At 53.1% G+C, this 138,171-nt stretch overlaps 6 protein-coding genes and 1 pseudogene across 9 annotated transcripts in view; 4 read left to right on the top strand and 3 right to left on the bottom strand.

The window, feature by feature from the left end:
- NISCH (nischarin) overlaps window positions 1–6,228 on the bottom strand; it is a 63,759-nt gene extending 57,531 nt beyond the window's left edge. Inside the window, exons 1-3 of one of the 2 annotated variants that reach the window (XM_043442525.1) lie at window positions 5,887–6,228; window positions 3,731–3,814; window positions 2,890–3,072 (exon numbers count right to left, since the gene is read on the bottom strand). In XM_043442525.1, coding sequence (XP_043298460.1) covers window positions 2,890–3,072; window positions 3,731–3,814; window positions 5,887–5,982 — 363 coding nt within the window. In that variant the 5' untranslated portion in view covers window positions 5,983–6,228. The remainder of the gene's footprint in view (window positions 1–2,889; window positions 3,073–3,730; window positions 3,815–5,886) is intronic. The other variant, XM_043442524.1, reaches the window with a different exon arrangement.
- A 1,626-nt stretch (window positions 6,229–7,854) lies between these two features.
- Window positions 7,855–10,851, top strand: TNNC1 (troponin C1, slow skeletal and cardiac type). The gene is made up of 6 exons (XM_043442842.1): window positions 7,855–7,987; window positions 9,422–9,452; window positions 9,670–9,816; window positions 10,081–10,195; window positions 10,422–10,558; window positions 10,640–10,851. The coding sequence occupies exons 1-6, from the start codon at window positions 7,964–7,966 to the stop codon at window positions 10,669–10,671; spliced, it is 486 nt and encodes a 161-aa protein (XP_043298777.1). The 5' UTR covers window positions 7,855–7,963; the 3' UTR covers window positions 10,672–10,851.
- Window positions 10,852–18,269: 7,418 nt separating this feature from the next.
- On the top strand, window positions 18,270–29,679 carry SEMA3G (semaphorin 3G). Of its 2 annotated transcripts, none has more exons than XM_043442904.1 (16): window positions 18,270–18,467; window positions 20,210–20,370; window positions 20,489–20,551; window positions 20,728–20,847; window positions 21,115–21,205; window positions 21,332–21,448; window positions 21,670–21,815; window positions 22,017–22,131; window positions 22,224–22,293; window positions 22,575–22,719; window positions 23,015–23,246; window positions 23,349–23,440; window positions 24,078–24,119; window positions 24,822–25,050; window positions 25,337–25,476; window positions 26,792–29,679. In XM_043442904.1, exons 1-16 carry the CDS (start codon window positions 18,359–18,361, stop codon window positions 27,227–27,229), a joined length of 2,310 nt encoding a protein of 769 aa, XP_043298839.1. In that variant the 5' UTR covers window positions 18,270–18,358; the 3' UTR covers window positions 27,230–29,679. The 2 variants fall into 2 exon arrangements, with proteins under 2 accessions (XP_043298839.1, XP_043298838.1); XM_043442903.1 differs by having other exon boundaries at window positions 26,789–29,679.
- Window positions 29,680–37,954: 8,275 nt separating this feature from the next.
- Window positions 37,955–49,624, bottom strand: PHF7 (PHD finger protein 7). The gene is made up of 11 exons (XM_043442834.1): window positions 48,844–49,624; window positions 47,578–47,692; window positions 46,767–46,819; window positions 46,289–46,380; window positions 41,640–41,741; window positions 41,159–41,283; window positions 40,547–40,706; window positions 39,908–40,014; window positions 39,330–39,446; window positions 38,780–38,904; window positions 37,955–38,529 (listed from the first exon to the last, which is right to left on the bottom strand). Exons 2-11 carry the CDS (start codon window positions 47,619–47,621, stop codon window positions 38,303–38,305), a joined length of 1,152 nt encoding a protein of 383 aa, XP_043298769.1. The 5' UTR covers window positions 47,622–47,692; window positions 48,844–49,624; the 3' UTR covers window positions 37,955–38,302.
- Window positions 49,625–49,704: 80 nt separating this feature from the next.
- BAP1 (BRCA1 associated protein 1) lies at window positions 49,705–58,319 on the top strand. 2 transcript variants are annotated; one of them, XM_043442833.1, is made up of 18 exons: window positions 49,874–49,893; window positions 49,992–50,021; window positions 50,132–50,186; window positions 50,901–51,043; window positions 51,163–51,295; window positions 51,672–51,791; window positions 52,110–52,171; window positions 52,257–52,399; window positions 52,611–52,689; window positions 53,153–53,276; window positions 53,574–53,721; window positions 54,201–54,385; window positions 54,840–54,973; window positions 55,480–55,958; window positions 56,070–56,230; window positions 56,503–56,595; window positions 56,729–56,801; window positions 56,984–58,319. In XM_043442833.1, exons 5-18 carry the CDS (start codon window positions 51,278–51,280, stop codon window positions 57,115–57,117), a joined length of 1,953 nt encoding a protein of 650 aa, XP_043298768.1. In that variant the 5' UTR covers window positions 49,874–49,893; window positions 49,992–50,021; window positions 50,132–50,186; window positions 50,901–51,043; window positions 51,163–51,277; the 3' UTR covers window positions 57,118–58,319. The 2 variants fall into 2 exon arrangements, with proteins under 2 accessions (XP_043298767.1, XP_043298768.1); XM_043442832.1 differs by lacking the exon at window positions 50,901–51,043 and having other exon boundaries at window positions 49,705–49,893.
- Window positions 58,320–58,861: 542 nt separating this feature from the next.
- DNAH1 (dynein axonemal heavy chain 1) lies at window positions 58,862–133,506 on the bottom strand. Its single transcript, XM_043443366.1, has 77 exons — window positions 133,171–133,506; window positions 132,299–132,371; window positions 129,903–130,077; window positions 129,318–129,474; window positions 128,241–128,373; window positions 125,803–125,964; window positions 125,042–125,294; window positions 108,169–108,326; window positions 107,435–107,646; window positions 106,581–106,879; window positions 104,735–104,885; window positions 103,855–104,048; window positions 103,534–103,759; window positions 102,979–103,098; window positions 102,521–102,603; window positions 101,290–101,431; window positions 100,676–100,831; window positions 100,071–100,269; window positions 99,718–99,971; window positions 98,929–99,141; window positions 97,261–97,425; window positions 96,078–96,199; window positions 95,818–95,923; window positions 95,066–95,245; window positions 93,747–93,887; window positions 92,963–93,126; window positions 92,615–92,728; window positions 91,684–91,872; window positions 91,282–91,387; window positions 90,469–90,582; window positions 89,875–90,024; window positions 88,322–88,408; window positions 87,999–88,185; window positions 87,072–87,163; window positions 86,387–86,541; window positions 84,920–85,097; window positions 84,026–84,220; window positions 83,817–83,936; window positions 83,437–83,595; window positions 83,135–83,242; window positions 81,902–82,042; window positions 81,598–81,758; window positions 81,056–81,213; window positions 80,569–80,742; window positions 79,768–79,806; window positions 78,500–78,678; window positions 77,009–77,239; window positions 76,169–76,365; window positions 75,625–75,760; window positions 74,496–74,704; window positions 74,115–74,286; window positions 73,161–73,352; window positions 72,676–72,786; window positions 71,427–71,612; window positions 70,816–71,007; window positions 69,511–69,678; window positions 69,228–69,419; window positions 68,903–69,034; window positions 68,303–68,428; window positions 67,548–67,667; window positions 67,273–67,422; window positions 66,996–67,156; window positions 65,927–66,152; window positions 65,595–65,790; window positions 65,117–65,268; window positions 64,288–64,484; window positions 63,887–64,031; window positions 63,474–63,632; window positions 63,256–63,387; window positions 62,750–62,920; window positions 62,478–62,657; window positions 61,864–62,040; window positions 61,071–61,241; window positions 60,783–60,913; window positions 60,072–60,423; window positions 59,574–59,808; window positions 58,862–59,026 (listed from the first exon to the last, which is right to left on the bottom strand). The coding sequence occupies exons 1-77, from the start codon at window positions 133,504–133,506 to the stop codon at window positions 58,905–58,907; spliced, it is 12,801 nt and encodes a 4,266-aa protein (XP_043299301.1). The 3' UTR covers window positions 58,862–58,904.
- Window positions 120,585–121,073, top strand: LOC122425058 (annotated as a pseudogene).
- Window positions 133,507–138,171: the final 4,665 nt, after the last annotated feature.

The following is a 138,171-nucleotide window of genomic DNA, read 5'->3' as shown; positions in this document are numbered from 1 at the left end:
ACTTGACCATAAAAGAACTGAAGTATTTACTTTTGCTTACAATATGAATGGACCTTGAAAATACTATGCTAAGTGAAAGCAGTCACAAAAGGTCACATATTGCAATGAAATGTTCAGAATATGCAAACCCATATATTATGAAAGCATATTAGTGACTGCTGATGGGTACACAGTTCCTTCCTGGGTGATAAATGTCCTGGAATTAAGACAGTAGTGACAGATGCACAATTTTGTTAATATACTAAAAACCACAGACTTGTACACTCTATAAGAGTGAATTTTGTATGTGAATTATATACCAAAAAAAAAAAAAAATCCACACCTCAGCCAAATAGGGTTCCCTGGCTCCACCCTGTCCAGTGTCAGCCCCACGAGAGGTGGACTACACTGGGAGTAAATTCAGAGAGGACACCGATGGGGCGAAGGTTACCAGAAACCTTCCCTAGGGCTCCCAGTCTGTAAAAAAGCTGGCAAATCTTTTGGGCCCTGTCTGTCCAAATTCATTTGAAGATCTAATACAGTGATTCCCACTCAGGTGCAATTTGCCCCTCAGGCAGTATCTGGCAATGTGTGAGACACTGCTGGTAGTGACAACATGGCAGATGGGGGGGCAGACTGGCATCCAGTGGGCAGAGGTCAGAGACGCTGCCCAACACTGCATAGAGCAGCCCCCACACCAATCGTCTGGTCCAACACGTCAACAGGGCCACAGCGAAGCAACCTTGATTTAGTTTAATGATGGATCATCACTTTTTTAGAACTCTGGATTTATATAACCAAGGGGCCCTTCTGATAATAATTATTTCAAATATGTTCAAACTGCTCCAAGCAGTAGAACACGCCTCAAACCAGAACCACCACAGGTGGAGGGCAGGCCCAGGCCCACCTCAGGCAAACCTATCTCCAAAGCAGCCCAGGATGTCTCTGGTGGCCCAGTGGACTCGAATCTGCCTGCCAATGCAGGGGACGTGGGTTCGATTCCTGGCCTGGGAAGATTCCACAAGGCGTGAAGCAACCACGCCCGATCTCTGGGTCAGGAAGATCCCCTGGAAAAGGGAATGGCAGCCCACACCCTACTGAGCCTATGCTCTAGAGCCTGAGAGCTGCAACTCCGGAGCCTGCGTGTTGCAACCACTGAAGCCCGCGCACCGAGAACCTGTGCTCCGCGACGAGAGAGGCCACCGCAGTGAGAAGTCCGTGCACCACAGCCAAGAGTAGCCCCCACTTGCCACAGCTAGAGAAAAGCCGGCACAGAGCAACGAAGACCCAGCGCAACCAAAATAATAATAATTAACATATAAATTATTTAAAAAACAAAAAGCAGTCCACGCCTTTCCATGCTCAGAGGCAGCCAGGAGACGGCCTCAAAGGCCCAGGTCTTAAGCAATGAATTATACTTTAAACTTAAATAGCTAATCAAAGCTTTCTTAAAGTACAGCGTTTCTTAAAACACTAACCAGTTTTCTGAAAGATTCACATAAGGAATGGACTTTTCTTTTTCACATAAGGAAAGAAAATGCAAAAAAAAAAAAAAGTCTACAACAGGAAAACTACTGCTAACCACATATATTACCGGTACACGCCAAACAAAATCCAAAGATAGACACACATATATAGCTCCCATCTATAAATGCCACTCTTTTTTTCCACAGGGCTCCTCCACGCTGAGTGGCCCACTGCTAGTGCCATCACCAAATTTCCAGGTTCTATCTAACACTTCAAGAAAGGTTCAGCTGTCTCACTCTGAAAATATCTCAAGACAATTATTTTTTAAACAAGTTTGGCCTTTTAAGACCACAACCCAAAGGTCTCTTCCTAAAAGGCAAGCCTGAAAATGGAGTGGGTTGTTTTTGTTTTTTTTCCCTATCTTCATCACACAAAAGGAAAATAATTAAATGTAAATTATGCAAAAATCTACTACCTAAAAACAACTCCTTGTAATACTTTGATGTATAACCTTCTAGAATTTTCCCAAATATATTCATACAAACTTTTTAAAATAAAAACAGGACCATACCCTAATACCATTTTCTACCCTGCTCTTCATCTAGTAATATATTTCTTTTCCTACATCAACAAATCCACAGACACATCATCATTTTTCCAGAAGCATAATATCCAATTCCATGCTAGCTCCCTTTAATGTTTTTGTTTTTTAAGTCACCTCCTATGGGGCTTTTGACTGTCTTCAGTATCTTATTATAATCCTGGAATGACTACCTTTACACCTATATCCTTTTCTCAGTAGCCTAGTCTTGTCCCTTAGAATAAATTCTCAGAAATGAAATTACTGGGTTGTTTAACGTTTTGGTTTCACGCTGCACCCAACTTCCCTCCTTGAAGTGTGACAACTCATACTGTCACCAGCAGCCCATGACCGTTGTTCCTCCATCCAGAAGGGAGTGCAGAACTGCCCTGAGACGTACATTCCCATTGGAGGACGCCATCTACCCTCACTCAGCACCTTGGACTCTGACGATGCCCTAAGATGGCAATATTCTGCCAAAACAGATGGATCCCTTAATTAGTTTTGAGCTGGGAACCAACAACTCAACAACAGTCGATGCCAGGTGTCAGCTGTTTCTAATCTAACCCCATCCACTTGGATGGAAACCTTGCTCAAACACCCACAGGACGTTTTTGCCAAACAAAACGGCTTGTGGTGGAGGAAGACCTCTCTGTGGCCAGAGCTGGTCAGCCTGATTTAAGGCAAATCTGTTTATGAACACGCTCAGTCTGAACCCCAGCCCGCCAGGATGCTCCTCCATCTTCCAACCTCAGACTCCAACTCCAGCCTACCTCTCAAAGTTGAAGTCTACAAGGCTTGCTACCTGGAGCTCTGGCGGCTGTAGGCTTGCAGGCGAAGGAGAAAACCCAAGAGGAACTTACGTAAAAGTGGAAATGCAAGAAGTGGGCCAGCACCCTGGGGGCCACATCAGGGAAGGTGGCCAGGAGTGTCTGGAGATAAGTTTCTAGATCCTTCTCTCTCTTTTCCACCAAGCTTCTGGAGTTTTTCCCAATTATCTTTTTGGGCGGAAGCAGACTTCTATCAATCTTCTTCTCCGCAACAAGCTGTAAGAAAACATAAGCGTGTCAACCACAGACCAAGAGGTTCTGTAACTGTGAGAGGCCCAGGTAAGCAGCTGAGGGGCAGGTGCTTGCTACGAAGCTCATCGTGGCAGGAGTACCACGATTAGTGATCCAACTAGTGCACCTGGGTTTGGCCTCAAGTTTAATTAGCACTCGAAACACCAATACAATTCTAGACAATGAGTTCCACCAAAAGACTTTGGAGACATTTAGGAAAGTAATACCTCAAAGCCCCTGAAGTCACCATCTTCTCCAAACCACACAATTTTCACGCTACAAATGACCCAGAGAAAGGCAGTTCTCTCCAAATGCAAAAAAAGAATTACAGCCAGATACGAAAGCACAGGTTCCGGAATAGGTATACTCAGGTGGAACAAGCTGAAGCCTGCTCCCTCCCCTGGCAACTATCCTAGCATCTCATATCCTAGCTACAACTGTCAATCTTAAAACTGAAGTTCAAATACACTCCTTGCACACTGTCTCATGCAAGGGTTGAACTCCCAGGTTTGTTTGTTTGTTTGTTTGTTTTGCCATTTACATTAATAAACCAGTTTTGCCCTAGTACCAACCCGTGACACAATGGGAACTTGGCCTAAAAGCCCCCAAAGCCCCGAAACACAGGATCCCAATTCTCAATTACCTTTTCATGTAGGTCGTGGAAATCACTGTAGCGGTGCTTGACTGTCCACTCATGGCTGCCATCAGTGATCTGGATGATGTAAACCTAAGAGGGTAAACAGCCCTTGCCTAGCCAGCAATAAGGAAAGTCCCACCCTACCCTCAGCAATAGCTGCAGTACACCCAAACCCCCCAGGCCAAAGTTAAGTTGCTCTGGCCCACCAGCCTCTGTACCTGACCCTTGCTGAGAGGCAGGGGCCCCCTTTTAGCCTCCTCCATGGCCCTAGCACTGGATCTGGCAGGCATACGGGATAAGTCTGACCCCTATCCAACAGTGAGAAACAAAAAAGGCAGCTATCATATCAAGTAATCTCTTTAGTTTTTCAACTCCAGCCTCCATGTAATTCAAAGTCCAATCCAACCTGAGCTGCAAGAAAGGCTTTCCTTCTGAGGCAAAACAGGGTCAGGTTTGGCAGGATCAGCTTTTCCGCTTCAGTTCTTTCTCAGGAGCCCTGACTATATCCTAGAAGCAAGTCCTTTTCCAACGCTTTCAGCTGGTTCAGGAGCTGAAAACAGCCAGGAGTCAAGGCACTTAGAAGCTGAGAGGAGGGCAGTGATAATTAAGCCCTAACAGAAGGGAACGCGCCAGGAAGACCTGTGTTCAAAATCTGGTTCTGCCATTCCTGGCTATAGTTTATGTATGTATGTCAGCTTATGTAAGTAACTGGCAGCCTTAAGTTCTCTGAGCCTCAGTTCCCATCTTAAAATCTGGGAGGATTAAGAATCAAAGGTAATGTATGCAAAATGCTTTGTAAAGGGCCTGATGCGTAGTAAGTGATCAGTCAAAGGTAGGTATTGATAACTATTCAACTCAGCATACCCGGACGAAAGGACACAAAATCACCACCTTCCCAACACCCATTCAGAGGAGGGCCTCAGCCCTGTGGACTAGGAGAGCTTTTTGGAGCTAACCCTCCAGGTGGATGCAGTGCATGCGTGATGGCTAACCAGAGCTAAGCCCTCACCTGGATTAGGCCCCATGGTCCTTGCATCCTGCCCCTCTCTGCAGCACGCAGGGAAGGGGGAGGAGAAAATAATCAACTCAACTGAAGCCTCCATTGAGGAGCAGGCCTGTTGCTCCAGGATCCGTAGGAGCCCCTCCACAGCCTGACCATTTCCCTCCCCCTCCTCCTGCCCAGGAAAGGAGAAAGAGCCAGAAAAATGATCCTCAGGAGGGTTAGGATGAGGGCCAAGGAGGTGGGGTGAAGGCAGAGCCAAGCCCCCTTCCCCAACTCACCATAATCCCAGAACAAAGGACAGGAGGCTGAGAGGTGCTCAGGGCCCCCCTACCTTGGGGCCAGTCCCTGCTAGGCAGCCTACCAGGCCCATGGGCGCCCAAGCCCACCCAGACCCAGGAGGGCCTCCTACTTCATCACAGCCTGCAACTTCTCCCCTTTTCTATCCTGCATCTCCGCCACAGCCTTGAAGTGTGCGTGGGCAGTGTGCTGCTCTTGCTCACCCCACAGTCCAAAGCCATGAAGACCCCTAAGTTTCCGGGCTCTTGGACTCTCTCTCAGCCCTGAGCCACCCCCTCAATTCCCGGGGTCTGGGCTCCACCCTCCTGCATTCTTGCCTCTGCCTGAGCGCCAAGGCCCCCAGATGCCCCCTTCACTTTAGAGCAAGTGTCAACTGCAACCCCAAGGGCCCCCAGATCAAGGCCCCGCCCCCTCTTTTTCTTCACGGCTTGCAGAGCCCTGACCCTTTCCGCTGATACCATCCGAAGACCCCCTTTCCTAATTCCCTTCTCCGGGACCCCCTGTCACGTCCTCCCAGGCCGGCGCCCCTCCAGAGGAGCCTCCGCCTCAACCTGACCCCTCTCCTCTGCAGGCCTCCTTTATCCCTTGATCCTTCCTATCCCTAGCCTCCTTTTCTAAACGCATACCCTTTCTAAGCCCCCTTTCTGCGCCCCACCCCAACACCCTTTTTCCAGACCTGCGAAGCCCAAGGGCCCGTTCCCCAGATTCTGCCATCCCAGGCCCCCTCCTCAAAGTCGCAGCGCCCCGACACCCTCCTCCCCAGCTGCGGGGCCAAGAAGCCCACCCCAAACTCCCGCCCCCGACTCAAGACTCCGGGTTCCTGTCGCCACCTCCAATTCGGGAGCCCGGGCCCCCAGCACACCGTATACGTGTCCACGAGCTCAGAGCCCACGACGCGCGCCTCCTTGGCCGGCTCGGCCTCCCTCTCGGGCCCGAAGCTGCGCGCCGCCGCCGCCATGTTCCGGGCTCGGTCGCCGCCGCCGCCGCCCGGCGCAGACTTGCAGCAGTAGGGGGCGGGGTCAGCGTCCCACCGCCCCCTGGCCCCCGCCGCCCCCCGCCCCCGGCGCGAGCAGTGCAGCCATGTTGGCCCCGCCGCCTTCTCGCGCCCCCGCCCCACTCCGCCCCGCGCACGTAATTGACAGCTGCGGTCCGCGGCGCGCGTGCGCAGGCCGCCTGGGACTGTTCGATTGCGTAATCGGTACCCGAGGGGCCCCGCCCGCCGCGCGCCTTGCAGCTCGAGAGAAACTGAGGCTCGGGCGGGAATTGTTCTGGGTTTTGGCACTCGGAAGGGATGGCCCTGCACCTTCCGTGCTGCTCGAAGCGAGTCACTGCCACGCCTGACCTTAGTTTCCCTCTCCGCAAAAGAGACAGTAATTACATCTCACCTAGCTCTTGGTCTCATTCCCTGGAGGACCCGAGTGGGTTGAAGAAGAAGGAAGATCTGATTTGTACCTGGAGTCCGAAAAGGACAGAGTAACTCTGGGCTAGTTCTTAACCTCTGCAAGACTCAGCGATCTCTGTCAAATGGACTTTCTAGAGAACTGAGTGGGTTAATCCATGCAGTGGCTGGCAGGCAAGGCAGGGAAGCTGGTGTAGGCTCTGTGACTTCCCAGATGGGTCAGCGGTAAAGAATCCTCCTGCCAAACAGGAGGCGCGGGTTCCATCCCTGGGTCAGGAAGATCCCCTCGAGGAGGAAATGACAACCCACTCCAATATTCTTGCCTGGAAAAAGTCCCATGGACAGAGGAACCTGGCAGGCTACAGTCCATGAGGTCACAAAGAGTCAGGCACGACTGAGCCACTCAAAACCAGCTGCCTGAAGGACATGGAGGGGTTAGGTGGAAAGGATATGTGCTGGCCATCTGGCACAACACCCCCAGATGGTATCCTACCAGAGCTCAAAATGAGGGGGTGACAGATTGGCCCTGGACTCAGGAACTACAGTGCTGGAAAGGGGAAGCATGGGCACAGAGAAGGAGCCCTAACCCAGGTCCAGAAGAGCGGTAGTAACCCAACTGGCGACGGAGAGTCTTACACAGATGAGGCATCTGTTGGTGTATTTGTTGACTGGTAGAATGCAGTTCAGCCCAGACCTAGTACTTTTCTCCCTGAGGAGATGACAGGTCTGGGGAACCCCTCCTCTGGCACCCTTGGCAGAAGGGCTCCAGACCGCACTCTCCTGAGGTAGGTCAGTGCCGTCCTTCTCCATCAGTCCCACAGCACCATAATCCTAGCTTGGCATTCGAGGCTTCTCTTGGCAGGGTCCTACACTCCCAGCTTCTTCTTGCATACTGCTGCAGGAACGTGAAGTCAGTCATGTCTGAGTCTTTCCGACCCCATGGACCTAGCCTACCAGGCTCCTCCGTCCATGGGATTTTCCAGGCAAGAGTACTGGAGTGGGTTGCCATCTCCTTCTCCAGGGAATCTTTCTGACCCAGGAATCGAACCCGGGTCTCCCGCATTGCAGGCAGATGCTTTACCATCTGAGCCACCAGGGAAGCCCAGAGGGGTTTAGCTTAAGTCAGGAGCTGCCAAGTCAGCCAGACCTGAGCAAGTAACCACCCCTCCAGGAGCCTCAGCCACCTCCTTAGTAGGATAGGAGTTGAGTTGCTGGCCTGAGGGCCTGGCCTGGGGCCCACTACATTGCAGCTCCTGCCTGTCCTGGACTCATGTTTTCATTCATTCCTAAAATGTTTCCAGAGAGTCTCCTGGGGGAATGGGGGGCAGAGGGAAAGAGCCCTGGTCCTTGTAGCCCTTCATCTGCTCCTTGCCCTGGGCAGAGGCCACAGGGACTCAGGCCAGTGTGAGATCACCAGGGCCAGGGGGAGGGAGTAGAGGACTGCAGGCAGGGGTGGGCTGGGTCGGGAATGCAGCGGGGCTGGGCTATTTAAGCCGAGGGCCGCTGGCAACCCCAGCAGCCTGCCCTGTGAGCCGCCAGTATGGATGACATCTACAAGGCTGCGGTAAGAGGGGCTGGGCGGGGCTGGGGTGGGCGTACCCACTGGGGGCTCAGGGTCAAGACCACCCCAAGGAGGTGGTGGGGACCCAGGAGAGGGGCCACGTACTTTCAGCCCAGACCTTCAAGGGGCCGGTTGGTCTGGCATTCCAGAGTGTATAAGAGGTGAAGAGTTTAGGATCTAGGGGGAACTGTCAGGGTTGGTGGAGGTGGACATCAAAGCTATAGCATCATGTCCAGCCCTGTCTCCAAACGTCTGAAGTCTGTGTCACTGTCTCTGGGCCACACCTCTCTGCATTTGTGCCTCTAGTCTCTTTCCTAGTCTCTGTCTCTTTGTTCCTCCCAAGCTCTCCTTCTGAGGCTCTGTCGCCGTTTCCCTCTCCACATTTCTGCCCCTCACATTCTGCTTCTCACACATCCAATTCCCCACCAGCCCCTTGGCTGGCTGAAGATGCTCTGGAGGGTGGGACAGGGGTTGTGAGGAGGGGGCTGCAGAGGGCTTTGAAGCTTGAGGAAGGCACAGAGGGACTAGAGGGAATAAGAGAACTAGGGCCCCAGCCTCTGTTCAGCCTGGCAGGCTCAGGGCTCAGTGGCTCAGCTAGGGGGAAGGGCTAGAGGGTGGTCACCTTTTCTTGGTCACCCCAAGTCCCTGCAGGGGCCACTGAGGGGCTTCAGATGCTATTCCATCCTGGGAGTGGGGGTGTTGCTGACCTCCGTCCACCACGGAGACAAGGACATCTGACACAGACAGCTGTCTGCAAGGGAACCCCTACCTCAGCTCCAGGAAATATGGCCCCCCTCCTGGGCAGGGAGGGCTACAGCTGGCTCTGGGGGGTGCCCCTGTCTTTTCTGCAGGAGTCTGTGGAGCTGGGGGAGGGGACAGCCCTCCACCCCGTGCCCATACAAGGCCTGGCGGGCCAGGGACTAATTTTGGCTCTTGAGACACCAGGAGGCCAAGGGGCCAGATAACGTTGCCCCACCCCCTGCATGCCAGAGTCCCCAGAACAATCACCAGGTTTAACTTTGTCCCCCATTAAAAATAGCCCAGTGGCCACCCCGGTCAGGTTACAGCGGGTGGCTTTGCCCACCCCCGCTGTGGTTTTATTGTCCCAACCTGAGGGACAGCTGTCCCTCAGGCCACCCAGCTTGAGTTTCAGCAGGGGAGCTAAAAGGGCACTGAGTGGTCAACTGACTATTGTTACTCGGGGTCACCTTGGTCCTGGAGAGGGTGCCCACCTGTCACCCTGGCCCTGAGCCCAGCCTCAGTGAGGCGAGCTGGGTCACCTCGGGGCTTTGGGGGCAGGGTGGGAGAACTGAGGCCTCTGCTCTGTGACCTGGGAATGGCCTACCTCTTCCCGGCTTCAGTCTTCCCACCTGTGGAATGGGCTGGTTTCCTCGACAGCAGCTAAGGCCTGAGCCTGAGACTTCTTTTCTTCTCTAGGTAGAGCAGCTGACAGAAGAGCAGAAAAATGGTGAGTGCCCCAACATGCATGTGGGGAAACAGCGGGGCCCAGCTGGGGGAGTGTGAGGACCCCAGGCTGCAGGCCCGAGGCTGGGGTCCCTCTCCCTGTCACCTCAGAGGTCTCATAGGGGAGTGGGCAGGTTAGCAGGCGGCCCTAGGCGTCTGGCCTTCAGGGTACTTGGCTGAGCCATGCTGCTCTGCTTCCTCTCCTCTCCTACTGGACACAGAGTTCAAGGCAGCCTTTGACATCTTCGTGCTGGGCGCTGAGGATGGCTGCATCAGCACCAAGGAGCTGGGCAAGGTGATGAGGATGCTGGGGCAGAACCCCACCCCTGAGGAGCTGCAGGAGATGATTGACGAGGTGGACGAGGACGGTGAGCCCTTTTGCCCCTCCCTAGGCCCCCAGCTCTGGGGGGATTTGAACCCTGGCCCTGCCACTTATTACTCTGTGCCCTTAAAGGAGCTGTTTAGCCTCTCTGATCCTCAACCATGTCATCTATGCAATGGGCACAATAATCACACTCGCTTCACAGAGTCCCTGGGAGGATTCAGTGAGAACGCCACTGGGGTCAGTGTCCAGGGCAGTGCCAGCCACTCTGACCTCCGCCCTTTAATGGTTGTGCTGCCCTCTCCCCCAGGCAGCGGCACAGTGGACTTCGATGAGTTCTTGGTCATGATGGTTCGGTGCATGAAGGATGACAGCAAAGGAAAGTCTGAGGAGGAGCTGTCAGACCTCTTCCGCATGTTTGACAAGTGAGTGTGTGAGCCTGGACCTCCGCCCCTGACCCTGGCAGAGCTGGGCAAAGGCGTCAGTTTTGTGACCTTGGGCCTCCATCTCCCGTTCTGCACAAAATGAGGGAACAGGATGCCCCATCTCCCAGTGGCTCTCCCCTGCTTCCCAGGGTCATGAGCAGGGCTGTTTCTCCCCCTCCCCCTGCCCCTAAAATGGGCTCTGAGGCCCCTCTCACCCAACTGGCAGAAATGCTGACGGCTACATTGACCTGGAGGAGCTGAAGATAATGCTTCAGGCTACAGGTGAGACCATCACAGAGGACGACATTGAGGAGCTCATGAAGGACGGTGACAAAAACAACGATGGCCGCATTGACTACGATGGTGAGTGGGTCCATCTGAATCCCCCTGCCCACGCCCTGCCAAGGCCCCACATCTGACCTATGCCTGTCCATCTCTCCGCAGAGTTCCTGGAGTTCATGAAGGGGGTGGAGTAGACACCAACCTTCACCCAGAGCTGCCTGTGCCACCTTCCAACTCCAGCTGGGCCCCGGGACTGCAGGCAGAGGGCCAGGGTCCCCAGGATGTGAACTTGGGTGTGTCCTTGACAATGGGCCCTCCATGACTACCTCCCTCAGCACTGTCCTAGGAAATGCCAATAAAACCGTGCTCCTGGAGGCCTGGTGTCCAGCTTTCATTCCCCATCTTCACCAGTGGCCTCTCTTGCCCTGATCCAGAACCCATGCTCTCACCACCCTTGCACCCCGCCTTCTACAGCTCAGAGACCACCATGCTCCATACCCACCTGGCTCCTTTCTAGAACTGCTGGTGCCCAGGCTCTATCTCCAGCAGTTCCACATCTGGAGTCTGTGGTGGCCCAGGAATCTGAGTTTCACAGGCCCCTGGGGGCCATGGCTTTAGTCAGCCAGCTGGCAGCTGAAGGGTCCTATACTCAGAGAGGCAGTCACTCAGCAGCGGGCCAGGCCCCGGATTCCACTTGGCAAAGCAGCCGTGGCTCCTTCTCACGTCTGGCTGGGGGCAGCAGGGCACTGGGGGGGATCCTCGGGCCTAGGGCTCCAGTCCACCTGCCCATTCACTTGGATTTCCTGCTGGCAACGTTGACTCCCCGGACCCAGGGGCATAGCGTCTACTCTACCTCCCCTCACTCACTGGACAGGTAGGGACCCTGGCGCCCGGGGAGGCTCAGTAAGGGGCCTGTCAGGGTCATCCTGTGAGTCTGGGGAGAGCAGAACCACCTGGCTCCCGGCCGAGGACTCTGATGAACAGGTCCTGATGGGAAGGACTCCCAGTTCCTGTGAGCCTCATGACTCCAGCACCCACTTTCACTCCCCGTCAGGGAGTGGAGGCATGGGGCCTGGTGTCTCGCAGCTGCCTGGGGGTACCCGGGCCAGAGCTACGGACAGAATGGTGAGACTGGCCTCCGGGAGATGGGGGACCACAGGGAAGCGAGGTGTCAGCAGTGTTGCTTACCAGAGGGACAGCTGCCACAGTGCCTAGGCTCCCGCCAGAATGTCAGCAGCTGTCGTGCTCCGCCCAGCCACTCCACAGCCTCCCCACCTGTGCCCCAGCCTTGGCATTCTCCAGACAGGCCCGGCATTCCAGAGACGGGCTTGGAATTCTGAAGATGCCTCAGTGGAGGCCAGAGCTGGTGGGAGCTGCCTGGCCCCTGGAGAGAGTGGGGAGAGGAGACGGGTCCCCTCTGTCCTGCCCTCGGGAGCTGGAAAACTGAAGGACCTACATGTACACCCAGGAATGACATTCAGGATAGGAGGCAGGGTGACAGTGGGTGGCCCCACCAGCCTGTGTATCATTCCAGGGTGTAGTCAGACCTCTACTATGTGTCCAGGACTGGCTGAACACTGGGACCCTTCAGAGGGAGGCCCAGTCCCTAATTTTGTGGAATTTATAGTAAACTCAGGAAGACAAAGAAGAGATGAGTACAGTGAGGAAACCAGCAGAGTGCAAAATGGGGATTGGAGAGGGGATGTGGCTGGTGGGGTGGGAGAGACCCTGAGCGAGCGAGGGGCCCAAGGACCCAGGAGGGAAGGAAGGAGGTATTGAAGACAGCTGATGGCTCTGGAGCTAGGGAACTTGGAGGCCCCGAGGGCTTGGCCACCTGGACACAAGGGTTTTACTGGAATAGTGGGATGGGAGCTCAACTACAAAGGGCAAAAGGAATGAGGCAAGGTAAAGGGGAGAGGGCAAGTGTGGACAATGCTGGTGATGTTTTGCAAAGACTCAGGGAACAGAGAGATGAGCTGGAGCTGAAGGGAGATGTAAAGTCCAGGGAAGCTCATTTAAGGAGGTGGGTTAGGCAATGACCAATATGCTCATGGGAGCAACCTAGTGAAGCTGGGAAAGGAGTGAAGCAAGATGCAGGGGCAGAGCTTCAGAGGGCAAGGGTCTCTAGGAGTGTGTCAAGGGCCTGTTTATAGCTCTGGGGCTGGATCCAAGCTGAGCAAGAAGGGAGAAGCTTGAGGCAGGGAGGAAAGAATCGTGGCAGCAGGGATGCTGAGCAGGAGGTGGAATCAGAAGAGGAATGTTCTGAATGGAGACACTGAAGGTCACATCCTCACTGGTGATAACTTGGAGGATGGGTAACTGAGGTGGGGGAGGGGGACAAGGACCATAGGCTGGGGACTCCCAGGGGATATGGGATGCTGATGGTATAAGCGAAGGAGGGGAGGAAAATTCCAAGAGTTGAGCCCTCTGTGAACAAACTAGGAGGATGACTGGGCCAGCTACAAAGAGGGTACAAGGGGGCTGCTGGATGGTGCCTTAAAGGAGGGATCCACAGGGACCTCCCTGTGGGGAGGTTAACATGGGATTAAGACTCCATGTTTCTAATGCGGGGGGCAAGAGTTAAATCCTTGGTCAGGGAACTAGATCCCACATGCCATGGGCCATGTCCAACAAAAAAGAGAAGGGGTCCACAGGTAGGAAGTTCTGTGAGATTTTCCCGTTATCTGTGTTCCAGAATGAGGTTTTGGTACAGGAAGAACTGAGGGCATCCAGTCTTTCCAGGTATGTCCACCACGGAATTCTAGCTGGGAGAAGCTGGGCTGCAATGCTTTATAAACACACCTGGGGGCACATGGCGCATCACAGTACACCTCACACATCTATGTGTTGGGCGCAAGCTGACAAGCTGCCGTTAGTACATGCTACTGCCCTCCCCCACGTGCATCCCCCAGTTCTGACCATTTTGCTTTGTTCAGTCCTCTCTATTTCTTTTGGGCTATGTCATCGTTTGCCTAGATAATGCTTCCTCCATGAAGCCTCCTTTGACTTCCTCCATCAGAAGCAAGCACTGGATGCATGTAAATCAATGAAGTTAGAACACTCCTTTACACCATACACCACAATAAACTCAAAATGGGCTAAAGACTTAAAAATAAGACATGCCACAATGAAACTCCTAGAACATAAGGAACACATTCTCTGACATGCCGTGCTGTGCTAAATTGCTCCAGTTGTGTCCGACTCTTTGTGACCCCATGGACTGTAGCCCACCAGGCTCCCTGTCCACGAAATTCTCCAGGCAAGAATACTGGAGTGGACTGCCATGCTCTCCTCTAGGGGTCTTACCGACCCAGGGATTGAACCTGCAGTTTCTGCAATGCAGGCGGATTCTTTACCACTAAGCCACCTGGGAAGCCTCTTCTCTGACATAAATAGTAGCAATATTTTCTCAGATCAGTCTCCAAAGAAAATAAAAGCAAAAATAAACAACTGGGACCCAATCAAACTTTTAAGCTTTTGCACAGTAAATGAAACTAAACAAAACAAAATGACAACCTTATGGAGTGGGAGAAAAAATTTGCAAATAACATGATTGACTGACAAGGGCTTAATTTCTAAAGTATATGAACAGTTCATACAACTCAATATCAAAAAACAACCCCATCAAAAAATGAACAGAAAAAAGAAATGAGCAGAAGACCTAAACAGACATTTCTCCAAAAGAGATATACAGATAGCCAACAGGCACATAAAAAGATGCAAAACATCACCAATTATTAGAGAAATGCAAATCAGAACTACAATGAGGTACCCCCTTACACCAGTCAGAATGGCCATCATCAAAATGTCTACAAATAGTGGTACATATGTGCAATGGAATGCTACTCAGCCATAAAAAGAACGAAACAATGCCATTTGCAGCAACATGGATGGACACAGAGATTATCATCCTGAGTGAAGTCAGACAGAGACAAGTATCATATGACATCGCTTGTAGGTGGAATCTAAAAAAATGGTTCAGGGACTTCCCTGGTGGTTAAGACTCTGCTCTCCCAATGCAGGGGGCCTGGGTGTGACCCCTGGTCAGGAACATGATCCCACGTTCTGCAACTAAAAGTTCATATGCTGCAACTAAAGGTCCCACATACCACAATGAAGATGGGAGATCCCGAATGCCGCAACTGAGACCTGGCACAGCCAAATAAATAAATAAAAAAATATATTTAAAAAATTAAAATGGTACAAACAAGCTTATTTGCAAAACAGAAATAGAGTCATACATGTACCAGGGGAAAGCAAGGGGTGGAGGGAGGGTAAAATAAGTAACTAGTAAGGACCTACTGCATAGCACAGTGAACTCTTCTCAATACTCTATAATGACTTATATGTGAAAAGAAACTAAAAAAGAGTGGACATACATATAACATTCATTTTGCTGTACAGCCGAGATTAACACAACACTGTAAATCAACTATTCTCTAATAAAAAAGTTCTTAAAGTGTACAAAGAATAAATGCTGGAGAGGGTGTGGAGAAAAGGGAACCCGTCTACACTGTTGGTGGAAATGTAAATAGGTGCAGCCACTATGGAAAACATCATGAAAGTTCATAAAATGAAAAACAGAGTTATCATATGATTCAGCAATCCCACTCCTGGGCATATATCCAGAAAAGATGAAAACCCTAATTCAAAAAGATATGTGGACCCCACGTTCATAGCTTCCCAGGTGGCACAGTAGTAAAGAATCCACCTGCCAATGCAGGAGACACAAGAGATGCACATTTGATCCCTGGGTCAGGAAGATCACCTAGAGAAGGAAATGGCAACCCACTCCCAATATTCTTGCCTAGAAAATCCCAAGGACAGAGGAGCCTGGTGGGCTATAGTCCATGGGGTCGCAAAAGAATTGGATGTGACTTAGCAAGTAAATAACAACAAACGTACATACACAAACAGTGGAATATCACTCAGCCATAAAAAAGAGTGAAATATTGCCACTTGCGCCACACTGGGTGGACCTAGAGATGATCAGACTAAGGGAAGTAAGTCAGATAGAGAAAGTCAAATATAAATGATATCACTTATATGTGGAATCTAAAACATAATACAACGGAACTTACTTACAAAACAGAAAGACTCACAGACACAGAAAACAAAATTATGGTCACCAGTGGAAGAAAAGAGGGGGAGAAATAAACAAGGAGTATGGGATTAACAGATACACACTACTGTATATAAAATAGATAAAAACGGTTTACTGTATAGCACAGGGAACTGTATTCAACATCGTGTACTAATCTATAATGGAAAATAATCTGAAAAAGGATATATCTATATATGTGTGTATATACATATATATGCAAATCACTCTGCCATATACCTGAAACTAACATGATACTGTAGATTGGCTACACTTAGGAAAAAATAATAATAAACAAGTAAACTTTAAAACATTTTAACAAGAAGCAATCACTGGAGCATCTCCCCCTGCCCCTGCCTCTTCATATTAAGGTTGCCTGGTTACTTACTGTGTGCCCTGTCAAGAAGCTGTAGTTTCTGCTGGGTGGCCCTGCTGCCCATTCAGGGCCTGACCCAGCCGGCGGCTTTTGGACCTCCTTGCAGTTCTGACTTTGTCCGTTAGATGGCACAAGATGTCTGTGGCTGGGCCCATTGATCCCAGACATCAAGGGCACTCTTGGGGTCTTTTTCTTACCTGAAGCCAGCAAGTGAAGATCTAAAATTTGTTTTGTTTTGTTTGGCCACGCCACACAACTTGTGGGATCTTAGTTCCTGGACCAGGGGTAGAACTCAGGCCCTCAGCAATGAAAGTACGGGGTCCTAACCATTAGACCGCCAGGGAATTCCCTGCAAGCAGAGAACTTTACAGAAGATCCTTACCCCCCTTCCTAGACTGGGAACCAGACCCAGAGAGGAAGAGGACCTGGTGAGGCCACACAAGTTCAGCTCCTGCCACGGGCTGCTTTTCTGCAGTGTGGAATGGGCTGCCCCCACATCCTGCTCAAGTAAACTCAGGCCTCCCCTGCAGTCACAGCTAGCGGCCTGGCTGAGCTTAGATCCCCAGGGTGAGCTGGCAGGCTGAGTTGTTGGGCTTCCCGCCCACAGCTGGTGGCCACATGCTGGTTGAGGGGCTGTCCAGCTCAATCTCCAGCTAGACATTGGCCCCCGGCCTGGGTTACAGGCTGAAACATCTCCCCAGGGAGATGGATGCAGAGGGGCTCCACCCTTCCAAGGACCCAGGATATGACCACCATCATGGCAGCCGCTGCACAAGCACCTCTCACCAGTTTATAGAGCCTGGTACCCTTAAGGTGGCTGGTCCCTGGCTCTGGAAGGAGGAGACTGAGACCCAGAGAGGGAAGGACCTTGCCCAAGGTTCTTCAGGGGATCCAGAGGCAGGATGGCCTCCCTGAGTAGACCCTTGATCAATCCCAGGTCAGGGGGCATGCATATTTCTAGAGGAGATGGGGACAGGGAGACAGGTTTCCAGGTCTCTGGGTCCTTCTCATGTTGACTCAAGAGACTGATTTGTTTCCAAAATTTAAAAAAACAAAAAGAGAGAGAGAGAGAGATTGATCTATTTCCCTTTCAGAAATGAGCTAGAAAGGGAGGTGGGGTCCCAGTACATTTAGGAGCAAAAAAAAAAAAAAGGGTTTCAGGAAGGGGCAGGACAGAGCAAGTCCTGTTCTCAGCCTGCTATGTGGCCTGGACCACCTCTTTCATTCTCTGATGCCATTTGAGGGTTCAGGCTGGTCTCTCCAGGAGGCCTAACTTACAAAAGTTTCTAGAATCCTGGGAGCACCAGGATTCTGACTCAAGGCTTCAGATTCTGAGTGTAGGGGTCTGGAACGGGGTGGAGTGGCAGCTGTGGAGGGTGGAGACAGGGACTACTGTTGAGGGGATGTATGGGGAGTCTCCTCGAGTGTCCTTATTCAGCCTCTCAGCCTCATCTCCCCTCTTGTCGCCATTCTGTGACTCTCCTGTCCCCTGGATCAGCGCTCAGAGCAGAGGGAATGGGGGCATGAGCACCCTCCCTCTACCTTAACTCCTGAGGAACCATAGATATAGGGCCTACAGGCAGAGGGGAACTCTGGGAAGAACCCACCACTCAACTGGTGATGCTCTGGGCCCTGGGGCTCTGCGAGAACTGGAGGAGGGAGGCGGGGCAATGGGGGCTTCTCTGGCACAAGGTGAATCCTGTTCCCTGCCCCAGTGAAATGGGATGTGGGGCCTGGAGGCCAGACAGGAATAGGCCTGGGTGGAGAAGTCTGGCCATTCATCTGTTGCCAATTTCAGATCTGTAAAGTGTGGCCAGACCTCAAGTCCTCTTCCAAAGCACAGAGTCCTTTGGCTGGAATGAGTATCCCTAGGCAACCTGGGCCCTGCCAGGGGAGCTGGGGAGCCAGGCCAAGGCTTCAGGGGGCTGGACTCTTGGTGTCAGGGACCTGGGCACAGAATCAGCCTGTGGGGGGGTCTCTGTCATGGGCAGTGGAGGGGCAAGGAGCAAACGAGAGCCCAGCTAGACCACCCACCCAGCCCATCAACCTCTGATCTTCCTTTCAGGCCATCTCTCCCCCTTGACATTTTGCTAGAGCCGAGGGACTTGGGTTTATGGACAATTCCATATAAACCATCCATAGCCCAGCCAGACCAAAAGTCTCCCAAATGGAGAACCAGCTATTCTGACACAGAGCCACCAACTGGGCCAGCCGAGGCGGAGGGAGAGGCGGCAGGTGGATGGCAGGGCACTTGACCCCTCCCTCCTCCTCCCCGCCTTGGACGGGGTGGAGCCACTGCCTTATAAGTAGCAGAACCAGGCCTGGCGGCAAGCAGACTACAACCAGCAGCAGCGGCGGGACCCAGGGCAGCTTGGCAAGCAGCTTGGTGCCCCCGTTCCTCAGCATGGCCCCCTCAGCCTGGGCCGTCTGCTGCCTCCTGGGGGGCCTCCTCCTCCGGGGGGGCAGTCCCAGCCCCGGCCCCAGCGTGCCCCGCCTGCGGCTTTCCTTCCGAGGTAGGGCAGTGCACTCTGTGTGTGTGTCCATGCAGCCCCTGACCCCAGGTGTGGGCCTCTAGCCTGCCCCAGGCCGTCTGCTCTGCCAGCCAGAGGAGGGATTCAGCCACTCCTAGCACAACCCGCGGGAAGAACTTTACAGTTATTCCCGGCCATGTGCTCCCTGCTGGCCGCCAGAGGCTCCTGGGAGGAAGGCAGGGGGAGGGAGGGGAGACCAATCCTGGCAGATGGGACCAGGGTAGAGGTGGGAGACAGAGACACACTGGGGGAGAACCTGAGTGAGGGGGCTGTTGAGAAAAGGAGAGGGACTTCAGCCGAGAATGGCAGAGAGAAATGGGGAGGGGGCAGAGAGGGCAAATCTGGAGGATCTGTCTGCTCTCAGCTGGGCTCCTTGCCCAGGGCAGACAGTGGGGAAGAGGGCAGCATCCTGTCCCTCTCGTCCCGTGCGCCCTGCAGTGGGGCCCCTCAGCCGATCCCCACAACCCTGTTCCCACTCCTACCCCTGGCAACCCACTTTGTAACACTGGCCTTTCCTCTTCCCCTCCATCCGTGAGGCTCTGTGTCGCTTCCATTCCTTGCCCATCCTGGTCCAAGAGGTTCCTTTGCAGATCTAACCTGGAATGTCGTGCTGCAGCTGGCACAAGCCTCTTCTGAGTCTGATGAGACACAGGCTTGCCACAGAGTTTTCTTTCTGGGGAAACCAGAGGGATGGTCACCTTCCCCCAGGAACCCCAGCCCAAGAGGCGAGACTCAGGCCTTCTCTGGAGAGTTGGGGGGGCGGGGGAACCTGGCTCCACTCTGGAGTCTGAAGGGAGTGCGGTGGGGGTGGGGAGGAGGGGGTGGAATGGGGTCCTGCCCTGGGAGCTGTGGCTTTGGGGAAGTCAGGCTACAAGAAAAGATCCAAATAGGGCATATCTACTCTAAAGTACTGTCAGTCACGGAAGGCTTCCTGGAGGAGGTTGTTAATGAGTTTGGGGTTAGTGTTTGGGGATAGAAAAGATGACCTTTGGGGCAGGCTTGGGTATCCCACCCCCTCAAGGGTGGCCAGACATCCTGCTGTTTATTTGCACACCCATCTCCTCCAGCTACCTAGTTGGACCCCAAAGACCTATTTCAGGACTCCCACCTCCTGGGATCATCATCCGCAGACAGCCACCTCCATTCCTGGGTAGGCAGCATCTATGGAGGAGAAAACCCTCTTTAGCCATATCCTTGGACCAGAGCCTAGAGATCCACCTGGCCGTACCTGGCCTCTCCCACACCCAGGCCTTAGGCAGATGCTCCCTCTGCTGGGAACGCTCCCCCCTGTCTGTCTGTCTGTCCCACTGAGTCAGCTTTGTATGCTGCTCAGACCACTGAGCCTTCCACCAGGCTCTCCCAGCACTTCGCCCAGCTTGCAGCCTTAAGTTCTGTTGGTGGGACCATCTTCCTTGAGGAGCTGGTAGAGCACAGATGGGCCGGGGGAAGGAGATGTTAACTGAAGACCAGGGGGCCATGGAGTGGAGGGAAAGGGGGCAGGCCTCTGGGTGGGCTGGGCTGGGTGGGGGGCTCTGAGTCCCCTGTCCCACCCACTCCCAGGAGTCACTTCCCAGAAGCCCTCCAGCAGCCCTCTGGATGGAAACACTTTCCAGATGTGAGCATGTGGGGGGCGGTGGATGCACAGCTGGGACCCTCCACCTCCACACACTGGCTGGAGGAGTGGGTGGCCAGCAGCCCTGAACCCTCCCTCGGCTCCCTCCTAGACCTCCTGTCTGCCAACCGCTCTGCCATCTTTCTGGGCCCCCGGGGCTCCCTGGACCTTCAGGCCCTGTACCTGGATGAGTACCGGGACCGCCTGTTTCTGGGGGGCCGTGATGCCATCTACTCTCTGCGGTTGGACCAGACATGGCCGGATCCCCGGGAGGTGAGCTGGACTGTTTGGGAAGCAACTCTCTCTGAGGGCTAGGTGACGCCAGACAGGAGGCTGACTGGGGCAACTGAGGCTGTGAGGTCAGGGGTCAGCCAGGCTGGCTGTGTTTCAGGTCCTGTGGCCACCGCAGCCCGGACAGAGAGAGGAGTGCGTTCGCAAGGGAAGAGATCCTTTGGTGAGTGCTATCAGGAGGGACTGCCCCCACCCTAACCAACACCCAGGCCCTGACCCCAGGAAAGCCTGGGGCTGCTCCCCAGCTGCCTGAGCTGGGGCCACGTGGAGCAGATCCTGATGGTCTAGTAGAATCTCCCCTCACCCTAGATCCATCCCCCCACCCCCTTCTCCCCCTAGGTGGAGTGCGCCAACTTTGTACGGGTGCTGCACCCCCACAACCGGACCCACCTGCTGACATGTGGCACTGGCGCCTTCCAGCCCACCTGTGCCCTCCTTGCTGTTGGGCATCGTGGAGAGGTGAGCTGCAGCGGCCCCACAAAGGGCTGGGAAGCCGTGACATTTTCTCCTGCTGTCTGAATTCTACCCATTGAGCCTGGGTCAGGGCAGAGGGGTCAGAGCCTGAAAGGCGCCTTTGTGTCAGGGAGCCGCCCCTACTGGCGAGGTCCTGAATGAGGGCGCCTTCCACCCACCCCCACTGTCCAGCCGCAAGCAATGGCCGCTGCCCGGGTAGGGGGCGGGCACTGCTTTCCCAGGTAACACCTCTCCCTCCCTCCCTCTCCCCAGCATGTGCTCCATCTGGAGCCCCGAAGCATGGAAAGTGGGAGGGGGAGATGCCCACACGAGCCCAGCCGTCCCTTCGCCAGCACCTTTGTAGGTGGGTGACACCCAGGCCAGGGCCGGCATGACAAGGGTGGGGGTTGGCCAGCATCATTGGGAAGGGATGGGCCAGGTTCAGGGCCTGGCCCTCCTCCCCTGACTCTGCCCCCTACCCCCACCTTAGGAGGGGAGCTGTACACAGGTCTCAATGCCGACTTCCTGGGGCATGAGGCTATGATCTTCCGGACTGGGGGTCCCCGACCAGCCTTGCGTTCTGATTCTGACCAGAACCTCCTGCATGGTGAGCTCAGGGCTCTGCAAAGGGCAAGGCTGACTGGGTTCTGCCCCTGGCACTGACAGGGAGGTGGGAGTGGGGACTGGAGGGGCAGCCCATCCCCACTCTACTCCCTAAGACCCAGTGGGGCCCCTGGGGTCCCTGTACCTCTTCTCCTCCTCATTGCTTCACCCCCGCCCTGTTCCTCCCCGTGAGGGCCCTATCAACTCTTCCCTGTTACCTCCCAGACCCCAGGTTTGTGCTGGCCGCCCGGATCCCTGACAACTCCGACCCGGATGATGACAAGGTGTACTTCTTCTTCTCGGAGACGGTCCCCTCACCTGACGGAGGCCCGGGCCGTGTCACCATCAGCCGAGTGGGCCGCGTCTGCGTGGTGAGAGCTATGGAAGGGACAGTGAGGTTTGAATCCTGGCCATACGCGTCTTCCCAGCCCTGTCCCCACCTGAAACAGTAGGCGAACTGAGGCGAGGGTGTGGGGCTGACATCCACGCCTCCCTCCAAGGGTGAGGGTGGAGGAGCAGGAAGCAGGGGGCCTGTCCTCGGGCCCCAAGGCTGACTGGCCCCCACCCCCCAGAATGATGCGGGCGGTCAGCGGGTGCTGGTGAACAAATGGAGCACCTTCCTCAAGGCCAGGTTGCTCTGCTCCGTGCCTGGCCCTGGTGGTGCCGAGACCCACTTCGACCAGCTGGGTAAGGGCGTGGCCAGAGCACGTGGGGTGAGGGCTGGAGGGGGCTCAGAGCCCATGAGTGGGGGGCACTGGCGGTGGCCTTCTGTCTCCCAGAGGACGTGTTCCTGCTGTGGCCCAACTCAGGGAAGAGCCTGGAGGTGTACGCTCTGTTCAGCGCCGTCAGGTGGGCAGATGGCCTCCCCTCGCCCCAACCCCTGGCCCTGTCTCTGCACCCTGACCGCCCCTGTTGAGCCCCTGCTCTCACGGCCCAGTCTAGCCAGAGGTCCCTGACTCTGTCCCTGACTCCGTGACTCCGTGGCTGTGTTCTTTGCCTGGGTGTCCTTGTCTTTTGGTCTCTGCTGACTACAGGCGCCATCATCCCCTGTCCTCCCTATGGAACTAGGCTGCCCCCTTCCTGCCTCTGTGAACCTCCCTGGCCTGACTATTCCTGTCTGTCCCCTGCAGTGCTGTGTTCCAGGGCTATGCCGTCTGTGTGTACCACATGGCTGATATCTGGGAGGTCTTCAAGGGGCCCTTTGCCCACCAAGATGGTCCCCAGCACCAGTGGGGACCCTATGGGGGCAAGGTGCCCTTTCCACGTCCTGGCATGGTGAATATCTGCCTGGGACCAGGGCAGGGAAGAGGGCTGAGTAGATGCTGGGAGGGGCTCTAGATGCCACGGACAGGCTTGGGTCTGCACGAAGCCCCAGGGCAGCGGCTGGGCTGGGTGGGGTGAGGAGGGGAGCAGACCCCCGACTACACTGAGGAGTCTCTCATACAGCACGAAGGGCCCACGAGCTATCCCTCGGAGGCTGGCGTGAACAGCCAGTGCCGTCTAGACACAGACTGGGGGGGGATGTGGCAACCCAGGGGGCTTCAGGCACCCCCTTTGCCATGGCCTGCAGTGCCCCAGCAAGATGACTGCACAGCCAGGACGACCCTTTGGCAGCACCAAGGACTACCCGGATGACGTGCTGCAGTTTGCCCGAGCCCACCCACTCATGTTCCGGCCCGTGCGTCCCCGGCGGGGTCGCCCTGTCCTTGTCAAAACCCACCTGGCCCAGCAGCTACGTCAGATCGTGGTGGACCGTGTGGAGGCGGAGGATGGGACCTACGACGTCATCTTTCTGGGGACTGGTAGGTGGGCTGCATGGGGTGGCCGGGCAGGGGAGGCGTGCGGGGGACCCGAGCTGCCTCTCTGCTCCTTCCTTTCCCACTGACCCCTCCTCCCTGCCCCAGACTCAGGGTCAGTGCTCAAGGTCATTGCCCTCCAGGCGGGGGGCTCTGCGGAGCCTGAGGAGGTAGTTCTGGAAGAGCTCCAAGTGTTTAAGGTGAGCAGGGGGCACTGATGGGGAGGGTTCCCGCAGGCTCCATCCCTGTGTCTAGGACTGGCTGCAAGGAAGCAGGAGCAAAGTGCAGGAGGGAAATGGGCCTGTCTTTACTGAACCCACATTCAGTGGGCAGTGGGCCTCACTATTGCAGAAGCCTTGCGATGCTTCTAAATGACTGCGGGCCTGGAGACGGAGTCTGTGAGCTGAGAGGTGGGGGGCCCAGGGACAGATGGCCAAGGCGATCGCCCCTTGACAAAGGTCTGCCAGGCTCAAGTTGCAGAGAGGGGTGACTGACACCCCAAGGGGTTCTGTTGACCCCTCTACAGAGTCAGGCAGGGGGTCGTCTGTGTTTGGGGAACTGCTGAGCTTCCCCAAGTGGGTGGAATGGGTGATTTGGGACAGCTGCCTCATTGCTGGGGGACAGGGCTGTGGGAGGGGACACCAGAGCTTTGTGCTTTTAGCCAAGCCTTGGAGGCCAGCCAGGGAGAGGGGACCTTTCTAACAACACGATGTGTGGGAAAGACCGTCTGGCCTTAGTTGCCAGGGAGTGCACTGACCTGGGAGAAAGATGGCTTCCACCCAGAGGCTGGAAGAGGCTGAGAGCAGGGATGCAGGGGTGGTCTTGCTTCTTTCCCAGGTGCCAACACCCATCACTGAGATGGAGATCTCCGTCAAAAGGGTAAGAGCCGCTGCCGTGGCTGCCAAATCCTCCTTCCTCTGGTCTCCTTAAGTTTCCCTGAGTCCTGCTGTTTCCCAGCAGGCCCTGGGGCTGCCTGATTAGGCCCTAAAATGAGGGTTGAGAGTTCAGCTGGGAGCTGAGATTCCCATGCACGAAACCCATGGGCAGTGGGAGGCCCTGAGTAAGTGAGCCTGTGTTCAGAAAAGGGGAGATCCACAAAGTCCAGCAACTCAGGGCAGACAAAAACGTGCTTGAAAACAGGATCCAGATTTTATATCAAACAGATTTTAGAGACATGCTGTGTGTCCTTTTGCAAGTGGCAAAATCTCCCCAAGTTCATCTGCCCCAGTTTATCTTTGGGTAAACCTTGACTTTTGTGCTAGGACTGCTCAAGGCAGAGTTTACCTCTAAAGTCAGAGGCAAGGCCATTGGGGTAGAGGGCAAAGGTCTGCTGCTGGGAGGGTCTGGAGAAGCCCCGTAGAGAAAAGACCCCAGATGTGCCCCATCTCCTCCATGCCCTAGCATAGGATCCGATGCAGATCAGGTGGGTGATAAACATTTTTTGTTCTGGGAATGCACTCAAGAAGTTCTGGAAGACTCTTGCAAATGTCAGGGGTCTCAGGAGCGCCCAGGGGGCTGAGAGCCTACCTGCTTCTGTGTGGAGCACACGCTCATCTCGGGTTCTGCCTGTGTCCCTTCCAGCAAATGCTGTACGTGGGCTCAAGGCTGGGCGTGGCCCGGCTGCAGCTGCACCAGTGTGAGACGTACGGCAGTGCCTGTGCGGAGTGCTGCCTGGCCCGGGACCCCTACTGCGCCTGGGACGGTGCCTCCTGCACCCGCTACCGGCCTGGCACCAGCAAGCGCCGGTTCCGCCGCCAGGACATCCGGCATGGCAACCCTGCCCTGCAGTGCCTGGGCCAGAGCCAGGAGGGTAAGCCGCGGAGGGCATGGGGGCGCCCTCTCACAGGGCAGCCAGTCACCCCTGTGAAGTGTGGCCTCAGGCTGGTCCTGTAGTCACAAGCAGTCCTCAGTTTTTCTATGAGTGTAACTCCTGTCAGCATATGGGTGCAGGGTCTTTGTGTAGAGAGAGGGACTTAGGGATCGGTAGATGCCTAGTCCCTGTCACATTCATGGGGGGTCCTGGGTTATGGGAGTCCATTGGTGGTCCTGGGGGTCTCATGGTTCCCGAGCTGAGCCCACTTCCAAATCTCCCCCAGAGGAGACCGCGGGACTCGTGGTGACCAGCACTGTCTACGGGACGGAGCACAACAGCACCCTCCTGGAGTGCCTGCCCAAGTCCCCGCAGGCCGCCGTGCGCTGGTTCTTGCAGCGGCCCGGGGACGAGACGCCTGAGCAGGTGAGGGAGGACCTGGCTCCGGCCTGCATGTGTCCTAGGTCACACCCCTCCCTGAGCTCTCGGGGGGAACCTGCCAAGATCAACTTAAGAAAAGTGTGTGTCAGGCCCCTGGAGGTGCCCCTGCTCCTGCCATCTGGGAACACCCAGGCCAGATGTGGTGGAACTTCTCCAGTGACAGACAGCCCACAAATTCCAAGGCACTGGGCTGGGCTCTGTCTGACAGGGCGTAGCAGAGATGGCAGAGAGGGAAGCGGGTCTGGGCTGGTCAGGAAGGCCCCCATGCTTACACATATGGCTCATCTTTGAAGCGGTCTCTTCCTCAGGGTCCTCTTTCACCCTAGGAGGCCTGGGCCCCTGACGACTGGCCCTTGCACACACACCTCCACCACACACACATACACACTCACACACACACACACAAGCACACACTGCCTGGCCCCTCACTTCCTCCCTAGAGTCCAGCTGTCTGCCTAGGCCCTCTCCTCCCCCATCCAGAAAAGTCTGTCAACCCCAGAGATGGCTTCAGTCTGGGGCCTGAGCTTGGGCGTGGGCGGGGCAGGGTGAAGAACCATTCTCAAGCTGCTCCCACGGATAGCAAAGGGGAGGGAGTGGGTTGATTACAGGAGGGGCTCTCCTCCCAGCTTGAGAACTGGGGGAGGCCAGCCTTGGGCCAGCTGTTGGGCTGGGCACTGAGGAGTCTCCCCGGGAGGGCAGGGGCAGGGGAGCGATGAGATGAGTTACACAACACTCACCACCCAAGCACTGCAGCCTCAACGTACACACGTGCGGACCAAAGCCCAGACAGGGTCCAGGCCAAAGACAGGTCAGATCAGGACCATGCTCCACCTCCTACACCGTGATGGGCCTGTGGGTCCTGCAATGCAGGGGGAGTGAACAGTGCAGACCAAGACAGGGAGAACTCTGTACGGTGTCGAGTGTAGAGGAGTTCTAGTCCTGGGGCTGGGGGTATAGCCCCGACTTGAGAAAAAGCCCATAAACACCCTTTAACCCTCTCTGTTCTCTGGGAATGTGTGCCAGGGGCCCCCAAGGCCAAGATGGGGGCTCCAGAGCTCTGACGACAGGAGAAACCAGTCAATCGAATCTTTGAGAAGCCCCCTTTGCAGGCCCTGTCCTGGGTTCTGGGAAAGTGAGGCCCTGCCGGCAGTTAGCTCAGTCAAGGACGCTGAGCCTGCCAGGCTGCTGGGAAGGGGAGAATGAGCCCCGAGATGGCAAATGTGGAAAAGCAAGGGGCAGAGACGTTGATGGGGCGAGCGCGGCTCCAGGCGCCCTCACGCCCTCCCAACACCTCCAGCAGGTGAAGACAGACGAGCGCGTCCTGCAAACGGGGCATGGGCTGCTGTTCCGCAGGCTCAACCGCCTGGACGCCGGCACCTACACTTGCCTGACGCTGGAGCACGGCTTCTCCCAGCTGGTGGCCCGCCTGGCCCTGGAGGTGATCGTGCCCGCGCAGCTCGACATTCTGTTCCCCCGGGAGCCGAGGCCAGACGAGCCCACGGCCCGAGGCGGCCCCGCCTCCGCCCCCCACAAGGCCTGGTATAAGGACATCATGCAGCTCATCGGCTTCGCCAACCTGCCCCGGGTGGATGAGTACTGTGAGCGAGTGTGGTGCCCCTCCCGCAGCCGCGGCCGCGGCAAACAGGCCAAGGGCAAGAGCTGGGTGGGGCTGGAGCTGGGCAAGAAGGTGAAGAGCCGGGTGCAGGCCGAGCGCAATCGGACACCCCGGGAGGTATGAGGCCACATAGAGGAGGGAGGAGGAGGGGGTGGTTGGGATGGGCCGAGTGGCCAGCAGCAGCCCCCAGCATCTCCTACCCACCCAGCTAGGGCAGAGGGGGCTAACGTGCCTGATGGCCTCTTAGAGATAGAATCTCTGTCCCCGGGCCCCTACCAGGCCACCCGCAGGATAGTCTGGGGCCTGATGGAGGGCTCTGTGTCCCAGGCCTGTTCCTTGTCCCCTCTCTGGGCTCTCAGTCCCAGGCGGGAGTCAACACCCTCTGGCTGCTGGCAACCCCAGTGGGTTTGCTATTTGTTCTCAAGCAAGGCTCCCACAGCACATTTCCGCTTGTGCCCAGGGGCAAGAGGGTTGGGTGGTTCTTACCCAGCCTGCAGAACAATGGCCATTCTGAGTGACCCTTAGAGTGGGTGTGCGGGTGCGGCTCGGCTGAGGTGGTGTCTGGGCAGGGGGCCCTCAGGCAGACAAGGAGGGGGGAGGTCGCCACTCAGCTAGCACCCTCTAGGAAGACCTACCCTGACTGAGGTGGGGAGGGAAAGTGGAGGCGCTGAGAAGGTGGAACAGCAAGAACCCCCTCCCACTTCATGCCCTGATGTCTTGGTGATTGCCTGCCACTGCTCACGCCCTCTTCTGCATCTCATAATCACAGAAGCACAGACTGCTAGACCTCCCTGAACCTCCCAGCCTAACTTCGCTGTCCCAGGTCCTGTTGCCGCCAGGCATGTTTCCTGGGATGCCCACCCCCTCCTGATGGGATTGCCTCTCCCCAACGTCAGGGTCTCCATGTTGACGAGCACAGAGCGGGTGAATTCTAGGAGAAACTGTCCCTCATCTTTGTGGACTAGTAGATAGGGAGAGGGGAGCTGGGGTATTTAGAGGAGTGGGCTGTCTTTCCCAGGGCAACGCAGGCTTGCGCACAGCCTGGGAGGGTGGGGATGTGGCAGCTATGTGAGCAAGCTGTGTGGTGAGGACAAAAGGCAGTGCTTTGCCTGAGAGGCCACAGAGGACTGAGATGGGGAGAGGTCAGGAGATCCTAGGACCGGCTACAGGACCCAGGAGCAGGAATTCTCAAGGCCCCAAGAAGGCATCAATCAGCCCAGCAGCCAGAGGTTTCCCACCCTGGGATCTTTGGTTTCTGTTAAATAAGGATTTGTCATGGGTGGTTCATTTATGAAGCCTGTATTTTTCTTTTAAGGGAGAAAATTGCAGGGGGAAACTGCTAAGGCCTGCTGGTTCTTGGGGGGGCTGCTGGCTCAGGTAGCCAGGACACATTCTGTCTGGGTGTGTAGGGAGGTGTTTTTGCCATCAGCAGTAATGTGTTTCTTGGGCTGGGGAGCATGGAGGAGGAGGAGGACTAAATGAAAAGTTGTTCGCAGCCTGCATATGAACAAGTCAGTGACGCACAAAATGGACAGGAGGGGGACAAGAGCCTCAGGTTCAAGATTCCCTCCATTAAGAACCAAGATGAAGGAAAGGGGAAAAAATCAGAAAAAGACAGGGCTTCCTGCCCCCCTGAACTCAAACCCAGACTGTGTCTGCCTTGGGTTGTATCTGAGCCCCACCTCCACTCCCTACCTCCCGGTTCCTACCACCTCTAGAGAACTGGGATCTGAAATAGGCCCCTTCCCCTCTTTGCATGTTAAGTGAACCAGATGTGTACTGAGGTTAACCTGACAGCACTTTGGGAAGCCTCCAGCCAGGGGTAGTTGTGGCTGGGATGTCAGCAGGTAAAAGCAGAGGAGGAGCACTGTGGGGAGGGGGCGGGAGGAGAGGGGAAGAGAAGACAGAGGCTGTGGAAGAGGGTAGGGGGAGAGCCCAGAACCCCAGGCATGGATGTCAGAGCTGCAAGCAGCTCTGCCCCGTATCCCAGGTTTTTTCAGTGGCCACTAGGCTGGGTCCCCTGGGGAAGTTACTCTGGAAAATGGAGGGAGGAGTTCAAAATCCTGACAAGGAACACCTGCACTTGGAAAATATGGACAGCTTCTACTGATCTCCACCCCCCCACCCCCATGGTACCTTGTGTTAGTCACTCCTGGAAATGCCTCTATGTGTGAATTCTATTTTTGTATTCATCTGTCAAGATGGGCCTCGTGGTTTCTCTGTCTTCAAAGCACACCTCTCATAATTCCCATTGTTTTTTATATCGTCACCGCCCCTGAGTGCTGGCAAGGAGAGTGCAGGGGTTTTCCACACAACCTACAGGGAAAGGGATGAAGCTAATATTTATATCACGTAATTATATCATTATTGTGTCTGTGTATTTCTGTACTAAGTTGGCTGATGCCATTCATGTAAGCTGTAAATGACGGGTCATCCCTGTCCATTCCAGAAGGGCGAACCCACCCTGGGTGGTTTTTTTTCTAAAAGGCAAGGAGATGGGTATCAGAGGAAGGAAGAAGTCAGGGGGCTTTGCCTATGAAGCCGAGATTGCTTATTAAATTAGGAAAATCCCATCCCATGGGCTTCTGAGACTTCTTGGAACTTCAGGAAGATGTTGAGCCAGGAAAAAAAAAAAATGCTGGCAAAGGGCAGCTGGCACGTAGGCAGCCCTGCTCCTTTTTCACAATAACACTTGACTTTGTGACAGCAACACTTGGCCTGGCGCCTGTCTTCATCAGCCACATACCAAGGTATATTAAGGCCACTGTGCTCTTGCTGGCAGGGGTGGGGGGTAGGGGGGGGCCAGGCTGTGTCGTGGGAGCTGCAGCTTTGGGAGGAGGGGGGGAGCCCCTGAGTCTGAACTACTGTGCAGGCTGCAGGAGGCGCCTCTCCCCCAGCCCCACTCCCCGCCGTGACATCACAACCCTGCCCCAAGAGCAGACTCCACTGGTGCCAGAGGGAGATAGGAAAAGGCAGGGTTGCTTTAGAAATGGGAAGGACATCACCCCCAAGTCACCACAGAGACTAGCCCCTTGCTTGGATGGGCCCTTCAACCCATGCTATGGGCTAGTAGGCTTAATAGTCATCAGTCATTAGTCCATCTTGCAACCCCGGCCCTGGAGCAGAACCCCTGCTTTTGCCCCCTGGACCGTGCACAAGCACCCAGGCCTCACAGAAAGTGAAACCCTGTTGCCCTGCCCCAGGCCACCACCAGCGTCTGAAAAGTGCTGGGCTGGGTGGGTGTGTGAATAGGAGGGGAGCCCCCTTCTCCCCTGGGATGCATGGTATCTCTGCTCCCACATCACCACCATTCATTCCCTGAAGACCCCTTGGGCCTGGACTTCCCTCGGCCCCTCACCACCCCCACCCCCCTACGCCCCCATCTGGAGCCCTATTTCCTGCCTCAGGGGTTTCACTCTATCTTCTGCTCCCAGATTTTTCCTTTAAGTCTTATACTTCCCCTGGTCTTTGGGCCTGTTTCATGATTTCTTAAACAGGTCTAGAGCTGGAAAGGGTCTTCGAGAAACGGGTTAGTCAAATGACGTCCAAAATGGTGTCCTTTGGAACAACTGTCTCATGAGATCCTTGACAACATTCAGATAAACACGGGATTTCTGTCCCCTTAGCCCCACAGAGCTGTACACTGCCTGCTTGCTTGCCTGAGGAACCCACGATGATTCCTCACTAACTTGCATGTCTACTCTGTGGTATATGATCTTCCAAAACATGTGGTCCTCTAACCACCCCCTTTTTTCCCCCATGAAGCAGCTGCCATTTCATGTTTCTAATGTTTTGAAGAGCATATTTTGGGGGAAATGCTGGTTAGATTAATTCCCTCCCTTTACATGTGAGATTAATTAATTAATCTCTGCCTTCTAAGCCTATAAGCTCTGGAGGCTCTGACTTCCCAGATGGAATAGACACATCTTGGTTTCCCATGGCCAGCACCACAGCAGGACCTGACACCCCATGGCTGCCAAGCCGCCGGTCCGCTGTTCCTGGGACCTGGACTCTGCCCTGCCTCTGGCTCCTGTCCTGTCACACCCAGCCTGCCTCCCCAGCCCACTTCCTGCTCCTCTTGTGTCTGGCATGGTCCTCTGTGGAGGGTTAGGGTTCACTCCAAGACTGTGGCTATCCTATAGTCCACAAGACTAGTTTCTAAGCAAGGGTAAGGGGCAGAGTGGGGGCAGGATGAGGGAGGAAGACAACCCTTTTCACTGTCTCAAAGGGCTCCTCTGCTAAGCCGGGGTCAGGTCTCAGACACCCTTAGAATCCCCTGACTGCAGGAGTGGGCAGGGAGCAGCCATCAGGAGGCAGGTCTGACGCCTGCCGGGTTTTCCTCTCTGTGGGCTGGCAAGGACCCGGGATGTGGTTGGAGTGAGGTGGGTCTCACAGGGCTCTGCAGTCCAGCAAACTGAGGTGTCTCTGATCAGCCACATCTCCTTAGAAGTAGCAGACAGCTGCTCAGGAATAGACCAGTTTTCACCCCAGTTAAGGATCTACCCCAAGCTCACTCAAATCCCAGCCTGAAGGGGCTCTGGCGAGGAGAAAGTTCAACACGCGGCAAGATCAAATCCCCGGGGGATATCTGAGATTACAAACTTGGCCCTGGTGTGCAAAGAGAATGAATGGGTGGGGCTAGGTTTGGATATAATACCTGATAAGGAGCTCAAGGATTGTTAGGCCTCCACCCTGGCTTCTCTTCCGGACTCACCCACCCTCCTGGTGCACAGCAGATGAAGAAAGTGGCCCCGTGCCCACTTCCCACTGCTCAGCCCCAGCCCGCCTTTGTGTGGGTACCACTGCTGGCCCCCCCTTCCTTAGAGGCCGTGTCCTAACGGAGCCTTTCACTTTCCCCGCTGGATTTTCATTAAGGAAACTTCTGGTTCCTCAATGTAGCCTATTAAAAAAAAAATCATTTTCCACTGAGGATGGGAAATGCTGCAGTCTCCAGGGAGGCCTCGCAAGGGACGCCCACCCTCATGCTCCCACTAGGCCTCCAGCGGCCAACTAGTAGCTTGTACTCAGGAACTCTGCCGTGAGGATGGCTCAGGAGGCCGGTCTTAATTCCTATCCCCTACAGAGGAAAATAACTGGAGTGCACCTAACCCATCCCAAGGGTGCATTTTACTGCCAAGAACATCCCACTGGGCAGAGAAGGAAGACCAGGGCAAGGACACAGCCGCAGGCAGGAGAGGATTCCAAAGTGAATCAAGGAGCCCAGAGCAGAGTCCAGGTGTCTGCCATCAATGGAGGAGACAGTACTAGAGACTTAAAGCCCAGATTTCCCAGTTTGGGGGACAACGGGGGCTCCGTTCTCATAGATAGAGGTATGGAATAATGATGTGGCAGACCAGCAGCTTGCTTTATGGGCATGACCTCATCTGTTCACTCTGCCTGCCCCCGCAGCTGATAAGAATCTGGTGCTGTTTCCTGTAGTCCAAGGGTCTCAGACAATGGTGTGAACGGCTGGCCCTACTGGAAAGGACATTGTTCAGAGAAGAAAAAACAACACGCTAGCACAAAGCGGAGCAGGACCTGCCTGAACGTAAGGGCCTGTTTACAAATCTGCCACTTCCAAGCAGGGGGACACAATGGGGAATTGTTTCTGGAGAGGCTAGAGTCCCCTCCAGAATGCTCCTGGGGGCTGGGGATGGCTTTGATGGCCCAGACAGGTCTCAGATGCTCTGTGAGGGACGGACACTGATGGCGCACATGCCTTCCTGTTTATCAGAGGTGCACTTCAGGGCAGGCTCCAGGAGTGAGTTTACACCCAAGACCAGGGGGAGGAGCTCCTGGGCTTCACTCCCTCTACTCAGGCCTCATACTCAGGGATGTCAGGGGGCTGGAGGTGGTTTGCCAGGGAAAGGCGAGATTATTTTCTGAAAAACATCAACTCTTTGGTTTATGGCCTGCAATTCCCATTCTGCTTTTTGGAAAAAATGTACAAGGCATGAGACCCTTGCAAATAGCCTCCCCCTCTGCAATGGGGCTCCCTGGCTTGGTCTGTAAGGGAGACTTCTCACATCAGGGACCCTGTGATGCTACAGCCTCCAGGCAGTCTGGGAGCACACAGGGGGCTGATGCTATGTCCCTGGGATCAGGGCCAATGGGGTTGCTGTTTCTCATAACCACCTCCTGCTCTGTCTACAGGAACTCAGAGCCTTTGAACCACCAACCAAAGACCCTGATGTCAGAGTGTGTGTGTGTGTGTGTGTGTGTGTGTGTGTGTACGCAGCAGGAGGGTAGGGCAGAAGAGGAAGAGAATCATATTACTCAATTCCCTTGGAATTGGGAGATCCCATTTTTAGGGGTAAGGGGAGGGCAGCTGTGGTTAGGAAGTTCACTTTGGGTCTAGAGAGACCTGGAAGGCAGTCCTATCTAAGGACCTGACCTATGATCCTAAGTGTCATTAGTAACTTAGAAGTTACTGTCATGTCTATACTAATCTCTAAATATAACAGGGGCACAGCTCATGAATAAACTTGAATGAATGTGTTCAGAACACCTGAATAGCAGTAAGTCCTGTGCAATCCTAAAATAGAAGGAAACTTTCCTAAGCCTTTTTCAACCTTCCATGTGTAAAGGGTTAGAATCTTCTTCCTCACTGTGCTCACAGTGCCCTCTGGTGTTTGACAGTAAAACAACAGGTTTATAAACGAAGGATTTGAGCACATCCAATAATCCCGGTGACATCAAACTGACTCTGAATGTGGGGTCCCAAGCCAGACACCATGAGAGGGAGAAAAGTTAATAAGATAGACAGGTCCCTTCCTATCAGGGACTTCCGATCTAGAGGGAGAGACAATTATGGGACCGGATGGAGAACAGCACAGGCTATCACAGGGGTACAAGCAGAGCTCAGACGGAGTGCCAAGGCGTGAAGAAGTGGCCCTCATACTGGATTCTTCAGGTTAATGATAGAGGTTATGGCTCTCTAGACTCTAAGCCACATGCTCAGGGCCCAGTATGCCAGGGTAGCCATGGCAGAGTGCCCATGAAAGACCCTAGATGTCCATCTCAGTGGGGGCCATCCTAAGTAAAGAAGAGTTAGCAGATGTTTTATGGCAATTACAGAAGGGAAAAGGATAGATATGTCAGCAAAGCAAGTGGATGTAGGAAACCATACAGAGAGAAGGCTTTTGCTGTCGTCCTGTGAGGCACAAGGGTCTGAGCTGAGCATTGGCCCTGGGATGGAGAGGAAGGCAAACATGTAAAAAATTCAAATTGACAAGAAAGAAGGTGGTTGAGCAGAAAATGAAACATAAGGAGATTCTGAAGTTTCTGGCCCTAGTTCATGGTTCCCACAAAGGTAAGAATTAGAGGAAGGGGAGCAGGTGCTCTGGGGAAATTTTATTTGACGTCTATTCCTATTCTCCCCAAGTGAACTATTTGTTCCAGGTCCTAAGTTATAAAACAGCAATTGAAACAAGTATTTAAAATATTCAAGATGAGGGACTTCCCTGGTGGTCCAGTGGTTAAGAATCCTCCCACCAATGTAGGGGACATGGGTATAGTCCCTGGTCCAGGAGGATCCCACATGTTGTGGGACAATTAAGCCCATGCCCCACACTACTGAATCTCAAGTGCCTGGAACCTGTGCTCCACAACAAGAGAAGCCACCACCACGAGAAGCCCGTGTGCCGCGACAAGAGGGTAGCCCCCACTTGCCTCAACTAGAGATAGCCTGCACGCCATAACAAAGACCCAGCCCAGCCAAAAATAAATAAATAATGCAAGATGAGTCTGGGCTATCTTGTAGGGCCAAAAAGTAAAGAAGTGCTCAAAACAAAACCAAACCAAAAGGGAACACAATATTGGCAGTATGTGAAAAGGACACAGGAGCCCCAGTGGCCAAAGCTAGAGCAACCTGAATAAGTAGAACCAACAGAATAAGTAGAACTGGATTATAACCCAGAGTATAATATACGTATCCATGAGTCCATACTGATATAAATGGTTGAGTTAATAAGTAAGCGGGAGAGGACAGGTAAATCTCCCATGCAGAAAAACTCCAAACAAATACATGTAGACACTCAGCCCTTAAAGAGGGAGGGGACATAAATCCCCACTCATTAATTGTGTGCTGCACAGAATGGCTTCTTTCCAAAATTTACAGTATATGAAGGGGGGAAAGGGAGTAACTTTTCTCTTTCTTGAAAAACTCGACAAACACTAATTTGGCCAGATGCCCAACATGAACATCAAGAAGGATAAGTTATGTTGATCATAGGTAACTTCAGTCTGATGTGATAAAGATGGTACTTTGCCTGTGTGGTCTTCTTCCCTCAAACCCATGAATGAGTGTGTGCGTGCTCCAGTGGCTCAGTGGTCTCCAACTCTTTGAGACTTTGGACTGTAGCCTGCCAGACTCCTCTGTCCATGGGATTTTTCTATCAAGAATTCTGTATCGGGTTGCCACTTCCTACTCCAGGGGATCTTCCCAATCCAGGGATAGAACCCACATATCTTGCGTCTCCTGCATTGCAGGCAGATTCTTTACTGCTGAGTCATCAGGGAAGCCCTAATCGTGAGAAAAACATCAGACAAATCCAAATTGAGGGGCCCTCAACAAAACACCTGACCATACTCCTCAAAACTGTCAAGGTCATCAAAAACCAGGAAAATTTGACAAACTGTTAGAGCCAAGAGGAACCTAAGGACACAGGATGACTCAATGCAATATGGTATCCTGGATGGGCGGCTAGAATAGAAAAAAGACATTAGGTAAAAACTAAGGAAATCTGAATAAAATATGAGCTTTATTTGGCTAATAGTAATGTATCAGTATTGGTTCATTAATTGACACAAATGTACCATATTGCTGCAAGACATTAATGGGGGAACCTGGGCTTGGGGTGTGTGGGGACTCTACAGTATCTTCACAATTTTTCTTTAAATCTTTGAAAAGTCCCAAGTTAAAAGTCTAAGGAAAAGGCCCAGTTATTTGAGAATGGCTGGTTAGGCCCACATGAAGAGGACATGTCAAAGTTAGACTTTCCAGCACACAAAAATGGGGTTAGCTATTAACATGAACGAAGAGTAAGGGTATACACACTATGATAAAGTTAATAAGGGTGTGTGCACACATGTGCACTGTTCTGATAGGCACACAGAAATCGGGCAACGGAATGTCTGGGTGACAAAACGCACCCCCTCTCCCCACTCCCACTATGAGCTCCACCCGCCACCCACTGCAGAAGGGGCTTAGAGGGTGCTGATTGAGGGCCATTGTTTTCAGTTACAGTGGTATTTCTCACACTTGAGTAGTATAGAAATGGACTCTCTTATTTAAAGGAAAAGATACCACCCCAGATGTCTGAGAATATGCCTGGTGACCCAAGTTATATAAACTCTGTAAGAAACTAATGTCTTAGTTTTGGAAGTATGTTTCAGTTGTGAACTATTGCTGCAAGAGTTGAGTCTTTAGGATAGGTGAAATATTGTTTAAAATATAACTTGAAACCTCTCTTGTCACTTGCAGAGCTCTGACAAAGTGTCCTTGGATGTCCAGCTTAGGAAGCACAGCACTGAATCCCCTAATTTGCGGGAGAGAAAATGAAAAAAGGCAGAGTCATGGGGGAGATGTGAGAAGGCCCAGTGAGCAGCAAGCTCAGAAGGAGCAGGCTCTAGGAGGCAGGTCTTCCAGAAAAGAAGTGTATAGCCATCTGATATTCAGCCTATGAGGGAAAACTGTACTAGGAGGCACTTGATCATGTGGAATATATGGGAAGAATTAGCTACGGGTAAACAGCAAAATTTATATATATATACACACATATATATATTTGCTTAAAGGAAAAAACAATGTACAGGAGAGGAAAAATAAACATAGTATACCACTTGACTCAGTAGTAAACAGCAATTACATAGCCATGGTAATGTAAACACTGAAGGTTAATTTAACAGAAATTGTGATGTAATTATAGAAGATGGAAGGAATGAAAATGGGAAGGTTTTAAAGGTGCTAGGTCTTTATGGAACATATAGGAAGTAAAAAATGTCTTACAATTAATATATTAAGAAATGGCTAAAAAAGTGGAAAGTAGGCGTCTTCAGGGAATAGGACTGGGCGTAGGGAAGGATGAGTCCAGAAAGTAATTTTCACTATAGTCCTTTTAGTATGCTTTGACTTTTTAAAAGTATTTACTTTGTCCCTAACTGCCCCTTTGGGATTCCAATTGAATCTGGTCAAATCCGAATCACTGTACACATTCAGGTGTAAGTCTTCAGGGGTCAGCAACATCTGAACCAAGTTCACCTTGGTTCAAAAAAAGCGTCACCTTGGTGAAAATGCCAACTCAATATCTGGCAATGGTCCAGTTTCCCCCACTAATCCAAAACCCACAAAAGCATTAAAAACAAACAAGTGTTCTGTTTCTCTCAGACCTTCTGCCAAATTTCTATCCTAGCTGCCTTGCCTACTGTCTAGCATGGCCCCCTTACCTGAGCTGGAAATACTCAAGCCACCAGGTAGGAGGGTTTGAGTGGAGCTGTGTCTTCACTCTTGCGGGGAGGTATGCTGATGACCAAGCTGCCTGGAGTGAGGGGAGCCCCTTCTGCCCCACATGAGCATGGCTGTCCCTGGCCTGTCTGAGTCCAGGGCCCCAAGCTTTGCAGTGGTGGCCTATTCTCAGTCCAGAGTGGACTCCTTTGCTGCCCCCCTTCCTGATGATATCTTGTGTGTTTATTTGCACAATGATGAAGTCTCTGTCCCCATTTACCTGCAAAATACTTCCCTCCAAAGCAACAGGTCTAAGATGAAAGCTCTCCATTTAATTTACTGAATTTTGTAGATCCCTTAGTATGCTAGATAAATTCCAGAGTGAATGTATACGGAGACACCAATGGAGAGAAAACCTTTATTTGCATAATAACAAACGCAGGTGAAGAAAGAAGTATACGAGACTAGATCAAGGTGGGAGAATCTTGGTGGAAGAAAAAAAGAGTATAAAAGGCCCTCTGGGGATCAGACAGGAAGAGCAGAGGTGCTCTCAAAACTACAAAGTCGTTCCGTGATTAGCATCAGGACTGCTCTGAACTAGCGTTCCCCCAGGACTTCTCTTTTCTTGGTTAAGAGATACCCTGCTGGCCCCTTTCCTCATCTCCCAATCCCAAAGTGCTCCCTCCTCTAAACCTGATGGAGGAGCACAGCTCTGTACCCAAATGTGCTTGGCAGAAACTACTCAGGAAATGTTACTCAGATTTTTTGCAGCTCTTAGAGAGTGTGACACCCTTGGATCCCCAGGAGTGGCTCCTCCTGGGACCAGAAGACCCTGGGTTTTCTAATAAGGAAGATCCTGGCCAATTGGTCCAAGAAGGGCCCGGATTCTCTTCCAGCCCGGTGTCTCTGTAGAACTGTCCCCTGGAGAGGAAGGTGCTGCTGCAACAGGGGATGTCACCTGAGTTTTCAAGTGTGTACCCTGTGGTGAAAGAAAGTTGGGAGGGGCCAACTCGACCCTCTGTTTCCTTCCCAGGCACAGGTCTTTATGCCCCTCCTTAGCCACTTTTCTTCCCAAATTAAAGTACCAAGTGAAAGTCCGAATCTGATAGCACACCCTCCTCCTTTACTAAGCACTGTGAGTCCCCCTGATCCCCCACCTCCACCACCACCACGAGTCCCAGCCCACCCTCACCACCCTCACCAAGACCAGATTATCCCTCCAGTCCCACCTATGACTTTGGCAGCAGGCGCACACTCCTCGCACTCCCATTTCTTACAGTTGGATCTGAGAGAGGAGCAGTTCCTATGGGTTCCATGGGATCCACATGTAGCACACAGAATGAGGTGCCACTTCCTACAGGAAGAGCCAAGGGAGGATTGTGGGACACATGGAACACTCAGAACCACTCTTGGGATGTTTGCTGCAGTTCAGGCCCTTGCTGAGATCTTCCTAGGAATCTTTCACTACACATTTTACTCAAGATGGAGGGGTGGCTGAGTGCTGATCCCGGGGCCTGTGGTCAGCCACAGCCACGCACAAGGTAGACTGGGAAGCAAGTGGCCCTGAGTGTCTCTCCGTGGGGCACAAGGAGAGCAGACCTAGCAGAGGGACCTGTTCACTTGTGTATGAGTGAGTCTTGAGCTGCTCAAGGATGGGACTTAGCAACTGTGTTTGCCCTGAGATCTGCAGACAAAGGTAAATTTCTTGTGCTTGAAAACTGTACTAAGGCCTAAGATCGCCCTGATGAGAGATCTTTCTAGCCAGGAGCTTTTCCCTACCCTTCTTCCTCAGAGCTGTCTCTGCCTTGTCCATACAGACAGATGGGGGCATCACAATGCTGATAGCGCTGATACAACTCTGAGAAAGCCCCTGGCTCGAGTTCCCAGGCAGCGTCTCTGCAGTGGGAGAAGAAACAGTGAGTAAGGGACGTAAAATCGGCTGGTAAAACCTTTGTTCACCTAGGAAGAACTAGCAAGAACTCAAGCTGGTACAGCAAGAGTTCAATAGGCTGTCCAAATGCTTTCAACAAGGCGGGGCAAGTGGTCTGGCAGTGGGAGAGGGTTGAAGCAGATGAGTGGAACACAGGGGTTCCTTAGTTTCACACTGGAATTCAAGAACTCAATGAACTCTGTCCCCCAAAGCACCTTTTTTTGGAAACATGCGCTCCACCCCTACTCTCCTGCCCGCTCCATTCCCCTTTATAATTGAAAAGTTCTCCCGCCACCCTTCCCTTTTCACTGTGTATCAATGCTTATGCTACTTCCTCATTCTCTGAGCTATCCTCACACTCACCTCCTCTCTAGAAACATAGGCAACCCACTCCCTGGCTCAATTCCTGTGGTCAAGTTTCCACTACCTGTCTGGAATATGAATTCCCATTCTTAGCATTTCTTTAGGAAACTCTTCTCGATTGTTGCACTGTGGACATTTGAAGAAATGCTTTGCTGATGTGTGGGCATATTTCTGCAAGATAAACATGGAAAAACTTTGTGCTTATAAAAACACTCTCTTTGATCACATTCTCTCCACCCTTACCCTCATCGCACAGAGGATACTGCTAAGAGAGGCTGGGGCGAGGGCTGCAAACCCAGGGGTCAGATCAGGGACCCAAAAAGCTCAAGAGAGCACCCAGGAGTGCCTCAGGTGTCATCTTCAGCCATGGGGTCCAGCAGTGGTCGACCTGGCTGGTGTCAGGTACCGTGGATACACGTCTCCCTTTCCTTCAATCTCAGGAACCATGGCTGATTGTGAAGCTACTTGACTCATTCTAGGAGTAGTTCATTTGCTCCAGCCATCCTGAGGATTTTGTTCAGTCTAAATAATGAATGAGGTACTACAGGTCAAGGATGACCAGAGACGCAGCTAAGTTTCCTCTGGAACCAGTTCTGCATACAGACCTCCAGCACAACGCACAGATGCTGAGATTGCCTGAGCATTCCCAGGATGCTCAGAGCTGGGCCATTGTGGATGGTCCCCAGTGCAGAGAGCGCCCCACCTGTATGCACTTCCGGTGGTAGATCGTTTGGCTACAGCATGGGCTCTGGATGTTTTCAACACTTATTTGGGATAAGTCTTCACAACACAAGATACAGCTTTCCTCCCCCACGTTCCTGCGTCGGATGTTCTGTGTAGGGCGATGTTTCCCACAAAATGATCTGTGGCAGAATAAATAGGCTTCGTTTTTTGTTTGTAAATGATGCAGTTTTCTAGCTGCCCGGAAGAGGAATAGCAATCAACCACCCTGGCCCGTGTCCAGTGAACCTCCAAGCTCATGGGGAGGAGGCGGAGCAGGGTGAAGAACAGCCACATGCCTTCTCACAGCTGCTTTCCCACTGAGCAAAGCTCCACAGCCTCCTGTTCCTGAAAGCCCCACTTAGCTCTGAGCAGCTGTCTAAGAATCCCAGCTGCTTGTAATCTAAGGAGGGGATGGGAAGCAAGCAGTAAATCTGTGAAATCGCCAAGTCAAGACACTGTTTCTCATTATCAAATGGAGGGACAGATTTTCTGGTGAATCAAAATAGGCCCGTGAGAACCGGCCTCTGATTTCATCAGATGCTAAATAACAAATTACAAAAGGGCAGCTCAACTTTCCCCCTTCATCACTCACTTGTACTCTCCAAAAAACTGTGAAAGGCAACCCCTTTCTAGGCCACAAGGAAGATGGAAGTTTCTGACACATTGGTCCTTCTGGCAGTTGATGGCAGCTCCCTTTCTCTTGCACACAAAGCAGATCTGCAAATGAGATCCCAGGCAGTACTCAGGGCCCCCAGACAGACAGACAGAAAAACAGCATGCTGTGGAACGGAAATGCTTTGAAACACCAGCCACTCCTCTTCCTCGGTGGACCTAGAAGCTCTAAGGCAAGCCAGAGCTGAGCTTCAAGCAGCACTGCATTCTTGTTGGCTTTCGCAGGATATTGCTCCCTCTCCTCACTTAGGACACTATACACTAGAGAAGGACGGAACTTAAGACCAGTGGGAAATTCAAGAGTCCTCTGACTGTGAAACCAATTAGGGGGAAGGAGAGAAGCAGGGATGAGAGGAGCAGTAAAGGAGGCCGACCCCAGCCCCCACTCCAGGGGTTCTAACCTTCCTCGAGGCCCGGGCTGCCTCCCTTCTGATGTCTTCAGGTAGAAATCCATGGAAACCTCTGTTGGGTTGGCCCCTCTGAAGCAGCTTGCTAGATAGGATCTAGAAGGGCAGCAGAACCAGGCTGTCAACACTGATGATCAGTGAGACAGTGCAGCGGGGTGAGGAGGATGACAGGGTAAGAGAGCCAAGAAATAGAGCTTGGTGGGCTACACATGCATTCACAGGGTAATTTATTTAACAAAGGTTTACATAGCACAGGTGTTGGGGACTCTTAAGTGCTTTTCAAATATTAACTTATTTAATCCTTGCAACAACTTTAAGAGGTAGGTACTATCATCATCCCCATTTTATAATCTAGAGAGATCATCTGACTGGATCAAGACAACGGAACTCCAGAGCCTGGGGTTTTATCCACCTTTGTGCTATGTCTTTCATTTATTGAGGACTATTTTTGTGTGCTGAGCACTTTGGAGAAACACTCCTAACGCAGTGACTCATTTTCTGCTCACAACCCTGTCATATGGATGGATGCCACTGCGATCCTCATCTTAGAGGCCACGGAGGTACAGTGCATTAAGTGACCTGGCTGAGGTCACACAGTAAGGAGGCAGCCGAGTGGCATTCACATCCGGGCCCACAGAACTCACACTCTCCCTCTCTTGCTGCACTGACCCTTGGTACAGAATCAATACTCTTCTCAGAGTGTATTCTTTACAGAAAAGGAAACAGCGCTTTAAAGTCTCCTGACTGTAGTCATTCTGCCTTATAGGGAAAGGAGAGGAATTGAACTTTTCTTTGAAAACATACTTTAAAGGACCTTTTGTTTCTGAAAAGCCCCCAAAGCAGAGCTTAGAATGGGAAATCAAACAAAAAGAAGCTGAACTGTTATATACCCAAGAACAGTGAACATATACATACTTTGGAAGAATTTCACACCTGAGCCCCACCCCAAGAAGCTTCTAAAAATCTTAAGAAGGGTATTAGACTTTACAGTAATTACATGTAACGGGGACTGAGGTTATTTTAACAATATAGCAAAAGTGAGCCTACAAGGTTGGATGACTTGAGGATACTTGAATCATAGCCCAATTAGGCCTAAAACATATCTATGTTTACACTCACTCAAGGCTTTAGGACTATATGATTTCTATCTATACTTTTAAGTGTTATTAACATTTTCTACAATGAACTGTATAATTTCTATAAATAGAAAATTCAGTAGTGAAACATTAAAAACAACCTAAATGTCCTTTAATAGGAATTTTATACTTTTTGGCACAACTGTACCATGGAATACCAATTAGCTATTTAAAAAAAAAACAAACTAGATCAGTATATTCTAAATGGAAAGATCTCTGTAAATATATGAGGTTAAAAAAATACAAAGCACTGTGTATGTTTATTTTTATGTCAAAAATGTATATGTGTAAAAATGCACTGAAATTAAACAAGACCTGACGCCAAAACAAGATAGGACTTACAAGAATGAAAAACCACAGACCAAGCTTTCTCATGAGCACAGATATAAAAATGAAACGAAATACTGAATCCAGCACCATATAAAAAGGATTGTATACCATGACCAGGCAGAGGCTGAACCAGAAATGCAAGATTACTTTAACATTAAAGTATTCAATCAACATAACAAACCACATTAACAAAATAAATGAGAAAAACCATGATCATCTCAACAGATACAGAAAAAACGTTGGACATAATTCAACACATATTCATAATACCCTCCACAAACTAGAAATAAAAGGGAACTTCTCCAATCTGGTGAAAAGCCTACAGCTAACATCATAGTTTAATGATGAAAAATTGGATGCTGTCCTCTAAAGTCAGGAACAAGACAAGATATTTGCTCAAATAACTTCTATTCAACACTGGACTGAAGGTCCCAGCTATTACAATGAAGGAAGAAGAATTAAAGGACATAAAGCTTGGAAAGAAAGAAGTAGAACTGCTTTTATGCACCCATAATTGTGTACACAGGAAATCCTAAATGCATTTACAAAAAATTAAAACAATAAAATCTAATGAATAACGGAATTTAACAAGATTGCAGATATAAAATCAAAGAATAAGAATATTGCATTTCTATACACCAGCAACCTTGAAAATTAAATTCCAAAATACCATTATACAATAGCATAAAAATCACAAACTATGTAGAAATACATTTAACAAAATATGTGCAAGACTTCTTCACTAAAAAAACATTGCTGAGGTAAATCTTAAAAGACCCAAATTAATGGGGAAATATACCATGTCCATGGACTGAAGATTCAACATTGCTTGTCAATTTTTCCCGAATTGATCTCTAAATTCAATGCAATACCAATCACTAACATGACAAGCTTTTTTTTAAACAAGAAAATATAAAATATAAAGCTAAATATACAATGTATATGGAAAAGGAAATCATCTGATACTAATTGCCAAAGTAATCTTGGAAAAAGACTATAGAACTTACAATACTTAATTTCAAGATGCTTTAAAGATGATCAAAACAGTGTGGTATTGGTAAGGATTGACACACAGATCAATGACAGAAAACAGATCATGCAGATCCATGGACACATGGTCAACAGATTTTGACAGACACTGAGGCAATTTAACAGGTAGGGAAAGATTTCCTGGGACACACAAACAAGCACTAACAATAAAAGGAAAAACTGATAAACTAGACTTCATCAAAATTAAAAACTTTTGTTCTTCAAAAGATATCATTAAAGCAGGGGGAAGGGGGGGCATGTGTGATGTCAGGCCTCAGAGGTGGCCAGAAGAAGCCCCTGAAGCCCAAGAAGCAAGCCAAGGATAAGACATTCAACAGAAACAGAGGAAAAACAGAAAAAACTCGAGAAGCTAAAAGCAAAGCCTGGGAAGAAAGGTCCCCTAGCCACATGTAGAATTAAGAAACCTGGCAAAAAGTTGTTCCTTGTGCCTGAGGCAATGATGAGCCTTAATTCCATTCCAGGTGTTTAAACATCTGGGTTACCTGCTATAAAATCTGTTGCCACCTATACCTAGAATGCAATGTTATCTTGGAACCTATTGGAAACTTAAGAATAAATTTTGCAAAAAAAAAAAAAAATATATATATATATATATGTATACACACATATATACAGTGACTTATTTTGACTATAATTCTTCTCAGTCATTTCTACCTTAGCTATGAGATTCACATAAACCCAGCCCAGAATCCTGCCAAAATGTGTTCTTAAGTCTTTGTTCTATCCTGAATTCTATTCCACCTATAATTAAACCAACTTACTTGAAAAAAAAAATAAAAAAGAAATAAAAAAGGCAAATCACATTCTGGGAGAATACACATATCAGAAAAAGGATTTGTAGCCAGAATGTATAAAGAGCTGTTACAACTCAATAAGACAAAACAACTCTTTTTTCACCTCCTTGTGTGGCATATGGGATTTTAGTTCCCTGACCAGGGATTGAACCCAAGCTCCCTGCAATGGACTTCCAGGGAAGTCTCCAGACAACTAGACATTTTAAATGGACAAAATATTTGTACAGACACTTCACATAGGAAAATATGTAAATGGCCAATAAGCACACAAAAAGAAACTCAACATTTTAGGTCACCAGAAAAATGTAAATTAAAACCACAATGAGATACCAAACCATACCTACTAGAATGCTAAAATTAAAAAGATTAACAATATAGATTTTGGACAAGAATATTGGACAAATAGAAATCTCATAAATTGCTAGTGAGAGTATAAACTAGTACAACCACTTTGGAAAGTGATTTGGAAACTTCACACAAAGCTAAACATACAGTCAGTAACTCTGCTCCTAGACATTTGTCCCAGAGAAGTGAAAGCATGTTTTCACAAAAAAATTTGTACATGAATTTTCACAACAGCTTTATTCATAAAAACCCCCAAATGGAAACATTCAAATGTTCATCAGCAGGTGGATAAAAAAGCAAATTATAATATATTCATACAACAGAAGACTACTACACTATAAAAAGGCACAAGCTAACAAGCCATGCAACAAGGGTCAATTTTCAAACCATTGTGTTGCATGAAAGTAGCAAGACACAAAAGAGTACAAATTGTATGGTTTCATTTATATGAATTATGAGAATAGAGAAAAGCAGTCTATTGATCAAAACAGTGATTATCTTTGAGAGAACTAACTGGAAAGGGTAGGAGGGAACTTTCTGACATGATGGAAATATTTATTTTGATTAGGGTAGTGTTTACAAGCAAACATACATTTTATCCCCATGATATATGAGTGCATCATGATATATGAGCTTATCATCAAACTGTATACTTAAAGTGAGTGCATTCCATAGCATACAAACTATACTTAAGAAAAAGAAAATATCAGGAAAAAAATAACTGCAAGAACTGTTTGCTTCTGGGGAGAGGGAGAAGGACTGAGAACACTGTTAATGGAAAGAGACTTTATATTGTACATACTTTACAATATTAGGATTTTGTATCAGGCACACATATTACTTTTTTAAAAATCAGATTTTAAAAGAAAACAGCCATTAAGAAAAACAAGCCAACAGGGCAATGCATCTGAGGCTGGGTGCAAAAACAGAGGACAGACTATATTAAAAAGTCATAGGACATTCAAAGCAAAGGGGGCCTTATACTTACAAGACAGAAATAATGCACACTGAGATTGTCCTTCTGAAGAAATTCCCCTAATTTTTCGGGATCCCCAGGTTCTCGAAGGCATAGCCGGCAAACTGCAAAAAGGATGTTAGGAATTCATTTTGGGAACATAACCATCTAAGTACAAGGAGGAGCAGAGTACTGAGAAGAGGATCATTTTAATAAAGAAGAGGTTGGGCTGAAGTGGTATTGGGTATCAATTAGGCTTTCATATGATTTTAGCCACATCTGAAGGAGTTGGCTGCAGCTGCTCACTTCATACACTTCTGTCTCAGGTTGCTTTACTTAACTTGTTCCTTGCCCTTTGGATGTGACAGTTAAAAATTACAGACCCTGAGTTCAGGATCTTAGCGATTCTGGGAAGGAATGGACAGTGAGAAGAGAAGTTTGCTGCCCTCTACAGGTGGCCTTTGCTGAGGCTGGGAGGCAGCAGCTGAACAGAACCACTTGTCTTTCTTACCAGGCCCTGAAGAAGGCTTCCTCTGGGTTACCCTCTTTGTCTTGACAGATTTTCTACACAAGAAATAGAAAAGGTACAAGTATTCTTTGAGGATTCTATTGACACCTTTTGTAACACTTCCCTCAAAATGTTAAACCACGGACCTGATGAAGGACCAAAATAGCTAATGGCTAAGACATTAGTTTTCTTCTTCCATTTCATATTTTTTGAAAGCACACACCATACCCACTGAATTATTTGAATTATGTGAGATCACAGTCATCTTTCTGTTCGAGTGTCTCTATTGCCTGTGTTGACTGAATGAATGCAAGAACAAACCCCCTTTTATTCTTTTATTGTTTCTATTGTCACCTACCCTGAATCTCATCAGGTGGTACTATGTTCATGAAGCCTAATAAAATGATACTAAAATTGATTAAGAATTTCCTATTGCTAGGCAATATTCCTGGCTCTTTACTGTATTAGCTCAAAGAATCTACAGAATACTCTAAAAAGTGAGTGCCATTATTGTATGTTTTCTAGATGAGGAACAGGCCTAAAGAAATGAAGTAACTTGTCCCAGGTCACCTAGTTGGCAAGTGTTAGAGCCAGGATATGAACCTGGGCAGCAAGGCTCTAGAGCCAGGATTTTGTCAGTAGGGACATCCCTGGGAAGATAGGTTACTGGGCAGCTTCCAGGGGACCACTGGTGTGTGCTCCCACACTAACCAACCCCAGTCTCCAAGACCACACAGAGGAGACAGAAAGTAAAGCATATACTACAGACCACTGGGCGATTTCTCCCGGGACTCTCTTAAGTCGCCTACTCCACCTCAGTCTTTGATGTCCCTTCTTCTTTTCTTTTATAGTCTTCATTCGCTGCTGCCTCTGTCTCTCCTATCTTGAACTCTTCTATACTATAATGAGGACAACACAGGCTCTTCCAGCTATAAATATAAACAAGTCAGCTATTTAGTCTACATTAGTTAAGTTCTATGAGGTCAAAGCAACAGTGGACTTTACCTCCCCATCCATATAACAGGAAAAAAGGGACCCACCCAGTATCAATGCCAGTAATAGCCAATAATTATTAAATTGTATCCAGAACTGTTCTGGGCATTTTACATTTAACTTGCAAAAACCCCTGGTAATAGGGTACCATTTTACCCCTATATTCAAGGTGAGGAGACAGGTACAGACAGGTCACAGAGAGGCACCTGCATAGGGTCAGAATTACTGATATACCACAGCAGTGTGAGAACTTGGGAGATACTATTTGAACTGGCTAACTGGTTCTTCATTTTATGTCTACTAAATATACAAGGTAGCACTCCTAACACTTCCTTTTGCCCCCAAGTATAAGCTCCTTAATTCTACCCAGGAAAAACAAGGTTAGGAAGCTCTTTCCTAGGAAAAGGAGCCTGTGGGATTCTGGCTGCCTAAAGCAAGAACTCCCTCTAGTGAGAGACAAGATATAACCCTGACAAACCACCCCTTGGCTCCTATCATTTCTTTTCACCAGGCTCAGATGGTCACTGAGGTCTGGCCTGTTCTCAACCTTCCTCTAGATCTGAGCCAAGATTAAAAGGCCCCAAAGTGGAGAAGACACCCTGCCACTCCTTCCCTGACTAATGTCAGCTGACTACAAATTCACAGTTTTCAATGGTTTAGGGGGAAAATCCCTGAATGGGAAGGGGGACAGAAGAAATAAAACCCACTCCTATGAAGGAAGCATAGTGTCAGGTCAGGGGAGAGGAGAGCATTTCTTAGGGGTGTTGAGTGAATTAGGTCAGTCCAGGGACAGGGACACACACCCCAGCACCATGTCCTCAGAGCATATAGCTGGAGAGCATAAACATCTGTAGGGACTGCATGAAGGTAAATGCTCAGGCCATTAGCTGTTCAGAAATCTAAGGCTCCATCTCTTCTAACCCATGAGTTGCACCTGCATTGATAATGACATTTGGTGGTTTATTTAACAAAAGAACTTGGATAGGCTGAAAGAGAAGGGTGTGCACTAGGGAATCCACGTTAGCAGGCTACAGAATAGTTCCAAGTTCTTGGGGGAATTAAGATCATCTAGCAATAGAAATAAAACCTTAAAACTTCAGTTGTTTGCATCGCTGGACCAAGACGTTCCTTGAGTTAGATTCTGTGCACACTGGTAGTTACAGGAAGACGCAATGGTCTTCAAGCATGTGAGGAGGACGTTGCAGACGCTGGCTTCCACAAGCTGCTCAGTCCGAGGTTTCCTAACAGAACGGTTGCTCCCTTGACCCGGTTATCAAGTTGTTTCGCTGGATAAGTGCTGGGTAAAACTTGTTGAAAAAATTAAAATTAAAGAAGCGTGTTCGGCGCCGCCGCTGCAAGAATAAATAATGATTTATTGGAAAATACTGTAGGTGTGGCCACAACCGTCCCCCGGAGGTAACAGCAGGAGATGGGGCTCAAGGAGCATCCCGCGGATGCCAGACCAGGCTCATGTCGCGCCTGCCGGGCGGCTGGTGCGGGGCCGGGCCGGAGGTCGCCTCCGCCGGTCGCTCCTCACGGTAGCACACGGGCCGCCGCTCCCGGCTGGGACCGCCCGTTCAGTTCTCGCCGAGGGCGCCGCTGTCCCGGAGCTTTATTCGTTGTCACAAGCCGTGGTAGCTACCTCACGGGCCGCCGCCCCGCGCGGTGACTGCGCCGGCGAGGGGTGTGAGCGTGCAAACGGGGGCCGAGTCACGCGGACTGCGACCCAGGGAGACTGAGGCCGCGGGGACCACCGCGACGCTGACGGTTGTGGCGGACCGGGACCGCTAACGGTCCCGCGCCCGCCCCGCCCCATCTCCCTCCACCTGGGCTCTAACCCCACCCCTTCCTCTTGCCCCGCCCTCTCGCGCGAGTGCGCTGGCGTCTGGAGTCCAAATTGCGGAAGAGGAGCCCGGAGGCGGGGCGTAGGCCGTCGCGCAAAAGTGACGAAGTGCCGCCGGCGCGGGCGGGTGACGCGACGAGGCCCGTTGTCTGTGTGTGGGGCTAGGGGCCCCCGGGGCGGAGGGGGCTCCCGGCAGGGAGGCGGCGGGTGGGTCGGGCGGGCCTGGACATGGCGCTGAGGGCCCGCCCCGCGGGAAGATGAATAAGGGCTGGCTGGAGCTGGAGAGCGACCCTGGTGAGAAGGGGATCGGGCAGGCCGGGAGTTGAGGAGGCCGGGTGGGTCCGAGACGCGCGTTTCTGATCACCACTCGCTCCTCTTGTCGTCCCCCCCAGGCCTCTTCACCCTCCTCGTGGAAGATTTCGGTAAGAGCCTCTCCTGACCGCCGGACCCGGGCTCTGGGGGCCCACTCCTGGGTCATCACTCCACAGCCAGGGGCTGCCCTTCCCGACTTGTTTTCCTTCCTTGATGGCAGGTGTCAAAGGGGTGCAGGTGGAGGAGATCTATGACCTTCAGAGCAAATGCCAGGGGTGAGTGACTTGGCGTCAGGGCCACCCTTTACACCTCGAGGGCTAGGGAGGGGCCTGGGAGAGAGTGCTTCTCAAGGGAGGTAGTTTCAGAAGCCCCAAATTGTAAAATTTCCTATCAGGAAGAATCCCTCCTCCTTGGGTGCTCTCCTGATGAAGCTGGTACTGTGTTTTCCTTTCTCCCAGTTTTCCCTCCACACCCTTCTTTATGTGGTACCTCCTTCCCTCCAAATTCTAACCATCTCTTGGGTTAAATTCAGCTGCTTTTTCTTGCCTTCCAACTGGAAACCCCTTTCTCTTGACTCAGGTCACACAGAGTCTTTTGTGCAGCTGTAATTTACTAATGACTGCTTTAAGGTGCCCATGTGCCAGTGGTTTTAATTCCCACACAAGGGTGTCCTATTGATTGGTGGGTTTGTGGCATCTGACAAGGCCTCTCTTGGGTGACCAAGCTCAGAATCTTGTCTTGGTGGTCCTACAGAAGAGAAGTGTGGAGGAGCTGCTACAGTGACTGAACAGAGAAGTCTGCTTTTGTTTCCCAGGACAGAAGGGACTGATATGGGTGTTCATTTACGTGCCTGACTGCACTGGGGCCCACGCCCTGGGTTTCACAAGTTTGAATTAATGTTTAAATTCCACCTCATATTGTTCTCGCCTTACCTTCTGTTCCTGCCTGGTCCTGGGCCATTGGTTCTAGCTTTTCCTTTCTTATCCCAGAACCCTAGACTGCATAAGGATGCTGAGTGGACTCCTGGAGCACCACAGCCAGAGGCTGATGCTTGACACTGCCTGCAGCAGGCTCCTGGGGTGTGAGGGCTCAGGGCCACTTTGGGCAGTCTTAGAAAGAAGCCATGGAAGAGGTGGGATCACAAGAAGGGCACCTGAGGGGTAACAGCGCACAGGAATAGAGGAGGGGAAAGGGGATGCAGATTGCCTTCCGCTACCTGACTGGTCGAGTTCTGTCCCTTCCTTTCCCCAGCCCCGTGTATGGATTCATCTTCCTGTTCAAATGGATCGAAGAGCGCCGATCCCGTCGCAAGGTCTCTACCTTGGTGGATGATACATCTGTGATTGATGATGATATTGTGAATAACATGTTCTTTGCCCACCAGGTCTGCTGGGCTCTGTGTTCTTTCTGGAGGGTGGGATGCTGCCATTTTCTTCGCTTGGAAAGTGGAAGCGGGGGAAGGCAAGAGGAGATAGGCAGATACCGCAGGTGGTGGTTACAGAAGTCCCGAGGCAGAAGGAACTGAGCCCTTCTTCGTTAAAAACAGGAAGTCTCTTTAAAGCAGGGTGATGCCTGAGTCCATTTTCCATGTCCCCAGACAGCTGATGGGTACTTAGTTGAATGAACAGATGTTGGGTAAAGATGAGGAGAGCTGGTGAGGATTGTCCAGATAGGACTGTCCTCCCTGGAACCCCTTTCCTGATGAGTATGGGCTTGGGATGGGGGATGCTATCGATGGGTGACTGTTCTTTATTTCACAGCTGATCCCCAACTCTTGTGCCACCCATGCCCTGCTGAGCGTGCTCCTGAACTGCAGCAATGTGGACCTGGGGCCCACCCTGAGTCGCATGAAGGACTTCACCAAAGGCTTCAGCCCTGAGGTAGGCCACAGTGTCCTCCACTTGTCAGAAAAGGAGACAGACCTGGGGAAAAAAGGAACATTCCTTAAGTGATGCCTTATTAGGACTTTACCAGGCCACGTTCTTCTCCAGTGTCCACTGATTACCATGCAGGGCCAGTAGAGCCTATCTTTTGGGGGCTGCAGAGCGCTCTTCTGCCCCCACCAGGCCTTCAGGAGGGTCCACCTGTGCTTGTTCCAGTTCCTGGAAGGCCTCCAGGCCTGCTCTCCTGAGCTCTATTTCCCACCTGAGGCCCACCTGAGAAGTTGCTCTGATGTGGCCTTATTTTCCTTCCTCTAGAGCAAAGGATATGCGATTGGCAATGCTCCGGAGTTGGCCAAGGCACATAATAGCCATGCCAGGTGTGTGGGAGCTGTGGGAACTGATGGGGGTGGGGACAAGGAATGGGCTTGTCCCATTCTGGGCGCTGACTGTGTCCTTCCCCAGGCCTGAGCCACGCCACCTCCCCGAGAAGCAGAATGGCCTTAGTGCTGTGCGGACCATGGAAGCCTTCCACTTTGTCAGCTATGTGCCTATCACAGGCCGGCTTTTTGAGCTGGATGGGCTGAAGGTCTACCCCATTGACCATGGTAGGGGGTTTCTCTGCTGACCTCCTAGGGGGCTGGGGCTTGGGGTCCTCAGGGTGGGTCTTGAGGACTTAAGGCTCTGGCTGGATGGCACATTGCACTGCATTGTCCAGCTGGCCCCCTCTGGCTCAACTGCTGTCCCTTCTCCTTCCACTCCTGGCCTGCCCCTGTTCAGGGTTCCCCACCTGCTGACTCCTCGTCTTGGTTTCCCCAGGGCCCTGGGGGGAGGACGAGGAGTGGACGGACAAAGCCCGGCGGGTCATCATGGAGCGTATTGGCCTCGCCACTGCAGGGTAAGGACTCTGTGCCTGCCCTGCCCTCTGGAGCTGTGCCCCCATCGGGAGGGACACGGAAGAGGGGACCGAGGCGGAGAGAGACCAGATGACTTGTGCGTGGCCACATGATGAATCTGGCAAAAGCAGGATTAGATCTTGGGCTCTCAGCTCCTTGCCCTGTTTCCCATCCAGGCTATGTGTGGCCTGCTGCAGGATAGACTGGGGAGGGGCAGGCCGTGGTGGAGCCCCGGGTGGCCCAGGCGTGCTGGCTCACACTTCCTGACAGGCTCCTCACACAGCTTGCTGGAAGGCACCAGCTGAGGTGCCCGGTGTGCATGGCCAGCTGCTGCCCACCTGTGGGGGTGGGGCCTGTACCTGTGGCTGCAGGTGTGACTTCAGGGAGCCCTGCCAGCGTATCTGCCGCCTCCTGATGGCGGGGCCAGGGTGAGAGCTGCTCTCACGGCTGCGGCTGTGACTGCAGGGAGCCCTACCATGACATCCGCTTCAACCTGATGGCGGTGGTGCCCGACCGCAGGATCAAGTATGAGGCCAGGCTACACGTGTTGAAGGTGAACCGTCAGACCGTACTGGAGGCCCTGCAGCAGGTGGGGACCCCTCCTGCCCAGGCCGTGACTGGCCCAGCCACCCGCTCCTTCCCTCCACGGGGGCCTCTGTCTCTTGATTCCCTAGTTATTCTCTATTGTGGGTCTGGGCTTCCAACTAACCGCTCCTTTCCTTGGCTCCCACGGTGGGACTTGGTGAGGGGCAGGGGGAGGATAACCTCTGAAAGGAGGTTTGGCTGATTTGTTTCCCTTTTGAGTGTGTGGAGCCTAGGCCCTTAGCCGTCTGAGGTGGAAGCCAGGTCTGCCTTCACTCCTTTGCACCTTGGATTTTGATTTCAGCTGATCAGGGTAACACAGCCAGAGCTGATTCAGACCCACAAGTCTCAAGAGTCACAGCTGCCTGAAGAGTCCAAACCCGCCAGCAGCAAGTCCCCTCTGGCGCTGGAAACAAGCAGGGCCCCAGTGGCCTCTGAGAGCAGCCACACAGGTACTGGAGCCTCTCAGGCCTCAGAGCCGCCCCCTCACAGCTGACGTTGTTGGAGGCCCAAGCAGAGCAGGTCTTTTTCTGTGGAGGCACTTGGGCAATGGTTCAGGGCTTCTGTGGGCGGTCAGAAGCCTGCAGCCCTCTCCCCTCCCCTTGGAACGTGGAAGAAGAACCGTCCCTTCCTAAAGAAAGGCACCTGTAAAGGGCTGCCATGACCACAGGCCCCCAAGCCTTCTCTCTCAAGTATATGCCCTTTCTGCTTTTCTCTGGAAAAGAAAAAAAAAAGTTTTTTTTCACCTTCTCCTTTTTTTTAATCTCTCTTTTCCTGTCTCACTGTGGCTGCATGATTTAGCGCTTGTTCATGCTGAATCCCTCAGCTCTCTCTTCTGTTCTTCTCTGGGAAAGGGAGGGGAGTCCAGGCCTGAGGACAACTTTTCTTGAGGGTCTGGCTGAAAGTCCTGTCTGTGTCCTCCCTCTCTCAGATGGTGTGGAGGAGGTGGCTGGTTCGTGCCCACAAGTCCAGACCCACAGCCCTCCTAGCAAACCCAAGCTGATGGTGAAGCCTCCAGGGAGCAACATCAATGGGGTTCCCCCCAACCCCACTCCTATTGTCCAGCGGCTGCCAGCCTTTCTGGACAATCACAACTATGCCAAGTCCCCCATGCAGGTAAGTGGGGAGGATTCCCACCTGGATTCTCTGGAGAGCCTACAACAGGTACCTTGCTCAGGTGGTTTCATGCATGTTCGCTCTCTGTCCCAGCCTAGGTGACCAGGGTTCTCTGGCTGATACTCAGAAGTGCCCAGAACTGCAGGGGTTTAGGGAGGCAGAGAGAGCTCCTCTGACTTTAAATTTAGTCTCATAACTGTGGGGCTAAGTGTTTAGGGCATGGGGTTGGGTTCAACTCTGTGGGTTGGGTTCTACTGGCAAAATAAATGCAGATGTTTCAGGGCACTCTCTCTTAGAAGCTCTGTGTAGGCAGGGGGTAGGGAGTGCTCTGGAGCACCTGGAGGGGTTCAGTGGACTCAGCCTAGAGAACCATGTTGGCTTTCTGGTGGAGGTGCTGTGTCTGGCCAGGGCTGGCTGGCCCCTGGCTCATGGCTGCCCTGGGTTTCTGCTCCAGGAGGAGGAAGACCTGGCAGCAGGTGTGGGCCGCAGCAGAGTTCCAGTCCGCCCACCCCAGCAGTACTCAGATGATGAGGACGACTATGAGGATGACGAGGAGGATGACGTGCAGAACACCAATTCCGCCATCAGGTCAGCCCCAGCTCTGTAAGGCTGGAGATTGGGTGCTGCGGATCCTATCTTGACTCTTCCAGCACAGAGAATGCCCTTCACCAGATGACGCTGGACGCCTGCTGAGTGCAGGGCCCGGGGGAGGCAGATGTGAAGGGGCCGACTCCAGAGTCCCAGAAGTTTTCGGAGGGCTTGGGGCAGGGCCATGCACATTTAAGCAGACATCGAGACATGGCCTATTTGGAGGTGGCCTTTTGTCCAGGCCTTGAAGGACGGGGTGGGGTATCTTTGCTGGAGGACACAGCACTGGCCAAAAGCCAGAAGTGAGGCAGCTGGAATCGAGGAGGTGTTCTCAGATGACAGCGGGCTGCAGCTGTCAGAGCCCAGGGTGCTAGGCTGGGCGTGGCCAGGTCAGGCTGCTGGAGCTGCATGGTCATTTCCTGAGGCTGTGTTCAGGTCATCCTGGGCACTGCTGGATGTGGTCCCCTGGCCTGTTCCTTGGGCTCATCTCTCCTTGGGCCCCGCAGGTATAAGCGAAAGGGGCCGGGGAAACCAGGGCCATTGAGCAGCTCTGGGGATGGGCAGCTGTCCGTGCTACAGCCCAACACCATCAACGTCTTGGCCGAGAAGCTCAAAGAGTCCCAGAAGGACCTCTCGATTCCTCTGTCCATCAAGACGAGCAGCGGGGCTGGGAGTCCGGCTGTGGCAGTACCCACGCACTCGCAGCCCTCACCCACCCCCAGCAACGAGAGCACGGACACGGCCTCTGAGATCGGCAGCGCTTTCAATTCGCCACTGCGCTCGCCCATCCGCTCAGCCAACCCCACGCGGCCCTCTAGTCCCGTCACCTCCCACATCTCCAAGGTGCTTTTTGGAGAGGACGACAGCCTGTTGCGTGTTGACTGCATACGCTACAACCGTGCTGTTCGCGACCTGGGTCCTGTCATTAGCACGGGCCTGCTGCACCTGGCTGAGGATGGTGTGCTGAGTCCCCTGGCACTGACAGGTGAGCCTTGGGCTGGCTCCCTGGCCTCTTGGCGTATTGGAGAGGGAGGTGGCCAAGGGACCACCACGCATCCTGCACCCTGATGGGTCTTCTCTTGCCTTCTCTTCCCAGAGAGTGGAAAGGGTTCCTCCCCTTCCATCAGACCGAGCCAAGGCAGCCAGGGGTCTGGCAGCCCAGAGGAGAAGGAGGTGGTGGAGGCTGTGGACAGCAGAGAGAAGCCTGGGCTGGTCAGACCTAGCGAGCCCTTGAATGGGGAGAAGTATTCACCCAAGGTGAGCCCTTCTGCGGCTTCCTTTCCTAATCCTGACAAAGGCTGGGCCCAGGGCACTGCCGTCCAGGTGCTGAGTTCCTAGTGGGAATTATGGTGTGGAGGGTGGTGCCCAAAGCTGGGTGCCAGGAAGCCTGTCTGGGTGGGGTAGCGGTGGGGGCCTTGATAGGCTCCAGGGCCTCTGGCTGCTCGCCCTTGCCTGTTGCTGCCTCGTGGTAGTCGGGCCTTGGGGCTGGTCAGCCCCCCTTCATGGGTGCAATTGCTGCGTTTTGGCAGGAGCTGCTGGCGCTGCTGAAGTGTGTGGAGGCTGAGATTGCAAACTATGAGGCCTGTCTCAAGGAAGAAGTGGAGAAGAGGAAGAAGTTCAAGGTGGGCCCTTCCTCCAGCGGCCTGGTCTGCTGCCCACCTGTCTTCCCAGAGGCGCGACCTGCTAGGGTCAGCTGGTGGCTGCCCTGGGGAGATGGCTGCAGAGTCCTCAGGTCCTGATCCTTCTTTCCCACAGATTGACGACCAGAGAAGGACCCACAACTACGATGAGTTCATCTGCACCTTCATCTCCATGCTGGCTCAGGAAGGTGAGCCAGGCTCAGCACCCTGGCCCTCAGGCCCCTTTCCTCTGGCCTCTGGGGGCGCTTGAGCTGACTGTGGTCTTGGGGAGGGCAGGGAGAGCCTCAGCCCCCGACCTGAGGCTGCAGCCAGTTGAGTAGCGGCTCCCAGGCATCCAGCCACCCGCTCAAGGGCCTGCGTCTCTCCGCAGGCATGCTGGCCAACCTGGTAGAGCAGAACATCTCGGTGCGGCGGCGCCAGGGGGTCAGCATTGGCCGACTCCACAAGCAGCGGAAGCCGGACCGGCGGAAACGCTCCCGGCCCTATAAGGCCAAGCGCCAGTGAGGACCGCTGGCCGGACCCTGTGTTCACTCTTGCCGCATGGCCCTCACCAGGGCCCTCCCCTGCCCCGTCCCCCTCTTCCCAGTATTACCGGATAGTTCCAGTCGGAGAGCCCAGACCCTGGGAATGGGAGCCAAGCTGGGATCCTCGGCCTCGTGTCCCTGGGCCTGGCAGGGACCCGTCGTGCTCTGGAGGCAGCAGCTAGAGCTGGGGCCCAGTGAGGTGCTGCAGCTTCCTCCACAGCCGGCTGTGGAGCGGCAGGACCTGGCCTTTCTGCCTGGGCAGCAGAATATATATTTTACCTACAGAGACGTCTATTTTTCTGGGCTCTGACCTATCTTGCCACCACTGTGTTGACATAGTCAGCTTCCTGACTCTGAGTTCTCTCCTAACACGGTCATCCTGGAGGGCCAGAGTCACTTCTGCAGGGTCACAGCCGGGGGCCACTGGAGCAGTGGGCCCTGCTGCTCCAGCCCCCAGTTGTTCCTGCCGTTGAGGAAGCCAGGTCTGCTCTTCATTCCTCCTGGGAGAGCTCCAAACTCAGGGCCCTGGCTGCTGGACTAGGCTGGGAGAGGGCTGTCCCAGCAGGGGTGGGATGAGCAGCCTGCCAGGGTCCCATGGCCTGAGCAGAGAGGCGTGTTGAGCTGGTTGGCCTGGCTCCAGCCAGCCTCGTCAAGACTGCTCTCTGTGGCAGGGCCCTGGTTTCTTCGTCTTCAGTGTTGTGGCCCTGGCAAGGGGCCTGCCTTGGGCTCCTGGGCTCAAAGGAGCCTCTGCCCAGGCCCTCAGTATTACCATGTCTCCTTCCTCTTAGAGACAGCAGAGACAGGGCTGCTTGCAAAAGCTGGCACCACTCAGCTCTCCCTGCCATGCCAGCTTTCTCAGCTTCTGCAGGGCACTCAGGGTGGGGGACAGCAGGACCAAGTCAACCAGTTGGAGCCCCATGTTCCCAGAGGGCCTGATGGCCAAGGGCTAATGGGTCCAGCACTGCCTCTGGAGCTCAGGCCCCCAGACGGAGCTCCATGGCCTCTGGCAGGTGGCTCTGAGGCGATCCAAGCCGGCCCTTTATGTGTACATAGTGACCGGGGTCGGGGGTGGGGGGGCAGCTGCAGGTATGGCAGCTGCCTCTCTGTGCTAAGCATAGCCTGACCCCTCTGGCCCCTGTAAATACTGGATGAATGAATGAATAAAACTCTCCTTAAAAATGAGCCCACCTGTGCTTGCTGGCCTGAGGTTTGGAGGCTAGGCCGTGGTGGGAATGAGGACCTAGCCAGACCTGGGCTGGGCCCTGTGTGTGACCAGAGATGGGAGGGGAGTGCATTCTCAGGCATTCTGCCTTCTGGGGCAGAGGTTCTTGGGATCCTAGGTCTGGGGTTTACGGCCTGAACTGGGTCGGGGGGGGGGGGAGGGCTGCGGACCCCGAGGAGTGGTGTGCAAGGTGTACTGTGGTAGGAGAGGGCTGCGGCTTTACCAGAGCTGACGGCTTTGTAACCTGAGAGGTGCCAGGACTCAGCGGAGGTGGTAGCTCTGCCTCTAGTCCTGCCTGGTGCACTGTCCCTGGAGGGTCCTGGGACCTCGCAAGGCTCACCTCTCTTCCCTTGTTGCAGGTCAAAATTGCCAGCTCTGCCACACTTCCCCCTGCTAAGCACATTCTCTCTCGAGGCCACTGCAGCCTCTCACCCCCACCTTCCCTTGCCGTGGGTCTCACAGAAGAGGCCTGGTGTAAGGAGCTAGGGCTCAGCGGGACCGCTCAGGAAATGCAACTTTAATGGCCCCAGCCCTTCTGTCTGGGTCTAGTAGTCCAGGGCACAGATTAGGGCCACACCACGCTTTATCCAGTGTCGCTGGGGCTGGTCAGTGGGGATTTCCACGGCAATGACGTAGTTTGTGGAGTGGCCGGTGGTCGACAGTGTTCCTGGAGCAGGTGAGAGGGGAGGAGGTTAAATTGTCTGCCTCAGCTGGGGCAGGAACAGGGTATAAAGGAAGGTGGTCCCTTGGAGACTGAGCTTGGGACAAGGAAGGGACCTGACCCAAGAGGAAGCCTATCTGACCAGTGTGGCCCAGGCTCAGGCCTGCCCTGGGTTACTGCACCTGTTAAGGACTGGAAGGGGACAGTTCACACCCCTGCTCATTCCCTGCTGGACCCAGCCCAGGCCCACCTATCCTGTCTGGGCCTGTTGCCTCCTGGGAACCTCCATTGGCAGGCTGGGGCTCCCAGGATCCAACATGGGTCTGCTGAGGGAGATTGGTGGGGGGCTCAGGGGCCACTCCCCACAGACTCAGCCCAACCCCTGGGCACCACCCTGCCTGCTGCTGGACCAGCTCCGTCTGGGCCTCAGGAGTGCTGACTGACCTCTGCCAGCCATCTCGTTCAGCTAACCTGGGTCAGCCTAACTGGCCCAACCCTGGGCCCCGCCTATGGCCCTCTGTGTGGTGTGGGCTCCCCCGCCCTGGGTCCGTACCAGCACGGGTCAGCGTCTTGTAGATGGGGCACAGGTAGAAGTCCTGGTCTTGGACCTTGCGGTTGGGCGTGGGCAGGAGCCAGATAACAGCCATCTCTGTGTACAGCTCCTTGGGCCGAGACTCGGCCAGCTGGAAGGCCGAAGGGTCCCATCGGGCACCTTCCAGGAACAGTCCGTGGATGAAGCACCCCTCCTTGGGCCTGGTCTTGAGCTCTGACACTGACTGGGGCATCACCTGGTGTGGGCACACAGATGCCTCTCATATAAATGGCAGAATCTCTGCCTGCCCCAGCATCGCTATTCTAGCTGGTAGCATATAGCCTGCGCCCCACCCCTAGGGATTTCCCCGGGTGCCTACAGTCTCACCTGGCTCCTCCTGACCCCTGACCCCGGCTCAGCAGTTCCCTGATCCTGCCAGCCAGCTGTGGCCTCGTGCCCCTCCCACCTGGGCCACACCCCCTAGCCTGTCACCTGACCTGACCCTGGCTGAATCCAGACCTTGAAATCGAAGGAGATGGTGTCAATGGAGATGACAGACTTGCGGGCGTAGTTCTGCAGAGTGCCTGTCAGGAAGGCCTGGGGGAAGAAGAAGCCACTGATCCAGAAGACGGCTGGGATGCCCTCGGAGATCCAGGTCTGTAGGAAGTCCAGGCGCTGCAGCAGGTCCATGACCCATGAGGACAGTGGCTTAAGCGATGGGTAGGCCTTGGCCTTCCAGAGCTCGGGCACAGAGTTGTTGTACAGGCTGGCAGCCATCAGCTCCAGCTGCGAAGACATCACCACCAGCCCCTTGAGGGCCTTGAGCAGGTCTCTCAGCGACTGTGTGATCACTTGCAGCAGCCGATTGTACCTACAGAGCCAGTGGCAAGGAGGAAGGCAGTGGTCTGGGACTGTGTGGCCATACCCGCACTCCCCAGTTCTAGGCCATAGACAGAGAAACAATGACAGAACATAGGAGCTAAGAGCATAAAGCCAGGTTGGGTGGCCTGTGTACCCATCCCAGCCCTGGCTGTTAGTAAATATATGACCTTAGACCCCTTAACCTGCTGGGGCCTTGGTTTACTCATCTGTGAAATGGGAATAGCATGGCTGAGTTACAGGCTGAGTTTATAGCACCTCGCATGGCTCCTGGCCCATGGTAGCCTTTGCTATCATTTCTCTGCAGCCCAGGGGCCCGCTGACTCAGCGCTGGGGCTGGCAGGGGATTACCGAATGACCTCCTGTGCTAGCACCGTGTTCATGGACTCCTCATACAGCACGGGGTACTTGGCCATGACCCACTGCAAGTTGACAGGTTCCGGCACCTTGATCAGAATGTTTTGGGCCACGTCCTCCACTATCTGTGGGGGCAAAGGGACACAAATGGGTCAGGGGTGGCCCCCGTTAGCCCGTGTAGGAGTCTACAGGCACAGAGCTCCCTCATTCAGCGGAGCAGGCAGGATGGTAGACAGGAGACTGGCCCTGCGTTGGGTGGGCCCCTTCTCTGCTGCCACTGACCTCCTCCCGGCTGTGGCCACCTGCAGAGGAGGATTTGGGTTGTAGTTGGACGATGGTGCCAAGCAGAGTGTAGGTCTCATTCTGGGCGAAGGTGATATTGGCGTTGTCATGCAGGCCAAAGATCTCCGGCATGTCGTTGAGTGGAAGGCTCTTGATGTAGGAGAGGTAGCCCTGTGGGGAGAGGAGGGCTGTGACTGAAGCCCCTCCCCTGGTCTACCTCCAGCCTGCAGGACGGCCCTCCAAGCAACCACACCCCGTACTCGTCACCTCTGGTTGCAACCTTTATGTATCTCCCTCTTACCCTCGGGACTCCATGGGCTCTGCTCCCTTCCAGCCCACTTCTCCCTGATGTCTCACTCCTGCTTCTTCATTCAGCGGCTCAACCCTGTCACAGCCCCTCCTCTGCAGGCCCTTTATGCTTCTGGCCCACATGCTGGGGTTCTCTACATAGACCCTGCCTGCCCCGCACACATCTGAGCTGAAGCATCATATCCTCAGGAGCCCTCCCTGACTGTGTGGTCTGGGCTGGTGACCTTCACTGCCATGCCTGGCAGCCTCAGAGGAGCCACCCCTCTGCCTCGAAGAGTAATTACCCTCAGGCAGGGGCTGAGAGGCAGGACTGGGCCTCTCCCCACAGAACCTGAGCTCCAGGACTATCCTTGTGGGATGGATCAATCAATGAAAAAGAGTGGCTGGCTGGTAGGGGCCACGTCTCCCAGCACCCAGATGTCCACGGCACCCCAGGACCCCCAACCGGCAGGCCGCCTCGGGCACGGCCCTGGTGTGTGCTCACGTTGAGGTCGTAGGTGGGCTGGATCTGGTGGTAAACGCCTGAGGCGCTGTAGCTATGCTCCGGGAAGAGCACAGCGGGGCTGTAGAAGTCCTCTAGGATGTTCATGACGCAGCGGCGGTCCCAGTCGTCGGTGACACGGCCCCCGTAGTTGATCTCCCCTGCCGTGTACTTGAGGACCTACGGGGTGGGTTTTGAGCTGTGGTTTTGGAGAAGACCCTTGAGAGTCCCCTGGACTGCAAAGAGATCAAACCAGTCAATCCTAAAGGAAATCAGTCCTGAATATTCACTGGAAGGACTGATGCTGAAGTTGAAGCTCCAATACTTTGGTCACCTGATGAGAAGAGCTGACTCATTAGAAAAGACCCTGATGCTGGGAAGGATTGAGGGCAGGAGAAGTGGACGACAGATGATAAGACGGTTGGTTGGCATCACTGATTCAATGGACATGAGTTTGAGCAAGCTCTGGGAGATGGTGAAGGACAGGGAGGCCTGGCGTGTTGCGGTCCACGGGGTCGCAAAGAGTCAGACATGACTGAGCGACTGAACAACAATGGGGTGGGTGGGTCAGGCCCCCAGGCACCTAACTCCCCGCCCCCAGCCCATGCCCAGCCCACCTTGTAGGGGATGTGGTCATACTCGTCCAGGAACATCTTGAGCTGGCTGATGCAGATGCGCAGGTCCCCGTCTGTGAACTCGTAGGGGATGTTGAAGCCCAGAGGCCCAAACTTACGCCGCTCCAGGGCATTCCCGTGGAACAAACACAGAGACAGCAGCAGGCACTTGAACTCCATCACCTGCCGGAGGTGGGGGGGGGAGGAGGGGCATGAAGGGTGGGGATGAAAATGGGGTGGGCTGCGGGGGCGGGCCTGTGCCCAGTGTGTCTCACCTTCTGACAGGAGTTGAGGAACTCGTCGCTGAGGCTGCTGTAGGACTTGAGCAGGTTGGCCTTGACCCCGCGCGGTGGCTCAATGGTCATTTTGGAGCCGTTCTGCAGGATGGACACTGGGAACTTGTTGCTAGGCAGGCTGGTGAGCCACAGGCGGAAGTCCCGGTGCACCTGGCGGCCACGCTCCACGTGAGCACTGAGACCCACATCTGGTGGCCACCCCAACACCAGGCTCTCCCCTACCCAAGGATCCTGGGCCACCCTCAGCCTGACTCTACCCCTGGGACGGACCACTGGTTAAGAACATGGGCTTCGGCAAGTCCCAGGGTCACCTCTGTGCTGGGTGGCCTTGGGCAAGTCACTGGTGGCAGTAACTTGAGGGGCCACTGGGAAGAAGAATCTAGTTGATGGATGTTACATGTGTCACTTGCTGAGTGCCCACTGTGGGGTGAGCTCGTTGAGCGTCATCCATCCAGGATGAAGGTGCTGGTGCCCCCTTGGTGTACCTTGTCAGGGTTGATGTGCTCGATGAGGCGCTCCAGCACCGGCATCCAGCTCGGTGCCAGGTGGCAGTTCTGGAAGAAGACCCACTTGCCCCTCTCTATGGAGCTGCGCATCATGGCTTCCGCCCGAGGGCCCTGTGGGGACAGGAGCGCTGAGTGATGGGGGACCCGCTGGCCCAGCCCACCAGCTCCCTCCTCCTCCACCACCCACCTGCCCTGACCTGCCCCTGGCCCAGGGAGATGGCAGAGAGCTTCTTGGAGAACTTCATTTCTTCGGCAAATTTGTAGAGGTCAGCGGCGGGGTCGGTGCCCGGTGACAGCACGAAGATGAGGGGGGTGGTGGAGTTGGAGTCTTTGAACACCAGTGACAGGTTGGCTGTCTGCAGGGCGGAGAGATGCTGGGGTCACCGAGAGCTTCTCCTCAGGGGCAGACCACCAGGGCAAGAGAGGAGGCTCCTGGGGCCCCCAGAGTGGTCCCCAAGGGGCTTCCTGAGAGGACTTGGAACCTCCCAGAGCTTCATGTGGTGGCTAAGGATCCTGGCCTGACCGAGGCTACAGAGGGGTCCATGCAGGTGCAGCCAGGACCCTGGTCCCAGAGGGGCGATTAGCCCAGGTGCTGGCTGACAGCACTTGCCTGGGGCTCGATGAAGCGTGGCTCCAGGTTGGTGGCCACGAAGTCCTGCATGGCATTGGTCACCTTGTCCCCACGTAGGCAGCGGAGGACCAGCAGCTTCTGGAACTGGTCCAGGTATTGTTCCCAGATGCCAGGCAAGGGCTCCCTGCAACAATGCCCATGTCCTCCTGAGAGCTGACCTGTGGTAGGACAATGGCCACAGGCTCTCTGCTTGGGAGGGGATGCCGGACAGCAGGGGAGAATGCAGTGTCCAGGGGTACATGGCCGGGGGCACAGAAGAGATGTAGTCACAGCTGCAGGGTAGCCCTGGGTGGCCCCTCAGAGAAGGCCCAGGGCAAACCTGTACCTGGGTCTCACTCCCTGAATGCACCCACCCTGCTGTGCCCCAGGCCCCAGCTCACCGGTGGGGCTCATGGCTGTCAAAGATGGCCCGGAATTCCGACAGGTGTTTCACGAAATCATGGGCGAAGGAGGAGAAGGCCGGCAGGTTGGAGAGTGCCTGGATGTCTCTCCAGGCCCGGTCTGTCAGCCAATCCGGGGCAGGGTTCTCACTCATGACCGAGACGGAGCCTCCAGACAGGAGGTAGCGCCACTCGTTCTGGCAAGGGACAGAGGAGACGCGCGCCCAGTCCCTGAGCCATGGGTCCGGTGCCCACCCAGCAGAGCCCCCTCTACTATCCTCAGACAGAAAACTGGGGGTGGTAGTCTGACAGGTCTGGGTTAGTGTTACTTCCTTCCCTTTCCCTGGCTATGTGACCTGAGCCAAAAGATTTGACCTCTCTGAGCCTCTGTTTCCTCACTTGGAAAGTAGGAAGAATCAGAACTCTGCTACCCAGGGATAGGTCAGAGGGTTGTTGTGAGCCCAGCACTTGGCACACAGTGAGGGCTCAAGCAGTGGAGGATGTCACTCTCAATGCTTCCCAACGCATCACAAAATCCCTGGCACTCATGAGACCGTGAGCCGGGAGGCTCGGCACGGTCTCTGCTCACTAGTACTCTCAAGGCTCTGAGGAGGCCTGTGCACAGGACCTGTTGGGTCACAGTTAACCCAGGGCCTCCTGGCTGTTTCACGCAAATAACTGTTTCTGGAGGCCTCTGCCCATCTGCTATTGCTGTGCCCTCCTGCCTGATATGCCCTGTCTTTCCACCCTGTTCTCTCAGCTCAGCAACAGGGCAACCCCTCAGGCCATCTGTCCTTGACCGGGCCGCAGCTGCCTCTCTGCCACGCACCTGGTTGATCTTGCCTTGGTTCATCATGATGCGGGCACACAGCAGGAAGGCGAACATCAGCTTGTGCTTCTCGAAGAGGCTGCGGCAGACATTGCTGTAGAGGTTGTATGTCAGGTAGTGGTTGATGTTGGCAATGCGCTTCTTCAGGTTGTCTGCAGGGCAGAGGGGTGATGGCAGTGTGGGGACAGGCTGGGGGGCAGAGAAGAAAGATCCCTGGGGTGCAGCCCAGCCCAGCCAGTCTTCCCAGCAGCCAAAGGAGCAGTCTGGGGCACACCCCCTTGGGGCATTTGCTCCAAGGAGGCTAGGAGTGGGGTGTGTGTTCATATGTAGGGTGAGTCTGATGAGGGTGTGTACCAGTGAACCTGGGTGTGTGTCTACGTGTGTGTGCCTGCTGTGGAAATGCACCCAGGTGTTTCACCTCTGTGCCAGGGTGGAGCCTGGTTGTTTGGGTCAACATGTGAATCTGTGTCGGGGTTACCTGCCCTCTCTGAGTTGGCGATGCCCGAGAGGAAGATGTTGAGAAACCACTCGAGGGAGTACTGGTACATGGGGTCCACGTTGGCCAGGTCGGACACGCAGAAGAAGAGGATCTGGGTGCGGACGGCCACAGGAATGTACTCCATGCGCGTGAGGTCAATGTCCTTCTCTGTCTGTTCTGCAATCCTGACCTTGGCCTGGGGGTGCAGTAAGGGGGCTGCTGGTCAGGCCCAGGTAGGCTGGCAAAGAGCAGCAGGCAGAAGAGGGTGGTGATGCAGGCAGGCCCGGGGCAGGTGGGGAGAGGCGGGCAGGGGTGGGTGGGCAGTTGTCGACCTGGATCTCGGCAGCCTTCATCTTGGAAGCCTCCAGCACCTTGATGAGCTCCATGTCATCCACGGGGTTGCCCTCGGAGGAGCTGAGGCGGTACAGGATCTGGTCTTCAATGTCCTTCAGCTCCTGGCGCATCTTGGCGTTACTGACAATCAGCTGATTCTTGGCTTCCTCCAGGTCGGGCCGCTCCTCAGCCACAACCTGGCCCAGCAGCTGGTCCTCTAGGCCACTGCCAGGAGCAGGAGACATTATGTCTTTAACACCTGGTAAGCCCTGGAGGGCCAGCCTTGAGCCTGCTCACCTGCCTACCTGTGCTCCTGGGGCTCCAAAGAGCCCAGCATCTCTGCTGGTGTCAGCCTGGGAGGTCTGACCTCAGCCTCAGGCTGCAGGGCTAAGGCAGAGCCTGGATTCAAAGTGATCAGTTCTCAGTGAGACCTCAGGTGGCAGCCTGGAATCCCAGGAGGGGCCAGGCAGTTGAATGTGTGAGCTGCTGGGGTCTCTGAGAAACTCCCTCTCAGCAGGAGGAAGCTATGGGTGATGGGGAAGATCAAGCCTTAAGGCGGTTTTCAGCCCGTGATTCATGGAGAGGTTCACAGTGGCCACTGTCAGGGAGGCCTTAGCACTCTGCGGGTGGCCAGCAAAAGCTGCAGTGCCTGGGCGTAGGGCAGCAAGGGCAGGAAACAGGGCTTGGGTGCAGGGAGTCAGAGTATGCCCTCCTCGGGGCTCTAGGACAGCTCTGGGTCTAGCGCACAAGGGCCCAGCAAGGGCTGTAGGGAAAGAGTATCCGGATGAGGTGGGCTAGTGCTGCCCAGGGAGGCTGGGAGAGGGACTCCAGACCTGGGATCAGGATAAGCTGCGGGGAAGGGGGAGCATTGATTCTTAAGTGGGAACAGTGGAAGTAAGGGGCATTGGTGGAAGAGCTGGAATGACCTGAAATGGAGACAGCCTACGAGGAAGCTGGCGGGGTTTCCGAGAAGGAAAATCCCTGAGTCTCAGCCTAGGGGTGAGAGATGGGCAGCCAGGCAGGCCCAGGCAGAGCTGATACTTGGGGGGCTGGGGGCCAGGGGCTTACCTGGGTGACAGGGTGAAGTTGATGAGGGTGAGTTTGGTGGAGATCTCAGGTGTGTAGTGGGGGTTGGGCAGCTTGGTGGTGATGTACATCTTGAAGTCCTCATGGTAGGGGATCACCGTGTCCCCTAGCTTCAGCACCGTGTTCCCCTGCTGCTTATAGGTCTGCAGCGGGTGGGATGGGTGAGCGCTGTGGCCTGAGGCCCCACCAGGGAGGCAGGGGAAGGGGTTTGCCCTCACCCGTGTCTGGGCCGCCCCGACACCCGCTGCGGCAGGCCCACCTGCTTGAGCAGCACAGGCTCCAGGGCGGGATCCAGCTCCTCGCCCACATTCTCCAGGAGGCAGGGCTTGCCAAAGCGGATGGCATTCTCCATGCTGCGCAGGAAGTCGCGGTCGCTCAGCTTGAACACATCCAGCCCGTTGTCCTTCTCCTGGGGGCACGGAGTGGAGGGAGGGGGGAAGGGTCCGTGTGGGCTGAGAGCTGGCCTGAGGCTCAGCTACTCCCCACGCACCTACTAAGGCCCGCTGGGTGGGGTGGTGGCAGGGCTAGGCTCACCATGTTCTTGATCCATTTGTTGGCCTGGCCCTGAGGGTCAATGAAGTGGGTCCAGCGCTGGGAGAACTGGTTGATGACCCCATTCTCCACTGACAGGGTGTCATTGGGGAGGCCAGCGATCTGTGGGGGACCAGGCTGGGTGGGGGGGAGGCTCACACAAGCAGGCCCAGTGGGGTAGCAGCTACCCCCAACCTTGTGCTCAGCTGCGTCCCCTTCCCCTTACTGCATCCTCATGAGGGTGGAGGGCAGCGCACAAGGTCTCAACTGTCAGGACCTGCCTCCCTGCCTTGGGCTGACTCCTGACACCCTCCTCTGCTGGGCCTCTTGTTCCTCTTGCCTGTTGAGTGCTAGCTCAGCCAGACCATCTTCATGGAGCCATTAGAGCCCTCCCAGCCTGTGGCCACGCTCGGCCTCTGCCTACTGCCTCTTGGTTCTCTCCTTGTGTCAACTCCACCTGTCCCCCGGGGTCTATAGCTCAGACACGATCTCTTAACCCCGCGCTCTGGACACTGCTCTCCTACCACACCCAACTCTCACAAGCACCCTTTGATCTCTCTGCCTGCAGTCAGCTAGCACCTGTGCCACTCAGCTTTCTCCTCTCCTACCCGCCAGCCTCTGACTGGCCCCAGGCAGGTTCAGGGAAGGCAGCTCTAAGCAGACCCAGGAGAGGGTAGGAGGGAGGCGGGGGCCTCCTGGCCCAGCCCAGAGCACACTGCAGGCCCAGCCCGGTTGCTCCAGGCCCCCAGGGTGGGCACCTGCCAGGAGCGGATCTTCACGGGGTTCCCCAGCGTTCCGATCAGCGTGGGCTCGGCGGTGTGTGGGACACTGTGGGCCATGAGCTGCTTGACCCAGCTGTCGTAGAGCACCGTGCGGTACTGGCCCTGGAGAGACACCAGACTCAGGACCACCCCGCCGAGACAGCCGCGACGGCCTCCCACTTCCCCTGCGCCCCAGGGCTCGCATTTGCACAGAGGTGAGACGTAAAGCTGGAGGCCTGAGCCCCAGCCCCACCATGGGGAACATCCTCGGCCTCCCTAGCTCTCAGCCCCTTACCAGTGAAACCGGGGGAATGGCAACAGTGCCCACCCGTCAGGGCAGCTGTGAGGACTGAGGGACAGGTGCCCAGCAAGCCCAGAAGTATGAGTTCAGCCTTCTGTCTAGAAAGGCCAGCCCTGCAGGGCAGGTTTTCTGGCTGTTTTGTGAGCTGCCATTTCCCCAATGCCCAGAACGGCACCTGGCTCAGACAGGACATCTAAAAAAAATGTTTGTTGAACGAGTGTGTGAGAGAAGAGCCACCCTCAGGCCACCACTTATGGAAGTGAGGCCTCACGGCAGGGGTGCGGGGGGTCCCTCACCGTGAAGGGGCCCAGGTAGGCCACAAAGCCGGCAGCCACCAGCACGTCCCCGAAGATGCTGTCAAGCATGTGTTCCAGGTTCTCCACCGTCTCCTGCCAGCGCACCCGCTCATCTGACAGCCCGTTGATGAGCTGCAGGGACAGCCCATGGGGTGGGCTCTGGGAGGCTGGCCCTGGATGTCCCTGCCTGGCGCAGTGCCCCCCAACCAAGGTAGCCGGGGAGGGGGAAGGGACAGCCACCCCAGGACCACCCCCTCTACTGCTCAGGCCCCCAGCCCATCGGGGGCAGGCTGTGCCCGCGGGCCCTCCCCAGAGGGGCGCGCACCTTGTCAGCACGGCCCAGCCGCTGCTCACACTGCTCACACTTCAGCTCCAGCTCCTCCTTCTTGGCGATGCACTCGCGGTACTTGGCCTGCATCGTGGCAATGCCGTCCTCCACCTCGTGCAGGCGCTGCTTCGCCTCCTCCAGGATCCTCTGTGTCACCTCCAGGTCGTCCTGGGCCTCCCGCAAGGCTTGCTGCGGGCGGAGGAAACAGGGCCAGCTTTCCCGGTGCCCCTGGGGGGAGCCCAGGCCCCCGCCCCCGGCCCCAGGCCTACCCAGCGCTCACCCGCTTGGGCTCCACGGCCTTGGCCACAAAGTGGTACTTGTGCATGGCGCGCACCCACTGGCAGATGGAGGTGCAGGCCTTGGACACCTTGGCGATGGCGGCCGGCTGGAACTCCTCATTGTCGATGTACGGCTGGATGGCTTTGATCACTGCCTCCCCGATGTTGTCCTGGGGATGGGAACCATGGGCTTGGGGCCACTTCCCAGGGAGGACGGAGAGGACTCTGGGAGGTGGAGGGACACCCTGCTGTTGCCTCTATGCCCCGGGCAGGCTAGGGAATAAATACAACCCAGAAAGGCTGGCCAGAAGAGGAAATTCTGTGTCCCAGGATTTCAAAGAACACAATCAGAGATTTTTTCTTCCCCAAGAATTGAGAGCCTCAAGATCTGAAAATACACAGGCCCTGTTTAAAACCCATTTAGAGACAAGGGCTGCTTCCTGGCTGATGTGGAGGTGAGAGAGTGGTTCTGAGGTCCAACCAGGCACGTGTTCAAGTGCAATAATCCCCACCCCCAGAGCGCATCACTCCTTCAGGGCTCTTGACCTGTGCTAGGAGAATCCAGGTCTGTAGCTTAGGATGAATCCAGGAATCTGTACTGTTCATGAGCTCCTAGAGGTCAGAGCTTGGGACCAAGGGAGCCTGAGTGCTGGCCGTGAGCCTCCTGATTTGGCTTAATTGGAGGGATGGGGAGCTCCGTATGGAGTCCAGCTGTCCCTGAGATGGGCCATTGTCTCTACCCTCCTTAGGATGTGCCCAGGGCTTTAGCCCTGACACATGGTGGTGGTGGGTGGCCCATGTGGGCTGGAGAGAAACCTCCAAGAGGGCTGTAGGCTCCAGGTGGACCTCACCACAAGCATCCCCGTGAGAGCACATGCCCATGGATACTGAGAGCCCCAGACAGACAGGGAGAGAGAAATCCAGAGACAGACAGGTGTTAAATCTCAGGGGCTGAGATCGAGAGAGGGGTGATAGTTGAGCAGCCAGGGAAGGTCTTGGCCGGGGCCACAGGGGCTGCAGGGAGAAAAGGACAGGAGAGAGACTCCCCTTGGAGTGACTGTGGGTGATTATCCCGTGGGCACTGGAGCCTTCCCAGGTCCTGATTCATCAATACCCATCTGTTGCCCCCTGCCCCCTAGCTGGAGAGCTCCTCTGGGCCAGGGTCTGGTCCCCTAGGCTCTGTGACCACAGGGCTATGTGTGTTGCAGGCAGAGGGAGATGGGAGGGAGGCCCCAGTTCTGTGGGGGAGGGGACAGTTCCTTCCCCCTGCCTCTCTGCCCAGCTGGCCGGGTGCCCGGCATGCACACCTTGTCAAACTTGAAGAGGCTCTCCAGGAAGCGGCCGGGGTCCTGCAGCAGCCCCTTGCCTGGCTCCCAGTAGTCATCCACCTTGGAGCCAGGCTTCTCTCCTGGGACCTTCTTGGGCTTGATGCCCTTCATGATGCACACAGCTTCGATGACCAGCTTCACGCCTGGTGGTGGCCGCTGCATGGCACGCACCTGGGGGCCAGGCCAAGAGTCGGGAAGGGGGAGGTCCGTCATAGTGGGCACCCCCAGGCAAGGACAGCTTCCAGATAGGGTGGGTCCCACCAACTGAGTCCCTACTGCTACAGACCACGGGTATGCCCGGGGATCCCCAGAGGTCTGTCTTAGCCTGTGGCGACTACTGCTCCCCCATGTACCCAGGCTTGGCCAAAAGGCCTTACACGGTCATTTCTCAGGGCCCAGAGCCTTCCTCAGGCACCTGCCTGGCTCCTCGGAGTGGATACAAGGAGGTAAGGGCAGGCAGCTGGGTTCAAGCTCTAGTTCTGCCCTCACCTCTCGACAGATGATGCTCATGAGATGTTAGAGGGAGAGCCTATGGGCCAGAACCCAAGGAGGCATCAGGAGAGATGCCCAGAAGGGGCCAAGCCACCCACCTCAGTCACATCATTCTTGTTGAGGTTGCGCAAGCTGGCCAGGGCTGCGTCCAGGGCTGGCAGAGCCTCATCCAGGTCCTTCTGGGCATCATCAGCGATAGCTTGTGCCTTCCTGGCCTTCTCATTGGCCTTGATCTCCTCTGCTTGCACTGAATTCCGGGTCTCCTCAGCAATGGTTGTGTCCACCTAGGGACCAGAGGTAGTGAGGCCCCACGGGTGGCCAACATCAGGGACCGGTGAGCCTGCCTCCATTTTCTCCTCTCAGTGTCTCAGTCTCCCCAGATGGAAGGGAATGAGAGTTCAGATGCCCCATTCTCCGAGGACCCTCTTGGCTGTGATAGCCTGTGGAGATCTGGGAGTGCTAGCAGCCCCTTCCGATCCTGAGCACTCATCGTGGGCCTGGCATGGGGCTCTGGGCTTTATGTGCTTAAGCATAACTGCCCCAGGGGCAGGACCCCCTAAACCCACAGGGCACCTCCATGCAAGACAGAGAAAGATGCTCCCCTCCCACAAGCCATTTCCTTTCCATCTGCTGAAAAAATTTCCAGTGCCACTGCCTTTGCAGAGCAGGACATGATTGTTTCTTCCAGAAAGCTGCCGTCATGAATATGCGAATCTGCAGAGGCTACTGTGAGGGGTGTGTGTGTGTGTGTGTGTGTGTGTGTGTGTGTGTGTGTGTGTGTGTCACTCAGTTGTGTGTGTGTGTGTCTGTGAGTCACTCAGTTGTGTCCAACTCTTAGTGACCCCCATGGACTATAGCCTCCCAGGCTCCTCTGGGAGTTCATGGAATTCTTCAGGTAAGAATACTGGAGTGGGTTGCCATTCCCTTCTCCAGGGGATCTTCCTGACCCCGGGATCAGAACCAGGGTCTCCCACACGGCGGGCAGATTCTTTACCATCGGAGGACTAACCCTTAAACACAGGCCCTCGTGTAGACTCAGAGAGTCTCAGAGGGAGACTTAAGCAGACTCTGCACCATTGCTTGTGGCGTCCCTCCTGCTTACAACAACCTGTGCTGTGACTATCGGGTTTGGATTTGTCTGTCGTGCTCATCACCCTATCTCCTGTCCAGGGCAGTGCCCGGCACAGAATAGGTTCTGAGCAAGCATTTGTTGAGGGACTGCACGACTGAATGAGGGACCTGGGCACCGACAGTCCGGGCCGCTAGGGATCTCGTGGCTGCGTGGGGATGCTGAACCTCCTCAGACATGCTCAGCCATCAGTGAGGGAGCCCAGGAGCACCCCTGACCTTGATCTGCTCCATGGTGAGCGTGGTGTCCCTGGCAGCCTCCTCCAGCAGGGGGCGCATAATCTCCAGCTCCTCCTGCATCTTGGCCACGTCCTCTGCAGTGCGCAGCAGCTGAAGGGTGTGGGGGCACGGAGAGGAAATCAGGTGTGATAGGGACCAGAGAGCTAGGCCTGGGGGGGAACAGGGAGAGGGCCCTGCGGGGCTGCCCTTATTCATTCACGAGTGAGAGGCTATGGCCAGCTGCTTCAGGGTCCTCCAGGTTGCCCAGGGGGCCCCAGAAGAAGGGAGCAGTCCACTAAAAGTCTTTGGGGTGACCTGCTGTGGTCTTGCCCTTGGCCCGCTACCTTCAGTGAGGGAAGAGGCTCCCCATTTAAACACTGTGGGCTGCCAACTGAAAGGGGTCATGTGGAGTCAGGGCTGAGACAGAATGGGCAGAATCACAAGCAGCCAGCAGTTGCCTACAAGGCCCCCACCCCTGGCCCCACCTTGTCGAGGCCACTCTTCATGCGGTTCTTAGCGGTCTTCAGCTCCTGTTTCTTCTGCCCAACAAGGATGGAGAAGATATTGAGCAGCTCCAGGTAGCTCTTGGGGGTCACATAGTTGTGGCGGGCCAGCTCAGCCAGATACTCGACACACTTCTTGGCCACCGACTGGTGGATATACACACAGACCTGAATCTGTGGGGAAAGAGATCGAGGATGCCAGTCTGGCAGAGATGGGGCACCAGGGTGCCCTTGAAGCCACCGAAGCCTGGGCCTGGGGAGGGAGTCGGGTGCCCCTCACACTCACTCTCACAGGAGGGGATCTCCAGCTAAAGGTCACCTACTCTGCAGACAAAAACCCCATGACTCAAGAGAAGTCAAGAGGCTTTTTCAAGTTGACACAGTTGTCAAGGACAAAGTTCACTTCGAATTTGGGCCTAGAGGTATCCTGGCTCTTGGCCTGGTGCCCTTATCACAGCCCCTCGGACCCACCTTGCTCAGAAAGCCCTAAGGTGGGGCCCCACTTGGAGGCTGTAGATGGGGGAAGGGAAGGCCCTGGGCCTCAGCATGGCTGAACAGCAGTGGGCTCATCTGAGCTCTCAGCCCTCAGGTGACCACCACTTTCTTAGGCTGGGCTAGACATAGCAAGCCCTCCCACCCATCTGTGGTCTCTGGGGTGTATCAGGGGGCTCTTCAGAGAAGCTGCTATGAAACCCTCTGGGAATAAGATAATGGTGACTGTGAAACTGTGTGTCCAGCCTCCTACATCACCGTGACCACCGTGTGACATTCCTATTATATAGATGAGGAAACTGAGGCTTAGACAGGTAAAGCTGTCTGCCTAGAGACTTCCCATACGTGGTGCGCCTGGGAACTCTCACCCAGACCTTGGTGACCCCACACCCAAATCTACACAGTCTCTCCCCACACGGGCTTTCTCTTCACCGAGATACCTACCAGTCCTTCGATTACTTTGGGGCTGGCGTCCAGCTCTGGGATCTCACTCAGGAACATGATGGCCACAGACTCCAGGGCCTCTGCCGGCCACTCATTAAACCAGTCAATGGTGCAGCAGTTGACCAGGGAGGGGAACTGTCTCAGGCGAGCTCGGAAGACCTCTCCAATGGGGCTGGGGGGCGGGGGCTCAAATGAGGCCCTGAGACACTGACACCCCCCTGCCCTGCCCAGGAACCCAGGACCCAGGGTTATTTGACAGCACTGTGGTGTGTGAGCCAGGACACCAGGGCAGAGCAGCCTGGGCCCAGTGGCACGGCGGGCAGGCCCGGCCGCCCCCCCGCCCCAACCACGGTCCCGTGGGGCTGCGACGGCCGCCCACACCTCATGCACAGCACCATGTGGATGTTGCTGCGCACACGCCCAGTGTAGGCAGCCATGAGGTTGGCCTTGGTGGGCTGCAGGCCCTGCTCCTGGATGTATGGCCGCATGGTGGTGATGATCTGGTCCTGCTCATCCACGTTGTAGAGGTTGGGAATGTCGCCCGAGTTCAGGATGTTGTTAATGTCCTCCAGGAAGGACTCATTCTTGATCTGGGGGAGAGCAGGGTGGAGGAACTGAACCTTGACGATGGCCCTGGGGTGTGGGGCTCCACGACCCTGGTCTCCCTGGACCTTAGCAGCAGACTCTTCCACGGACAGTGCCACTAGGCTCAGAGAAGCCCGGGGTTACGCAGGTGACCTCCCGAGTCGTGGTTGAGGACTCACACCCAGACCTGCCCTACAGCAGAGACTCTGAACATCGGTGCTTGGCTATGGAAGGGCCTGGGTCCTGGGTGGGACATGCAGTGTCTTCCTCCTCTCTTGCTGGGCCTCTCCACATCTCACAGTTAACTTACCGGAGAGAACCAGGCCACAGGCAGAAACAGGTCCTTCCTATCTCATATGGCCAGGGCCCGGCCAGTGCCAGAAGGCACCCTCTCTTGCCTGACTATGTAAGGGAAGCCCCAGAGAGAAGAGCAGGGCTGGCTGGGAGCCTTCCGGGGCTTCAATTTCGGCCCAACCCCAAATGCCAGTCAGGCTGAAGCTCTGCCCTGTCTGTCTTGAGGCTCCAGACCCACACCTCTCCTTCTCTCAGCCCTGGAAGAGGCTTCACACCTAGGGAGCTCCAGATGGAGCAGCCCCAGGAAGGAAGCCGTGGGCCCAGCACTGTAGGTACCAGTCCTGTGGTCCTTGAGGTCAGAAGCCCTTGACCAGTGCGTGTGGTTCTGCCTGTGGACAGCCATGGCGCCAGGGGCCTTCTTTACCTCTGGGAGTAGCCATGATCTATGCCCACCCCCCAGTTCTGACAGGCTGGGTTTGGCCCCCTGCCCCTCTTCCAGCCATTCCTCCCAAGATCCACCCTCACTGACAGGGACCTGGACTAAAAGAACTGACCACCATTCTGGATGGCGTGCTGGGGTGAGTTGTATCCCGCTCACCCCAGACCCTGCCCACTGCCCGTGTGGTGGCACCTGGGTATCTGAGAACAGGAAGGTGATGGGCAGGTTGTGCAAGCCAGCCTTGAGCAAGACCTTCTTGACGTCATCACGCCACTCTGTCATGCCATAGTTCTTAGACAGCTCAATCTGGAAGCACTCATACTCGGCCCTGGAGACAAGTATTTGGGTAGAGAGTTTAAGGCTTCACCTGAGCCAGCTGCTCTCGTCCTGGGCAGACTTGCTGACTCCTCGGCCCTGAACCTGCTCTCTGGCCTCCAGACCTTTGCTGAGGCTGCTCCCTCCACCTGGAATGCCCTTCCCTTCCATCCGCCAAGCTCTGATTCAGAGAGAAGGCCCATGGTCACCTCCTCCAGGAACCCCTCCTGGATGCCTGCAGCTACCCGCTGCATTCCCCGCGGCATCACAGGGCCTGGCTGCTGCCTCTCCTTGGAGCCCAGGCCTTCTAGAAGCCCATGGGCCAAGTGGGTCTGCCCAAGTGCGGAACATGAGGAAGAACAGGGATGGAAATGAGTCTGCCACAAGCCACCCGCCGCCCACCATGCCTGGGGGCCCTCACATGTGCGAGGCCAGTCTCGTGAGGGAGCTGCGGCCGCTGCCGCCCACACCCAGCAGGAGGGCGTTGCCCAGCGCCTGGCGCAGGGTGCGGCTGATGCGGCAGACATGACTCATGGCGTCCATGAAGAGCACCAGCCTCAGCTTGGTGGTGTTGATCTGGTTGTAGTCTTCCATGTACTCCTCGATCACCTGCATCATCTGGGGGCGGGGGTGGGGATGAGAACAGCTGGGTCCTCCTTCTGTCCCCGTGCACCATGTCCCCCCCACCCTCCGACATGTGCTGTCGGGGAGAATATCTCCTCCCTTCCCTATGCTCCTCTGTGCAAGGAGGGATGTTGGGCCTTCGGATGCCGGGTGAATGAGGCCTGAGGGTGGGGTCAGAGAGCTGCCTGCTGCCTCCAGGGCTCTCCCCAGGATGTACCAACCTGGGGCCCTGAGGGAGCTACTGAGAACTGGAGAGGGTCTGTGTGGGGAGAAACTACCAGGAGGCCCACTCACTCCGGCTTCATCCTGCCACCCTGGGATCTTGACTCGAGACTTGTGGCCCCAGGGGCCCTGCCACAGCTCTGTGGGTGGACAACAGCCCCTCAAACGGCTTAGTGGGTCCCCAGTTATGGAGCAGGTCTCAGCTGAACCACAGGCTTACCCTCAGCAAAGGGCCAAGCGGGGCCTCCTGCACCCATTTGACAGGTGAGGAGATGGGGACTCAGAGAGGCAACTGCTTAAGTCCCTGCAATGGCCTTCCAGACCAGTGTCTAGCCCTCTGGTCAGAGAGTGGTGGTCTTAGCAGCGGCCACAGAGGGCCGGGGTCCCAGGGCTAGGGCCCCAGCAGGACCCTCACCTTCCTCTCATTGGTGATGAGCTCGTAGGATTTGACGTCGGAGCCTGGCGACATGAAGTCCCCATAAAGGATGGGCTGGAAGGGGCAGACCTCTTCGAAGCCCACCTCCCACTCGTCCATGTGGCTCTCCAGGAGCTTGTCGAACCAGTCACGGTCCTCGTCGTTCACCAGGCGGTCGCGGAACACGCGGCAGTTCTCGTGGTACCACAGGCGCAGCAGCTGCACCTTGTCCTGCGGCCAGCCTGGCGTCAGTGCCCGGCCTCAGCCGCCTCTCAACGCACCAGGGCCCTGACCTGGGCCTGGCTCTCTCACCGGGACCTGGCAGGACCCTGAGTGTCTGCTGGCCCACGGAGGATGCGGTCCACACACTGCTGCCCTGGCCTCTCCACTGCCACCCCCTGCTTCAGGCCCAGCTGTACCAGCTGGGCACCCAGCTCCTTTAGCTTCAGGGTCCCCCTCACCCTGGGCTTCCTGGGTGGTACTAGTGTTAAAGAACATGCCTGCCAATACAGGAGACATAGAGACTCAAGTTTGATCCTTGGGTCAGGAAGATCCCTCAGAGAAAGAAAGAAATGGCAACCTGCTCCAGTATTCTTGCCTGGAGAATCCCTTGGACAGAAGAGCCTCGCAGGCCATAGTCCATGGGGTCACAAAGAGTCAGGCATGACTGAACTGACTTAGCACACACTTTTCAGAGTCCCCACAGCTCCCCAAACCCCGAGCCTGGGAGGGAATCCTGACTCCTTATACCTTCCTGACACCCCACATCTAACCCCTCACTTGATCCCCAAGCCCCCTCTGACACTAGCCACATCCTGATGCCGCCTCCGTGCTGACTCTCCTGCCTCTCCTCAGGTGATGGGACCGGCCCTAGGAGGTCCCCAGGCTCTTCTCTCGACCCCTCTGCCTAGAGCTTGGAGGGCCAAGGCTAGTGTCTGTCCTGTTCACCCTGTCCCTTAGACACCAGGCCCGCACACACGGACCCATCCATCCCCCATTCCAAAGTGCAAATCTACACCCTCCCCACCCCCGGCTCCCAGCACCTCCAGACTCTCTCCCGCTGCAGCCACGGAGCTGCACAGGCACCCAGCACCCTTGACACTGCTCCCCGCTGCACTCCTGCTCCTTCCTCCTGGTACCTTCAGTTCCTAGAAGGCATCCCATGGACTCTTCCCCCAGTTTTCTTATACCCTGGGCTGCCATCAGGAACCCAGCAGGCCTTGCCGGGGCCTGGCTCCTGCTTTTGTGTGGCCCCATCACAGCCACTATCCTAGGCATGGATTTCACCAGCAAGATGGGACTCAGCTGCCTGAAGCTCCTGGGGGCTTGGCAGCTGCTGATGCCAAGTTCCACCCCTAGCCCCAGGGCCTGACCAGATCAAGGCTGAGGAGTGTTTGATCAGGAAGGCCTAAAACTGGGGTCGCGGAAGGACCATGAGGTCAGTGTGAGCACTTGCTACTGTACGCTGGGGAGGGGCCCACCAGTCCTCACCTCGACCTTGGCTGGGTCGGCCATGAGCATTCCCTGGAAGACCTTGGAGAGGTCCCGCAGGTTGAAGGTGTAGTGGGACTTGGCCGGGGTGGGCAGCAGCTGGGAGGTGATGGTGGAGTACACCATGATGGTGGCTTCCACGAGAGGATCCGTGAAGTGGGCGATGTTGGGGGCCCCAGCTGAAGGAACAGGAGAGTGGACCTGGGTCACGGCCCATGCAGATCTGGGGCTGTGTCCTCTGCACATGCCTTTCCCCAGCCTGCAGGCTTGGACTCCCCCCGCCCTGCAGACCTCTCGGATGCTACCTCTGACAAGGTCTTCCTGGCGACCCCCACCATGGGGTTAGGAATCTCTCGCTGGGAGCTCCCCACTTTTATATCTTTATCACTGACCTAGCCTGTCCCTGTGTTGGGGTGTTGGGATACAGTTGTGGAATTGGAGACACTAATGGGGCCAGACCTGAATGAAACGTGCTGCTCAGAGCCATGCATGGGAGGGGTCCTTACCTACATGGGGGTAAGGAGTGCACTGCCATGGGTGTGGAAGCCTGGGCTCAGCCAGGACCTTGGGGGCTTATCACCCCCTTGCATTTTTACCACTACACAATTTGCTTGTGCTCTGAAAACCATCCCGTTTTTTTCTGGGAACCAAAATTCTGTCAGGGAGAATTTGGGGCAGAGAGAGCCTCCACAAAGAGGAAAAAGGCAAAGAAGGGGCGGAAGGGCTCACCAGCCCCAACGTGGGCTCCTCTGTTAACATGGGGACTGTTTTAGGTGCTGGGCACGGCGGGGGGAGGCGGGGGCGGCCCCTGCAGACACACTTCTCACCCCAACAAGCTGACATTCTTGGTGAGGAAGACAGACTCCGACCAGTAAACAGGAGACTGAATAAGCCGGGGTTGGGATATTTGATATAAATGCTGGGGAGGCCTTGCTCAGAAGTGCATGGGAACAGAGACCTGAAGCCCTGAGGGGCCAAGCAGGCTCAGAACTGGAGGAGGGACACTCACCTTGCTTCTACTATGGGACGGGCATGGGCCCAGGCCCTGACCAGCCACGTAACAGGTGAATGACCCTATGGAGACTGTCAGTGCGTGGCGACCTTTGCTCCGGCACTGTCCAGGGGTCCCCACAGGAGCCTAAGGAGGGCTCACTGTGGCCCCTGGGACCCAAGCCTCAGCCACATCCGACTTGAGTCCAGGGCTGCCCCTGGAACAAGGGCCCGTGCCCCCTCCAGGCCCTGCACCGGGTTCTGGGCACTACACTTACGCACAGGCTCCCGGTAACTCTTTTCTCCTAGGAGTCCATCTAGAGGATTGAGGGAGAGATAAGGGTTCAGAGTTAGATGAGCCACTTGCTGCCCACCTTGACTGGCTATACCCAGCTGAGCAGCCCCAGAGCAGCCCCTGACCACCATCCCCTCCTCAGAGCCACATGGCCCCACCCCTAAGCTGGGCATGGAGGCAAGTTCTGGCCTATAGTCCCTGGGGGCGGGGCAGGGCAGGCCAGAGGAGGGAAGGCCTGACTCCCCTCACTCACCACCTAGCACAGTGTCAAGTGGAGTTTAAAGGTCAGAATATGTTCTCGGTGGGAAGTGGACTGGTTAGGGGAAACTGCATCCCGGGGCAGACCTTTCTTCAAGCCTCATGGAAGATGAGGACCACTTTGTTCACTCTATCTTGGTGGTATTTCCTCATGCTCAAAAGTATCAATAACATCTCTCCACTAGAGATTCTAACATATGTATGTGTGTGCTTATATGGGTGAACGTACATGTATGCATATGTATAAATCATACATTCAGCAGTTTCTGTGTGCCAGCTTCATACCAGATGCTCTACATGCAGTGTCTTATTTAACCTTCACAACTTGGGGTGATGGGCCCTAATACTGTCACCCATTTTAGATGAAGAAACTGGCTCAGAGAGGTTCATGAACTGGCCAAAGGTAACAGAGCTGAGTAAGGGGTGGAGTCAGTGGTTCAGCCACCCCAGCTCTTCCCAGTGTGGCTCACTGGACCTGGGCTTCTGCTGGAGCCCACGGCCTCCTCCACTCTTGCCTGGTACTTACCCACCCAACTGCCCAGGATGGTGGAGAAGATGCGCTTCTTGCTGACCTCATCCATCTCAGCAAAGGACAGGTAGTTGAAGTGGCGGGTCAACCGTGGGGTGATGGCATTTCTGCCTCCACCAGGGGGGCCCATGGCACAGACAAAGTTGATATCCACCAGATGCTTGAAGGCTCCTGGAGTGGGAGTAGGAAGTCAGAGGCCCTGCCAGGGGCTACATTAAGGCTTTTGTAGGCCCTGAGTACTTCCACCTTCATGGGCCTCCTCCATTAAAAAAAAATTTTTTTAATGTATACTTTACAACAGCATTGGCACATAGACAAATGCATTAATATCATACATTTTAAATGCTCTGTGACCTAAATGTTCATTTTCCCCTTGTTTTTAAAAGAGATTAGGACATTTTTGTGGACCCTCTATGACTCTGTGGGCCTAGGCTCTGACCAGCACACCCCAAACCACCCCCTGGCCCAGGCTGAACACACGCACCGATGATCTTGCGGTCATACCAGCCGCCGTGGTCCATCCACTGGCGCAACAGCTCAATGGGTGGCTGGGCGCCATAGGTCTCCAAGGCTGGCATGTTCAGGTCATCGATGAAGAAGATGAAGTTGCGCCCCAGGGGCGGCCCGAACACGCCTTTCCGCCTGCGGGGAGGGGCTGTGTGAGCCCAGGGCCCCTGGCACCAGGCCCTCGGGGAGTCCAGGGCTGCAGGAGGGCAGCTCCACCTCTGGGAGGCCCTCACTAACTTCAGCCTCCCCCAAATCGCTGGGCCTCTTGAGGAGCTCCTGTCCCATTCTGAGTGTCCTGGGACATCACATCTGGCTGTCCTGAGTCTTACCTCCAGGCAGATGGATCACAAGCCCTACCCAAGCGCCCGTTCCAGGGAGAGTGCCCACAGAAGGACTCGGGAGAATTCCTGATAGAAGAAGGGTGCACGGGCACCTCCCACCCAGGAGGGGAGGGGACGCAGCATCTGGCTGAGCCAGGCTGGGGGACATAGGGATCCAGGAAGGAGCCAGGGGGCCTGCCTCTTGTCTAGCTTGCTGTCGATGAGGTCCTGGGTTTGGTTGGCCGAGGTACGGGCAGAGAAGGTGAGGAAGTGGCTGACGTATTCCAGTGGTAGGTTTTTGAGGAGCTTGTTGGAGATGGTGAGGGTCTTCCCTGTGCCCGTGGGCCCGATGCACAGCACCTAGGAGAGGGGGGTCATGAGGTCAGAGCGTTCTCACAGGGCCTGATGCGCAGTAGGAGCTGCTGCCCTATCAGTGCAGGAGGCCGGTCACCCCCGGCCTAGGCCTTGGGGTGAGGGGAGGCTGGGGTGGCAGGGGCACTCACGGGCTTGTGGTTGGTGAGCAGCATGTCTAGCAGGTAGGACATCTGGATGGTGTCCATGGTTGGCACGATGATGTTGCAGTAGTTGGTGTCTGGCATCATGGTGAATGTGGTGGAGGAGTCCATCCACTTCACCCAGGCGACCTGGAACCACAGGTGGCACAGGAGGGGCCTGGAACCTCTCCTCGTTCCCGTCCAGGCTGAGTGTACCAAGAGGGCAAGGAGCTACACTGTCGGCCAAGAGGGTCCAGCGGAGGGGCTGCTTCTGATAGAAATAGGAATCCGTATGCCCTGCTTTATGCCCAGGGTGGGGGACTTCCGGAACAAACCTCCAGGAATTGGGTACACAGCTGCCCAAATGAAGGCTTCGCTGCATCCAGTTACCTCCAGTGGGGCCAGTCCCTTGGTCTCTGCATATGAGAGAAGTCCTCTGGGAACTGGACAACCCAGAATGCAAAGATCTTTGCTGTTGACTTTAGGCTTCCCAAGCCTGTGGGGGCCACAACTGTGGGACCAGCATCACCTGGATACTGGGAAGTCACCTGACCTGGTCTCCCCCGCCATCCCCAGCTACATGAATCCCTTCACCCACCCACAGCCCTGACTCAGCTTGCAGACATCCCTCTCTGTGGTCAAATCAACATGTCCCACTGGGGACGGTACTGATGGTCAGACTCATATGTGTGAGAACCCCAGCAGGACCGTGTGTGGCGACCACCTCTGAGGTGCCTCTTTGGCCACTCCTCCTTCTGAGCTGGGGTCCTGATGCCACGAGGGTAGGTTCATGAAGCCCTTGCTGGCTGAGAGGAGCAATGGGGACACTGAGACAGGCCATGGGGGCTTACTCCTACACTCTTGGGGAGCCCTGCCCCTGGGCAAATGGGGCTCTTAAGTAGAACCAAGTTGATGAATCCCTGGGCTCAGCAGCAAATGGGACAGGCAGTACACATGGTTAGGAAGGGAGGCACTCTGTCCTCCCCCAGTCCCAGGCTCAAGGCCAGCTCTGACACCGACTAGCTGGGTATGACTGTTCTGAGCCCCAGTTTCCTTGTTCGGGAAATGGACACGCTAGTAACCACCCTGTGGGTCTGTGAGGATTCATGAGATGATGCAAATAACCCCAGCGTGACATCTGTGGCCATCAACAGGGCCTCCTCTCTGCAGCCATTATTCCTTGAGTAAGACAGCCACCACCTGACCTCCCCTCACCCCCTCCCCGTGCTGTTCCTCCATCACCTGCTTGCCCTCCTCCTCCTCGTCGTCATCATCACTGGTGCTGCTGATGCCACCGTCCTCCAGCCTGTAATCAAACACCAGCCCCTCCTCTGGGAAAAGCAAGGCCACCTGCAAGGGATCGGGGGTGGGGGGGAACCAGATGATGAGGCCCAGTCACTTATGTGGCTACTTGTTGTCCCTGGGGCCCTGGGCCTGGGGGACAGTCCCAAAACACCCAGCAGTCAGCATACACGTCCCAGCCCTTGGAGCCCAGCCCAAGAGGTGTGAGCCCAGCCCAGCCATGAAGGGCGGCTGCCTCTCACGTTTTCTGTCTTCATTTTGATCCTGAGCCAGTGGCTGAAGTTGCTACGGCTAGTGCTGTCCCCAGTGGCACCCACACTCCAGATGAGGGAGAAGATGAACCAGGGCTCGATCAGCTCAGGGATGCGGCTCAGCTTCTCGGACGGCATCTTCTTGAGGCCCTGGGGACAGAGGGCGGCGACAGAACGGAGTGACCTGAGGAAACCAGGGGGGTGGGGGGTCGTCCCTTGGCCTCTGCAGCAGACTGGACGGGGGTGTCCCATGAACCACGTGAGCCAATCCAATTCTCTCTTCCAGGAAGCTGGACTTGGGATTCGGGGCCCTCGGGCGAGGCAAGCGGGGCAGGAGGGAGCAGGCTGCAGTTCACTGCTCAGAGTCTCACTTCTTTGGGCAGGAAGGGCTTGAAGAAGCAGTCCAGCAGCTTGAGGAGACTCATGGTCAGGTTGCTGTTGGTTGAGGTGATCACCTCCTTCACCAAGGACCGGACGAAAGCGAGGGACTCCTGCAGAGGATGGGCACCCCACTCTTGTGGATGTTGGCCATAGCACCCGGCTGCCCCCACCTGGGCCGGCACACTGTGGCCTCCCTCACCTCCAGGAAGGAGACAAAGAGGGACTTGAACTGCTCCTCAAAGGGCCTGAGTAAGGCAGGGAGACGCCTCAGCCAGCACTCGACGAAGGGCATGAGCCCCAGGATGCTGGGCTCCAGGTACACCATGCCGCAGCGGGATACTGTGGCTGGGGAGGCGACCGCCAGGTCTTGAACCTCGAACATCATGGTCATAGCCTGCCACCAAGATGAGCTGCGTGAGCAGGACAGCTGCTGGCCCCCAGGGCAGGGGAAAGGGCCGCAGGGCCATGGGGAGGGGCTGCCCATCCTGCAACAGCGGGCGGGCCCAGGGCAGGTGGTGGGCCAGGCACAGTGCCGGGGTAGGGGCAAATGCAGGAACCCTTGGCCTCAGCTGATCACGTGGCTCTTGCTGGAGCCTCGGGGAGGAGTCTAAGTCAGGAGATTCCCGGAAGCCCTCTGGCCAGCCTGGGGTCAGGGCATTTTGGGGTCCCTGGAGCCCTTGGGAGATCTGATGGGAACTGTGTGCTCTGCTCCAGAGCCCCCAAACTGTGTACATGGACACAGGGTCACACTGGCCTCTGTACCACCTGTACCTCAGACTCCAGGCACATTGCCAGGATGCCTGAGCCAGCCTGGGCTGAAATGGCTGTGAGTGGGCCTGGGAAGCACAAGGCAGCATCGACTAAGACTGAGGTGGTCGTCCTGGGCTGAGAGCATTGCAGAGAGTGGGTCTGCCGCAAGGGAAGCGCCGAGCAGCCGGGCAGTACGTGCCTCAGGTACACGAGCCTGGGGATGGGGAGGAAGCCTTGGCCCGGAGAGGGAAGGGTTGGGGGGATGAGGCTTGGCCAGCCTGGTGTGGCCCCTGGGCCCACCCGGTTGCAGAGGACAGCGGGGTGAGTGGACAGGTGGATGGACCTCTGTGAGCTTGATGATCTCCCCGGAGCTGAGGCACAGCTTCTTGTTGTCGTCCAGCACCGTGTTCATGTTCTCAATCCAGACGGCGTCCACTGGCCCATCAAACATGTACCACTTCTTGCTGGTGTCGGAGGCGATGGCCCCCACCCGGATGAGGGAGGAGAAGATCCCATCTGTCCTGCAGCCACCATGGAGGAGAGGGCTGTGGGCACTGGAGGCAGAGGGCCGTGGGTGCCAGGGAGGAAGGGCCACAAGCACAGCTGGCTCCCAGGGAAACCTGGATCCAGGTTGGTCCTGCTCTGCGTGTTGTTTTTTTTTTTTTTGTCTTCAGTACTTTCATTCATTTAAAAATTACAATAGGGAAAATAGGACTTTTTGGTATAATATGTAATGAAAATGCGTGGTTATATTCTCTCCCTGCTGTGCTGTGCTTAGTCATTCAGTCATGTCTGACTCTTTGCAACCCCACAGACTGTAGTCCTCCAGGCTCCTCTGTCCATGGGGATTCTCCAGGCAAAAATACTGGAGTGGGTTGCCAGCCCTCCTCCCCTCCCTGCTGAGTCCTCACTAAAGTCACATTAAAGGAAGATGGAAAGTAATACTCTCAAAAGAAAAGGAAGATGGGGAGGAGGGAACACAGAAGTCTAGGGTCACACGGTCCCAGAAGATGGACAGAGGTAGAGAAGGGGCAAATGACCTCGCAGAGACAGCAGCGTCACGAGATGTATCTAGTTCCTGCCACAGAACCAGGAAGGCTCATACTTCAGAGGCACCAAATGCCAAGGAAACAGGTGGGTAGAAGGGCATTTTTCTGGTCTGGTCCCCAGACCCCAACCTGTCCACACAACAGCCTGGAGTGGCTGTGATTGAGACCCTTCACCAGCAACGGGGGAAGCTGGACAGGCCCATGTTCAGAAAGACAGGTGACTGTCCTTTCTCCAGTGCCCATTCCCCACTGAGTTCCCAGAACACTGGGACCAAGAAGAAGTCACCCCAGCAGGAGACTGGAGACTTCTCTGGAGAAACAGAATAGCCCCAGAGAAAAGCTTCTAGTGCTGACTGGTGGGCCTCTAGTCAGCTCCATGCATTTCCCCCTAAAATGCACACCTCGGCCTGGGAGCACAGGCCCCAAAGAGGGACCGCCAGCCTCTCGTGGGTACTGACAATAATAGACAACTTTTCCTGAGTGGTTGCCATGTGCTACACTGTCCCAGCCACCTCCCATTAACAGTGGTGTCATTTTTATCCCGACTTTGCAGGTGAGGGACAAAGGTCCGGGGTGGGGGGCGGGGGTGAGGTGGGGCACTCGGTGAGGAAGCACAGTGGTGGCAAGAGTCCCAGGAACTTGGGCTCCAGAGCCAGAGCTCCCAACCTTCCACTCAGCTGGGGGAGGGAGGCGGCCAGGGACCCACAGGGTGCAGAGGTCTAGGAGCAGGGCAGTGCCCGGAAGGGTCTCGGGCCACTCACCACTCATGGGTGAGCAGGTCAAACTCCCCATACAGCTGTCCCATTGTGATGGACTTGGGGTTGAGCACGTAGTAGTTGACGGCCTCGTACACACCGCCGCTGATGGATGGCTGCCCTTTCAATGACGTCATGGCAGCAGCCAGGACTCTGTAACACTGGGGAAACGGCCAGGCAAGAGTGAGCCTCCGAGCTCCCTGGAGAGCAGGGCTGGTGTGGGCTGTGGGCCTCAGGGAGCAGCGGGGTATTCTAAAGGCCCAGGAGGCACAAGCTGGGGGCCAAGACCCCTGCTGCTGAGGCTGCCCTGCCCTCAGGCCCACACTGTGGGCAATGGGCCACGCAGCTTGGCTCCACTTAAGTTACTCATTTTTTTTCTTTCTTTTTAAAATTTTTATTTTATGTTAGAATATAGAGAATGAATTTATAGTTGCCAGAGGGGAAGGGCGAGGGGGAGGGATAGATTGGGAGTTTGGGATTGACATGCACACACTGCTATATTTAAAGCAGATAATCAGGGACTGCTCTAGTAGTCCAGCGGCCAAGACTCCACGCTCCCAATACAGGGAGCCCGGGTTTGATCCCTGGTCAGGGAACTAGATCCCACATGATGCAAGTAAGACCTGGCACACCCAGATAAATAAAGTAGAAAACCAACAAGGACCTGCAGTTCAGCACAGGGAACACTTACGTTACTCTTGCCAGAGCCTGTGGGCCCGACCAGCATGAGGCCGTGCCTCACCACCGTGGTCTCGTAGAGCTGGATACACTTGGTCAGGAATCCTGGAGGGACATGGCAGGGGGTGCCCAGGGGTCAGAGTAGGGGCTTAGATCCTGGCTCTGCCACTAGTTCGTTGTAACCTCTGGTGGGTTACCTCACTCCCCACACCTCAGTTTCCTCATCTGTGAAATGGGGTGGCAGTAGTACCTACCTCATAGAGGCCTGTGAAGCCCTGAGCACAGAGGGTTTGGAGAGCTTCCGGGTTGGTGAGCACCTCCACAGGCTGGGAGGGTGACTCACCCCAACTCCACGGGGACAGACCTCACCCTGTGTAGCCCTTCACCCTGCTGTTACCTGTATCCTTTATCACATCCTTTTTTAAACAATAAACCAGCAAACATTCCTGTTTCCCTGAGTTCTGTGAGTTGTTCCAGCAAATGATCAAGCCTGAGGAGGGGGGCATGGGAACCTGTGATTTGTAGCGAAGGAGGACAGAAGCTGTGGGTAACCTGGGGACCCTGTGCTCGTGACTGGTGTCTGAAGGGGGTGCAGTCTTGTGGAACTCAGCCCTTATCCTGTGGGGTCTGTGCTGACCCTCATTAGTGGCAGATTTGAATTGATCTGTAGAACACTCAGGCGTGTTAGAGAACTGATGAGTTTGAGGTAAAACCCCACACCTCTGGTGTCAGAAGTATTGAATGTGAGAGTGAAGGTGAAAGAGTTTTTCCTCAACTCCCATCACTTGAAGGGTCCCAGTGGAGACAGAGGCAGAGAGCCCCAGCTCACAGCATGCTTGGCCAGGCGTGAGGGACCCTGAGGCTGGACTACGAGCCTGGCGTAGCCAGACCCAGCCTTCTTCTGGTGCCCACAGGACTGTGGGGTAGGGCCAGGGCTCACCGTCCACGTCCTTCAGGTTGCTCTTCTCACAGGCCTTGCGGATGGCCTTGTCCAGGATGCCATAGTCAGTATCCTCCTCCTTGATGGTGGGGAACAGGTCAGACACGATCCCAGAGAAGAGCTTGAGGTCCTCCTGCAGGAACTTGGGCACATTCACGTCTCGGATGGCCCGGAGGCAAATCAGCTCCTGCAGCAGAGGCCCAAGTCAGATGACCCTTGACCCTCAAGCTGCTCCAGAGGCCCCCTGGATCGCCCACCCCTCCTGGATCCCCACCACCAGAGCTCCCCTGGAGCCCTCGGGCACCTCTTTGAATGGAGCTCACCTCATCCATGCTGGGGTTTTCTCGCTTAAGGTTCCCGGCAGCTGAGATCACAGTCTTCACGGCTCTCATCCCGAAGTCATAGTGGTCCTGTCACCACCAAAAAGAGGAGTGGTGGTGGGCACTATACCTCTTGGGGCTTCTGGGGAGCACTCAGCCTCCCACCTGACACCTGGCCAGGCCTCATCACCCAGCCCGTGGCTGATGTCACTCTCCCTGCAGGCTGTCAGCACCCACTCACACATCCCAGCCTGGGCTGGGCACTGCACTTCGTGCTCCTCTGGTGTCTCTGCTTCACTGCCCCAGTCGCTCTCTCCCTCTACCAGAGAAAGCACCCTGCCCGCCTCCTGGACCCTGAGGGTGAGGTGTCTGCCTTGGTCACGGCTCAGTCCCTGCGGGCCCACCCAGCATAGCGCCAAGGGCAGGGAGGCACTCAGGTTTTATTTACATTGAGAATGAAGGAGTTTCCAACCTCTGCCACAAGAAGACTGGCCTTGATGGCCTTTGAGCTTCCTTCTAACACACATCACCTCTCTCCAGACCCACCCTCTTGACCACACTACCATGGCTTTTCCCATGTTTGCCACTGGGTCCATCTCTTTTCATTATAGAGCAGGTGTGATGGAAATATCAAGCTCACCATTTTGCCCCATGGTGTCAGACCATGAAGCTACATATACCTGGGCCCAACCCACAGACCAGCATGTTTCCCAGAAATCTTGGACTTGGATTTGGATGCAGAGACTGGGCTTGGCTTCAGGTCATCAGCACTTGGGAAGGGGTGAGTGCTTTCCAGAACCATGCGGGGGATAATGGCTCTGTTACTGGAGATTGGTGGGGGCATTTTTGAAAGCAGATGATTAGAAAGAAGGGTGTGGGGAGCTGCTCTTTTTCCTCATAATAGATTGCTCTTCTAGCCCATGGTTTTCGGTGGGCCCCACCGGGCCAAAGGCAAGTGTAGTCTCGCAAGCCACAGAGATGGGTGTTCATGCATGAACAGGTCACCTAGAGAGCGCCCATGAGGGTGACAACAGGGACTTGTTTCTGGGACCATTAGGAAACTAAGCTGGTAGCATGTAAGCCCAGAGTCGGGGCTCATCTCTGCTACTGTAAAGGGGCAGCCTGCCTGAGACTGGAGCCCAAACAGAAAGCTCATCCACTAGTGCTGCTGCCTGAACCAGTAGCATCTACCCCTAGACATAGGCCCAGCTCACCGAGGGGCAAGCCTTGGTGCTGGGAGGCTCCAGGGGAGGTGGGGTTGGCTATCCCCCTCTGGTCCCATGCAACCTAAGTGCACCTGCTCCCCAGCCTTGGTTGTGTGATTCTTGGTCTCTGACTGGTCAACCCTCCCTTGCACCTGCACTAGCTCAGGTGGTCATCTCTTCCTGGCTCCTGCTTCAACTCCCCTGTGCACACGTGAGCCTGGCCAGGCTCCTGGCTGCTTCGGACCTCAGTGTCCTCAGCTGAGAAGTGGGGGTGTGATTCCTACCTCCAAGGGTTGTAGGGGGAAGACAGCAGCTCCCAGACCCTGGAACCTGCTCTGGGCAGGATCTCACCTGGGAACTGAGCTGCTCGGAGGACAGCTTGAAGGTGGTTGTGATCTTCTTGGCCAGCACATTGGCCTCGTTGAAGCCAAAGGAATAGAGAGAGATCTCCGCGATCATGGCATAATCCGGAACCATCATGGCCACGGGCCGGAAGAGCGCCTGGGGCACAGGGTACCCAGGTGAATGGAGAGGCCGACCTCCCTTCCCAGAGCATCACCCGCTTTCTGGACTGTCTGGTCCTCAGAAGGTGGCTGCACTGCCCTCCTCCCCTGCCAGAACTTGGATCCTCTCTCCACTGTGCCTGCCATAGTTGAGGCTTGTACTCCCCTATGCGTGGATCCCTCTGCCTGTTAGAAACCAGTCCTCTGTGTTGACTTGAACCTGCCCTTGCCTTCTCTCAGGCCCTGAGGACAAGCCTGGCCCTTCCTCTCCACGGCTGGGGGACCCCTGGGCAGGAGGGCTACCATGGGAAAGCACAGTCCCTGATGTCCAGCAGCTGTGTGTCCCTGCATAAGTGTGTGAGCATCTCTGAGCCCAGGCCACAGCTCTGGTGTTTCCCAGTGCCCTGAGCAGCCTCCCAGACCAACCCAGGCCTGAACTCACCTTCAGGTTATCAGGCAGCTCGGTGCGGCCAGCGTAGCCCGGATTCATGGTAATAAACACAGCACAAGATGGCACGAGTGGGATCTCGACGCCTTCGAACATGAAGCGTTCCACCTGCGGAGGTAGGGGGTGGTTGGCATACCCGTCCCATGCTCTGGATAGTCCACTCATCCCATTGATGGTCCTGGCTATAACGGATCAGCCTGGACTGACCCCTGACCATGGATTGGCTCGTCTCCCAGGGTCTGGCCTAAGACTTCTGGTCCCAGTACCACCTCTGGCCTCCCAGGTCCCAGCTCCCTGCGGTCTTCACACATTTACTTCCACCCCCATTTCCTGACACTGATTCTCCCTAGACCTGGGCAAGCTCAGCCCTGACTAAGACCCAGGGCCCTACTGGGGCTGGGGCACCTGCCAGTGTCCCAGTTCTTGTACCCAGGAGAAGACCTCTGCCCAGCCTGAACAAAGCTAGGAGGACAAATGGCTGGGGCTTTCCATGAGCGTCAGGTGTGCAGAGGGACTGCTTTGTCCACTGCAGCTTGTCCTGGGAGCTGTACCCCGGGTGGGGTAAGGAGATGGGGCCCCCTGGCTGGCTACAAAAGTCCCCTCACAGATAGCTCTGCTAGGTGGCTGGGGGAGTGCCCAGTTCCCTGTGAGATGAGAGAGGCTGGACTCAGGGCAAGCCCCAGCACCTGGCTTCCCATCCCGCCAGTGTAGGGTGGTTGCAAGGCAGCATGGGCCGGGTGGGTACAGTTGAAGTGAAAAGGTGGTCGGTCACAGGAGACGTGGACGGAAGGATCCCCCAGAGCTCACCCGCTGTTGCTGTGCCTTCTGGATGGTGGTGATCTGCTGGGCCACCACAGACAGCACCTCGATGTCAATGCGATTGAACTCATCAAAGCAGGCCCAGGCACCAGCACTGAGGGGAAAACATCGCGGGGGCATATGAGTTCAGAGCCTCCCCCACTGGGCACCTCCAAGGACCCCTGCCGGCTGCTGGGGAGGCGACCACTGCCGCCTCTGTGGCCATCTCGGCCAGCTAAGCCACAGCCCCACCAGCCGGACCCCTTCCCAGTGCTGCCAGGGGCCGGGCCTCGACTCCTGTTTTCCCACCCCACCCCCTCCACCACCCCGCCAGGCTCCTCTTGGGGGCAGGGTCCCCGTGAAAGCACGGCCCTCCCACCCTGCCTGTGCCGCCCACACACCCAGCCTCACCTGGCCAGGCCCTTGAAGAACTTGCCCATGGCCATGAAGTCGAGCTGGTCGGAGCAGTTGAACACAACCGTCTGGATGGCCAGGGCCTTGCCCAGGTCTTTCGTGGTTTCTGTTTTCCCTGTGCCGGCCGGGCCAGCTGGGGCGCCCCCAAACTTGAGGTGCAGGGCCCCAGTCAGGGTCAGGTAGCACCTGAGGGGGTGAGAGGTGACGGGCGTGGCCCTGCACCTTCTCAGGAGTCCCACAGGCTCGAGAGGGCCCCGCCCTCCGCGTCTTGGGCCCCGTGGAGGGGTAACTCCTGCCCCTCTGCGTGCTGAGGGCCCCAAGCACTCCCAGCGCTGGCTGCAGGGAACGGGGCTGGAGCCCTCAGCCACCTGACCAGCGCTCCCCACCCCGTGACCCTGCAGCGCTTGGCTCAGGGACCTGCCAGGATGGCTGACCTGTGGTCACCCTTCCTTTTTTTCCTCAAAACCCAGCGTGAGAATTCAGTTGCTACTAAATACAGGCAGCCAGAGGAAACAATCGAGTGCTTTAGAAGAGAAGTGTTCACTTTGTCAAGGGGCTCGCCCCCCCCGTTGCTCTCAAGTTCAGTTGCTCTGTCATGTTGAAAGGAAGATCTGACTGATAAAATCAGTAAAGCCCACACCCATTTGCTGCTTACTGAGCACCACACACGTGCTAAGAGCTTTACACGGCAGCTCAAGAAACTCTCCTGACCACCTGGAAGAGGCTGCAGAGGAAACTGAGGCCCAGGGGGCTTGAGCCACCTGCCCAAGGTCATGGAGCCCATGACGAGCAAGAGACAGTGAAAAAAACCTCAAAGCCGAGCTCCTAACGTTTGATTGCCTGGTTAATCACAGATGAACTGCACTGTGTGGGTCCTGGACTCCTGGGCCAGCCAGTGTGGGAGAGGGTGTGGGGAGGGGGGGCTCACCTGTCTGTGAGGGGCGTGATCACCAGCCTACCACTGTTGCCAAGGTACTCGTAGCCATAGATGAACTCGGCATTCACAGCCCGGATGTACAGGTTGTTATTCATCCAGTAGTACCTGGCATTGCAGAGAGATGGGTTCCCAGGGCATGTGGACCACGGGCCCCTGGGTGGGGTATGTGGTTGAGGAGAGGTGTTTCTTTGGGGGAAATGAGGGCATCGAGGCACCTGGCTTCCCCTGGGCATCGAGGTCAGCTCCAGCCTCTTGTAGCTGACTCTCCACCCTGCCTGGCCCCCTCCTGCTGCTGCTCTGGCCTGGGGATGGATGTGACTGCACTGCCTGCCCCCTCACCTCAGCTGTGAGATCCACTCAAAGTCATGCACGCTGACCACGTTCTCCTGGACCAGCTTGTTCACCACATCCTTGGCGTGGACCTCAATGACGATTAGAGCCGACAGCACAGCTCGCTGCATGCGGGACAGACTTCCCCTCACCAGTGCCACCAGGTCACTGAGCTGCAGGAGCCAGGGGACACCATCAGGGACGGGCAGGGCCATGCTGCAGGCAGGCTTTCCCTGCCTTGCTCAGGGGTGGGCTTCCGCCAGCAACAACCCCTCTCTTCTGGGGGCTTCTGGTGGTCTGGGATGGGCAGGGTGCAGGGACCAGGCAGAGAAGGGTAGGCAGGGCATTGGTCACATGGGAAGTCTGGCAGGGATGTCAATAACAATGGAGGCACACACATGCATCCATCTCCCCACTGTGTACGGTGTCCAGGGTCAGGAACGGGCCTGGCGAGGAGCCTGAGGAAGGAGCGTGGTGAGGAGCCAGTGCACAGGGCGAGGGCAGGCCACAGGACAGCCCAGGAGAGCTCCAGGTAGGAGGCTCCCACCCTGACCTTCAGGAGAGGGGCACCCGCCTGACCTCAGCACTCCCGTTAGAGCCCCCCATCCCTCCCACTGGTGTCTGGTCATGAGACACTCGTTTCAGGGGTGTCTGCCCCTCTACTCTTTGGCTCCAACCCCAGGCCCTCTTCCAGGATCAAGACATGACGAAGCTCCTGGAGGGACTGAGCTGCCTCAGGGTGTGGGGTGTTGGTGGGGAGCAGATGGTGACCCCCCACTGCCTTGAGTCTCACCTGCCGGGCGAGCTGGGGAAACAGCCGGCTGCTGAGGTTGCCAGCCTCCAGGGCCTCTTCCACCTCTAAGGTCCAATAGGTCTGACACCCGGCGATGGTCACCTGGCCAGGCCAGTTCAGAACCCACTGAGTCCTGAGCATCTGGGAAGACAACACAGGTAGGGCTGACCCAGGCAGCTGCCAGCGCCGACCCTGCACACTGTCTTTCCCTTAGAGGTCATCTGTGCTTCTGAGCTCAAAATTCCACCTCAAGAGCAGGGAAGCCTTTTAAACTTCGGGCCTCTCAGGTTGGGCAGAGTCATCACTTCCTGGGCCGTAGAGACCTGGCAGTGGAGGGGTGGGAGCCCAGGCTTGGGAAACATACATCCTGGGTTCACATCCTGACTGCCACCTGTGAATCACAGGCCCTTTGGGCAGGAAACATCTCTCAGCTGCTTTGTAGGATAAGGCTTAACCCTGAGGATAAGGGGTTCAGCTCCACCATCAGCGGTCAGCCACTGATGCTGGGGCTGAGAGAGGTCATGGGGGGACGTCCCAGCCCAGGGGCTGGCACACAGTGAGTGCTCGGAACATACCAACAGCAACTGATTATGACTAGGAACCGGTCTCACTTTTTGGAGGGTGTTTTCAGATTCCTCCCTCTGCTCCCAGAGACACTCTGGCTGACTGAGAGCAGCAGCAGTCAAGGCTGTAGTCTGAGGATGAGGCAGATGCCAACTACAAATTGGCACTTGCCAAGAGCATTACCAATGACTGAACAACAAAGGCATTTGCCATCTGCCTCTGTGGAGATTGAACCCTGTGTTGCTGCAGCTGTTGACCTTCACCACCCCATGAGGGGGCTCAGGGTGGAGTGAGGCACTCTGGGCTCCAGGGAACCTGGTGGGACGAGTATTTAGATAGGAGGATATTTTCAGGAACAGATTTTATGATCCCAATCATTGCATCTCCTCGTTATCTAGAAAAGCACTAAATCCCTTCATGATGACGACAGATCCTCATGACTCGGAGAAAACTTCTTGCAAAGTAAGCGCTTGACTGCATTAAGCTCCTGCTTCACCAAAATCGTATATACTGACCTTCCCCCACTGCCTCTTTGGAGCAGTCTCTCAGAGCTATCTGAGGTGCTGCCTCCCGAGCTGCAGGCCTCATTTTGCCCCAAATAAAACTTAACTCGCAACTCTCAAGTTGTGCATCTTTTTTAGTCAACACAGGCAGGTAACTCAGCCCTGACGATGGAGCAGAAAGGCGCTGAGAAAGGAGCCAATGGAAGGATGAGCAGGCTGGGAGGCCGCGCTGGGAGGGGTGGCGTGGCTCACCGTGGGATAGGCCTTGATGGCCCTCTCGATGATGTCCCGCACGCTGGCCTTCATGCTGTTTTCCACCTCCCGCAGCCAGTCCTCCACGTTGCTGGACGGGTAGATGGAGAAGGACAGCTGCACCTCCTCACCCTCCGCCGAGTACATATGTGTGATCTCCAGGTCCTCCTGGAACAGCAGCTGCAGGCGGGGGACAGGGAGCAGTGAGGGGGGGTGAACCTCAGTGTGTCCAGAGGCCCTGCCCACCAGAGCCCCAGCGTGGACCCCGCCTGTGTCCTCCACCTTCAGAAGGTGGCTCTCGCCTTTGGAAGAGAGCTCCCCTTGGCTGGACCTCCCCTGATTCTTCGTGCGCAGGACGGATCTGCCTGCTGCAGCTGTGGCCCCGCCCACTCGGGCAAGGAGGCTAAGCCTGCCCTGCGAGTGCCCCCCCATTCCCCCCTCTCAGAGGCCTGTGAGGCCTCCCTTGTAGATGAAGATGAGGAAGAGGGGATTCAGAAGCCTCTGACCTCTTGGGTTTCTCAGCCTAGCCAGCACCAGTGGATTACAGGGGGGCCAGGGCACCCCTGGATGAGCTGGGAGCAAGAGCTCCCCAACCCTGAGTTGAGGCAGCTGACCCTCCTCCCACAAGCCCCAGAGATGTCTCTGAAGGCCTGAGAACTCATCCCCTGCTGAAAAGACTTGGAGTGAGAGAAGAGGTATTCTCCCTGGGATGGTGCCCTCAGGGCACCTGAGCCCTTGGCCCAGCTACCCACCTGGGTGATGTTCTCGAAGCACTTGCGCAGGTGGGGCTGCACGGCGGTGGGGTCCTTTGTCTGGGACAAGATCTCAAGCAGCTCGTCATCAGACAGGAAGTAGAATCTGCCAGGGAGACGGGGGTGAGGGCCATCAGGCAGCCCTGGGTCCCAGCTGTCCCGGTACTACTGACATCTCTGCCCCCCAGCCTGGCAGGGTACTGGGCCCCAGCCTTGAGGGCAGGCGGGAGCACAGCAGGCGTGGGCCAGGCGCCCCCGACCTGGGGAAGGCGCTCCGCTTGGTCTCCAAGTATTCGCTGAGGCCTTTCTGCACCATGTCCAGCAGCTTGTTGCAGTCCCGCAGGCTGTCCAGCAGCCTCTGGTCAGAGCACACGTTGATCACCTGTGTGGCCCGGGTCAAAGACAAACTGAAAGTGAATGTGGTCCAGCTGGAGGCAGCAAGGTGGGCTCAGAGAAGGACCCACACATGCTTCCTAGAGACTCTCAGTGAGCCTGGGAAGACAGAGGGGCAGGAAAATTGCCCTAAACCAGGGGCTGCCTCCATAATTCAAAAAGACACATGTTACCCCAATGTTCATTGTAGCACTACTTACAATAGCCTAGGTGGAGCTAGTGGTAAAGAACCTGCCTGCCAATGCAGGAGACATTAGAGAAGTGAGTTTGATCCCTGGGTTGAGAAGATGCTCTGGAGGAGAGGATGGCAACCCACTCCAGTATTCTTGCCTGGAGTATCCCATGGACAAAGAACCCTGGTGGACTACAGTCCATGGGGCCACAAAGAGTTGGACGTGACTGAAGCGACTTAGCACAGGGGCTGCCTCCATCACTTGTGAGCCCCACAGGAAAAAAGTCTATGATTAAAAACTAGTGTTGGAATTCCCTAGTGGTCCAGTGGTTAAGAATCTGCCTTGAAATGCAGGTGACACAGGTTCGATCCCTGGTCAGGAAACTAAGATCCCACATGCTGAAGGGCAGCTAAGATCCAGTGCAACCAATGAATATTAAAAACAAGCAAGCAAAAAAAAGACTACAGTTAACCAAAGCCAAGGAATTTGTTTGTTTGTTTGTTTTTGCCATGATTTGATACTTTTAATTTTCCAAGGGCACGGCTCAACTGCAGGAGGCCAGGCGGGCGGCCCTTTGACCGGCAACCACAGCCTGCAGCCCTTGGTGGTCATGATTCAAAGCCAAGGAATTTGATTTGCTGCAGGACTTGTCAGGTCCTTTAAAAATACTAATGGGGACCGCAAATCTCCAAGAGGAAAAACCATCAACTGCTGTGTTTCTGAGGCGTGTCTAAAGACTGGGGAGCCCACGCATGGGGACAACGGCCAAGACCAAAGCCTTGGACTTGTCCTCCAGTCTTTCTTGTTCAGGGAGAGATGAGACCAGGAATTTCTGCAGTGTCCCAAGTGCCCTCCTCCCGTCCCCGTGTGAGCTCACCTCCCGGTTCTCGTAGGCATTCTTCATGATCTTCCTCCAGATCCGCTCCATTGTCTGGTAGCGCTTGCTCTCCACCGGCAACTGCCGGTTGATGTCCTCAGAGCTGAAGATGGGCTCCAGGTAGAGCCAAGCCCGCTGACAGTTCAGCCACTCCTCCAGCACCTCCTGGACAGGGCGTGGACTGTCAGGGCCTAGGGTCCAAGTTGGGTCCTGTCCCCCCGACCTAGACATTTTATCCCACTAGAGTTCTGGGCAGAGCACTGGGCACCAGAGCCTGCGTCCATGGGGAAATTTCTAGGTGGCGCTGTCAGTCACAGTACTCCAGGGAACAAAGAGGCTGCATGGATGCCTGCCTTCCAGAGAAACCCCAAGTCCCCCATAGGATGTCCAGGCCTCCAACAGAGCCAGGGGAGCTGCTCTTCCTATGACAGAACCACACCCCAAGCAGCACACCATGAGGAAACAATAAAGAGCCTGGTGCATGGAAGTCCAAACTAGTCTCCTCTCCTGGGAGGACTCTGGGTCTATGACCCCAGGATTCTTTGAGGTGTACTGGGACTTGAGCTTGAGATCCCCTAAAATACTCTCTAAAACATCAGTCCACAAGTGAGCCCTCTTCACGTCACCTTCCCCTCTTGCCTCCACAATCCCCTTTCCAAATTTGTCTCTTGCCTTTCCCTATCAGTGCAAACTCATTCATTCATTCATGAGTTCTTCTCTTCTTCACGAGCTGTGTGCTGTGTCAGGCCCAGGTCAGGCCCATGTGGGCTCCAGAGGAAACAGAGGAGAGGGTGGTCCCTGCCTTCAAGGAGCCCACCATCTTCTGAACAGCCAGTTATGCCTCTGAATCACTGAGGGCCCAGCATGTGTGATGGGCTCTGTAAGGGGCACTGACCAGAAGCCTCGATGGGAACACCCCGCAGGCGGGGGTGGTGGGGGAGTCCTTGAGGGCTGCTTGAGGCTGATCCCTGGAGGAGATGGGACTCCAGGGAGAGAGGACAGCAAAGGACGGAGACCCAGGGACAATGCTGATGATCTCAGGCCTCTCTGGCTGATCCAAAGAACAGAGAGGCAGGTCTTCCTCTCTCAGCTTCTGGCCTTCACTGGAAGTCTTTGAATAGCTACCAGGAAGGCCCCCAGGAGGAGTTGCTGGGATCACACTAGTAGGCCTGGGCCTGGAATGATCTCAGGGCTCTGCAGATAGCCCCTGGCCTCGAGAGCCCTAAAGAACAGTGATCTCCAGTGCCCTGGCACCCTCACCCCAGGGTTATGAGACAGGAGTGGGAGTAGGAAGCTCAGGGAAGAGTGGGAAGGGACACTGAGGAGCCCCAGGCCTTGTGGTGTCCAGCCCAGAGAGCCCCAAGCCTGGAGGTCCTCGCTGTCCCAAGCCCAGGCAGCACTCAGGGGTCTGGGGGCAGCTCTCGTGCTCCTCTTCCAGGGCAGCTTTGGACCAAACTCTGGCCCCACCCCCATGTTCTGAACTGCCAACTCCAGCAGCCCAACCTCAGAGATGGACAGCCCCATCCTAGTCCCCCTCCTCTGACTGAGGGGCCTGTCAGAGAGCCAGGAGCTGGGCAAAGGCACTTCACTGCTTCCAGCCCCACCATAAGGGGCCACCTTGGGACACGGCACTGGGAGGGTGGGGGAGGAGAGGGCAGGAAGGCCCACCTGGGTCAGCTTCAGCTTGGTCTCCCAGGAGTTAATGCGCTGCTCAAAGGGCTTCTTGTAGGGTGAGAAGGACATGCTCTGGGTCATGACGATGTGGTCATCGAGCAGCTGCGAGGCCTCGTCTGGGCTCTTGAGGATGTAGGTGTCCGTCTCCTTGTAGGGCATCACGTTGAACAGGATGGTGGACCACTCCTTCTCCATCTTGTCCAGAGCCTGGGGGTGGGGGGAGGGTGGCACAAGGCAGAGGCTGGGTCCCCAGAAGGAGCTGGCCCATACTGAGCAGCACTGGGCAGGGAAGGGCAGGCTTTGCTCAACCAGGACCTTCAGTGAAGCCCCCTCGGTAAACCCTCATCCTGTCTAGTCAACAAGCCCCCCATGGGCCCTCGTCGGAATCCAGGGCAGACTCGCTCTCACACACTCTCATGCGTGTACAGGTATGCTGGGAGGCAGCTAAGTCACTGGATAGGAGCTCTGGTCCCAGTTCTAGTCTTTTACTGGTTAGGCCATCTTGGCCAATTGCCGAACCTCTCTGAGCCTTAATTTGCTCACCTGCTAAGTGAGGCAACGCTCTCAGCACATTCCTGAGGGAGGAATAACTCGAGAGGAATAACTGCATCATAACGGGGCTGGTGGACACTGTGCCGAGCACGTCACACACACATTATTAATGCACTCAATAAGATGCAGCTCATCCCTGGGGTGAGGGACCCCAGGGATGGGGCCCAGAACTGCCACCTTCCCACGCCATCAGGTGGGTGGGGCAGGGAGGCCCTGCCGGGGGCTGCCCACCTGCTCGATGGCATACTCCTTGCCGGCCACCTCAGCCACCTTGCTGATGCTCTCGATGTGGTCTTGCAGGTTCATCTCGAGGCAGCGGGCGAAGGTCAGGTTGGCCTTGGGCCTGACATTAATGTTGATCTCACTGGACAGCAAGTCCCAGTGCCGGTTCCTCATGCCAGGGTTGCGCAGCCCCTGGATCAGTGGGATGTATGGCTTGAACTCCTCGATGCGGGCCCGGATGTCTAAGGCCACGTCCTGGCAGGCTGCAGGGCAGGGCGGGCAGGGGTGAGTGGCAGCAGGCCGAGGAAGGGTGGGGGCGGGCGGCGGGGACTGGGGCGCGGGGGGCTGGCTGGGCCGCCTACCTGGGATGTCTTTGAACTGCTTCACACACTTGTGCATGGTCTTGAAGGACTCGATGACGTTCTTCTCCAGCTGCTCTGCGTCAATGGCTGACAGGGGGTCGTTCATCCAGCTCTCGGACCAGCGCAGCCAGTCAGAGGCTGTGGTCCAGAGGTCCAGGTAGGGCTGGAACTCCTTCACCATCCTGGAGAGCTTGTCGTACTGCAGGGGCAGAAGAAATGGGGCTGGGCCGGGCTGCTCCTCCTGGGGCCCGCCTTCCTTGCTCCTGGCTGCCGTCCCTGATTCAGTCCCCAAGGACTCAGGCCTGGCCTCCCTTCTTCCTTCCCCCACATCTGGGCTCTGAGTGGCTGAGCCAGGTCTGTGCCGAGCCTCCCGCCTTCTGCTGGGGGTCCAGCCAGCCTCCTCGCCCTGGGGACCACGGGGTGGGTAAGCTCATCTCTGCAGCCTGTTCAGTCCTGCTCGCCCCCGCCCGCCCCCGCCCACCCCCGCCAAATGCCAGGGCCCTGCCAGCTGGTGGCTGGTTCCAGAGGTGGCCGCAAAGGCTGTGGGCTTCTCCTTAAACACTTCTCGGGGCTGGGGGACAGCATGCCCGGGGGAGTAGGCCTACATTGGTGATGGGCAAGCCAAAGATGCGTTCACGGTTGTTGTAGAGCATCGCCAGCTGCTGGCAGTCCTTCAGCTGCTTCTTAACCCGCCGCACCTCGTTGGCGATCTCATGCGCACGCAGAATGTCCACGTGGGTGGAGAAGCCAGCTACCACCAGCTGCGGACCAAGGAGCGAGGGATCAGGGGCTTCTGCGGCCCCACCTATGCCCATGCATCCCTGCGCACATCCAGGGAACCCGAGGTCCCCAGGGCATCAACATCTCCCAGTTCTGAGAGGACTTTCTCCCGGAGGGGATGGTTCCTGGTTCCTCACAGGCAGCTGACTGCCCCTGGTAACATGGCAAGGTCAGATGAGACCCAGTGCCCTGAATGCCATGCCCACTCGGGCACCAGGACACAACACAAGAGCTGGGGCTCTCTGAGACCCTGAATTTCCCAGGAACTTGCTGCCTAGGCAGCTCTCTGGCCTTCACTTCATTCTTTTAGCCACTTGTTCATTTGTCCAGCAATCACTGACACAGCACCTCCTGACTGCGAGGGGCAAGGCGCAGCCCTGGAGGGGTGGGGGTTTAGTGTGTGGGGGTGTGTGTGTCTGTGTCCTCAGCCCAGCCTCACCTGCAGCCCTTCCAGCTTCTCCTGGAAGTTGTTCTGATCCATAAGTTGGATTTTGCGGAACTTCTCCTCATCTTCCAAGTGTTGCTGTCGCACCAGCTCTATCTGCCCAAGAATCTTAGCAGGCCAGTTGCTGGCAGCCCATCTGGATGGAGCGGGGGTGGGGAATGGTGGGGATGTAACACTGAAATCATGGGGCGGCAGGACAGATTGAAGGGGAAACGGGGATCCGGGCGGCAGCTGGAGCAGCCAGGGCTGGGCAACAGGGAAGTAGAAGTGAGCCTGGAGGCAGCTGCTGCCATCCTGTGGAGTGGGGCTGCCTGGCAGGGGAAGTGGTCCCCGCCCTGGGGTCACGGGCAACATGCAGGGGGATGCACACCCAATGTGCCCAGTGCCATGACAGGACACAGAGGGAGTGGTGGCTGATGTGAGAGAAGCCATCCTGAGTTTCCCTCTTAAACCCCAGGCCTTCAGGGGCCTCAGCTCAGATGAGGCAAAGGGCCAGTCTCTAGCCTTTATTTCCTTGGTGATCAGCCAGGGATACCAGACCTGCTTCCTTCATATCAATGCCCTCTGCCAGACTGACCTGAGGGTCCTGTGGGGGCTTCAGGGATTCTGCATGCAGGTGGCCTCAGGCTGCAGGTCCTGTGGGAGGCTGCCCTGGGCACCAGGATGTCCCACAGAGCAGGTGACTTAGGGCTCCCGGACAGGTTTCCCAGGAAATAGTGCCAGTCGCTCCCAGGCCCCAGCAACCTGGAGGCACCCCCAGTCTATATGACAGGCTGGGCAAGGGGTCTCTGGGCCAGAGTAAGGCTGTCCCAACCAGAGGCCATTTCCCATGAGGCTCTTGAGCTGAGGCGGGGGGGCCAGTGCTCCTCCCAGGGGCCACCCAGCAGGCTGGGCCTTGCCTTTTCTCTGTGCTCCCAGGGACCCTCAAGGGCCTCAACCACAAACAAGGGGATTGTAAGCCCAGAGATCACATGTGTATCAGCAATGATGGGATAGAGGATGGAGATAGGCTGGGGGCAGCAGGGTCCCCAGACCAAGGGGGCCAGACTTCCTTCTGCCCCACTGGCCAGATGGCCCTGGTCCATGTGGAGCCACAGCCTCTAGCATCTCAGCAGGGCATCTCTGGTGTGACCGCATGGCCTACAGCCACCGTGGTGCAGTACCTCTTTCCCCTACCTCCTGCTACCCACCACCCACTTGGTGTGGGGACCAACCTCCCACTCACTTGTCATTGAAGTCATCGGTGCTGAGGTTGTAAAGGAATTCATCCATGACCTGGTAGTCGCTCATGATCTTCACAATCCGCTCCTGCATGTACAGGCAGCCATGAAAACTACGTGTGCCTGGGAGGTGGGAGGATAACTGGGACCAGGCTCCCCAGAGTGGTTGGGTGCTATGGAGAGGCTGCCCTCTTTCGGAGAGGTGAGGCCCAGGATGGTGGAGGAGATGCCAGCTGCAAGGCTAGCTTTGAGCTTGGGGGTCCTGGGGCCATGGCCACCACACCTCCACCCTCCGGCCCCCGACCCGTGCCCTCTGCCCTGCTGACCTCCCAGACAGCAGAGCTCTGAATCTCCATCATGCACCCAGCCTCCCAACCCTCGGAGCCCAGTTGTTCTCTGTGTGTCTACCTCACTCCCAGCTTCCTGGCTCCTGCTCCTCCAGCTCCCAGCGGGCCCACCTCACCTCCAGCCCCACCAGCTTCTCGGGGATGCCCTTCATCCACTCGCGAAGCTCAGCCAGCTCCTCAATGCTGTTGGGCTTCTCGTAGATCTTGCGACTGATGCTGCGGAATTCTTCGCAGATCTGGCAGGAGGGGGAGGGCTCTGGGGAGGCCGTGGGCCTCTTCCTTGCCTTCCCAGGGCTCTGCTCCTCCTTCTTGGTCTCCCACCCCACCACATTCTTCAGTGCAATCTGAGAAGGGGTACTCCCTGCCAGCTCACTGGGGAGCTGAGGGTCACCCAGCACGTCCCCTCCTCCCCAGCCTCCTGCACCAGCACCACACCCTCAGCTCTGTGAACTGATCCGTCTCAGGGGGTTCCTTGTGAGGGGTCCCCAGGTCTGTACAAGTCCAGGGAAACAGAGAGCAGCCCCCACCTCCTGGGACCTCTCATGGGGACCCTTGGCAGGGTTGAGGCAAGGAGACTTCCAGACCCTTCCATCAACACCCCTAAGCCTCACTCTGCACGCATGGGTACACATGCTGCTGCAGTCGCTGGGGCCGGGCAGGCAGGCACTTACGTCATCCACCTCCTTGTGCAAGTTCTTGGCCAGGATATCCAGCATGGAAGTGGCCAGGGCCTTGCGCTTCTTAGACAGGCTCTGCTTGACGTTGTCCACGCTGATGTAGAAGGGCCCGATGATGATGCTGCTGGGCAGCGAGCTGTCTAGGACCTCTTTCTCGTGCAAGTGGGTGAGCACCACCTCCCGCACCTCCTCAGCTGACGGGCACTGGGTCTGGAAGGCCCTGGGGACAGCAGGCACCCACGAAGGGCAGAGGGTGGTGAGAGGATGTGCAGGGGTCACCCAGATAGGCAGACACGCTCCAACGCGCACACGCACTTGAGGAAGGTGTTGACATCGTTGTTGTTCAGCTCCAGGTACTTTCTGAACTCCCTGGCATAGGCCTGCAGGGGGATCATGGCCTTGCGCACTGCGTTGGCGATGACGGCCCGCAGCTCTTCCACCAGCGGCTCATGAAGCCCCACTGACTCCAGCAGGGGGTCGCCACTGATGAAAATGTCCTCCATCACCAGCTGCGGGCGAGGGGGAAGGGGCACAGAGCCACATGAACCACGGGGCAGGTGGGCAGAGGGGTGGGAGTGTGGTTCAGACTGAGTGGGCAGCAGTCTGGGGATGGTGGTGAGGGGAGAGGGTTTCCTGTTGGGTCCCCTAGATGGGGCTATGGACTAACACAAGGCGGGAAGCCCTGGGATGCCCCCTGAGGGGCAGCATCTTCCTCTGCCTTCCCTGGCTCAGCCCCAGGACAATGAGACAACCACGTCGCTGGTGGCTCTAAGCAGCAAGTGAAAGAAAAGGGGACTGGGTTACAGAGGCTCTGGCGTGGCGGGCTGTGCTGTGACGAGGAATGAGGGCTTTTGAGAGGGGTCCTGAGAGTGGAGGTGCATTTGTGTCTATATCCTGAAGGGAAGAGAGAGGTCAGGAGCTGGGTGGGATCTGGGTCAGATACAGCTGTGGCAGGAGTGAGCGAGCCTCACTCCAGTTGCAGGTCTGACTCTTTGCAGCTAGGTGAGCTTGGGCTTCTCCAAGCCTCCCCTACAGAATGGGGATATTAGTGGTTCCCCACTGGCTGGTGGTGGGGACTAAATGAGCTATTCAAGAATTACAGGGCTGAGCACATTGCCAGCTAGGTGGGAGGCCCATAGTGGAGGTGAGCTGCCTGGACGCTATGGCAGCACCCAGGCATGAGTACCCACTGTACCTTCTCCAGCTGGGGCACTGTGTGGGTGGCCAGGATGCCCTTGTCAAAGAGGTTGAGCAGAGAAGTCTCAAACTGCTCCAGCGGTGTGCTGTAGTGCACCCCCGAGGTGTCTAGCACCAGGTCCACGATGAACAGGGGGTTCTTGCGGGGCCTGTAGGGACAATGGCCAGGGGGAGGAAGGTGGCAATTGTGGGCAGGGGCTGGAAGAGGCATGCACACAGGAGGCGCAGCCCCTGCCTGTGCTGCCGGTCTGATGGCTCCGGAGCTTCTCCATGAGCGAGACTTGCCTCTGCCCTCTTCCCAGAAACTGCAAGTTACCAGAGAGAAAGACCCAGACCAGCCAGACAGGCTCCTCTGTTCCAGCCACTTGCCCAGAGGCCCATGGGCACCAGGGAGAGGGAGGACCTCCACATGGTCCCGAGGTCATCAGGGCAGGTTAGCCAGACCCTGGGCACTTGTGGCACCCACGCTTTCCCTGGGAGCCCACCACCCTTAGCTCCAGACGCCCCATCACAGGCAACGACCCTCAAGCCTGGATCCCCACTGAGCCACTCCATGCTCTGGATTGCTACTGCCCTGACCTTGAATGAGCATCTCAGACATTCCGTGTTCCCTGCCTCTCACCAGCCCCCACAAGGGTTCAGTGAACCCTAGGAGTCAGCCCTGCCTCCTCCCCAAACACGTCTGCCCTCCCCCAGCACTGCGGCCCACTCACTGCCCCAATCTGCCCTACCAGCCCATTGCTCTGTGTCTAGACAAGGGCCAGGGCCATGGTCTGACCGCTCTTCTGCCTCGCTCATCCTCAGAAACTCAAAGCATGGTTGTGGAGTGTAGTTCAGATTGTTATTCCCCTCTGATGGCTGCTGACCACATTTAAAATAAATCCAGCCCCTTACCATGACCCCAGGAGGCTCTGCATGGTCTGGCCTGGTCCCTGCAACCTCTCTTGTGTTGTCCTGACCAGCTCTCCCTGCCTTCCCCACTCCAGCTGTAGCCACTGGCCTTTCCTTCCGTGACGGCTCCAAGTTCTCTCTCCCTTCCGTGACTCTGCCTGGTGCCCCTTCCCCAGCATCCCCTGACCGGGTTGCCTCTCATCCTCAGTTCCTGGCTCAGATGCCACGCCCTCTCTGACCCCCTGCCAATGCCCCCTCTCCCAGGTCTGTCACAGCCCCCGCCAAGACCAAGAACTGTATCTGTTTATTTCTTTGCTTGCTGTCTGTGCCCAGGTGAGAGCAGGGGCCGCGCCCTTCTTGATCCCCTAGAAACTTGCCTAATGCATGGCAACTGCTCAGAAAACATTTCTCGGGTTTTCTTGGTGGTCCAGTGGTTAAGAATCCGCCTGCCAAAGCAGGGGACACCAGTTTGATCCTGGGTCCAGGAAGATCCCACACAAAGTGGGGCAATTAAGCCCGTGCATCACCACTACTAAAGCCCGCGTGCTCTAGAACCCGTGCTCCACAAGGGAAACCACTGCAGTGAGAAGCCCAAGCACTGCAACTAGAGAGTAGACCCTGCTCCCCTCAACTAGAGAATGCCTGCGTCCAGCAGTGAAGACCCAGCACAGCCAAAGATAAAAGTAAATAAATAAAATAAACACTTCTCAATGGAGGAACTCAGTGGCTAACTAAGAGATGGAGGTCACCAGAAGACACACCAGCCGGAGGTGCTGGGACATCCCCCAGCAACCAGGGGAGCAACCCCTATCCCTGGCATCCAGGACTGGGCAGAGCTGGGCACCCTGCCCCTGGCAGCCCAAGTCCCCCCAACGCTGCACTGCCCTAGCCACCGGCGCCTGAGAAAGAACAGTTCCAGTGGCGATAGGTGGCTCTGCCCAGCCAACCCCTACCTGTAGGGGCTGTTTATTAAGTCTTCGCCCCAGACCATGTCGTCCGCGCAGTCGAGCACGCTGCAGCAGGCGTCGCTGATGAACTGCGAGAAGCTGCTGAGCGAGTCCTGCACCAGGAAGCGCAGCGTGTCCTGCAGCATGTACTTGAGCAGCTCCATCAGCTTGCGCAGCTTCGACATGAGGTACACCTCCCAGTTGGTCTCGTAGAGGTTGTACCAGCCTTTGCTCATGTCGCGGAGGCTGCTGCGCATGGCCACCTTGAGCGTGCTGATCCAGCTGTCCTTGAGGAACATCTGCACCTGCGGGGCCATGGCTGGCATCACGGGGCCACCTGATGGAGGGGCCTGCCGCCCACAGCCACCACGGTCGGGGGTGGGGGTGCCTCCGGACTCAGACGACCGTCCCCAGACCCCAGCTTACTGCCAAGCCCTGCCAACCAACACCCCCTGCCTGCCTCCCCACCGGGGACTGGGGCATGTCGGGGAGGGGAGAGGGGAAGGAGGGAGGGGCGGCAGAAGCTGGGCTTTCCCACCACGGAGAATGAGACAGACAGAGACAGCGAGGCAGAGTGGAGCCGAGAGAAGACGCTTTCCTCCTAGTCCTGCTGGTACCTGTCTCCCTTGACACTGTACACCCCTCGCCCCTCACACTCTCATGCTCGGGGGGATACAGGGGTACATGGGGTGCCCATTCTCTTGCAAGGTCTAGGAAGAGGGAAGGCCTGGTTTCAAGGAAAACAGGAGATCTCAGCTGATGGACCCCCTCCCCCAGGGCTTCCCAGGACCCCTGTCTGTGTCCAACGGCTCCGAGGCCCTGGCCCGCTGCCACCCTCCGTCCCCTGGAGGCCCACACACCTGGGAGAAGGTCTGCGACTGGATCTGCTCGAACTCCTCCAGGCGGCTGTACTTGGAGAGGCTCGAGTGGAAGAGGGACATGGTGGTCACCTTGTTGCACTCGGCCCGCACCTTGCTGAGGGCCGTGATGACCTCCGACCGTGTGAGCAGGGACACGAAGGTGAAGTCTGCCTTCTGTTCCAGGAAAGGGTACTTGGGTACACTCACCAGCCCTGCCGGGGTGGGGGGGAACAAGGGCCAGTGTCAGACCAGCCTTGGATGGACCAGGGATCAGGGCCAATCTCTCAGGTAATGATGGGGAGACAATTCCTGCCTCCTCCCCAGAAGAGACACCCATGTCCCTGGAAACTCTTCTTCCCCATCACCTTACCTGGGTGACCCCAAGGTCCTGCAGTGAAGTGCCCATTCTGGGATGGGTAAACCAATTCCCTCCAGGTGACTCTGGGTCACAGGCCCCTTCAAGGTGGGTAAGAACCGTGGGCTCCCTCCCCACCCTGGCTCACTCACCCTGCACACAACCCCTGGGCCCATCCATTTACCCAGTCATTTCTGCACCAGAATTTTCAGAAGCACTTTCTTCCACCACCACCTGCTCCCTGACCCTAAACCCCAGCTCTCCAAGCAGGTGGGAAAACAAGGAGATGCGTTCTGGGGACAGGAAGGTCCCAGAGAGAGGGGCGGGAAGGCTCTGGCCGAGGGTGGCCGTGGGACCACCTTTGCCCAACCACGCTCACCTTGCCTGGGCACCCTCTCCTCCTCCTTCTCAGGCAGAGTCACGTAGGAGAACGTCTCCGGCTTTGAGGAGACGATTTTGTCAAAGTTGATCTTGTTCATGCTGCGCTCGTAGTCCAGGTTTACTTCCCTAGAGAGGTTGCTGAGGTGCTCCAGAACCCTGCCCATAGGGAGTGGAGGGGGCAGAGTCAGCGAGCTCCACACACCCTGCCACCCACGCGCTGCAGGCCGGCTGCGCTCCAGGCTCTGCCCTGCCACGGACCTGGGGATATGAGTTTAGGGTGTCCCCTCTGCATTCTTGGGTGCACCTTTGTAATTTAGAGCCAAAGATATTCTAAATGATACAAAACTTAAGAAATGGAATTATGGACAACCAAGGTAACGATGGTGACATTCATTCAACTCTCCCCGGATACTTTTTTTTAAAAGAAAAGGAAATGCAAAGCAAGAAGAACAAATAACATTTACCAAAACCTACACCTTTAGCATAACTAGAATAAAGAGAACATCCAAACCCACATGACCTTCAAGTAGAAAAATAAACATCAACTCACAGTGCACTGTCACTCACACTCCAGCTGCAAGCCTTCATGCAGAACAAGGGAAGTCTGAAGAAAACTGCAGGGAGGGAAGTGTGGTAGCCCCAAGATGGATCTAAAATCCTTCCAGAAAGAGAAAAAGTTTCCTAACTGCAAAAATACCGAACAGAGTACATCAGGGCACTTACTAAAAGGGACTCCGAGGCGCACGTTCAAGGCAGGAGCCTCTGAAAGGCATGACTTACAAAGGGGGAAGGTAACAGGAAAGGGGTCTTTTGGAGACTGGGAGTGTGAGGCAGCTAGAAAAACAAGTGAAAATTAAGAGTCCTGCAAGAGAGAACAAAATCCTGGAGGACACACGACTCTCCCCGCCTCCCTACCAGAAACATAGACACACACACACACACACACACACACACACACACACACACACCCATGGCCATGTATTTTTTTTAAAAAATTAATAAGCCAGTTTGCTATACTAACACAAGAGGGCGCACTGGAACTACAAATCTTGTACATCTTTCCAAATCCATGAAATGAGTAGGTGAAAGACTGTATATAAAGCTACTGTAAGAAAAAGAAAACACCTTACTTGATGAAAATTCTCACATACCTTTCAAGAAAGATAAAGCAGAGGAAAACTAATACAACACTTCAAACTAAAGTGTATCTTTTCAAACGCGCATTTGGACATACTAAAAAATAAAACATGGGTATAGGCAAATAATAGGAAGAAAAGAAATGATATTTAGTTGGACTCATTGAAAAATAGAACTAAATTATCTAATTAAGGAAAGCTAAATTATTATAAGGTGTCCAAGGAAGAATACAGTCAAATTTAAAAGGTAATAAAATACATATAAGAAAGTTAGTAATATAACCAAGAGAACAAAGATGAGAAGAAGAAAGAACAGAAAAGGATCAGAAAGTTGTTGAATTAAAAACAGACAAAAATAAATAAATAAATAAAAACAGGCAGAGTGCCCCTGACCCTGCAGCAGGCCATCGCCAACCCATGTCTCCGCTGGAGACTCCAGGACACTCACAGTACACTCTAACTCTTACGACCAAAATCAATTGAAGCCTGGCAGGAAAGACAAGGGTGGCATTTAGGAGGTCTCTATCACAGTCCAAGAGAGGATGATAGTTAAGTCTGGACTATGGAGAAAGTAACAGAGATGAAAGAAGGCTGGAACCGATGAGGAAACTGAAGGTCACAGAAGTGGAGCAGTTTGCCTGCACCTGTGGAACTAACAAGGGGCCACCCCAGCCTTTAAACTGTCATCACACTTGGAAACCACAGTGTTACACACATGGTCATATTCAATTCTCTGTCAATAAGACCCTGATAAAAACTCTGGGCCCCGGGGATTCAGAGATCAAGCCCTGAACCTTTGGAGTGGGAGCACTGACTCCGAGACCCTAGACTACCAGAGATCTAACCCTAGGGAGTATCAAACAGTGAGAACTCACACAAAGGAAACCACCTGAATGCAAGACCCGGCATCACCCAACCACCAGTAGCACCCGGTGCAGGACACCTCACCTAAACAACAAACAAAACAAAAGTACAGATCCAGTCATCAGCAGACAGGATTACCACCTCACTCAGCCTTGCCCATCAGAGGAAGAACAAACAAACAAAAACTCAGCACAAATCTCACCCTATATGAAGCTTACACAAACCACTGGACCAAACTTAGGAGGGAAAAAACCAAAAGGAAAAAAGAATTCAACCTTGAAGCCTGGGAAAAGGAGACCTCAAACACAATAAGTTTAAAAAAATAATGAAACAGCAGAGAAATATTACATAAATGAAGAAGCAAACTAGAAACACAGAAGTCCAAATAAATGAAGAGGAAACAGGCAAACTACCTGAAAAAGAATCCAGAATAATAATAGTAAAGATGATCAAAAACCTTGAAAACAAAATGGAGAAAATGCAAGAATCAATTAACAAAGACCTAAACGAATTAAAGAATAAACATACAAACAACACAATTACTGAAATTAAAAATACTCTAGAAGGAATCAATAGCAGAATATCTGAAGCAGAAGAACAAATCAGTGAGCTGGAAAATAAAATGGTGGAAATAACTTCTGAAGAGCAGAATGAAAAGAACTGAGGATAGTCTCAGAGACCTCTGGGACCATATCAAAAGCACAAACACTCAAATTATAGGGGTTCCAGAAGGAGAAGAGAAAAAGAAAGGGTATGAGAAAATTTTTGAAGAGATTATAGTTGAAAATTTCCCCAACATGGAAAAGGAAATAGTTCATCAAATCCAAGAGGCACAAAGAGTCCCATTCAGGAGAAACCCAAGGAGACACATGCCAAGACATATATTAATCAAACTAACAAAGACTAAACACAAAGAAAGAATATTAAAAGCAGCAAGGGAGAAGCAACAAGTAACATACAAGCAAAACCCCATACGCTTAACAGCTGATCTTTCAGCAGAAACTCTGCAGGCCAGAAGGGAATGGCAGGATATATTTAAAGTACTGAAAGTGAAAAATCCAGAACTAAGATTACTGTAACCAGCAAGGAACTCATTCAAAATTGATGGAGAAATCAAAAGCTTTTCAGACAAGCAAAAGTTAAGAGAATTCAGTACCACCAAACCAGCTTTATAACAAATATTAAAGGGACTTATATACGCAAGAACCTCAAGAGAAGAAAAAAGATCTACAAAATCAACACCAAACAATTAAGAAAATGGCAATAGGAGCATATATGTCAATAATTACTTTAAATGTAAATGGATTAAATGCTCCAACCAAAAGACACAGACTGGCTGAATGGATACAAAAACAAGACCCATATATATGCTGTCTGCAAGAAACCCACTTCAGACCTAAAGACACATATAGACTGAAAGTGAGAGGATAGAAAAATATATTCCATGCACATGGCAAGCAAAAGAAAGCTGGAGTAGCAATCCTCATATCAGACAAAGTAGGCCTTAAAATAAAGAATATTACAAGCAATAGGGAAGGACATTACATAATGATCAATGGCTCAATCCAAGAGGAAGATATAACAATTGTAAATATCTATGCACCCAACATAGGAGCACCTCGATACGTAAGACAAACGTTAACAGACATAAAAGGAGAAACTGACAGTAACACAATAATAGTAGAAGACTTTTAACACCCCACTCACACCAAAGGACAGATCATCAAAACAGAAAATTAATAAGGAAACACAAGTCTTAAATGATATATTAGATGAGATGGATCTCATTGATATCTTCAGGACATTCCATTCAAATGCAGAAGAAGAATACACCTTCTTCTCAAGTGCACATGGAACATTCTCCAGGATAGACATCTTGGGTCACAAATCAAATCTCAGTAAACTTAAGAAGACTGAAATCGTATCACACATCTCTGACCACAACGCTATGAGACTAGATATCAATTATGAGAAAAAAAAACTATAAGAAACACAAATACATGGAGATTAAACAACACATTTCTAAATAACCAACAGGTTACTGAAGAAATCAAAAGAGAAATTAAAAAATTTCTAGAAACAAATGACAATGAAAACACGACAACTCAAAACCTATAGGATGCTGCAAAAGCAGTTCTAAGAGGGAAGTTTATAGCAATACAATCCTACCTCAAGAAACAAGAAAAACTCGAATAGACAACCTAATTTTACACCTAAAACAACTGGAAAAAGAAGAACAAAAAACCTCCAAAATTAACAGAAGGAAAGAAATCATAAAGATCTGAGCAGAAATAAATGGAAGAAACAATGGAAAAGATTAATAAAACTAAAAGCTGATTCTTTGAGAAGATAAACAAAACTGACAAACCTTTAGCTAGGCTCATCAAGAAAAAAAGGGAGAAGAATCAAATCAACAAAATTAGAAATGAAAAAGGAGAGGTTACTAAAAATGAAAATGCAGAAATACAAAGGATTATAAGAGACTATTATGAACAACTATATGGCAATAAAATGGATAACCTGGAAGAAATGGATAGATTCTTATAAAAGTTCAATCTTGCAAGACTGAACCAGGAAAAAAATAGAAATTATGAACAACCCAATTACAAGCATTGAAATTGAAGCTGTGATCAAAAATCTCCCAAAAAACAAAACCCAGGACCAGATGGCTTCACAGGAGAATTCTATCAAACATGTAGAGAAGAGCTAATGCCTATCCTTCTAAAACTCTTTCAAAAAATTGCAGAGGAAGGAACACTTCCAAGTTCATTCTATGAGGCCACCATCACCCTGATACCAAAACCAGACAAAGACAACACAAAAAAAGAAAACTACAGGCCAATATCACTGATGAACATAGATGCAAAAATCCTCAACAAAATTTTAGCAAACAATTCAGCAACACATCAAGAAGCTCATATACTATGATAAAGTTGGGTTTATTCCAGGTATGCAAGGATTCTTCAATATATGCAAGTCAATCAATGTGATACACCATATTAACAAATAGAAACATAAAAACCATATGATAATCTCAATAGATGCAGAAAAAGCCTTTGGCAAAATTCAGCACCCATTTATGATTAAAACTCTTCAAAAAATGGGCATACAAGGAACCTTCCTCAACACAGTAAAGGCCATATAGGATAAGTCTATAGCAAACATTATTCTCAATGGTGAAAAATTGAAAGCATTCCCCCTAAGATCAAGAACAAGACAAGGGTGTCTACTTCCACCACTATTATTCAACATAGTTCTGGAAGTTCTAGCAACAGCAATCAGAGAAGAAAAAGAAATAAAAGGAATCCAGATCAGAGAAGAAGAAGTAAAGTTCTCACTGTAGATGACATGATACTGTACATAGAAAACCCTAAAGATAGTATCAGAAAATTACTAGAGCTAATAAGTGAATTTAGCAAAGCTGCAGGATACAAAATCAATAATACATAGAAATCCCTTGCATTTCTATATACTAACAATGAAAAACCAGAAAGAGAAATTAAGGAATCAATCCCATTCACCATTGCAACAAAAACAAATAAATATCTAGGAATAAACTTACCTAAGGAGACAAAAGAACTGTACACAGAAAATTACAAGACACTGATGAAAGAAATCAAAGACAACATAAACAGATGGAGAGATATTCCATGTTCCTGGGTAGGAAGAATAAATATTGTGAAAATGACTCTACTACCAAATGCAATCTATAGATTCAATGTGATCCCTATGAAATTACCAATGGCATTTTTCACAGAACTAAAACAAAATATTTCACAGTTCATATAGAAACACAAAAGACCCCGAACAGCCAAAGTAATCTTGAGAAAGAAGAATGGAGCTGAAGGAATCAACCTTCCTGACTTCAGATTATACTACAAAGCTACAGTCATCAAGACAAGATGGTACTGGCACAAAAACAGAAATATAAACCAATGGAACAAGATAGAAAGCCCAGAAATAAACTTATGCACCCATGGGTACCTTAATTTTGACAAAGGAGGCAAGAATATACAATTGGGCAAAGACAGACTCTTCAATAAATGATGCTGGGAAAACTGGACAGTTACATGTAAAAGAATGAAATTAGAACTCTTCCTAACACCATACACAAAGATAAACTCAAAATGGATTAAAGACCTACATGTAAGATCAGAAATTATAAAACTATTAGAGAAAAACATAGGTAGAACACTTGATGACATAAATCAAAGCATGACCCACCTCCTAGAGTAATGGAAATAAAAACAAAGGTAAACAAGTGAGACCTGATTAAACTTAAAAAGCTTTTGCACAGCAAAGGAAACTATAAGCAAGATGAAAAGACAACCCTCAGAATGGGAGAAAATAAAAGCAAATGAAACAACAAGCAGCTCATACAACTCAATGCCAGAAAAACAAACAACCCAATCAAAAAGTGGGAAAAAGACCTAAACAGATATTTCTCCAAAGAAGACATACAGATGGCTAACAGACACATGAAAAAATGCTCAACATTGCTCATTATTAGAGAGATGCAAATCAAAACCACAATGAGATATCACCTCACACCAGTCAGAATGGCCATCATCAAAAAGTCTACAAACAATAAATGCTGGAGAGGGTGCGGATAAAGGGGAATGTTCTTGAACTGTTGGTGGAAATGTAAATTGATACAGCCACTATGGAAGATGCTATGGAGATTCCTTAAAAATCGATGAATAAAACTACCATATGACCCAGAAATCCCATTCCTAGGCATATTCCCTGAGGAAACCAAAATTGAAAGAGACACATGTACCCCATTGTTCATTGCAGCACTAATTACAATAGCTAGAACATGTAAGCAACCCAGTTGCTTCATCTGTCCATCGACATTTGAGTCAGTTCTGATGAGATGGATGAACCTAGAACCTATTATACAGAGTGAAGTGAGTCAGAAAAAGAAAGATAAATGTCGTGTTCTAATGCATACATACGGAATCTGGGAAAGTCGTACTGAAGAATTTATTTACAGGGCAGCAATGAAGAAACAGACATAGAGAATAGACTTATGGACATGGGAGAAGGGAGGAGAGGGTGAGACGTATGGGAAAGAGTAACACGAAACTTACATTACCATATGTAAAATAGATAGCCAATGGGAATTTGCTGTATGCCTCAGGGAACTCAAACTGGAGCTCTGTATCACCCTAGAGGGGTGGGATGGGGAGGCGGACGGGAGGGAGGTTCAAAAGGGAGGGGATATATGTAAACCTATGGCTGATTCATGTTGAGGTTTGACAGAAAACAAAATTCTGTAAAGCAATTATCTTTCAATTAAAAAAATTAAAAATAAATTAAAAAAAACAACAGGTAAATAAGCAGCAGCATGATAGAGACAAAGATAGGATGGAGTCTCTGATGAAAAGAAAACAGTGGAACAGAACTAATATTTAAAACAACAATTCAAGAAAATTTTCCAGAAATAGAAGAATATCTGAATTTAAAACATTTAAAAGGCCGATTGTGTACCTGGGAAAAAACATCTGGAATGATCAACTCTAAGATGTACCCCAGTAAAATGACTAAAGATGAAAAAAATCTCCAAGGCCTCCAAGAAAAAAAAAAAATAAAAAAACTTACAAGTGAAGGGGATTTTGACATCAGTTGTCTCAAAAGCAACATACAAAGCAAAATAAGAGAATAGCATTTTTTAAAGCAAGGAACAAAAGTATATGAACCAAGAATTTTATATCCAGTCAAGCTGTCATTCAAGTTATAAACATGCAAGAACTCTAAGAACACGATAACTTTGAGCCCTTTATAAGGAATCTTCTAGGAGCTTCAACCAGTCAAGAGACTGATGGGGTTCAGGACACACCACCCAAAAATATGGTACCTTGTACAGGATGTTCTAAGCTGAAGGATCACAAAAACAGCAGGTGCAGGGAGGATTCTCTGACCTTCCCCTGAAGCAGGTCATAAGACCCTCAAGTGAGAGATAGCTCCCCTTACCCGGAGGAAAGAGACATCCTTAGCCCCAGGATGGAGGAGGCCAAGAGGAACCTGAATGTGCAGAGCTTGTTAAGGTCCCCCAGGCGACTCAGTTCATATCCTTTTGTCCTATCACATTTCCCGCGACTTTCCGTCCTTCATCAAGCCTAGTATAAAAACATTCTGGTTTAACCTCTTTGTCTTTATTTCCATATGAATGCTCCCATGTCACATAAAACGTAAAACATGCTTCCCTCTTGTTTATCTGTTTTCTGTCACTGACACCCAGCCAAGAACCTAGAAGGGTATGGGAAGGGAGAGGGTATCGCCTCTCCTGCACGACAGGGGAAACTTCAGGAAAAGGATTCATACACTTAAAATAGTAGACTGAAGATTAACACAGAGAGATGACAGTGGAAGAATATTATCTTAGCATACTAACTAGAAAAAGGCAACTTAAAATGGGAGGAAAAAGGGATGAGACAAGTAAAATAAGATCAAGTACTGTTGTATAGGAAATAGGAGGTTAGCAGACACATTAAAAACCAATAAACTGGAGAGCAGAAGGTTAAACAAGGAAGCAGGAAATTATAAGCACAGTAAAAGGATAAGGACAAAAAAAAAACAGTAAAATAAAGATACAAACTGTCCTAAATACTGAAAGAAAAATTTTAAGTAAAAGAACAAAAAAAAAAAACCAACACATTATGAGGAGAAAGAAACAGTATTGTATTATAACACTCATAATAATTTTAATGTGAAACAACATGACAGAAATGAGATCAAACGTATCAGCCATATCAATAGAAGTGAATGGGCTTAACTCACTTTTCACAAGAAAAAAGATTTTTAGTTTGACTCACAAAGTAAGACCCAACTATATGGTGATAACAAGAGACCTACCTGAAACAAACTAATTCAGGAGGACTGAAAATAGAGGGAGGGGTAAAGATTTTACATATATATATATATATATATATATATATAAAATGGAAACAACAGCAAAAAAAAAAAAACCAACAAGTTACAATTCTGATATCAAGCAAAGTAAAATTCAGGTCAAAAAGCATTAGACCTGATCAAGGATACTTTTTAATGCTAAAAATATCAATTTATAATGATAATATAACATACTTCTCTCACTGGACAAGAGTAAGTGAAGATGCAGAAGATGTAAATAATATAAAGAATAAGGTAGATTTTTATGGAGTACATGTATATATAAAACTTTTGTACCTTAATAATAGGAATACACGTCTTCTCAAGTGCAAATGGAACATTCACAAACACTGATTACATACTGTCATACAGAAAATACCAGCAAGTTCTATATAGTAGAAATATTATAAATAACATTCTCTGATCTCAATACAACAAACTAAAAATTACTAACATTTTATTAGCAAGTACTTTCCACATGGAAAGCTAAAACCTCATATTAAACTCTATAATGAAATAGAAAATAAAAATCAAATTTTTGTAATAAAAAAATGAAGTACTACATATCAGAATCTGTGGACTACTGCATTTTCAAAGTTATCAGAAGGAAATTCATAGCCTTAAACCCATTTATCAACAAGAATGTAAATAAGTGAATTAAACACCCAGGACAAATACACACATGCACACAAACTATGAATATAGCAAAACATAAGCCAAAAGGAAGGAAATAATAAAAACAAAAGTAGAATGATAAAGATGTAATAAACAATCAAATTAATAATCCTAAATCCTATGTTTTTAAATTAACAATCCAAACAAATCACAAGTAACTTAATAAAGTAAAAAAGAGAACATAATTCTACAAAATAAGAGGTGACTAAGGAAGACAATGTTAAAATGAAAAAGATTTTAAATCATATTGCAAATTTCTATGCAAATATATATTAAAATCTAGACAACATGATAATTTTCCAGAGAAATAAAATATAACAAAATTGACTCCATCGGAAAAAGAAAGCTTAAATAGACCAATTTCTGTAGAAAAATTAAGTTATAGAAAAACTAAAAAAGTACCACGTCCAAATGGTTTATGAAAGGATGACCACATAGCCCCAATGCAATATAAATTGTTCCAGAGTACTGAAGGACAATGTCAAAATTCTTTATATGAAGTAAGTATAACTTTGCTTCAAACCTGTTAAAGACAGTACAAAAAAAATTACAGACCAACATCACATATCAATGACAAAATTCTAAATAGCTTATTAACCAACAAAACCCAATACCACATTAAGAAATGATACACCATGGCTAAGTGAGATTTATTAAAGGATTGCAAGGTTGTTTCAATATTCAGTTTAGTTCAGTTGCTCAGTCGTGTCCAACTCAATATTAAGAAATCAATTAATATAATTCACCATAGGAATAGATCTAAGGAGACAAACATGATTATCTCCATTGGTATTTTAAAATGTATGACATTTTTAATACATTTAAATGTGTTTAGAAATATATGACAAAAATTTAAGAAAACAAATCAACAGGTACATTATTAAATAAACAAAACCCAAAAGCTAGCATTTTTCTTAATGGAGAAACACTAGAGGTATTTCCACTAATATTAGGAACAAGGTACTGATGCCTACTGTCTCAATTACTATCCAATATTGTACTGGAGGAATTAGAGACTGCAATTAGACAAGAGAAGGTAATTAGAAGACTGCACGTGTGCTAAGTCGCTTCAGTTGTGTCCAACTCTTTGCGACCCTATGGACTGTAACATGCCAGGCTCCTCTGTCCATGGGATTCTCCAGGCAAGAATACTGGTGTGGGTTGCCATGCCCTCCTCCAGGGGATGTGCCCAACACAGGGATCAAACCCGCATCTCCTGAGGCTCCTGCATTGCAGGTGGATTCTTTACCACTGAGCCACTGAGGAAGCCCAATCAGACGAATAAGAATTGGAAAATAATAAGTAAAACTATCTCTATTTCTAGATAGTGTGCACTTAGAAAGCCCTAAAGAACCAATGATAAACTCAAACAGTAAATGACTTCAGGAAGGTAACAGAATGTAAATTAATACAAAGAAATCAATCAATAGACGTAACAGTAGAGAAAGTCCATTCATAACAACAACAAAGAAGATAAAATATTGCGTTAACCAAAAAATTCATTTGGGCTTTTCCGTAACACTGTATGGAAAATGCAAACCAACTTTTTTGGCCAATCCAATACTTAATAAGTAATATGCAAAACCTACATGAGTAAAACTTCAAAGCACTCTTGAAAGACACAAAGGTAGACTTGAATAAATGGACAAACATGCCTTGTTCTTGGATAGGTCAATTTAAGATCCCAAAGACATCAGCTATACCTAAGGTAATTTAAAAATATAATGCAATCCCAATAAAAATACCAAGCATTTCCAAAACAGACCTATAAAAGTTGATACTAAAGCTCACATGGAGAAATAAGCATGGCAATTCCCTATCAAAAACTCAACAACTTTTTTTGCAAAAACATAAAAATCCATCCTAAATTTCATGTGGAATCTCAAGGAATGGCCAAATAACCAAAACAAACTTGAAAAAGAACAAAGTAGGAAGACACATTTTTCAATTTCAGAAATAATTACAAACCTACAGTAATCAAAATATGTGGTATTGGCATAAAGACAGTCTGACAGACCAGTGGAATAGAAAAGACAGTCTGGAAACAAACCCTCACATATATAACCAAATGATTTTTAACAAGGGTGCCAACATCATTCAATGGGGAAGATAGCCTTCTTAATACCTCATGCTAGGAAAACTGGATATTCACATGCAAAGAATAAAGCTGGACCCTTACCTAAGACCATATACAAAATTTAACTCAAAATGGATCAAAAATCTGAACATAAGAGCGAACACTGTAAAATTCTTAAAAGGATGCATGGAAGAAAGTTTCAAGACATTGGATTTGGTGATGATTTTCTTATACATGATGCCAAAAGGAAATCATCTTATACATGATAACAATAAGGAAAAATGGACAAACTGGACTTCACCAAAATGAAAACCTCTGTGTCCTGGTTACACAAAAGACACTATCAACAGAATAAAAAGGCAACCCATGGAATGGGAGAAAATATCTTCAAATCACATATCTGATAAGGGATTAATATCCAGAGTACATAAAGAACCAAAAATATAAGCAAAGAATTTGAATACACATTTCTCCAAATAAGACTACACAAACAGCCAATAGGCACGCGAAAAGATGTTCAACATCACTAAGCATTAGGAAAATGCAAATCAAAATCACCCTTTAGGATGGCTACTATAAAGAAAAAAACCCAGAAAATAACAAATGTCAGTGAGGATATGGAGAAATCTGAATCCCTTGTGCCCTGCTGTGGGAATGTAAAATGGTGCAATTGCTATGAAAACAGGATGGTGGTTTCTCAAAAAAATTAAAAATAGGGCTTTGCCAACACCACCGATGTCACCTGGAGCCGACCTGTACCACCCCACCATGGCCAACCCCACAGTGTTCCTCAACATTCACTGTCAATGTGAGCCCTTGGGCCATGCCTCCTTTGAGCTATATGCAGACAAAGTTCCAAAGACAGCAGAAAACTTTAGTATTCTGAGCACTGCGGAGAAAGGATCTGGTTATCAAGGTCCCTACTGTCACAGCATTATCCCAGGATTTATGTACCTGGGTGGTGACTTCATATCCTGTAGAGGCACTGGCAGCACGTCAACTACAAGAAATTTGATAACAAGTATCATCCTGAAGCAGTGGGTCCTAGCATCTTGTACATGGCAAATTCTGGACCCACATAAACAGTTCCATTTTTCATGTACACTACCAAGCTTGGGTGGTTGGGTTGCAAGCACGTGGTTTTTTGCAAGGTGAAGGAGGGCATCAATACTGTGAAAACCATGGAGTGCTTTGGGTTTGGCAAGCACCAGGTTTGGCAAGACTGCCGAGAAGCTTGCCATTGCTGAGTGTGGATAACTCTAATAAATTTGACCTGTATTTTATCTTAACCACGGACCATTCCTTCTCCCACCTGCTCATAATAGCCTATAATCTTTGTGCTCTCACTGCAGTTTTTCGGTTTTATGTTTTCCTTATCCCTTCCAAGTGTAGCTGAATTACAGAGTTGAATTTATGATAATGAGATAAAAACTAAACAGCAACAAATAGAATTACCATATGATCTAGTAATTCTGCTTTTGGAAAAGAAGTGGAACTCCACTACTTCTCCAAAGAACAGAGAGCAGGGACATGAAGATATCTTTGTATACCCATGTTCACAGAAGAATTATTCCTAAGAGCCAAAAAACAGGAGCAGCCAAGTGTCCATCAACAGATGAATAGACAAACAAAACGTGGTATATATGTACAATGGAATATTATTCAGTCTTAAAAAGGAAGGGAATTCTGGTGTGTGCTACAACATAGATGATATTAGAAGACATTATGTTAAATGAAAGAAGGAGTCACAAAAGGACAAGTAATGCATGATTCTACTCATATGAAGCACTTAGGTAGTCAAATTCATAGAGACAGAAAGTAGAGTGGTGATTGCCAGGGGCTGGGTGAGAGGAGAATGGGGTCTTACAGTTTAATGGGTGCAGAGTTTCACTGTGGGACCATGAACATTCTGTGGATGGATGGTAGTGATGACAGGATAATAATGTGCATGTACTTAATGCCACTGAGATGTACACTTAGAAATGGTTAAAATGGTGAATTTTAGATTATGTATATTTTCCCACTATTTTTAAAAATAATTAAAACAAACAAATAAACATGCAAGAATTGCCAGAAAAACACTGAAAGGGAAAAGCTATTAATACAAAGGGGGAATGGCCTGACAAGACATTAAAACATACTGTAAAATATCTATAATTAAAACTGTAGTGCAAGTGTATAAATAGACACAGAACAATGGAATAGAACAGAAATTTCAGAAATAGACCAAAGTACATATGGAAATTAGTGTATGATAAAGGTGGCCTCTCAAATCACCAGGTCAAAGATAGAGGTTTCAACAAATGCTGATGGGTATTAAAAAATGTTTAACAAACACTAGTCATTTGGAAAAGGATAAAATTGGATCCATACCACACACCATTCATAAGGATGAATCAAGGATATAAAAGGCAAAAGCATGAAACCATACAAGTTCCAGAAGAAAACCTCAATATAGGGAAAGACTTTGTAACTATGATTCAAAATCCAGATGTAATAGAAGAAATGGTTAATAAAATTATTTACATATTTTTAAGTTATACTGCAAAAACTATCATGTATTATGCTGTGCTTAGTCACTCAGTTGTGTCTGACTCTGTGACCCCATGGACTGTAGCCTACCAGGCTTTTCTGTCCATGGGGAGTCTCCAGGCAAGAACGCTGGAGTGGGTTGCCATGCCTTCTTCCAGGGGGTCTTCTCAACCCAGGGATCAAATCCAGGTCTCCTGCATTGCAGGCAGATTCTTTTCCATCTGAGCCACCAGGAAGCCCAAAAATTACCATAAGCGAAGTTAATATACAGCTGACAAACCAGGAGAAAATATTTACAACATGTATCACAGAGCTAAAGAACCAATATCCCTAATATATAAAGAACTCTTAATATTAGAGGGAAAAAACCCCAAAACCTAAAAGAAAAAAAAATGAGCAAAAAATGTGGACAAGTCACAAAAAGATATAAAAATTGCCCTTAATCATATGAAAAGATTCAAAAGACATTCAGCCTTACTTGTAATACTTATAGACTTACCTTCCAGACTGGCAAAAAAAATTTAATAGTATAATAAACAGCTCACTGTTAACAAGGGTGTGGAGAAACAGGTACTCTCACACATTGCTGGTGGGCATACAAAATCCTTATGGAGGAAAAGTTGGTGATCAGTAAGTGCTTATCTTTTTACCTAGCAACTCCACTATGCAGGAGACCCAGGTTCAATCCCTGGGTCAGGAAGACCCCGTAGAGGAGGGAATGGCAACCCACTCCGGTATTCTTGGAGGGTGGGGGAATATTAAAGTTATACCTCCGTCAGTATCAATATACAAGTGCACAAGATTATTCATTTGTAGCACTGTTTGTCATTGCAAAATGCCAGAAAGTACCTAAATGCCTATGTATTAGCAAATGGTTGAATAAACCATGATACATGGTATATCCACACAACAGATGACTATGCAGCTGTAAAAAGAGAATGGAGGAAGAATCAATGAACCGAAAAGGACTTATTCCCAGAATGCATTATAAGTGAAAAAGGCAAAATAAAAATGAGTGTCTATAGTGTGCTACTCATGTAACAGGGGGGATAAGAAATATATATATGAGAATATCATTTGTGCAAAAAAGAAATACAGAAAGGATAAACTGGAAACTAGTGACATTGGTAACCTATGGGTGAGAATACAGTAGAAAAGATGGGAGATGTGGATAGAATGAATGAGGGTGAAGAGTAACAAATCTCTGAGTATATCTTTTTGAGTAATATATACTACTGACTATATTTTATATATGTGTACATATATTATATATAAAAAGAAATATATACATATGTATGTATATTTTCTATACACTCACTAAATACATATTACATATAATGTAATATATGAATTATATATATTCTATAATATAATATACATATATTATGCTTACATCTATATATACACATATATGTATTTATTTATATTTATAAAATAAATGGACCAAGCTATAGTTCATCAAATGAATGAATCACACTCAGGAGGATGGGGAGAACTAAACCAAGTGACTTCTGAACCTAGTATTTGCACCGTATGCCCCCAGGTTAAAAAGGAAAAAGAAAACTAAACAAATATCAAAGATTACTTATGAGAGCTTATCCTCCAAAGAGGATGGATTAGCAACTGAAATTACTTTCTGTGTATCCTAGGTCTGAGAAAATAAGTAAATACACTGTGAAGAATAAAAGCCAAATTTCTTTTAGAAAAAGAAGTGAAAAAACAAGTACAAGTAAGAATGAGGCCTGTGGTTCAAAGTAAATGTGAAGGTATCAGTATGAACTCGTGATTTTTGACAGATCAATAAATAGATATGTAATAATTAGACGTATGTGTGAAGGCTATATGTAACATAATGTAATATAACACTATAACATGATTAAGGTAAAATAAATAATATGTATAGCTTAGGTCTATCTCCTAGGGCCTCAAAGCATTGATTTCCCAGGAGCAATGAGCACATCTTAATGCCAAAATCTTGTCTTCTAAATGCAATTCCCCACCAAGAGGAACCAGGGCCCCTTGGAGAAATAGTTGATTTCAGGGCTGGGTCTGCAAAAGTGCAAGATGACCTTGGGACGACTTCTTGCTGCGCCAGAAAATGAAGTGAAGTGAAGTGAAGTCACTCAGTCGTGTCCGACTCTTTGGGACCCCATGGACTGTAGCCTACCAGGCTCCTCCATCCATGGGATTCTCCAGGCAAGAATACTGGAATGGGTTGCCATTTCCTTCTCCAGGGGATCTTCCCAACCCAGGGATCGAACCCTGGTCTCCTGCATTGCAGGCAGACGCTTTAACCTCTGAGCCACCAGGGAAGCCCACCAGAAAGGAAAGACATGCTCAAAGAATAACAGAAACATTAACAAGAGGACAGAGGAAGCGGCCTGAAGAGGCTCCCACTGGCCAAGTCTGAGACAATTTGAGCACGAAAATTAAAAATGGTAGTAACAGATTATAACCCTTGGAATAGAATTAAGAATCCATGAGTCCATACTGATAATGAGAGACCTGGAGCTGAACAAGGCATGGTTCAGGGTCCAAGAAGTCCATAGTACAGTGGGCAAGACAGCCCCAGACAGAGGAGCATGGGGAGAGTACCCCTCTCACATACAGGGCAGCCCTAGCTCCCTACTGGACAGCTCCCTGGAGGAGGCGCTGCTGGGGTGTGGGGAAGGGTCTGGGTGGGGAGGACTCACGAGGGCCCTTTGCGCATCCGAGGCGTGCTCATGGCCCACTGCTTGATCTTGTTCAGGCTCTGCTCACTGACAAGCCGCTGGCCCTCGGAGGGCATGCAGTCCACGTACAGGTTGTATAGCAGCAGTGCCTCCGTGTTCTTGCGCAGGGCGTTGGCCTCGACCACACGTTGTGTGAACACACGTGGGTCCTCAGCACAGAAGAGGAGCTGGATCCTTGGCACCCAGTACTGACAGATCAGGAGGGGTGGCCTTCCTGGGTGGGGGGGGGGGTGGTTGGAGGGACAAAGGAATAGCCAGTGGGGCCCTCAGGCAGGAGCACTAGATTCCAGCCTGGCTCTGCCACCCATGCACGGCGGCCCTGAGCAAGTGACCCCATCCTGTCTGTGAAAGGGGTGTGACAACGCTCCCTGCACTGCCCACACCACAGGTTGTCATGGTTGGATGTGAAAGTGCTTTGTTAACTGTGAAAAGGACGGACATCACTCAGTGACGGGCCTTGGGCTCCTTCTCAACAGGACACTGAAAACACCACTGTCAGCGGCTCAGAGGTGACATATCAAACTGACCAGCTGCCCTCCCTGGGCTCTCTGAGTGTGGGTCCTCGCATTCTCACTGGTTGGGGGACAGACAGCCACAGGACAAGGGAACAAGGGGGAGTTCAGGCCTCAGCTGGTTATGCCCTGGGCAGGGGCTGGCCTCAGTCACAGGCCAGGCCGGGCCTGAGCTGGGGGTCTGCTGAGGCAGGGGCAGAGACCTCGTACCTTCAGGCGTGACCCCTCCATTCAGGATAGGCTTCCCCATCTCATCGCGCACTAAGCCATCCTCCGCTGTCTTGTGTACTAGGTACAGCTTCTTCTCCTTGTCGTAGTCCAGGACCCCGACATTGCACCATTTGTACTGCAGCTTCTGACTCTTGGGGTCCTCTGAAACAGGAGGGGAGTCCATCAGTGCCCCCGGCGATGGGGTGGAGAGAGGCTGCTGCATGCAGGCAGTGGGTGCTAGGAAAGTTCTCGGTGGTCAACTGATCTGGCCCCTCTCCCACCACACTGACTCCCCTTCTCTGGCTGCAGCACAGTGGGGGGCCTGCCTCCTCCCAGCTGAGCTGGGCAGGAGGAGCCAGAAGGACCAGGCCTCTCTGCTCTGGTCTCTGCATGGCTCCATCAGGGCAGCTAGAGACAGGCCAGCAGGGCTGGGACCAGGAGGCAGGAAAGCCTGAAGCCAACAGATCCGGTTGAGGATCTAGGTGTAAAGCTCACCACATCCCAACTGGACCCTTTCAAGGCCGAGGGAAGTCCTGAGGCTGCATGTGGGAGCTGAGCCCCCAGCCTCTCCATCAGAGCAGGGCAGGGTAGAAGAAGACTGCTCCCCTGCAATGGCTTCAGAGTAGGTCTCAGGGCGTTTGGTCAGGATGCGCCCTCGCCCTTGGCTGAAAATTTTGACTTCTCTCGCTCAACTCCTGCCACTGCCTCCCTCCCTCATCCCTCTCTAGCCATACCGGACGTCTGGTTACTCCTGACTCTAGAGCTTGCTCCTGCCTCAGGGCCTCAGCGTTGACTGCGCCCTCTGTCTGGAACAGTCTTCGCCCACATCACCTTGATGCTGGCTCGTTCCCTGCTCAAGTGGCTTTTCCTTGGAGAAGCATCTCTGCCTAAAATAGCACCTTTGCCCCTGGCACTCTCTGACCACTCACCCTGTCTGCGTATCTCACAGAGCCTGAAGTCACACTGTGTATGTATCCTCTACGGGCTGGAATTCCAAGGAAATGCTCCCGCTGACCGATGCCAGGCAGGTGAGAACAGGAGTTTGCTGTGTGATAAACCTCACCAGCTTTGGTTCTGTTTGACTTTTCCCTTCTCGTCCTAATTAGTTTCCTTCCTGAAAATGCTGACCTGTTCTTGGCTCAACTTAAGAGGGAAAGATGTCACGAGAGAAGCCCCGAGCAGAAAGCAGAGGTCCCTGGCAGAAAGGCTCCCGACCTGTCCCTCCTCCCGTTAGAGCTGCCGCTGAGGGCCCGGACCGTGTGAAGCGGAACAGGCAGGAGCGCCTTGGGGAAGCCACTACCTGGTACATTTAAGGTTAATGCAGCCCCAAACTTTCTGCTTTTATCACCAAGAATTGGAGATCTGGGAACAGTTGAGTTAAATTATTTTTGTAATTAAGTCCAAAGTAAAGGGATCATTCTGGGTTTCTTGTCTAGTTCAGAGAAATTGATTCCAGCATTAATGCGTTTTTAAATTGAAACACAAACTTACAGCTTGCACAATGGACTTGTTGTGGGCCCCCTGGAGGTTTAGCAGTCTGAGAACCAGCGTGGCTCTAGAGTCCTATCTCCCGCCTGGGCGCCGGCCCACTGGGCTCACTCCCCACTCCACAGCAGCACATCCACGCACTGGGCTAGAGCAGAGATGCCCCCGCCCTGCACAAGGGGACAGCCACCTTCAATCTCAAGACCGGGACCTTCCTAGGATGCCTACGTGGAGGCTAGTCACGCAGGCCAGGCCGGGAACCATGGACAGTCAGCCTGGCTCTGTTCCGGACAGCAGCAGACCAAAGGAAGGACAGACACAGACACGTTTAAGGTCTGGCAAAAGAGTGCAACACGACTGTGGGGATGTGCGTGTGGGTGTGACAGCGGTTGTGAATGGGTGACTGTCGGCATGTGTGTCTGTGTGGCAAAAATGTGCGTATGACTGTGTACGTGTGTGTGAGGGATGGTGGGTGAGCGTGACAGTGGGCTTGTGAATGTGTGTGTCTGAAATCAAGTACGTGAGTGTGTCATAGTGTGTGTGCTGTCCAGGCAGAGGAGAAAGCCAAGAGGCCACAGATACAGGTGGGGCAGAGGAGTTTCTGGGCGATAGAGTGGAGGGGCTTGAATTGTGCCCCTTATATACACTTGAACATGTCTAATGAGCGTGCATATTTTTCATTACCAATAAATCAAAGACTTCTTTTTAAGACACCACCCAGCTGTCCCCTCCCCAGCCCACCAATCCATGTCATCCCTGGTCCCCTGCCTTTCCTCCTGTGTGGCCAGCCCGCTGGCCTGTATCCCAGCTGGGAGGGAGGCCCCAAAATGTGGGGCCACCGCCTCCCATGGTTGAGGCCCAGGACAGCCGAGGAGTCCATGGCTGGGTTGCTGCTGGGACAGGATGGTGCAGACCAAGATCCTGTCCTCCCTGCCCCCGCTGGCCCTGCTCACCGTGCCCCAGGAAGTCATCAGTGGGCAGGAGGGCTTTGCCAGGGACAGGCTTCCTGTTCTGAGACCCTGGCTCCAAGCCCATGTTGATCCACTCGATGGGAGTCCGGCAGTCAAACTCCTCATTGTCAAACACCTGCAAGAAGATAGCAGGTGCTGGGCAGAGGCAGCTCGCCCTGACAGCCCCTGTGGGCTGAGCATGCGAGGCTAGAGGTGCCCGGGCAGCCTCCTCCCCGGATGCAGATGCTGAGGTCTGGGGGCCAGGGGCCCGAGTGCCTCCTCTGCTGCTCACCGGGCTCTATGGGGTCTGGCTCTGTGAAACCCTGTCCAAGCAAGTTACCCTGAGGTTCAGGCAGAGGGGTGGCTGGGGACTCACAGCAGGCCCTCTCTCCCACTGGCCAGGACCACCCAGCTCAGGATCAGTGGAAGAGGCGGTCCTTGGATTTTCCTGAGCGCCCACCCTGACTCGGAAATGATAGAGATTCAGGTTGTCAGGAGGGTAATGTGCATCGACATTCCACTCTGTCTCCCCAGATGCACTGCCAGGCAAGAGACAGTCAGGGCCATGGAGAGAAGGGCAGGGAGGTGGGTGAAAACCAGAGTAGGCTATGCTCTCTCTTTCTCCTTCCTGGACTCCATTTCCACACAGAACTCCAAAGAGGCTGCAATGGTTGCCTCCACTACTCCAGTGCCCTCCTCTACTCCAGCTTTCTCCAGCCCAGTGACCCCAGATGCAGTGGTCAAAGGGAACTGAACACTACTCCACAGTCCTCCCAGCCGCTTCTCGGTGCCCGAGGAGGGGTTGGGGACAGAACTCATGCACACAGGCTTCCCAATCTCCCAGAGAAGCAGAGAATCAGCATCTCAGGGGTGCTGGGCGCCCCCCACCCCACCATGCCCCAGCATAGGATGTTGAAACTCCTCCTGCAGAGCAGTGGGGGCAGCGCTCTATGCAGATGTCCTGTTTGACACGCAAGTGCTTGTCATGGCTAGGGGATCCCCCTTTTGAATCTGACCCCTCTGCTCGGGTCCTGCACCCCCATCTCCTGACCATCAGCTCTCCATGGACGCTAGACTCACCTTCAGTGGGAGATAGATGGGGAAGAGCGGGTCGTGACCCTGCTCAATCGTCTGGGGGTTGTGGGGGTCTGGGTGCCTGGGCATGAGCTTGTCAGAGTCGATGCCCTCGTTGGCCAGCAACTGCTCGATGTCCAGGCTCAGGTAGAGCTGCTTCCTCCTGCCCGAGGGACACGAACGGATCTCGTAACAGCTCAGCTCAGGTGAGTCGCGCCCTTGGGTGTCAGCAAGGGCCCGTGGAGTTGAGGCAGTTAAAGGTGTGGCTCAGGGACCCCTCGGGTCCTATGTTCTCTGGAATCCATCAGGAAGTGGTGTGGTGGCTGGAGCCACTCTCCAGGGCCCCAAATACCCTTGCGTCCTGCCTGCAGTTCCACCACATTGACTTAAGAGCCACCCTCCCTGATTTCACAGCAAGGAAAGCAACGTGTTTCCATTAAGAAACCAAAGGGCTAGAAGAGCTGATTGGAACGCTTGCAACACAGACCCATCTTGGTAATCTCTGCCGTTGAGGATGGTCACCTAGCTGCCTACCATCCGTCTCCCCTTGCGGTGGGCAGATGCCACCTCCCACTGCCAACCCAGCCATACCTCTCGATCTCAATCTTGCGGGGGCACTGGCCCGGCAGCACCATGTAGGGCACCTGCACTTTGGGCTCGTAGGCCTGCAGCGGGAAGTCAGTCTGGGTGAGCAGCTTGGTCGTGGACCCGATGCGCTCGTGCTCCAGGCGCTCCTCGAAGTCCTCAGAAACCTCAAAGGTTCTGACTGCGGGCAGGGGCGGGGACTCAGGCTGGGGCCCGACACCCCCAGCTCCATGCTGGGCAGGGAGCAGGCATGTGGCTTTGGGGCAGGGGGAGTTCAGAGCGGGCCTGAGGCAGGGAGAGGCCAGATGTGCATTGGGAGCCCCAGGGGATCCTGAGCCTGGGGGACAAGGGGCTCTGGCAGGCCTGTTTTGGGTCGTGTTCTCCCTGCCCAGAGCCAGTCTGCTCAACCGTTCTCCTCCATGCTGCCCATGACCCTGGTGCCAGCGGCTTTTGCTCAAGCCAGGTGCTGAATCAAACTACCCGCCAGGATTATAGATGGACAGGAAGGTGAAGTGGTAGCTCCCTGCATGTCTGGGTGGGTTCCTGCCATCCCCACCCCCACAGGCCCTGCCAAGCATCTGGGGTCTGAATGCCATGCACTCACTGGGACCGCTTCCAGACTTAAGGCATCCTGGACACTGTAGGAGAGGGTAGCACCACCACCCAGCCCCCACGGGATCCCCCAAGTCACAAAAGGGCCATCCCTCCTCAGACAGGCTTCCGTTCCAGTTCTGAGGGTGGGGCACTGGAGAGAGAGACCCACTGGTAGGGTGACATTTCAGTTTTCCAGGACTCAAGATGTTAAGTGGGAAGGAGAGTCTCAGGCAAGCCAGAGAGGTAGGGAGGGGGTGTGGGAAAAAGCTTTGGGGGACGAGCCACCTTTCCCAGGGCCGGGTGGAGGGGGGCCCTTTGGACTGCTCAGTGATGGCCCCCAACCACTCCCCTGGGAGGTCCTAGTAACCCCCTTCCTGGGCCTCACATTTCTGGGGTCAAGATGTAGCCACATTGCAGGAGGGTCCACCTTGGGTGTACCCACTCTACAGGCTCTACAGAAGCTTCCAGAGGCTGAGCAGGGGCCATCCCGCCTGCAGCGAAGGCGGCTCTTTTATCAGGGCTGTGAGGTGCTGAGGGAACACAACGCTATCAAAAAGCCCTGGACTGGAGGCAGTTTTCAGATCCCTAATCATCTGCTCTTGAGCCTGTGGGTCCGTAACATACCCCACCCCCAAAATCCTGAGCTTCTGGGCCTGGCCCTGCATCTCAGGAGCCAAAGAGGAGCCAGGGTGAGGAGAGCAAAGCCAGCCCATGCCCCTGACCCCGCCCCTGCAGGTCCAGTGCCCTAGGCATCTTCCCAGGCCTCCACAGAGCCTTCTGCCAAGAACCCTGACTGCCACCATTCTGTGACCCTTCTGGGCTGCTCTTCCTCATGTGGGTGGGGACACAAAACTGCTGACCACCCCTTCCCCCATCCCTGCCCCCGCCATGGATGGTGGGAGCACCATTCCCAGTCCCCCAAAGCCCTTGATCTGTGGCCTGTAACCATTTTCTGGGCCACAGATACTTGTAAAACTGCTGACCACAGTAGGCTGCGTCCTCAGATCACTGCACAGAGGCACATACATGTGATGTTTCCTCTGCCACTGCTGGGGAGTCACAGACTCCCCCAAGAGGCCTGCGAGTCTGGACAGTGCCAGCACACAGCCAGGCCTCTCCTGGGGGTAGATAGGAAGGGCAGACAGCCGGGACCATGGAGGACCTGGGCCTGATTGAAGGGGGTGTCCTGCCTGCTGGCCAGTCAGGAGGGTCCCCACCCAATTCCTCATTGCCTCTCAGGGCCCCTCCCTGCTCACTGCCTCTCTTGGAGCCACCCTCTGCTCCCTTCTGCCACCGGGGGCTGCCCCGCACCCTGCAGGCCTGTCCCAGACCTTACAAGACTCATCATGGAGCCTGAGAGGAACTTCCTTCTTCCCCTTCCCAGCAGTGACCTCCCCGGCACCTTCCTGCTCCAAGCCTTGTTTCCAGTGCTGTGGCCTGAGCTGGATAACAGCTCAGACACAGTCCTCAACTCCTTCAAGCCCATGTTCCAGGGAAGGCAAGAAATATACCTGTCAGTGTCCCACTGTCCCCGTCCAGGCTGAGGGAAATGAGGCCCCAGACCTCGGCAGCCCCAGTGCCTCTGGGCATCCTTACCACACAGAGCTTTGCCGAGAGTAACGACTAAGCAACTGCACTTTACTGAGCACTCACCACGAGCGGGGCCCTGGCAAAGCACCTTGTATCTTATTATCCCCATTTTAACAGTGGAGGAAATTGAGACCCTCAGCCAAGAGGAGACAATCTCCCTCAGGCCAGAGGCCCTGCTTTTGAAGGCACCCACCCACCCGGCCCCGCTGGGCACTGACCTTCTGGGGTGAACTTGTCAAGGTCGGCCTGCTCCAGGAGGTCCAGGTTTGTGCAGGGGCCATGGCACACTTCCTGAAACCAAACCCCACAGCCTTGAGGGAGCGTAAACATCCTAAGGACAGGCAGGATCTGGAAGGACCCCCAAGGCCAAGTGTCTTCCCTGAGCCCACTAGGCTGCACTCCAGGGGGACAGGGACAGGGATGGGAAAGAATCAACGGAGAGGAATTTGCACAATTCCTCATTCAGAGGCCAAACTGGGTGACAAGCTACGGATACCTGGGACACCCGGGCCCAAGCCCGTTCTGGTCACGCACAGGCCCCCTCCTCACTCTGAGAACACTCCTGGCATGTGTCCAGGGGCTGGGCCATAAGACAGAGGTCCTTTACCTAAAAGCATCCTAAGGCTGTATGGGACCCATGGGCCCTTCTCACTCTCTCCTAGTTATATCCCTTCCCTTCTCCGTCCTCCCCCGCCCTCCGTCTCTCTACTCCTCTACATGGGCCATGGCCTGTCAGGGATCTCCGATCTTTGTACCTTCTGTTCCCCCGGCATGGAGCACCCTCCAAACCCCATCCTACCCAGCAAATTCATACCTATCTTGTAGATCTCAGTGGTACACAACCTTGTCCCAGGAGCCCCTCCCTAGCCAGAGCTGGGGAAGTATTTCCCCACCAACCCACTGCCCCATGACACTGGGCATATGGATGACAATCCTGGCGTCCTATCATCAGGGATGGATGGGCTGATGGGTGGGTGGGTAGAAAACGGATAGACTGATAGGCGCATGGACGGATGGATGAAAGAAAGAAAGGGCAAATGGCATCCACCAGGAAGGCTCAGGCTCCATAGGGCACAGCTGCCACACTCACCCCAAGTTTATCCAAGCTTCCGGGGCTGAGGATGTCAGAGTAGAACCCACGCTGCTTCATCAGGGGGTACTTCTTGTCAGTGCCTGTCAGGGGCAACTTCCGGGGCTGCCCCAAGTCTGAGGGCATGGGTGGGGTCACGGGCAGAGGTAAAGGTGGGGTCTTAAGGTCAGGGCTCAGAGGAAGTTTCTGCGACCCAGAATCTGGTCCCTGAAGAATCCTCCCCAGGTCACGCTCCAGGTCTTTCAGATTACATTCTGGGCCCGCAGAGGTCCATCTGCACTCTCGGCCCTGAGAGGCCCTTCCTGGGCTGTGGCCTTCTCGGTTAGGCTGCTCCATGCTGCTTTCTCAGGGTGATGTACCAGCCAGAGCTCCTAGGACAAGACACTGACATCCACTGGGCCCTGGTCAGCCTCAGCTCAGGTCCCAGGGCCGTCAGAGTACAGGGATGGCTAGTCCGCCACCCCACAACATGCCCCAGCCCCCAGGCATGGAGAACAGAGGGGGAGTACTCTCCTAATCTGAATATTACTCAGCTGCAAAAAAAAAAAAGAAAAAAAAATGCCATTTATAGAAACAGGGATAGACCTAGAGATTATCATACTAAGTGATATAAGTCAGACAGAGAAAGACAAATATCACATGATATCACTTACATGTGGAACCTAAAATATGGCACAAATGAACCTAGCTATGAAACAGAAACAGACTCACAAACATAAAGATCGGACTTGTGGTTGCCAGGGTGGGGGGTAGCGGTGGAGGGAGAAGGGTGGACTGGGAGTCTGGGGTTGGCAGATGCAAACTACTGCCTACAGGATAAATGGACAATAAGGTCCTACTGTATAGCATAGGGAACTAGATCCAACCTCCTGAAAAAGTGAAGTGAAAGTCGCTCAGTCGTGTCTGACTCCTTGCGACCCCATGACTATACGGAATTCTCCAGGCCAGAATACTGGAGTGGGTAGCCTTTCCCTTCTCCACGGGATCTTCCCAACCCAAGGATTGAACCCAGGTCTCCCACATTGCGGGCAGATTCTTTACCAGCTGAGCCACAAGTGAACCCCAAGAATACTGGAGTGGGTAGCCTATCCCTTCTCCAGCGGATCCAATCCCTTAGGATAAACCATAATCGAAAAGAATACTTTTTAAAATGGCTATATGTATATGACTGGGTCACTTCACTGTACAGCAGAGATTGGGACAACATTGTAAACAGACTATACTCAATAAGAAAAAATTTTTTTAAAAAGGCAGTCAGTCTACAATTATCTCAATAGAAATGTCAATTTAAAGGAGGGCATCTCAACAAAAAGAAACAGAGGTCTGGTCCAAATAAGGCCCCCTCCCACTGCCCTGTCCCATTTCCCACCCGCTGCATGCAGGAGCTGTGGGACAGGCCTCTCTTTCAGCTGCATGTTTGATGCTCCATTATCTCCATTTTAGCCTGGTGGGACTGGCTGGCGCAGGCCTCTATTAGTTCATGGCAGGGGAATCTTGCCTGGCCTGACCCGAAGGGTGGGGTGGGCAGCCAGACTGTCTGGGGCAAAGCTATCCAGCAGTGTCAAAGCATCCTGCAGCTGCTGGAGTCCATTTCTAAGAAGGCGGTGGTGAGTTGGCAAGACCACCTGAAGGCACAGGAAGCGCAGATGGTGTTCTGGCATCAAGCCCCACACTGTGAGGCCAAAGGCCAATCAGCTTTCCACCAGTCAAGCACGCCCCACCAGAACTCTGCTCCCTGAATCTACTCCCTGGTGGCCAGCCGTCCCCCGGGGCAGGTGCTGAAAATGACACTGAATCTGGCCCACCTGTCTGACTGTCACCAGCCCTTCCTAGAGCATCCAGAAGACAAAGGACCCACTGGGGCTCGGCCCCATCATGGCTGCAAATCCACAGGTATCTGCTTCATCTTTGAACAAAATCACCAAACAGAAAGAGCATGGCTTCGAGAGGCTAGGTCAAAGCCCCACACAAAGGCATTCCATTCCCTGGTCTCCCTGGTTCTCAGATAGGCTTGAATGCGTGTGGCTGTTTCCTGGTGTGTTACAAGACTGACAGACCTAACAGGTGCAGAAGCACCCAGGAAGCTGCAGTGTTACTGGGGGCAAAAGGAGTCAGTGACGGGCGGATGTGCTGCCCCTGGGGGCCTTTTCCCCTCTGAGCAGGTTGGCAGTGGGGTGTGTATTCAGGCATGTCCCAAGACAGAAGATGTGAGAGGGAGGTGCAGACTCAGAATTCTGTTTCCCCTCCGTCTCTCAGCCCTACACAAGGATCGAAGGATCCCTTCCAATCTCACACAGCTCTGGACAGCTGGACTTCACCAGTATGCACAGGACCAGTGACAGACAGACAGGCAGGCAAGCAGAAAGACCTCTGCCTCCTGTCACAGCCTCACAGGTGATGGCAGCCTGTACACGGGAATGGGTGTGGCTGGCGAGAAAGAGAGGACATGGTCTCCGGCAAGGCCTCCACTGGGCACCCTCTCATTTGTGTGAGGGAGCTGGCCGGTGGGAGGGCGAGGTGGCCCCGGAAGGTGCAGCGCTGGGAAAGGTGACTGGCGCTGAGAGTTCAGATGTAGTTCACACATCATCTTGTTTAAATCTCTGAGGTGGGAACTGAGGCTATTCTCAATTCTCAGAGATTCAGAGGTGGGAAAAACGAGGCTCAGGAAGGTTAAGTGACCTACACAAAAGGCACTGGAATGTGAACACAAGTTATTGTTTCTCCCCAGTCAGATAACCTGGGAGCCCTACTGGTTTGAGTCAGAGGAAGCTTTGGGTTGGATTCACAGACATTCAGCCCTGTGTGACCTGAGCACCTGCCGGGCACTCGGCAGGATGGACACAGATGGACAAGCGACAGGTACTACTAGAACCACCAATCCATAAACAAGGAAACTAAGGTCCAGAGAAGTTAAGAAACTCGGAAAAGGCACACAGCCAAGAAGTGGCAGAACCATAACGGAAACAGGTCTCCGCCTCTGGCTAGCCTAAAGATCCTTGTCCTGGGCTTCACAACAGTGGTTCGCAAACTGTGCCAAGGAGCCCAGAGGCTCAGCAAGGTGAGTGCCTAAGCACAAGTGCTTCTGAGCCACCCACCCCTTCTGAGCCACCCAACAAGGACCCTGCGCCTTTATCTGTTTCACATATTAGGGTTCCGTTCAAGTTCAAATGCAACAATTTTCAAGTAGCATTCATCTCTGGAACCTCAACACCTAGCAAGGGACTAGCATGGGCTTGGCACATGGCAGGTGCCTAGAAAGCATTTGGTGAGTGAGTGCGCAAATGACTGAACGGGGAAAGTGAGGGAGGAAGTTGATCTCTGTAAGCCCTGTGAGACAGCTGCAGCAGCACTCTGCCAATTTACAGATGAGACACTGAGGACTAAGAAGAGTGGACAGTGGTCAGGCTCAGGAGAGGGGCTGGATGGCTGATGAGGACCAGAAACCTGGCTCTTTTCCTCTTAGGAAATGAGGAGGAGAGGGCTACATTCTCAGCATGGGGGCGGAGCAAAAAAACATAAAAATTTTAAAAAGTGGTCTCGTCAGTATGGAACTTATCTACAAGATTGTTTAAAAGCGTGTCCCACTCCCTTGCCACTGACCAAAGACAAGCAACCGCTTGCGGGCTCGTGGGCAGGGATGTGAACCCTGAGCCAGGAGGCCGTCCTCCTTGCTGCACCCTTGCCCTCCGCGCCTTATCGAGGTCCCCCTGCAGGTGTTGGCCCTGCCATCCCTCAGGCCCACCGACCTACCTACCGATCTAACGGCTCCACCGCAAACCGTGTGGGGTCCGGCTGCCCGTCTCTATGGAGAGACGCTGGGTCCGTTGCTAAGGGGCGGGACCATCCGGCAAGGCTTGCGGGAACTTCCGTCAGTAAACCTCCGCAGGTCTGCACTAATGTCCCCTACACAACGCCTGACTTGGTTCCTCCCGCCCAGACTCGCGCAGCTCCTTCGCACTAGACTGGGCCACCTCCGGGCGGCTGGATGGGGGTCGTCGGGAAAGTATCAGCCATCTAGGCTCTCAAATCCAGCCTCCATTATCCATCTCCCCTCCCAGACTTTTCTGGAGAAAGAGACAAAATGGCCAAAAGCTGTTTTCAAAGTGTGAACAACAACTCTAAAGGGTCCTCTCTGAATCCTGGTTAGAAAAAAAGAAGAAAGAAAGAAAAAATAAAAAAACCCCACCAAGTTATGTAAATAACATGGGAAGAATAATTGGGGAAATTTACAAACTGAAGTTTGTATGTAAGGCACAGATGTCAGAATGATGGTCAGTTCACTGTGGAAAGGGTTGGTTCTGGTTCCCCACCACCACCCAAGACTCAGCTTAAACACACACATACACACACACACCCCTAGAGACAACTTAAACACACACATACACACCTGCAACTCCACCTCAGCCCTCCTCCGAGTGGGCAGTGGATGTGCCCAATACTGAGAATTTAGGGATCTGAATGTATATAGATGCCCTCTGTACCCACCAGTCTTTCCATTTTTCTATAAGAACAGGTGGATTACAAACCAAAGACACTGTAAAAAATAACTCCACCTCAACCTGAGAATCCCTGCCCAGAGCCTTCTCAGAACTAGCTGCATTTCACAGACGGGGAAACTGAGGCTTGATAAGACAGGTTAGTATTGCGGGGGCGGGGGGGGGCATGGTAGGACCTGATGCTTATTATGTATGCAAATACCTGATTTTATTTGACGTTTTAGTAATGCTGACTTGGTGCCAGGCCTGTGCTGGGGGTGAAGTATCCGGATTTAAACTGGACCCTGCCCCTGCCACAAAATGTCTACTTAGTGGGAGAAAGCCAGAGAGACCAGGTCACAAAGAACCCAGAAGCAGGGTAAAAGCTGTGACTAGAGACAACATCAGGTAGCATTAATGGTAAAGAACCTGCCTGCTAGTGCAGGATACGGCTTGATCCCTGGGTCAGGAAGATGCCCTGGAGGAGGGCATGGCAACCCACTCTAGTATTCTTGCCTGGAGATTC

This window comes from Cervus canadensis, chromosome 22 (assembly GCF_019320065.1).
Source record: "Cervus canadensis isolate Bull #8, Minnesota chromosome 22, ASM1932006v1, whole genome shotgun sequence".
NCBI classification, from domain to species: Eukaryota; Metazoa; Chordata; class Mammalia; order Artiodactyla; family Cervidae; genus Cervus; species Cervus canadensis.
The sequence above is the reverse complement of the archived record's forward strand: the minus strand, read 5'-3'. Positions and strand labels throughout refer to the sequence as shown.

Coding starts and splice junctions, on each gene's coding strand:
- TNNC1 (XM_043442842.1), top strand. CDS start 7,964: ATGGATGACATCTACAAGGCTGCG. Junction 9,453..9,669: donor GACAGAAGAGCAGAAAAATG/GTGAGTGCCCCA, acceptor TACTGGACACAG/AGTTCAAGGCAGCCTTTGAC. Junction 10,196..10,421: donor CTCTTCCGCATGTTTGACAA/GTGAGTGTGTGA, acceptor CCCAACTGGCAG/AAATGCTGACGGCTACATTG.
- SEMA3G (XM_043442903.1), top strand. CDS start 18,359: ATGGCCCCCTCAGCCTGGGCCGTCTGCTGCCTCCTGGGGGGCCTCCTC. Junction 20,552..20,727: donor GCAAGGGAAGAGATCCTTTG/GTGAGTGCTATC, acceptor TTCTCCCCCTAG/GTGGAGTGCGCCAACTTTGT. Junction 25,477..26,788: donor GGGACGAGACGCCTGAGCAG/GTGAGGGAGGAC, acceptor CAACACCTCCAG/CAGGTGAAGACAGACGAGCG.
- PHF7 (XM_043442834.1), bottom strand. CDS start 47,621: ATGAAGACTATAAAAGAAAAGAAGAAGGGACATCAAAGACTGAG. Junction 46,381..46,766: donor GAAGCCTTCTTCAGGGCCTG/GTAAGAAAGACA, acceptor TCCTTTTTGCAG/TTTGCCGGCTATGCCTTCGA. Junction 41,284..41,639: donor CAGCCCGGGCCTCGAGGAAG/GTTAGAACCCCT, acceptor TCTCATTTGCAG/ATCTGCTTTGTGTGCAAGAG.
- BAP1 (XM_043442832.1), top strand. CDS start 49,857: ATGAATAAGGGCTGGCTGGAGCTGGAGAGCGACCCTG. Junction 52,172..52,256: donor GCACATAATAGCCATGCCAG/GTGTGTGGGAGC, acceptor GTCCTTCCCCAG/GCCTGAGCCACGCCACCTCC. Junction 56,802..56,983: donor CTCCATGCTGGCTCAGGAAG/GTGAGCCAGGCT, acceptor GTCTCTCCGCAG/GCATGCTGGCCAACCTGGTA.
- DNAH1 (XM_043443366.1), bottom strand. CDS start 133,506: ATGGAGCAGCCTAACCGAGAAGGCCACAGCCCAGGAAGGGCCTCTCAG. Junction 101,432..102,520: donor ACCGATGACTTCAATGACAA/GTGAGTGGGAGG, acceptor CGCTCCATCCAG/ATGGGCTGCCAGCAACTGGC. Junction 69,679..70,815: donor GCCTCTTCAAGTTTGACAAG/GTGTGCATGCCG, acceptor TCCCATCCCCAG/GACAACATCGGGGAGGCAGT.